This window comes from Globicephala melas, chromosome 10 (genome assembly GCF_963455315.2).
Source record: "Globicephala melas chromosome 10, mGloMel1.2, whole genome shotgun sequence".
Lineage (NCBI taxonomy): Eukaryota > Metazoa > Chordata > Mammalia > Artiodactyla > Delphinidae > Globicephala > Globicephala melas.
In genome coordinates, this window is record NC_083323.1 from 73,362,139 (window position 1) to 73,470,592 (window position 108,454).

A 108,454-nucleotide genomic window follows, 5' to 3' on the forward strand; every position below is an offset into this window, starting at 1 on the left:
ACCACTGTCCAATAGACAATCCGTGCCGGAGTTAAAAGAAAAAGGAGCCTCCTTCCTCTAAATGCTTTATGTATATCTTTTGGACAATGTTACACTATTTGATTTTGTAAAAACAGACCATTTTACTGCCATCTTCAAGAAAAGTGATGTAAAAGCTATGCGAAGCTACCCCTGTATACAATGTGATCATCCATCACTCATAGATGTGATGCCCTGCTATATAAGTGCACACCTTGTGCGACCTTATGCTGTGATGCGCCCGCCCCTTCCAGCCAGCCCTGGAGCTGCGAGCGTATAAGCCCGCAGCTGTGCCAGAAGCTCCCACATAAACAGGGAAATATTTGAATCCCATAATGAGAGATACCAGAGAGGAGAAAAGGCAGAGAGAAGAAGGGGTGGGGAAGAGAGAAAGGGACCTGGTTAAAACATGTGAACTCCTGGATCCACATGTGCCTGAAAGATTGCCTCTTTTTTTTCAATTATATAGTATTTTATTTCTGTTGTTTGAAGTCAAAATATCCTCTTGTAACTCACCTATTCTGCTATTCAATACATTGGATCAAAAAGGCTGGAACAAGTGAAATAGATATCCTGTTAAGGCAGCATTAGCTAATTTGGAAAGGGGGAAAGAAGCAAAGCAATAGAAAGGCATCCTTGGGAACACAAATACTGTGATCCTAGTATTTAGGCATCAGTACCTCAGGCTATATTTGATAGAGACTGTATCCTTATTTAGTTTTTAATTTAAGGCTATTTAGTAGGCACTTGGTGCCAAAAAATATATTTGAAGAGCTGTGTTACAAGTAATAACACTTGATTTTTTACCTGCCCATGTGAGGATCTATGTTCTCCTCTTCCATTTCCAGGTCACAGCTTGCAACTGCTCAACAAATAGTTCTTGGCTGACTGTTGAATGTTGCCTTGTTCTGTGTTCTCTCTTTGCTCTACTCATTCTCCCCAAACATCTGGCAGCAATCATTATCTTCTTTTTGTTGCAGTCATCTGTGTGCATGTTTTATTTCCCTTGCTAAGCTGGAAGATCCTTGAGGGTAAGGGGCTAGGTATTATAAGGGGCTAGGTATTATTTTATCTTTTTACCTCGGACAACGTTCAGAATGGTGTTTTGTACCTAAGAAGCACTCATGTGTTGAATGAATCAGAATTGGTTAGCCATTCCCCACTGTCTTTATCTCACAATAACAGAAACATAAAGTGGGCAGAGCAGAAACGACGGCAAATAAATTGTCCTCTCAGTCACAGAATGCAGTTTCTAGAACTTAAAGAATAATTAGTAGATTTTGAAATAATTTTGTTTTACAAAAATTTCATAAGATTGAAATACTCTAACCTTAAAGCTCTCGATCAACTCTAAAGGAGGGCTTTAATTGGCTCTTCCTGAGTCAAGTGTTTATTCCTGGGCCGATAACTGGGGCCATTGTCATAATAGAAAGTGTGATTTGTTACCAGAGAAAGAGGAAAGTGACGCTGGGCTTGCAAGATATTTATATCTTCAGCCAGAGTGCATAGGATCTGGAACTTAATTGGTGACGCAGTTTTATTTGAGATTATATGAATGAAAAATCTTTGTGTAAGGGTGATTAATCTAAAACTTGGCCAGTCATCGTCCTAGTGTCATATTAAATTTCAGGAGAATCTAGTTTTAGGCACAAAGATCATAAATATAAAATGTGTTCCCAGGCTTGGTTCTGTGTAGTCAGTAATCTATACTCACCCAGTCATTAATAAAAATGAAAGTTAAGGACTCAGTCCTAACTTATATGCTTAGCATTGTATTTTGCTAACAATCTCAGTTTTATTTTCTTTGTTCTCCCCTGCCCGTCATCTTCTGCAGAAAATAATGTCTCCACTTTCAATTCCCTGTCTATTTAAATCCGATTTGTAATTTATGAAGTTGTCCTCCTTAAGGGCTGCTGCTTCTGCCACAGTAATGTACTCTGGCCATTATTATACTCTTCCATCTTTCATGTAGGTCTCCATCCATAGGTTTTGTTTTCATAGCTTTTTTTTTTTTGGCGGTACGCGGGCCTCTCACTGTTGTGGCCTCTCCCGACGCGGAGCACAGGCTCCGGACGCGCAGGCTCAGTGGCCATGGCTCACGGGCCCAGCCGCTCCGCGGCATGTGGCATCTTCCCGGACTGGGGCACGATCCCGTGTCCCCTGCATCGGCAGGGGGACTTTCAACCACTGCGCCACCAGGGAAGCACTATACTTATGATTTTATATTTGCTTATTTACTTTTGTCTCCCCCCTCAGCTCAAGAGAGACTATATTCATCTGTGTTAATCACTGCTGTATTTCCTGAACATGCCTATAAATCATACTGAAGAATGGTGCCTGAAATTTGGTAAGGGATCAATCAATTTTCTTCGCTGGATGAAGAAATGTGTTCATAAATTAATGAACAGATCTTCGGGGCTTCTGACTTGAGGACTAATGGGAAGAGGATGGCAAATGTTTGGGACAGGGTACTGCAAGAAGTAGTATTTGGAGTACTCTGATAGCTATCCTAACAGATAAGATTGTGTTCATTTAAGTAGTTTTAATGAGAGAGCTGGGAACTAGGGACACACAGCATTAAGGTTTTTATAATGCATTCTGTAGAGTTCTTTTTAAGTCTGTACAAATATCATTGAAAATATATGCATACATATACACCTCTGTTACTTTACTTAGTGCTTTACAAGAGCCCCTCAAGGAAGGGGTAGTAGCAACTCTCAGTATCCTTCCTTTATCATGAGCTTAATTTATTCAAAGTTACATCATAATTTATTTGTAACTGTGAAACTAGACTTAGTTATTGAATAGACCGTCCCTAGAAACGTATGACATTAATAAAACCAACAAAAATTTGTTCAGTTTCCAATGACAGACACACTACAGACTCAATTATGGGCCATCCAGTTTAATGAAGGGAAGAAGTGATTTAACAAATATAGAGCAAACAGAATATGAAGTTTTATCCTCCATTAATATTAGTAACGGATAGTGTGGGCTCCAACGCCTTCAAGATAGCTTGAGACCATCATCTCTGTGTCATGGGCAGGGGGATGTTCAGCCAGGATGTCTTTCACTGTCACTGAGAAAAATTTCCATAATATATAATGATACCTACTGAAACTGATATGGGGCATTCGGGTAATAAGGAATCCGTTAGCATATTTTTCCGGAAGCCTTGACTACAAAATGAAGACAGTAGATTTGGACACTTTCAGCCATGAAGAAGTTGTTTGGATATTCATCTTTATGCCTAATGAAATAAGCTTATTTCATCTCTGCAGCTTCCCATATACCATTTTCCCACCTCTGTTTTATGTTTGGAAAGACTTTTAGAAATTGAAAGTCAAGTTAAAAAGTGAGTGACAACTTAAATGATATATGGAATATTTTGCTGACTTACAAGAGCATGCAGAATTAAATATGACCCAGTTCAAATGTTTATTTTAACGTGTATGTTGAGGTGGAGTTTTCAAGGTGCCAGAAAATGAGAATTCACCTTCCAGTGTGTGTTACCAGCTCTGTTCATTGCACAGAATCATCTTCATAAAACATACTGTTTTCTATGTACCTGGTATATATCTCAATTAGTTTGAAGAATTTCTCAGATACCTCTTAATATGTAATGCTCCAATTCCAATCTTGCCATGTCCTGTACCAGTGACACAGCACACAGGAGTTTTATTTCTCTTTATTTCTCTGGGTTGTTCAGAACCCAATGAAAGAACAATGGAATGGGATCAAAGAGATCAGGGTTCTTGTCCCAGATTTACCATAAAATAATTGTGTCCTCTTGGGAAAATTATAGTCATTCTAGGTCCCTTTTCTTTACTTTGACAGAGCTGCACTAGATGACCCCAAGTAATATAGCACTCTTTCGGTAGTAGCTTAGATGTTATTGGTATTCTGAAACAAATGAAGACAATGACACATGGAGCTGTGCAACATCTCTGTAACTCTGTTGTCTTAGAGTTGCCTCCATTTTACAGATGATAAGATGACTGTGCATAGAAGTAGATGTTTGGAACCAGCAGTTCCAAAGTAAGTGGAGGTAAACCGCAAATTTCCTTCCTTCCTGAAGCTCACTTAGCCAAAACATAGGCTTCTGAATATTAAGCTGTAAAGCATATTATCAGTACATTTTAAAAGAAGCTATTCTTCTAGGATTTCCAATTAATAGCAGGAGGTTTTGAAATTCTTAAAAGATCATCTAATTTTGTGAGATTTACAGCTCTATTTTCCTGTCAAGCAAGTTGTATTAGTGCCAGACAGTCATCTGAGCTTCTGGATGCTTCTCTGAACCTCTTGAAGTTTTCTTCTTCCTATCTGAAATGCATGCCAGATAAGCCTTTTTCTAGAGCGTATGTACAGACTTGTGTATTTTCATATAGGAAAGCGATGCAGTGAGTCAAGTCGTGGGTTAAGCCCTCATTCTCAGAGTGGTATTGAGCTCCTGGTGAAATATAATCATCATTTCCTCAGAATCGAAAAGCAGTTATCTCAGGTGTATAACCCCATTAACTATTTATACATTTACGTATGATACATGTATTTATTGTACCTACGAGGTGTGTTCTCTTTGGGAAGTACAAAGCTCTTAGAGACATAGGTTGTTCATTTTTTTTGTTTTCCCACAAATACTGTGACCCTTTGAGCAGGAAGGTCTATATTTTACTAACATCTAGAACCAGCAGTTAACACGGTGTCTAAGATGTAGTCAATAATTATGAAATAGATAAATGAACACATTTTTATGTAAGGGCCAGGACATGGACAAATAGAAATTTTTCATTTTCAGTCACAAAGCAACAACAGACATAAAAATGATACCGACAACAAGTGCTACGGTCATTCAAAGAAGGCATAGAATAGATAGAAGGATCTCCTCTATGGCACAGGGAACTATACTCAATATTTTGTAATAACATCTGTATGGGGCACCTGCTCCACACCAGGCCCTATGACAGGTGCTTACATACTTTCCCTCTCCCCCATCCTATGGGGAAAGTACCTCTGCTATAGATTTAACATTTGCCTCCCCCATTAATAACTTTTTTAAACCTTATTCACATTGCATCAAAGGGATGCTTTGATGCACTGCTGAGGTCTTCTCAGCAAAGCTCATGGGAATTTGGTATATGAGGATCCACAATAGCGATCCATTTCATCGGTGTCAATCTTTCTGGACAGTTTGGGTGGAAAGGACAATTCCTGAAGGTGCGATACCTTCACCACATGTACTAGCATTGGGTCTTGCTTGTGTGTGTGTCACCGACTTCAGCCTTGCTGTAGCAATAATAGCTAAGATACTGTAGAGCTGAGAGGCTATTTAAGTATTTATAGATATATACATAAGATAAAAGCACCTAACTTTTTTCTACCTATTGCTTACTTTCCACAGCGGTGTACACACCACACTTTAGGAAACAATGATGTTGTCCAATTTGTCTTCTCATTTGAAGATGAGAAATGAAGGTCTGGAGACCTTTCATTGCTCAAGGTCATTCGAGTGTTTAAGGGCAGGATGCTGGGGTTCCTGACTTCCAGGGAACCTAACTTTTCTCTGAAATTATACTGCCCCTTAATCTCTTAGCAGTACATAAAACAAATATTGGTGACCTTGTGACATGCCAGCCCTTGGGTGAAATGGAGATCTGTGACTGGCTCTCAAACTTTTAAGAAATGGGAGTCTAGAAAAAAAAACCCAAAACAGTCATGCAAAGACTCACTGGGCTGGAAGGGGAGCCCGTGGTCGTCTAGCTCAGTGCTGGGCTGAACCCTGGATCATCCAAGGAGGGTCTTGGAGGCCTCTCTGCAGGCCAAGTAGTCAAGGCATAAGGGGGAATCAGGCAGGTTTGCTTCTGTTTCTTCATGTTATTTTCATGTAAGATAGTACTGAAAACTTCAAAAGTAACACTGGAAATGTGCTGTGTTTGTCCATTTTCATCTTATAGGTAATGACATGAAGGCTCAAAGGGGGATCATGTTTTTCTAGTTAATAACAGACAACATTCCTCACCCAGCATTCCTATAGCTTAAAAAAGCAATAGAGGCAAGTGGGTCCATGAACGTGGGTTTTGTGGTCACGCAGATTTGAACTTGCATCCCAGCAGGGCTTGAATGGAGTTTTTCTCTCCAAATTAGGCAAATTGCTTCTCCAAGGCTCATGGGGTGGTCAGTGTTGTTATAGGGGAGTGAGGTAAAAGCATTTTCTTCACCATATCCTGCCCCAGACATGTTATCTGAAAGGAAGGAAGGAAAAATGGGAGGGATATATGGAGAAAGAGGGAGGAAACTAAGGTGGCAGAGAACATTCCTAAAAGTCCTCCATGTTACTTCTGCTGTGCTTCCACACGCTCCTTGGGACCTCGCTTGCCAACAGAAATGTTGATTAAGCACTCTGGTTCTTATGTACTTTCTGCATTGGGAACACTTATAGTTAGGTTTCAGGGCTCTGAACTCCCCAAACTGGGGAACTTGTCATTAAAAGGTCTTTTTAAAAAGCACAAGTGCCCCAAAGTTTAATGGCATTAGATTTTGGCAATGATTTCTTGAATATGACACTGAAGGCACAGGCAACAAAAGGAAAATAGAGAAATTGGACTTCATGAAAATTTTTAAAACTCTGTGCATCAAGACCCTATCAACAGAGGAAAAGGGCAATCACAGAATGAGAGGAGATGTTTGGAAATCATATATCTGATAAGGGATTAATATCTAGAGTGTACAGAGAACTCCTAAAACTCAACCACAAAGCAAACAACCTGGCTAAAGAATGGGCAAAGGACTTGATTAGACATTTCTGCTAAGAAGATGCATAAATGGCCCATAAACACATCAAAAGATGCTCAGCATCACTGATCATTAGGAAAATGCAAGTCAAGACTACAGTGAGACACCACCTTACACACATTAGGGTGGCTACTATGAAAACAAAAAATAAAGGGTTGATGAGGATGTAGGAAATTGGAACCCTGTGCACTACTGGTGAGAATGTAAAATTGTACAGCCATTGTGCAAAATATCATGGTGGTTCCTCAAAATTAAAAGTAGGATTACCATATGGTCCAGTTCCACTTCTGGGTATATACCCAACACAACTGAAAGCAGGTTTTCCAAGATACTTTGTATACCTATATTCATAGCAGCATTGTTCACAATAACTAAACTGTGGAAGCAACCCAACTGCCCACTGACAGATGAATAGATAAGCAAAACGGGGTGTATACACAACAGAATATTATTCAGCCTTAAAGAGGAAGTTCTGACACAGGCTACAACATGGATGAATCTTGAGGACATGATGCTAACCTACCAGTCATAGAAAGACAAATGCTCTCGATTCCACTTGTATGAGGCACCTAGAGTGGTCAAGTTCATACAGACAGAAATTCGAATGGTGGGTGCCAGGGGCTGGGGGTAGCAGTTGCTGGAGGGCAGAGAGTTCCAGTTTTTCCAGAAGAAAAGAGTTCTGGAGATTGGCTGCCGCACAACGTGAATCTCCTGAACGTTTCTAAACTCTACACTCATAAGTGATACGATGATACAATTTTATGTGCATTTCACTACAATTAAAAACCAAACATGGACTTCCCTGGTGGCGCAGTGGTTAAGAATCCGCCTGCCCATGCAGGAGACACGGGTTCGAGCCCTGGTCCGGGAAGATCCCACATGCCGCGGAACAACTAAGCCCGTGCGCCACAACTACTGAGCCTGCGCTCTAGAGCCTGCGAGCCACAGCTACTGAAGCCCGTGTGCCACAACTACTGAAGTGCATGCACCTAGAGCCCGTGCTCCGCAGCAAGAGAAGCCACCACAGTGAGAAGCCCACACACCGCAACGAGGAGTAGCCCCTGCTCGCCGCAACTAGAGAAAGCCCACGCACAGCAACGAAGACCCAACGCAGCCAAAAATAAATTAATTAATTAATTTAAAAATTATTTTAAAAAACTATTAAAAAAATAAAACACCAAACACAAGTGACCCTCGGAGACACAGTAAATATTTTTGTCATTCACAGTTTAGCGCTGCCTCATTGTCAGGGTGCTAGTCTTCAGTCAACTAGCTGAGAACTGGTAGGGAGGGGATGGGAACTTCCATGAAAGAGCTTCTGAAGCTAAGTAGCCTGGTCTATTTCCTAATTTCTTCAACGAATATCTGAGTGCTTGCTGGAGCCAGTCACTGTACTTGGTCCTCGAGATAGACAGCTGTGAAAACATTATACAGAGAGCCTTGCAATCTGGGAGTGAGAGGTGGGGTAGGGAAGGACCCGCAAATGAAAGCATGGAAGTTTTTAGCATGTTACCAGATGATGCAGGTTACGGGAACAATAAAGCATCAAAGGGAAAGAGGGCTACCCTAATTAGAAGGGGACATGTGGACGGACTGGAGAGAGCAGCCCCTGTAGATATGGAGAGAAAGAACATTCTAGGCAGAGAGAATAGTAAGTGCAGGAGGCTATGGGGAGGGAGCTGCTAGGAACAGCCAGGGACAGCGTGCCAGTGTGTCTGGAAGAGCTTGAGGGAAGGGGAGGGACGGTGTGTGTGTGTGTGTGTGTGAGAGAGAGAGAGAGAGAGAGAGAGAGAGCGAGAGAGAGAGAGAGAGAGAGAGAGAGAGAGAGAGAGGGAGAGAGAGAGAGAGACGGGGGGGGGGGAGGATGGGGAGGGGGAGAGAGGGAGAAGACTGCTTTTGTTCGAATCCAGATGGGAGCCTCTGAAGGGTTTTGAGCTCCGAGCAACACGATCTGACTTGGGACTTACCAGGATCACCGTGACCACTGTACCTAGAACGGATTGAATGGGAGGGGGCAAAGCAGAAAAACGCATTTGAAAGGGGTGCACAGAAGGGGAGAGCAGGGCTGGTGGGACCTGAGGGGAGAGGTTTTCTGTCTCTTGCAGGGTGCCAGCTAGGGTCTAGTCTGGGAGTGGCGCCCCGCTCCCCGTCTGCAGCACTCTGCCCTCCTCACCTCCTGTAAACGGAGGCTAAGTGCATCCTTGAGGCTCTCCCAGAGAGTTGATGGCCTGCCTGGGACAGTCCTGAGTCACAGCCCCTTGGCTGTCACCAGCTCCAGGGATGCTCCTGTCCTGAGCATTAACCTCCCTCAGGGGGACTCCTCATTCTCCAGGGAGGAAATGGATATCTCACTGCTGCGGGCTCTTAACTCCTGTAAAGCTGCAGGACAAATGACTTCGCTGAACATGCTTCATGCAGGGAAGAATGGGTAATCTCAGAGAAGGGAATAAAACTTCTCAAAACTCCAAACCAGGGGATTGCAGAGAAGCTCGCTGTCTTCTCTCTTGGGTGCGTGTGTGTGAATCGGGGAAGGAGAGGGCGGGCACCGACTTGGGTCTCGATTCGCCCCCGCGGACCATTCTTCCAGGGCAAGTTTTTCTTAGCGTCACTCGATTTCCTGAAGTGGGAGAATGAATACCCAGTGTAGCAAAGGGGGAAGAAAAGCGTGTTAGTTAGCATGAAATATGGTCATCTGATGACTTGTCCATTATGTATTTGAGGAAGCGAAGATTCTGAAGACCTTCACCTACTCAAGGAGAGGAAATTGCCTCTGTCTACACCAGGACCTCTTACTTTTGCCACTGGTGACATTTTGTGTCCGATAATTCTTTGCTGTGGGCTGTCCTGGGCATTGTGGGATACTCCTACGGTATCCCTGGCCTCTGCCCAGCGGACGCCAGCAGTCCTTCCCCAGCTGTGACAGCAGAAATGGCTCCTGAACTTGTCAATTGTCCGGGGGGCGGGGAGCTGGGGGAGGGGGGCAGAGTTGCTCTGGGTTGAGAGCCCCTGACCCAGGCTCAGCAGGCACATGGGTGAAGTCAGGACTGTGTATGTCATGTCCTCTCTGGCTAACAATAATCGATGGAGTTAAAACTAATAGTGGCTTCTGCTTGGTCACTGGGACAGCAGAGCATTCACTGTTCTGCCTTGAGAGAACAATTTTCCTGTGTTTTAACTAACAAGGCCCTTGTGATGGCTGGATTCTGGGCACCCCAACTAATAAGCGTGCCTATAAGGCAAAGAAACCAAAATCAACGTCCTCCCTGATTGCCAGGGAAGGGGCATGTTTTCTTTCCCCTCCCTCTCCTGGATCCATGCAGTAATTAGCCAAAGTAAAATGAATATTAGCTCATGCTTAATTGCCTTTACAGTGTACTCGCCAGCACTGATGCAGTAGTGCTAAAGCAATGTTTTTTAATAAATTTTTTAAAATTTATTTTCATTTTTGGCTACATTAGGTCTTTGTTGCTGCGCGTGGGCTTTCTCTAGTTGTGGTGAGCAGGGGTTACTCTTCGTTGCGGTTCACGGGCTTCTCACTGGGTGACTTCTCTTGTTGCAGAGCACGGGCTTTAGGCGCGTGGGCTTCAGTAGTTGTGGCACGCAGGCTCCGTAGTTGTGGCACACGGGCTTAGTTGCTCCACGGCATGTGGGATCTTCCCGGACCAGGGCTCGAACCCGTGTTCCCTGCACTGGCAGGTGGATTCTTAACCACTGCACCACCAGGGAAGTCCCTAAAGCAATTATTTCTTTAACTTTATGGCTTTAAATAATCCTTGGCTCTGAAATTCCCTGTACCCCTCAGCTACGTAACCACAGGCCCCTCTGCCCTAAATCCTTTTCTTATACTTTGTAGCTTTTTAAGCAACGCCCCTCTTTAGGAAGACATAATCCCTTCTCTGTAGAAAACATGAAAGACCTGAACAAATCAAGATTTCTCCATGGAGAATTCAGCTAGTCCTGTGCTTAGCTCCGAACAAGGAAATCCATCTCTACACCAAGCACGCCGTTACCCGGACTAATGCCTGACTTGAATAACAAGCAAATTATTGTGCTTTTAATTGTACCCTGCTCGGTCACAAAGCACGTGTGAGAGAGGAATGTGCCCACTTCTCCAGGAGAAACAGGTCAGGCCTCTAATCCTCCTGTTCTGTCACCTTCCCCTCCCCCTTTCCAATCCTTTCTCTTCTCAGCAGAGCAGAGAGAAAAAAAAGAGACAGCTAAATTATGTTTAAAATGGAAGAGTCTCAAAGAAGAAAAACGGCGGTCAGTACTGACTTGGGAGAGGATGCATTATCTATCCACAGCCTCTGCAGTGTGGGCCATTTGAGGACAATCAGTGTTCTAACCGGCTTGCTGGAGGGCGATATCTGCGAGCCTAAGCCAGGCTTTCTCAGCCTCAGCACGACTGCTGGGTGGGGTTGGATGCTTCTTTGCTGTGGGCCTGTCCTGTGATGGAAGGACTTTTAGCCTCCCCTAAGCTGTGACCATCCAAAGTGTCCCAAGACACTTTCAAATGTCTCCTGGGTGCAAAATTGCCCCTGGTTGAGAACCACGGCCCCAAGCCCTTCCATATTGGGATGTACTTGCTCTCTCTCCCATTCTCTCCCCCCGCATACACAAAACCCAGGAAAATCATGGTTCCTGTGTTAAAACTGGGGAGATCAACGTGCTCTTCATGTAGGTAGAATGAGCGGAAAGGAAAAAGACACTGACTTGTGTGTAGTCAGGGGACAGAGTGGGAACCCCCTCAACGCCAAGACTGAAAAGAGTCTTAGGATGTGGGTGTGTTTCTGGCTCCCTCTGGGAAGTGGCAATGCCCCTGGTTGAACAAGCCAACTTTCGAACGCCTCTACACTGTGCACTTTGGAATCGGGCTTGCTGTGGGCGAGATGAGGAGTGATGGCGAGGCTGCAGAGATGAAGGCGTCTGTGAAGGTGCTGACTGTCTCCTCCCACACTACTTGGGACAGGGGAGAACTACCCAGCTTCGGAGAGATACCCATTGCTCAGACAATGACGATCCTGTCTTGGACCTAAACATCGGGATGAAAGAGGGCTACTGACAAGACAGACGTTGTGCAAGCACGGGGTTGCACTTTCATTACAGACATTGAGGCAAACATTTCACTCCTGGTGATATAAGACCTCCCCTATTTTTAGGAACTTACAAGAAGCATTATTGCTTGTTCTTACCGGCCAGAAGGAAAGGCGGGAGAACGAGCACACTGCAGTGAGCCCCCATCTCCACTAGATGGCGCTGTACAACTTCCTCAGAAGCCAGGCGGGCAGCGCTCCGGGCAGCTCGTTGGCCTAAGCAAGACAAGGGCCACTCTTCTTTCGGGAGACAGGCGTCTCCTGTCATTGTCGGCACAAACAGCCCCAAACAACTGCACTGAGCACACAGCTCTAAGCCACGTTCCAGGGCACTGCCGTCTGTTCAGGAGTGAATGCTGGGAAAATGAACCACGCTGCTAATTTGCTTGATTGGGGGGAAAATAAGATCTCAAGTGACAGTGGGTGTAATTTATTTTTCCAACAGGAATAGGGGCAAAGCCATTTCATCCCCCCCATCCCAACTGCTACCATAAATGAAAGCAATCACCTAATTAGTCCTGAATTACTAACTGGCAGGGTAAAGATCTGCTGGAAGTCAAGCTGAAGTGGGGAGTCTGGAGGAAGGGATGTGATTTCTGCAGGGGAGGAGGGGAGGGGTAGGGCGGGGTGGGAGGGGCGGAAGGGGAGGGGAAGGCCTGAAGCCCATTGTGAGGCCCTGCGCTCCTGTGGTCTGGGGGCCGTGCTGGCCCTGACCCTGGGAGAAAAAGAGGCTCAGTGATGTCTTCAGGCCGTTCATTTTGTGCAGGAGAATGACTTTATAAACTGAAGGAAAAAGAACCTGTTGGAGAAAACCTATCCGAGAGTTTCTCTGAAAATGCTACAGATGAAGATGAACTGGCTTGGGAAGGGGAGCACAGCCCTGTGGCGCCTGGCCACCCCGCTGCTGGTGGACCCCCCAGGAAGGTTCTGTCACGGAAACGACAGGCAGATCTGAAACCAAGTTGGGCTTTACGTCATTAAGAAATCCCCCAAAGGAATGGAATAAAGGCCTCCTTTCACACTTTGGGTTTTGCAAGTGTCCTGAGGAAGTGCCTCTTCCCCAGCTGAGACAGCGCGCTGTCCCCGCGACCCGGTGAGCGGCCCTCGTCCTGCGGGGAAAGCAAAACAGCAGCGGGGTGGGTGCGCGCCCAGAGCTGCCCCTCTCGCAATTGATTTGTTCAGGGATGACTTCTTGCGTTCTAGTTAGATGTGACTTTAATCGAAGTGCTTTCCTAAGGCGATTTATCACAACTGTGAACCGTCAGTTTGCACAGCTGCTGCTCTTTTAGGGAAACGCACAGGCTCGGGAGGCGGAGGGGCCGGTGCGGGCTCCCCTCTTTCCCACGGACCGGCCCGCGTGCCCCTCGCCCACCAGAAATATGTGCGCCTCGTCCTCAGAGGCCGCCGCTTCTGTGCTCGGGCTCCTCTGCTGTTTCTGGCTGCTGAACAGCCATCTCCTCTCTCCTGGGAGGGGCAGCTGGTTTCCTTTTGGGGCGCTCCCCTTCTCCCCGTCTCAGCTCCTGCAGCGGAGACGAGGCTGCCCCTCTCTCCCTGCACGCTGTGGGCTGGGTGTGCAACCCGGCTCGGGCCACAGTCCCCCACCGTCCCCGCCGACCCCGCTCGGCGCCCACCACAGCCGGCAAAGCCCACACGGGGCGCCCAGTTAAAGCTGAACCGCAGATGAAAACCACGACTTTTTAGGGTGTCTTCAACATTGCATGCAACATACTTCTACTAAAAAAATTACTGTTTATCTGAAGTTCGGCTTTAACGAGGCGGGCATCCTGTATTTTGTCTGGCAGCCTTCTTGGTTCTAAAGAAAATGTTTGTCCAGAGCAGTTCAAATTGGAATCAGCCTAGGACTTTTAACTGGAGCTTTGGGGAAAAAATACTTAAAAGGTATCTGTTGGGACTGCTAGGCTGGTAGGATTCATGCTTGCAACTGCTGGGAGCCACCTTTGCTATCATGTGGGGAGAGCTGCTTGAACTAGAAGCCAACACCACAGAGAGCAGACCTGTTTCATTTGAACAGGTGGATCCAGCTGTTCTTGAAGCTGGCCCGGTGGGTGGTAGAGGTCAGGGTGCTGATGGCCAGGAGGGATAATAATTTCCTACCCCTCAAATCTGGGAAGTGAAAACAGCAGGGCTGAATGTGCCCACGGAGCATGGCTTCTGTTCAACTGGAAGAGTGGTGAATGGCTATTGGGTGACAAAAACAGTCGGTCTACTATATTCTTACTTTGTTTGCTAATTGTTTTGCTCCATGTAAACTCTTTGTTGCATTAGCTCTTGTTTATGACATCATGTCTGGAGACAGGGTCTGATAGACTTACATGTGGAATTGGAGATTTAAATTTCAAATCTGCCTCTGCCTGCTTGAGTGGCTTTAGGGTCCTCGTAACCTCTACAAAGTTGAGGTTCTGGGTCTGAAACCTAAGAACAGAGGTTATCGTAATCCATCTGGGCTGCTATAACAAAATACCAGAGCCTGGGTAGCTTATGAACAACAGAAATTTATTTCTCATAGTTCTGGAGGTTGGCAGTCTAAGATCAGGGTGCGAGCAAATTCACAGTCCGGTGAGTATCCTCTTCCTGGGTCACAGTTGGCGTGTTTTCTCTGTAACCTCCCAAGGCAGAAAGGTCGAGGGACCTCTGCGGGGTCTCCTTTATGAGGGCACTAATTTTGTTCATGAGGGCTCTACCCTCATGACCTTATCACCTCCCAAATGCCACACCTCCTGATACCATCACTTTGGGGGTTAGGATTTCAACGTATGAATTTTGGGGGAGGCAAATGTTAAATCTATAGCAGAGGTACTTTCCCCATAGGATGGGGGAGAGGGAAAGTATGTAAGCACCTGTCATAGGGCCTGGTGTGGAGCAGGTGCCCCATACAGATGTTATTACAAAATATTGAGTATAGTTCCCTGTGCCATAGAGGAGATCCTTCTATCTATTCTATGCCTTCTTTGAATGACCGTAGCACTTGTTGTCGGTATCATTTTTATGTCTGTTGTTGCTTTGTGACTGAAAATGAAAAATTTCTATTTGTCCATGTCCTGGCCCTTACATAAAAATGTGTTCATTTATCTATTTCATAATTATTGACTACATCTTAGACACCGTGTTAACTGCTGGTTCTAGATGTTAGTAAAATATAGACCTTCCTGCTCAAAGGGTCACAGTATTTGTGGGAAAACAAAAAAAATGAACAACCTATGTCTCTAAGAGCTTTGTACTTCCCAAAGAGAACACACCTCGTAGGTACAATAAATACATGTATCATACGTAAATGTATAAATAGTTAATGGGGTTATACACCTGAGATAACTGCTTTTCGATTCTGAGGAAATGATGATTATATTTCACCAGGAGCTCAATACCACTCTGAGAATGAGGGCTTAACCCACGACTTGACTCACTGCATCGCTTTCCTATATGAAAATACACAAGTCTGTACATACGCTCTAGAAAAAGGCTTATCTGGCATGCATTTCAGATAGGAAGAAGAAAACTTCAAGAGGTTCAGAGAAGCATCCAGAAGCTCAGATGACTGTCTGGCACTAATACAACTTGCTTGACAGGAAAATAGAGCTGTAAATCTCACAAAATTAGATGATCTTTTAAGAATTTCAAAACCTCCTGCTATTAATTGGAAATCCTAGAAGAATAGCTTCTTTTAAAATGTACTGATAATATGCTTTACAGCTTAATATTCAGAAGCCTATGTTTTGGCTAAGTGAGCTTCAGGAAGGAAGGAAATTTGCGGTTTACCTCCACTTACTTTGGAACTGCTGGTTCCAAACATCTACTTCTATGCACAGTCATCTTATCATCTGTAAAATGGAGGCAACTCTAAGACAACAGAGTTACAGAGATGTTGCACAGCTCCATGTGTCATTGTCTTCATTTGTTTCAGAATACCAATAACATCTAAGCTACTACCGAAAGAGTGCTATATTACTTGGGGTCATCTAGTGCAGCTCTGTCAAAGTAAAGAAAAGGGACCTAGAATGACTATAATTTTCCCAAGAGGACACAATTATTTTATGGTAAATCTGGGACAAGAACCCTGATCTCTTTGATCCCATTCCATTGTTCTTTCATTGGGTTCTGAACAACCCAGAGAAATAAAGAGAAATAAAACTCCTGTGTGCTGTGTCACTGGTACAGGACATGGCAAGATTGGAATTGGAGCATTACATATTAAGAGGTATCTGAGAAATTCTTCAAACTAATTGAGATATATACCAGGTACATAGAAAACAGTATGTTTTATGAAGATGATTCTGTGCAATGAACAGAGCTGGTAACACACACTGGAAGGTGAATTCTCATTTTCTGGCACCTTGAAAACTCCACCTCAACATACACGTTAAAATAAACATTTGAACTGGGTCATATTTAATTCTGCATGCTCTTGTAAGTCAGCAAAATATTCCATATATCATTTAAGTTGTCACTCACTTTTTAACTTGACTTTCAATTTCTAAAAGTCTTTCCAAACATAAAACAGAGGTGGGAAAATGGTATATGGGAAGCTGCAGAGATGAAATAAGCTTATTTCATTAGGCATAAAGATGAATATCCAAACAACTTCTTCATGGCTGAAAGTGTCCAAATCTACTGTCTTCATTTTGTAGTCAAGGCTTCCGGAAAAATATGCTAACGGATTCCTTATTACCCGAATGCCCCATATCAGTTTCAGTAGGTATCATTATATATTATGGAAATTTTTCTCAGTGACAGTGAAAGACATCCTGGCTGAACATCCCCCTGCCCATGACACAGAGATGATGGTCTCAAGCTATCTTGAAGGCGTTGGAGCCCACACTATCCGTTACTAATATTAATGGAGGATAAAACTTCATATTCTGTTTGCTCTATATTTGTTAAATCACTTCTTCCCTTCATTAAACTGGATGGCCCATAATTGAGTCTGTAGTGTGTCTGTCATTGGAAACTGAACAAATTTTTGTTGGTTTTATTAATGTCATACGTTTCTAGGGACGGTCTATTCAATAACTAAGTCTAGTTTCACAGTTACAAATAAATTATGATGTAACTTTGAATAAATTAAGCTCATGATAAAGGAAGGATACTGAGAGTTGCTACTACCCCTTCCTTGAGGGGCTCTTGTAAAGCACTAAGTAAAGTAACAGAGGTGTATATGTATGCATATATTTTCAATGATATTTGTACAGACTTAAAAAGAACTCTACAGAATGCATTATAAAAACCTTAATGCTGTGTGTCCCTAGTTCCCAGCTCTCTCATTAAAACTACTTAAATGAACACAATCTTATCTGTTAGGATAGCTATCAGAGTACTCCAAATACTACTTCTTGCAGTACCCTGTCCCAAACATTTGCCATCCTCTTCCCATTAGTCCTCAAGTCAGAAGCCCCGAAGATCTGTTCATTAATTTATGAACACATTTCTTCATCCAGCGAAGAAAATTGATTGATCCCTTACCAAATTTCAGGCACCATTCTTCAGTATGATTTATAGGCATGTTCAGGAAATACAGCAGTGATTAACACAGATGAATATAGTCTCTCTTGAGCTGAGGGGGGAGACAAAAGTAAATAAGCAAATATAAAATCATAAGTATAGTGCTTCCCTGGTGGCGCAGTGGTTGAAAGTCCCCCTGCCGATGCAGGGGACACGGGATCGTGCCCCAGTCCGGGAAGATGCCACATGCCGCGGAGCGGCTGGGCCCGTGAGCCATGGCCACTGAGCCTGCGCGTCCGGAGCCTGTGCTCCGCGTCGGGAGAGGCCACAACAGTGAGAGGCCCGCGTACCGCCAAAAAAAAAAAAGCTATGAAAACAAAACCTATGGATGGAGACCTACATGAAAGATGGAAGAGTATAATAATGGCCAGAGTACATTACTGTGGCAGAAGCAGCAGCCCTTAAGGAGGACAACTTCATAAATTACAAATCGGATTTAAATAGACAGGGAATTGAAAGTGGAGACATTATTTTCTGCAGAAGATGACGGGCAGGGGAGAACAAAGAAAATAAAACTGAGATTGTTAGCAAAATACAATGCTAAGCATATAAGTTAGGACTGAGTCCTTAACTTTCATTTTTATTAATGACTGGGTGAGTATAGATTACTGACTACACAGAACCAAGCCTGGGAACACATTTTATATTTATGATCTTTGTGCCTAAAACTAGATTCTCCTGAAATTTAATATGACACTAGGACGATGACTGGCCAAGTTTTAGATTAATCACCCTTACACAAAGATTTTTCATTCATATAATCTCAAACAAAACTGCGTCACCAATTAAGTTCCAGATCCTATGCACTCTGGCTGAAGATATAAATATCTTGCAAGCCCAGCGTCACTTTCCTCTTTCTCTGGTAACAAATCACACTTTCTATTATGACAATGGCCCCAGTTATCGGCCCAGGAATAAACACTTGACTCAGGAAGAGCCAATTAAAGCCCTCCTTTAGAGTTGATCGAGAGCTTTAAGGTTAGAGTATTTCAATCTTATGAAATTTTTGTAAAACAAAATTATTTCAAAATCTACTAATTATTCTTTAAGTTCTAGAAACTGCATTCTGTGACTGAGAGGACAATTTATTTGCCGTCGTTTCTGCTCTGCCCACTTTATGTTTCTGTTATTGTGAGATAAAGACAGTGGGGAATGGCTAACCAATTCTGATTCATTCAACACATGAGTGCTTCTTAGGTACAAAACACCATTCTGAACGTTGTCCGAGGTAAAAAGATAAAATAATACCTAGCCCCTTATAATACCTAGCCCCTTACCCTCAAGGATCTTCCAGCTTAGCAAGGGAAATAAAACATGCACACAGATGACTGCAACAAAAAGAAGATAATGATTGCTGCCAGATGTTTGGGGAGAATGAGTAGAGCAAAGAGAGAACACAGAACAAGGCAACATTCAACAGTCAGCCAAGAACTATTTGTTGAGCAGTTGCAAGCTGTGACCTGGAAATGGAAGAGGAGAACATAGATCCTCACATGGGCAGGTAAAAAATCAAGTGTTATTACTTGTAACACAGCTCTTCAAATATATTTTTTGGCACCAAGTGCCTACTAAATAGCCTTAAATTAAAAACTAAATAAGGATACAGTCTCTATCAAATATAGCCTGAGGTACTGATGCCTAAATACTAGGATCACAGTATTTGTGTTCCCAAGGATGCCTTTCTATTGCTTTGCTTCTTTCCCCCTTTCCAAATTAGCTAATGCTGCCTTAACAGGATATCTATTTCACTTGTTCCAGCCTTTTTGATCCAATGTATTGAATAGCAGAATAGGTGAGTTACAAGAGGATATTTTGACTTCAAACAACAGAAATAAAATACTATATAATTGAAAAAAAAGAGGCAATCTTTCAGGCACATGTGGATCCAGGAGTTCACATGTTTTAACCAGGTCCCTTTCTCTCTTCCCCACCCCTTCTTCTCTCTGCCTTTTCTCCTCTCTGGTATCTCTCATTATGGGATTCAAATATTTCCCTGTTTATGTGGGAGCTTCTGGCACAGCTGCGGGCTTATACGCTCGCAGCTCCAGGGCTGGCTGGAAGGGGCGGGCGCATCACAGCATAAGGTCGCACAAGGTGTGCACTTATATAGCAGGGCATCACATCTATGAGTGATGGATGATCACATTGTATACAGGGGTAGCTTCGCATAGCTTTTACATCACTTTTCTTGAAGATGGCAGTAAAATGGTCTGTTTTTACAAAATCAAATAGTGTAACATTGTCCAAAAGATATACATAAAGCATTTAGAGGAAGGAGGCTCCTTTTTCTTTTAACTCCGGCACGGATTGTCTATTGGACAGTGGTAACCCTATGTCATCACCCTCGTTACTCCAGCAGAACTCCAGGGATTAGCCCTGCATAGCTCTTGTTAGCCTCTATTCCCTTCCTTGAACACTGTAGCCAGAAGGTTTTTTTTCCTCCTCAAACCTTAAGTATTGAAACCTGGAGGAGGGGCATGTCTGAAAAGAAAATGATGGACTGGACTCTCCCTAGAAGGACGATAAATGGGTGGTCAACAAGAAAAAAAATATCCTCTGTACCAGGAAATGTTTGAAGTGTTGTTTGGGTATCAAAAAACGGGTGCCCTACACATAAAGCAACAAAGGATATTGGTCTAAAAACAACACCATGGCCAAAGGTGCATGGCCTATTTCAACAGAGGATTTGAAAGTTAAAAGTTAACCTGTAAAACATTCAATTCAATTTCATCATTTTACAGATGGGCAAAGTAAAACTCAGGCACAGGAACAGAAGTGCCAAGGTCATACAGGTGGTTGGTGGAAGAGACAACCAACTTCCCAACTTCTGACTTTTTAGGTGTGTGTGTGTGTGTGTTGTTTTGTTTATGTGCAAGGACATTTTTCTTTAGTACACTAACATTACAACAGAAAGTATAGTCTTGTTTTGGTTTTCTCTGCGCCCTCAATTCTGTATAAGACAGTTTCGCTGCCCTCCAACGGAAAGGCTCAGCAAGAGTAGAGACCACCATAAGCAGTACACGTGGGCACCAAGGGCAGATACATTGCCCTTCCTTGTGTAGGAACTAGGGCCACTTGTTGCTGGGCCAAGTTTGGGCTGGACCTGCAGGATGGGACACCTTTGAAAAACAGCTTCCTAACTGCACTACTACCTGCTCTGGCATCCTGATTCCACTCCCCAAACCCCCCAAATCTTCAGCCAGAAAAAAAAAAAAAAAGAATGGATCACTGGATCACTGGATCGATGGGGAGATTTCTGTCTGCTCCTCCTACTGTCACCTCTTTCTTGCTATTTCCTGCCCGAGGAAACCTGACATCAGCCCAAAAGCATCTCTGGAAATGGGTAGGAGGGAGCCTTACACCTGTCAGCGCCAGAGAAGAAAGTGCGCTCTGCAGAGTTCTCAGTTGTTCCATCTCTTGCGATGAAAGGAAGAAAAGGAGCGAATCCGCCACAGATTTACTGGAGACCAGGGTTACTTCATCCGGCTCCGGCCACAGTAACCCCTGAAGACCAAAGATGCATTTCCATTCCCAGCATTTCTTGTTGGCGTCTTTCCCTACAGGCTAGCCCAGTGCCTGGCCCCGGAGAAGTCTCTGCGTAAAGGTTCTTTAGGTCATAAATCAGGCTCCTGTGTGTATGTGTGTTTTTCTTAGGAAAAACTGGCACAGACGAATTAGCAGTAGAGACTGGGGGCTCCCTACTACCCTTCATGCTTGGCGGCATCACCTTCGACTACCTCGCATTCTCCCGGCGCTGACAGCCCCGGCTCCGGACCTCAGGGTTGGAAGCAGTCAGCCCCAGCTAGAACCGCCCTGTCCGGAGCTGATGCCACCCTGTGCCTAGAATGTGCGTGTGGGTGCAGGCGGGCGAGCGAGCGGCTTCTACAGTGAGACCGAAGCAGGAGCTCAGCCTTCGCCTGCGACCTGCAATCCCCAGATTCCCTGGGGACCTCGAAACTCCCAATCGGAGGTACTCCCCCCGCCCCACAGCCGCCCACCCATTCCCTCCCCCCTTACCTCAGCACGCAGCCCCTCCCTGCGTGATGTTGCAAAACCGTGGGGAGGGTGGGCGCTGGGAAGGGTGGGGAGAGCCTGAGAGCGAGCGAGGGTGGGAGGGAGTGGGCGGAGGAGGAGAGGGAGCCGAACGCGCATTTAAAGCGATAGCCATCCTCGCTCTCTCCCCAGTGCTGGGCTGTTGGAGAGCTCGAGCTGCAAGCCACCGAGCGCGAGCTCGAGCGCGGCGCGCTGGCCGGGGAACCCGAGAGCGCACGGCGCCCCAAGCTGGCAGGCGCCGCGGGACCCCCCACCCTCGCCGGCTGCCCTTCCCCGGGCGCCCCTACCCTCCTCGCCCGCAGGAGACCCTGGGCTTCACCGGAGGAGCTCACCCCAAGGGGCCAGGACTCCCGCGGGCCCGCCACCGTCCCCTCCAGTGCCGCCGCCACCGCCGCAGCCGCGGGAGCAGCACGGTCCAGCTGGGGAAGCTGCTCCGCGCCCTGACTTTGATGAAGTTTCCCTGCTGCGTGCTGGAGGTGCTTCTGTGCGCGCTGGCGGCGGCGGCGGCGCGCGGCCAGGAGATGTACGCCCCGCACTCCATTCGGATCGAGGGGGACGTCACCCTCGGGGGGCTGTTCCCGGTGCACGCGAAGGGTCCCAGCGGAGTGCCCTGCGGCGACATCAAGAGGGAGAACGGGATCCACAGGCTGGAAGCGATGCTCTACGCCCTGGACCAGATCAACAGCGATCCCAACCTGCTGCCCAACGTGACGCTGGGAGCGCGGATCCTGGACACTCGTTCCAGGGACACTTATGCGCTCGAACAGTCGCTCACTTTCGTCCAGGCGCTCATCCAGAAGGACACCTCCGAAGTGCGCTGCACCAACGGCGAGCCTCCGGTTTTCGTCAAGCCCGAGAAAGTAGTTGGAGTGATTGGGGCTTCGGGGAGTTCGGTCTCCAGCATGGTAGCCAACATCCTGAGGCTTTTCCAGGTAGGGGGGCGCTCCCTCCGGGGCAGAGCGCGCCGTAGCTCCCCGCGCTCTTTATCCTGAAGGCTGGCTTGGACTCCAGGGGTGCGGGGTCTGGTCAGCCTTCGCTCATTTCCACCCTGGAGATCCTGCCGAATCCCTCCCACCTCACCCGAGGAGGTACTTTCCCTGCTTGATTCATTTCCCTTCCATCTCTCCCCTGTCCGCGCTCCACTCCATCCGGCTTGACATTCTGGATTTATGGCCCCATTTAGAAGAAACAGTCTCCGAAAAACAAGGCGATGATTTAAATGGGTTTGCATTCGAGTGAAATATGGTTCCAAAACAGGCTTGTAAAAGTGCCGGGCTCCTGTGAGAGCCACCTAGGCGCAAGGAATAGGAAAGATGAGAAGACGCCTAGAAACTAGGCATTTCTCAACTCCCCAGCTTCCCTGCCCCAAGCCGCCCGACAAGCTGCAGCTGCCTTGGAAAATTTCGAGAAGAGCTTAGGGAGGCAGTTCTTAAACCGAAGGCTAGGTCTTCACCTACATTTGGACGTGAATTGCCCATTTCGCTCGGGTTGGATTTCCCGACCTGTAACCTGTCTCTGCGAGGGCATGGGGCGGAAGGCGTGGGGACTGTCCTCAAGCGGGGAGAAGCCACCCGCAGACGTGCCCCCAGGTGATTTGCTCTGGGCAGTTGTTTGCACCGTCTAAACTGCCTTTGCGATCTGGCCACTGGCAGGAGCCGGGCGATCAGCTTTCTACTCCTGCTAACTGCGAAGCACAATCGCTTTCTCTGCACCCACCCTGTGCCCATCCTTTCCCACGACCTCCCTAACGCAGCCCCCAACCCCAGTCCTGGGTTTTGAGGACGATTCTCAGAGCCAGACAAGAAGGCGCCTGGAGGGAGGCAGTAGGGTGCGCTGAGCAAGGCCGGGCGGTCCTCTAGCTCCGGGTGCAGGCGGGCAACGGCGGAAGATGCGAGGACGGCGGATCGGGCCCGCTGAGCCGTGGGCGGTGCTGCAGTGCTCTCTCACCGCCTGCTCCCGCAGCCTCGGCCCCACGGCTCCTGTGCCGCCCTGGGTATAGATGGATGGCTTCTGGATGAAGAAATTGAGTTTCAGGGTCTGCGTGACTATGGATTCTCTTGTTTCTCTGTCTTTCTTCCTGTGTGTCTCTCTCCTTGTGTCTCTTTCTCCCTGCTGTTTTTTTTTTTTTTTTTTTGTCTCTCTGTTTTTACGTTCTCCCTTTCAATTTCTGCCTCTCTTTTCCTTCTCTACCCCTATATCCAAGTTTTTTGTTCATCTCTGTCTTGAAGTGATCCTTTCCTAATGCATAGCTCTCTCCCTGCCTGGTAGGACCCAAGCTCAGTTAGTCCCTTCTCCAGATGTTCTGGCTGACCCTTATGCTCCCCGTAGCTAAAAAGTTGGCTCCCTCTCAAGTGCCTTTCCTGAAGCATGTTGGGTTTCTGGAGGGGACTCCTTGTGATTCAAGCTGTCACTACATCAGCACCCAGGAGTATGAAGCTTGTGTTTGTGCCAGAAGGAGGGGTGCCTGTCTAAAGCTGCAGCCTGGTATGGCCCCTCTGAGCCTCTGAGCATCTCTAGCACCTCTTGAGTATGCCACCATGGAGATCTCTAGATGTTTGCAAGGCCAAAAGTGCTTCTGGGCAGCCTTCACTTTGAGGTAATGCTTTCAGGAAGAGCCTGGGTTGTTGTAAGCAAAACCCAGAAGCACTTCCTTTACCTCTGAGCTTAAACTAGAGAACCTGAGGAGGCAGCGCTGCAGGGAGGATGAGGCCAGAGGTCACCTGAGAACCACAGGGGCAACTCACAGTAGTTTTACTGGAGCTCTGGGGGTTGAAGGCACATTTGCTGTTTGACATTTTTAAAATTATTTTGGTGCCTTCACTTGGAGCTTGGGCAGTACTGCAGATGGGCCTGCCTGTCGAAAAAAGAGTGAAATCTTAAAGTCAAGAGAGAGCTTGCCGACTAGGCTGAAGGATTGTGTTTGCTGAAAAAGATTCCAGGGGGAGCTGATTCCTTCTCTGGTGTGTGGATCTGAGGCACTTGCAAGAAAAGAGAACGCTTGCCTTATGCTTAGTTCCCCCGTTCCCTGGGCTGGGAAGGAAAGGAACTGAATGCCAACATTAGCAGTGTGGGTTGGGACCAAAACCATTCAGAGAAAACACTGTCATTTTCCTCTAATTTGCAAATTGCAGCTATTCATGTTGGATTGAACAGCTGAGGGAAAAGAGCCCCCAGTTTTCACCTGCATTTATTGAGAAGAGGCTGGTAGTAGGAGGGAATGCACCAACTTGTAGCTTGTGCTGCAAGCTGGATATAAGCTTGGTGTGAGCATCCTGGTTAACCACTGCCCATGTTCAAATATACAGAGATAGATTCCAACAATCTCTTCCCGTAGCCTTATTTTTGCGTGTGATCTTAGAAGCTCCTGGCATGTAAGTCCAGTCCCCAGTTTCCCAGCCTCTGTAAACCTGCAAAATGAATAGAGAGAATAGTGGAACACAGACCCATTGTTCAAAGACACAGTCACTTTAGGGAAAGAAGAAAAGAACGGGTAGGTGAATCTTCTCTGGGATTGCAGGGTTCAGCTCAATGAAGACTGTCCTGTATAAAAGAAACTCCTCTAAATGGTTGAATTCTTAGCTCTCCAGAGATCTGAGTTTTCTTTTCCCCAGTCCCTGTGGGTTGCTGTGGGGAATGTGCCAAACCTATCATTTGAGATAAAAATTTATGGTGAGGTAAGCTTCTAGGCTGGGGGAAGGAAGACTTAGTGACTGAAATGGGGGATGCTAAGCACTGGGGGGCAAGAAGGAACAAGGAGCTAGTAATGGATGTAACAAATGCTGCAGCTGCCAGCAAAGCCTGGATTGAAGTTCCTTCCTGAAAATGAGGACCCGGGCAAGAATGACCACTCAGATGTAAACAGTGTCTCTGACTGGGAATTCTCATCTGCCTGCCGGTGGGCCAGAGCTGAGCAAGTCCTTTCTCTCCTCTGTATGCACACTGAATTGGTTAGTAAGTGACATGTCAGAGGACAGGAATCATATTCAGTGGATCTTTCAAATCCAGGAGTTTGAGGCTAATGAAATTAGTGTGTGGCCAGGGCTCTGCCAACTAGAAGTAAGTCACTGCAGCCACCCTGCAATGCATTTTCAGCCTGAAGGGAGCATCAGGGAGGAATTTCGGGAGATTTGTTTCTGAGCCTGTACAAAATAATACTCTCCTAATGCTAAGAAAGATTAAATGTAAATTAATATTGACTACGAGTAACATATTTAAAAAATAATCGCCGAGTGGGGGATGGCTTAAAGTGGAGAGATTATATAATATGGTGTCCAAAGAATAAATCTCCCCTGACCACTGTTTCATGGGCTATAAGTAAGATATATTACAATGGAAATTAATGGGAACGTTTTTAGTCAAGGCTTCTCTGCTATTGACTTGAGAGCAAACACTCTGAGAGTATAAATTACTCTTGCTATGTGCTGACTCTGAATGAACAATATTTCATGTGCAGTGACATGGTCTAAGCTATAGACTTGGAATTGAATGGCATCTGTTTCAATTGTTTTGTTCTCTCAAGAGCAACTAGATAGAAAAAAGCGGTCAATTTGACCCTTGTGGGAGCGTGTTGCAAATCTAAACCTGTGTCCCTCATACCATAAATGAAATACATTTGTAAATTTGTAAGTGTTTTCCTTCTGTTCATTGATGCTTGAGTATAATCTCAAACTTTGGGAGCAACATTTTATACATAAGTACTTGGTTTTCTTCCTTTCTTCTTTCTCTTTCTCCTCTCTCTCTCTGTTTCTCTCTCTCTCTCTCTCTTTCTCCATCTTATGTAATTGGATAGAACTGGGCACCTAGGATGATGTGGTGTTACTATAGTGGGATTTTTTTTTTTTAAATCAACTCTAACTTACTCTTTTAAAAATTTCATAAATACAGGTGTCGGTGCCATTTGGAATAGTCTCTATAACAATTTCTGTCTCCACATTTACTGTGTTTCAGCAAATTTACCTAACAGATGGTGAGTGGGCAATTTTTAAAGGGGCATTTTTTTACAAGAGCGGAGAGGGAAGGAATTAGAGACAGGCACATACTATATTTGAAGTTACCTCCACGTGTATTTTATGTATGTATACCCATACAATTAAGAAGTCTTTGGATGTTTTATCTTCAAGAATAATTCAGATAATGGATTACTTGAATATCATAAACATTTAGGGTTTAACAGATTTGTTACATACAGACGTTGTATCATGGATTTAAAAGACCATAGCCAGCGGGCAGCGGCGGTCGGAACGACCGAGGGGCGGCGCGGGCTGGGCGGCGGGTGCGGCGGTCCGTGCTTCCTCGTGGTGGAGGGCTGGGGTTCGCCGGAGACGCCGGGTTGCTCCGCGTTGCCCGGTTACCGAGCGCGTGCCCCGCGCCCGCTCTTCCGCCCGGGCCGCCCTCGGCGCCGCCTGAGCCGTGGTGTGGGCTGCGCGGGGCGTCGGTTCCGCGGAAGCCTGGGTAGGGCGCTGCGTGCGGGACTCTCGTCCCTCGTGGACGGGGCGCGAGCGCGCGGGGGACGTAGGGCGCCGACCTGGGGTTCCCCGGCGCTCCGGCTCCGCTCAGGGCGCCCGCTCAGGGGCCTCCGGCGCGAGGCCCCCTTTCCGGTCAAGATGGCGGCGCCCAGGCGGGCCGCGCCGAGGTGAGCTGGAGCTGGGCCCGGAGGGGGACGAGTCTGCCACGCCCAGGACCTGGACCCCGCGCTGGTCTCCAGTCTCCCGGGGAGCGGCGGGTGAGTGGGTGCGGCCGCGCGTAGGTCCTTCTCGTGGGGTGGTCAGCTCTCCGTGCGTCCGCAGACTTCTTTCCTCTGATAGTCAGATCTGGGGTGGCCCAGGTTGGAGGCGAGGGTGCTTGATTGGGGAAACCTGAGGGGTTTAAGGACTCTGTTGGGATCGTTTCAGACCCCAGCAAGAAGCTGAGCAAGTTTTCTCCTGACTCTCTTCCCGGCTAAGTTTTCTCCCTTCTCTGAAGACGCTAGCTTTTCTGAATCACTTTGTTACCCGGGGGGGATACAGTTGGTGGTTCTGACCGTGGAACGTAGGACCCGGCGCGGGGAAGCCTGAGCTGGTTCTAGTTACTTTGTTTGCAAAGCACTTGTCTTGTCTTTGGAATCTTTGTGTATGTAACCAACGTTGGGAAGAGCCAGCGTTTTCTCCTCCAAAACACTGCGAGGGGTAACTTTATACGTAAGAAACAAGTGGGCGTTCACATCCATCTCTTTTCCAACCACTGAGCCTTGGTTGTGTTTCCTTTCTTTAAGTTTGTCTCGTTTTGAAGTGATAACAAAAGCAAACAAAAAAGACCATAGCCAATTACACAAAGTATACTCTAGTCTCAGTCCTGCCATTAATTAGCTATGTTACTTTAAGTCATTTAATTTTTCTAGGCCTCATTTTTCTCATGTGATGTTTTTTCTTTGAAAAAGTATAGTTTCTAGAAGCCTCTAATCTCTGTGTCATAGTTCAGCTTGGAGAAAACCTGTTCTTATCCAAACTCCATGACATTGTATTTCCAGCTCCAACTTTGGACTTTGAGTGAGTTGGGGGCAACTTTTTAAGGATATTTTCACACAGCTTTTTTAGTTAATATCAGTTTAGCTGACTTGTCATACTCAGACTTTCTCCCATATTCTTTTACCAGTGTGTTCCTTAGTCATAGATATAAAGACTGTTGTGGGAAAAATGACCTCCTGGGTCAGCTTACTGCATGGTCATCGACACAGGGCAGGGAGTAAGATTCTGTGGATTTTACAGAAGCAGATACAGGTTTCATTATCCATGTCCTCTCCCCTTTCATCTTACAAAAACAGCAGGCTTTTCTTGGAGAACTGCCAGATAATGCCATCCTGCCTCCTCACGGGCCCCGGGGATGAGTCGCCCAGGGACTGAACTCCAGTAAAGCAGGTGATTGGCTCATGGGTAGGCATCTGACCTCGGCTAAGTCTATCAGACTCCTCCCCAGGACTTTTCTCTCAGAGAAACATGGAAGAATTGTCTTTTCTCTCTGGAATTTCTAAGCTGGGGAGATATGACTCTGGGACTCCCAGTTACCATCCAGCACAAGAAGAGACTTTCTGTAAAATAAAGTCTTGCAGAGGTAAGCAGGGCTGAGCGATGGAGAGAGAGCTGGAACCCTGCTGATACTCTGGAACTTCCAGATCCAACTGTATCTGAATATGGCTGCATCCCTGAATTTCTAGTACTTGTTTGTTGAGGTTGTTGTCGTTGTTTGGTTTTTGTTTTTAAATTTCCTTTGACTATTTTGAATTTGTTTTCAGCCATGTGCATTTGAAAGCATCGTAGCTAAAAGAGCTAATTTCCTACATTAATGTCAGGTTTGCTGAGTGGCATTCCTTAAGTGAAAAATAATATCCGCTATTTTCTTTAAATAAAATCCTTCTAGCTCAGGTTTGAGATATTCAAAACTCTGCCTCCTACCCCCCTCTTTTCCAACATTTACTATGTCACCTTGAAGCATTTGTGACCACATCTTTCCCATCTAGACGCAGTTGAGAGAGAGAGCAAAGACTTCTGATACAAACTGCAACCTATATGCCTCCTACCTGGAAGCTTTAGAACATACTTGATTCTTGTCATTAAAGCAAATCTTTTGTTGTTGTCTCCAGGGCACAGAAGCATTTTCATGGCATAATGGAGTACAAAGTACATTAAGCCTAACTCTACTTCTCACCCTCTTTTACTTTAAATAGGCAGAAAAGAACAATCTCAAACACATTTTCCCAACAAATAAAATACATATACGATTATGTTTAGAAGACGTTTATGCAGCATATAGTTAGACTGATTAATTAATGGACCTTTCGCCAATTGGCACAGTAAATATATATGTTCAATGTGCTTAATTAAAAAGAAGACAATAACATATTTTTACAGGTTAATTATCTGAGAAGAGTATTGTGCCAGCACACTTGATGCTACAGTATTTCATGTTTGACAGGTAATCTTCTTTCAATTATATTTACTGCTAAATGTTTCTTGGATCGAGCTATTAAATTATAAGGTCAAAAGTAAAATGATATGAAATTACAATGAAAAGGGACACATATCCCACTTTATGAGAATAGAAGTTCTAATTTCTTTTCAATGCTACTAGTAGTGACCACAGTACTAATTTGAGCCCTTACTATGAGCCACTGTGCCCATATACATTTAGTTCTTACAGTAGTTCTGCAAAGGGCATATAATAATCCACACTGTAAAGCTGAAGAAAGTGATTCACGTAGCTGAAAGTCACATAGCTGGTGAGTGGCAAAGTCTAGATTCAAACTTGGAGTCGTCTGACAATGCCCAGGTTGTTGACCACTATGTACACTGCTCAATTGTTGCACCAATAAAGAAGTGCTTGAAATAATTATAGATTTGCCTACCCTGAAACTGCAGTGATTTAAAGACATCAAAGTTGCCAGTTGCTTAACCACATCTACTTACAGTAAGAAATTACATTTTATTTCATTTCTCAAACAAGATTAATTCTGCAGGCCCATAGAAACTTGAGCACACAAATCCTACCTCCAAATGAAAGATGCTTGTTTTCCACTATTCAACAGATGGCCCTGTACAGAGGCAATAAATATATAGTAGAATTTTCATTCAAATAAATGAGAAGAGAGGTTTCTTCTTGTCCTGATTCAGTGCCCATCATTATGGATTATGATGGCTCTTCCCAAACTTTACTTCATTCACTCCACTCTTTCTACAAAACTCCAGTAATGGAATCCATCATTCAGATATATGTGCAAAGCGAAAGGACTGTATTAATACAGTTGCTGAAAGTCAAGTTGATAGAGCACAGGAAATACATCCTAATAAATGCAACATTAATGTTTGTGTGGGCCTTGGAGTGAGGGGTAGAAGAATTTTCAGTTTAATGGAATATTTTGCCTCTTGCTATGAAAGTGTGGCTTAATAGCCTTGTAATTGGTCATTTACAGAATCCTCCATCTCTGGGTTTCATGCTTTCTTTACTCTGCAGCTGTTGATTCCTTCTCTTGTTCTGGATGGAAGATAGCAACGAAGCCACTTCAAAGGGCTCAGCCTGCCTTTTTGTGTTATTGTTTAGATGAAGATATTTCCATTTATTAAAGCACACTATTTAAACATTTTTATCATGTTTCAAACTTGACTGTGTTCTGAAGGTATGAGCACAGGCAGACATAATGGGGGATGTTTTCCAGGAGAGAACATAGACCATACCCTTATCAAAGGAATTATCAGAATTTTCATGTATGGATTGAGAATCAAATTCTGGAGTTAGACCTGAATTTAAATTCATACTCACAACTTATTACCAGTCTCATCTTGATTAAATGGTTACCACACTTCTCATCAATTTCCTTATCTTTGAAAGCGGAATAAGAGAAGTATGCCTGGTGGAGTTACACATAAAGCTCATCTGATAGAATATTCATAAGGATTTTGCACAAAATATACATGGAAATATTTTAGCACCGAGTTTAGCATGCGATTCGTCTTCAATACATTTAAGAGCTATTATTTTATTATTATTATGCTATCATTAAATATCACTATTACTTAAATGTCATTATTGCTAAAATTGCTGTAAAACTACCGCAATAACCCATGATGAATTGCCCTCTTCTGTTTCCTTTGTTTAAATGGAAAATATATATATAAATCTAGACAGAGAACACTTTGGTGATCCTATTCAGTGGAGTGAGAATTTCCATGGCCCTGATTAAAACAAATCCTGAATTGCATGGACTTAAGATAGCAGAGAGGGGCTTCCCTGGTGGCGCAGTGGTTGAGAGTTCGTGACCCGATCCGGGAAGATCCCACATGCTGCGGAGCGGCTGGGCCTGTGAGCCATGGCTGCTGAGCCTGCGCATCCGGAGCCTGTGCTCCGCAACGGGAGAGGCTGCAATAGTGAGAGGCCCGCGTACCGCAAAGAAGAAAAAAAAGATAGCAGAGAGGCTAAGAGATTTGAAGTTAGACATCCCCAAGTGTGAATTCTACTGTGACCCTCTTCTAGCTCTAGAACCTTGAGGAAGTTACTTAAACTTTCTGAGCTTTACTACTAGTTTCCTCATCTGTATCTTTTTCAGGACTATTTATCAAGGATCTTCCTGTTCTCTATGCTTGGACGTATCAATGAATAAATCAGACAAGAGCCTTTGCCTGCTTGCTCCTTCTTGCACGCTTTCTCCCTCCTTACACTCTCGTGTGGAAACGGATGTTATAAATAAATTCTATGCTTTGTCACAAGTTGATGGACGCTACGGGATAAGGAAAAGGATGTGAAGCTCACTGAAGAGGCTTGGGTTGGGAGTGCTGGAGGAGTGTACAGGTAGGTTCTGATTTTAAATAGGGTAGTCAGGGTGGATTTTATAAGTTGACATTTGAGCAAAGACTTGAAGTGAGGGAGTTGTCAGAATGTATGATGGGGAGACCACTCCCTGGGAGCAAGAATAACCAGAATCCTCCATCTCTGCCAGAGTTTTCTGCCAAAACTCTAAGGCAGAAATATGCCGGGCAGCTTGGAGGAATATCAAGGAGGCCACCCTGGCTGACTTAGTCAGTGGGGAGGAAGAGACAGCAGGAGGGCTGGAGGTCGGATATGTGATGGGATGGATTGGGTAAGTCCTGGGAGGCCATCACATGCATTGTGTCTTTTACTCTAAATGTAGGCAGCCAGGGGCAGGATTTTAGCCGAGGTGTGGCATGAACTGTCTCTTGTTTGAAAAGCACAACTCTATCTGTGGCCTTGAGGATGTGGGGAGAGAGTGGAGTCAGGGAGAATCTCGGGAGGCGACTACCGGATCCTCGGGGTCTATGTTGGTGGCCTGCACCAGGCTGCTAGCGGCTGGTAATTCTCAGAAGTGGCACATTGGGAAGGTTGTGACAGCATTTCGTGGTAGATTGAATGCAAGAATGGAAAGGAAGAGGGGGTCAAGGGTGAATTCGAGATTTAGGGTCTGGGGAACTGGAAAGGTGTGGTTACTGTCACCTAAGATGGAAAATGTTTGGGGGATTAAAGACCAGTTTTGGAGGTATAAGATTTGAGATGTTTTCGTGACGTCCAAGTAGAGATGCTGAGTACACAGTTGGATACACAAGTCTGCAGTTCTGAAGAAAGGTCTAAACTAGAGATACACTTTAATACAATGGAGATATTAAGAATAATTACATGGAAGCGCTATTTTAAAGATAAAATGAAGTAATGCAATTAGCACTCTGTCTTCTCAAAACATTTAATAACTGTTAGCTAAAATAATTACCTGAAATGAAAAAATACCTATAGTTTGTTTTGTTGTTTGCAGTAAAAGTGAATAAAATGTCACAATTATTTTAGTAGTATTTGTGACACAGTAGTTTTAGTTAAGACACCATGACTACAAACATTTACAATAAACCTTTCAGTCTCCTACTTTTCACTCTGATAGGGTACTTGGAACCATATTTTGTAAGGTTTAAGTTAGTTGTCATAGGGTACCTCTTTAATTAGAAGTAATTCTGAACTGTCTAGTTCCATGCAGTTTTATATACATATATGTATAATTATTATTTTATGATTTATCAAACTCAGTTGAAAGTTTGCATCACTGATATACATTAGAATTTAAGCATTTACCCAGGTATTCAAGGAAAAAAATGTACTTGTCTTGTAATTTCCATAGGGGTACTTACTTTCACATCTTCCCTTCACTTTGCAATCGAAAACATGGCAGGGGAAATATTATCTTACTGGTCTTTGAGTTCCCCTTAGCTATCTGCAAGTCCTTAAACAGCCTTTGTGGCTTAACCAAAATTCTCTTCCGCTAACAGATATTGGTCTAAGCATGTACTTATACTAAAAAATGCATGACCACGTTGTCTCTACACATCTATAATTTTATGTTAACACTATCATTATGTAAGCTATACTTTAATTGTAATTATAACAGAGTTTATGTCAACACACATCCATTTCTAGTGTTCATCTGGTGTTCAAGGGGAGAGCAGCATCTCGTAAATGTTATCAAAATATAACATCTGAAGAATAGAACAGAGGGTAATTGTGTAATTCTGTATTCACTCTAATTAAGTTCAGTGGAGTTGGCATAATAGAATTAAGATGAAAAAAAAAAAAGACATTGAGGTACCATGGCTCCCTCTCCTAACACACCCTTTTCGTATCCGAGAGCAGAGACTCAGCACCTTTCTGTACAGAAATGGAGACAGGAAGAGGCCAGAGGATGAATGACAGGCACGAATGAGGTGGAACTTTGAAGAGCAACATGGAAATGAAATACTTCTTTTGTATTTGGTAGGTGGGGAAAATGTACCAGCGTGTATGCCTACTGGGACCACGTTTTCCAGAACAGTTAAGCCCAGTGTCAACTATGCTGTCCCACCTTCCTCGTAAGTAGGAACGTACTGTTACTTGAATCTTTGCTTCCTGTTTCTTGATACCTGGTTGAGAAGATTATCACAGGACCTGCGTCTTGTTAGCAAATACACTGTTTTGAAATGATTGACACTCACTGAAGAGTGGCAACTCCAAGCTTGCTCTCTCTTGATCTTGGACTATTTAAGTCTGGAGTGCAGGAGTGGGTTATGGGGAAAGACCATTGGAATTCTTATGTCTTCAGCATAATGGTTATAGCATAATGGTTAGGAGTGTAGGTGCTGGTTCAAATCTCTGCTTTCCACTTGCTAACCGTATGAGCTTGGGCAATTTACCTGATTACCTGAACCTCAATACTCCTGCCTATAAAATGATGTTAATAATATTTCATCCCCATAGACTTGTTTTCAATGTTAAAATGAAGTCACTTACACCAAGCACTTAATACAATGCCTAGAGCATAGTAAAGTCTATTATTATTACTATTACTACTACTACTACTATTATTATTATTACTATCACGATGCCAGGTGCTATTTTTCCTATGCCTTATTCCATTATCTTCTGCCCTGTCCCCCCATTTCTGTCTTGTGACAAACCTACAAGGGTAGGTTTGTCACAGAGCATTTTCTTTCCCTAGTGTCTGACTCTTAGTCATCAAGGTGACTGGTCCACGACCCGGCATTCATTGCTGCTCATTGAAGCAACCCATTTTGAGAAGGGGAGTTGGATATTGATGCCAAGTTGGGTCAAGGAGAGAGAATTTTCTCCTGCACTCAGAGAGCTAAGTGAAATATTCAGCCCTCAGAAGGAGAATCAGGCAAAGGGCAACATGCTTAATTTCATACCTTAGTGATTAAGAACAAGTCAGACAGGCTGGATTTGAACTCATTTCCGTCATGTACTGACAACGGGATCTTTTAGGTGCTTTTGTAACCCGTCTGAGGCTCAGTCAACATCTGAAAGAGACGAATAACATTATCAGGACCTAGCGTATAGCCTCGTTGTAATAAGTGAGTAAATCCTTTTAAAACGTTCAGCACGTTGTTTGGCATATAAACACTTAATAAAATTTAGCTTCTTTGACTACTACCGCTGCTAATATTATTAAGTAGCTGAGCAGATCCGAGGCCCATTTTTTTCTTAGATTGCACATAATCATTTGGACAACCAGCTCACATTGATCAACCGTTGCTTATATATAAACCCCCATGAACCCAAAGGTGCTTTAACTCTCTCCCAGTCAGAGCCTGTTCTGGGGGCAGAAGCAACACCGGCACTACCCCCATCATCTTTGCCTTATTGTCACTACACTGGCCTGCCGTACTGAGCACTTTCTGTTTGCCAGGCACCAAATTTAGCCCTGCGTATGCACTATAGCATATAGTTCTCACACTCAGGTGGGAGACATTATCATCATCCCCAATTTTCAGATAAAGACGCCAAGGTGTTGGAAAGGTAAGAAACTTGACCCACAGCAAGAGATGGAGCCGGAGTATTCAAACCCTTCTCTCTGACCTCAAGAACCCTTAAATATTAGCATACTACTACATCCTGGTAAGAAAATCTGCTTCCAGCCACTCTGGTGAGAGTAGAAATGATTCTCAGTCCCCACATTCCTCTATTGCCCATGCCACCCTAGCCTCAGGACTAGGGGGGAAAGGAAGTGATCTCTTCAAAGAGCAGCCAAAGGGAACCTACTCCCTTCTGCCTTTTCGGAATCAACTAACCAATATTTTATTTCCTTCTTAAGAGTCCCCACATGTTCCTTTTGGTACTTAGCTTGGCCTTTTAGAATTCTGACGTTCTGTGCATGACTCATCCACTGTATTTCACGTTAATTTATTGAGGTCAAGTATAGGGTCTTACTCATCCTGAAGTCCAGTTATCCCCTGTCACATCTAACTCTGTTCTTTTCTTCTTGTAGGACATCTGCAGGTATTTATTTGAATTTTGTTGAATTGTTCTCATCAATAGTACATTAAAAGTTAGACAGAAAGTGCTTTCTTATAAGGAAAACCATCTAAATAGATTTCTAGCTCTTTACTTTTTATAGCACTATTGTAGAGATTATAGATCTCCAGGTAATACTTTTTAGATTGAGTTCTTCATATCATCTTATTTTTACATATAATGATAAATCTGAATTTTCTCTATCAAACCTCCGAGACTTCACTGGCTTGTAACTTAGCTTGTTGATTATGTGTTGTTGACTTTTCCATTTACAATGATATTTGATCCTGGTAAGGATGGGGCTGGGTGGGAAGGTACATCTTAGGGCCATAAATTGGTTTTGTAGAGAACTAACATAAAGATCTAAAGTCTCATCATATTTCTGCAGAACTCATGAATCATTTTATTATAATTCCATTCATTCAGGGAGTATAAAACCATTTTCAAATTGTTATTCCTAATGTGTTCATCTTCTCTTCCTTAGTCGTAGTGAGAAGAGAGCAGGCTGAATGGAAGAAAGTCATTATGACCACTGGGGCCACTAGGGTAGGCATCAGTCCCAGAGTTTTGTTTTCATCTCTCCGCTATTAATATTGGCTAATGTCTTGAGTGCTTACTTGGTGCAAATTACTTAGCCGACCATGGCAAATGGATTGTGTCATTTCATCCCCTGATAGTCATACAATTAATGTATGTATTATTATGATATCCCATAATGCATACATGGAACAGAGCCTCAGAAGTAGTTATTTGCTCACGAAAATATGGTAGATGTGGTATTTGGACTCAGGTCTGATAGACTCCTAAATCACTCCTAGTGATTTTTACCACTAAATTAAAGTTGTATACCTCTGGAGAGTAGATAGTTTCTAAAATTTCCTCAGCTCTAACGTTTTATAATTAAATTTTTGTCTGATGGCAAGCTTAACAGTTAAGATGGGTAGGAAGGAATGCCAGCCTGTTGAATGGAATTTCCCTGAAATAAGCCTGTTTTATGACACCAGCTCACTCATTCATTCACTCAGCATGTATTGAATGTTTGCTCTGTGCAAAGGCATTTTAGGCATCACAGTGGAGTGAGCGCCCCTTCCATAGACTCTCCTGCAACACTCAGAGAAGTCTTGGACTGGTTTGCCTGTTATGGAATGGGGCTTGGTGATAGAAGCCTGGTTTGTCCTCCACTGATAAAACTAAGACATACTCATATGAGTTTATAGGCATCTTGAAGCCGTGGGATAGTAACACACATGAATCTTACCATTTTTGCCTGGGATTAATGATATAAAGGTTTTGGATTTGGGTATGGAAAATGGGTGCAATTATGGGTGTGTTGGTTCTACATATATATGGACATCACGTGTCATCAACCTGCAGCTACCTGCCATTCCTCACTACTCCTTCTTTTCACAAACCAAACAAGTACCTTCTTATCTCTCCTGTGGATAAGCTCTTGACAGTGGCACTAGGGCCTCCCTCAATAAGTACATCATTGGCTAAACCAGTGGTTTCTCAGATATGCTCATTGAACAACCCTTAAGGTGGATTGACATTCCACTGCCTAGAATAGAATATGGTGTTCTTTAGAAATCGGGGGGAAAAAATAGGCCACCGGATGTACTTTCTTTAATTTAAATTGTGTGTGTGTATATATATATATATATATAAACAGTTGTTATATATGTGTATGTATCCTTGTTCATATATATGAATGATTTAAAATTGAAGATATATATATACACACACACATATATATATATGTATATTTAAATTTTGGCTTCTGTTAGCAAGTAGTAAATTAAATTATTAGCAGATCCATACTGCAGGGAAATAACCAATCAGATTTCATTCAATAGCTTGCTTTTTTGTAGATTTATGGTTGTGATTTTATATCTGCAGGTATGTTTGCTGAAGAAAATATTTCTACCACTTTACACAAAATTAAATTCATTTAATACCAATGCGGCATGTCTCAAATGTCTTAATACAGTTTTAATCTTTAATCGCATCAGAAGTATGAAATTAGAAACATACCCCAAAATCATTTGAAGATATAATTACTTTCATTTCCCTTATACTTTTGAGACTTTTGAAAAATAAGTATTTAGTTGTGCTTATCTGTTTCTGTCTCTCTAAGGGATAGCAAACACTGAAACACAATTCTTTTTAAAAGTCAATATTAAAAATATATTGTCCAAGATGATCAAAACTAAGGAAGTGGCAAAGAAATTCAAAAATTTAAACTGTCAAAGGGTACTTTTTTTGTGAATGTGTAGTACTTGTTCTTCTGAAGGAAGTAATCTCTTTAAAAATTTAATTAACTTATTTTTTATTGAAGTATACTTGGTTTACAGCGTTGTGTTAATTACTGCTGTACAGCAAAGTGACTCTGTTATACATATGTATATACATTCTTTTTCATATTCTTTTCCATTATGGTTTATCACAGGATATTGAATGTAGTTCCCTGTGCTATATAGTAGGACCTTGTTGTTTAGCCAATCTATATATACCAGTTTGCATCTGCTAATCCCAAACTCCCAGTTCATCCCTCTCCCACCTGCTTCCCCCTTGGCAGCCACCAGTCTATTCTCTATGTCTCTGATTCTGTTTCTGTTTCATAGATAGGTTCATTTGTGTCATATTTTAGATTCCACATATAAGTGGTATCATGGTATTTGTCTTTCTCTTTCTGACTTACTTTGCTTAGTATGATAATCTCTAGTTGCATCCATGTTGCTGCTGCAAATGGCATTATTTCATTCTTTTTTATGGCTGAGTAGTATTTCATTGTATATATGTACCACCTCGTCTTTATCCATTCATCTGTTGATGGACATTTAGGTTGTTTCCATGTCTTGGCTATTGTGAATATTGCTGCTGTGAAGATCAGGGTGAATGTGTCTTTTTGAATTATAGTTTGGTCTGGATATACGCCCAGGAGTGGGATTGCTGGATCATATGGTAGGTCTATTTTTAGTTTTCTGAGGAACCTCCATACTGTTTTCCACAGTGGCTGCACCAACTTACATTCCCACCAACAGTGTTGTAGGAGGGTTCCCTTTTCTCCACACCCTCTCCAGCATATGTTATTTGTAGACTTTTTAATGATGGCCATTCTGACTGGTGTGAGGTGGTACCTCATGGTAGTTTTGATTTACATTTCTTTAATAATTGGCAGTGTTGAGCATCTTTTCATGTGCCTATTGGCCATCTGTATTTCTTCTTTGGAGAAATGTCTCTTTAAGTCTTCTGCCTATTTTTTTTGATTGGGTTGTTTGCTTTTATTGTCATCAAGTTGTATGAGCTGTTTGTATATTTTGGAAATTAAGCCCTTGCTGGTCGCATCATTTGCAAATATTTTCTCCCATTCTGTAGGTTGTCTTTTCATTTTGTTTATGGTTTCTTTTGCTGTGCAAAAGCTTGTAAGTTTGATTCGGTCCCCTTTGTTTATTTTCATTTTTATTTCTATTGTCTTGAGAGACTGACCTAAGAAAACATTGGTATGATTTATGTCAGAGAATATTTTGCCTCTGTTCTCTTCTAGACGTTTTATGGTGTCATGTCTTATGTTTAAGTCTTTAAGACATTTTGAGTTTATTTTTGTGTATGGTGAAAGGATGTGTTCTAACTTCACTGGTTTATATAAGGCTGTCCAACTTTACCAACACCACTTGCGGAAGAGCCTGTCTCTTTCCCATTATATATTCTTGCCTCCTTTGTCAAAGATTAATTGTCAAAGATTAACTGAGGTGTGTGGGTTTATTTCTGGGCTCTGTATTCTGTTCCATTGATCCATATGTCTGTTTTTGTGCCAATACCATGCTGTTTTGATTATGTGACTTTGGAGTACTGTCTGAGTCTGGGGTGGCTATGCCTCCAACGTTGTTCTTTTTCTTCAGGATTGCTTTGGCAATTCTGGGTCTTTTATGGTTCTGTATGAATTTTAGGATTATTTGTTCTAATTGCGTGAAAAATGTCATGGATAATTTGATAGGGATCGCATTAAATCTGTAGATTGCTTTGGGTAGTATGAGCATTTTAACAATGTTAATTCCTCCAACCCAAGAACATGAGATGTCTTTCCATTTCTTTGAATCATCTTCACTTTCCTTTATTAATGTCTTACAGTTCTCAGCGTATAAGTCTTTTGCCTTCTTGGTGAGGTTTATTCCTAAGTATTTTATTTTTGGGGTTGTGATTTTAAAAGGCATTGTTTTTTTACATTCCCTTTCCGATATTTCATTGTTGGTATAAAGAAATGCAACCAATTTCTGTATGTTAATCTTGTATTCTGCTACCTTGCTGAATTCGTTTATCAGTTGTAGTAGTTTTCATGTAGAGTCTTTAGGGTTTTCTATATATAGTATCATATCATCTGCATCTAATGACAATTTTACCTCTTCCTGAAGGAATTAATCTTGAAGTTCTACTAAGACTTTTGGGATACCTGTTTTAATGAGCCACTACTTCCTGCCTGAGATTGCACTATGCACCAGAGATTCTAGAATTAGCATAATAAAACTAATAATGCAAACAACAGCAACAAATCTTCACAAACCTTCCTTGTAAGGAAGTAAAGTCCACTGGAAAAACAGACAAGTGAAACACACATTCAAAATGGCAGTGATTCTCAAACATTTATGTGCTGAAAAATCATGACGAGCATGATAACCAGGGCAATTACTAGACCCCTTCTCCAGCTGGTCAGGTGTAAGGTCCTGTAACACTATTTTTGGTGAATGCCTCCAGGAGAGTCTGAGACAGATGTTCTCAGTTGTCGTCAACCTTTAGTGTGCATCAGATTTGCCTGAGAATATTGTTAAAACACAGATTGCTGGGCTCCAGTGCCAGGGTTCTAACCAGTTCCCAGGTGTGGCTGATATTGCTGGCCCAGGGACCACATTTTGAGAACCACCTTTCAAAACTCTGCAGTATGCGGTTGTGTGTGTTGTGAATGAGACGGGCCCAGAGAACCAAAGGAGGGCAAAGGGACTCTGCCCTAAATTAGTCAAAGGTAACAATAGCAGCTAGAATTGATTGACCCAAGAAAAAATTACAAGAACTTTACCTGCATTTGCTCATTTAATCCTTTCAGTAAGGTACATAGGTGCTACTTAGTGTTCCTCTTTTACAGGGGTGTCCAGAGAAGGTAACCACTTTGCCCATGTCCTAAACTGGTAAGTAACAGATTAAGAATTCAGGTCTAGGAAGTCTGATTCCAGAGCCCACACCTCTACCCTTTCTGCATGTAGAGAGGAGTAAAGGGTTGTCAGTGAAGCCTTCCTGGGGGCCCTGGCCTCTGAGTGTAGATAGAAGGATGAGTGGACATAAAGATCATTATTTGTGTGTGGTGGGGGTAGGGGAGGAAGTATGAGGGCTTCAAGAAGAGCCCACCCTCCCCATACATCTGCTATAAGCAAGTCTGATGATCAGGAGTCCGGAACATGAGTATGACTATGGGATACTGAGAAGGGTTCTAGAACCCTGAGGTTAGAGTTCTGGATCAGTTAGTAGGTAACAGAAAGTGAATGAGTGATTTACCTTACTTTCCACGGGTAGCAGGAAGTTTGGAGATAGTCCCTCTAGCGTTAGTCCAGCTGCTGAAGGGCATCACCAGGGGACTGGGTTGCTTCGCTCTTCCAGCTTCCACATCTCTAGCACGTCCACATAGCTTCAAAGTGACCCCAGAATCTCCAATAGTGTTCCAACAATTTGGGCAGGAAGAAAGAAAAGGAAAAAAAAAAAGAAATTAAGTAAGAAAAAAAAGGCAGTGTCTAACTCAGAGAGCAAATTTTTTACCACAGATGGTCAGCAGACTTGCACTTAGATCTCATCAGCTCGGATTTTAAACTGGCCACCTTAGCCTTAAGGATAATGGGGTCTCCTAAACCAGGGCTCTGATAGTAAGGAATAAGGAGAGAGTGGTACTGATTAGCAGTGCCTGCTGTCCCAAACAAATATTATCCCCAAACTATTTTTTTTTATCCTATATTTTACTTTAAAGAATGGAGGGGAAACATTATGTATCTGTAAATAGCCTTTTAGAAAGGGTACAATTATATAGTTATACAACCCCCTGGAGGGCTCCTTTCTTCTAAAATCTCTTTAAAAACTGTTCAAGGTTAAGGACATTTTTATCTTAATTTAGTAACTCGCAGTCGATTATCTTGGAATGACATCCTCTCTCTGCAGATGTTCTGTCAGGCTTTAGAAAATTCTAGAAGTGGACAGAGAAGTGTTATGGTACATGTATTTGCAATATGCACGTCTTTGAAATGAAATCCATTTAGGGACCAAAAGGCATTTCATGTCTTTGCTATACATTTTCACATATTTGCCTTTCCAGAATTCCTTTGAGCAAATCTGTTAGATGTAACCCATCCGTTTCTCCCATCTGAATTCTTTATTACTAAACATTCTTCAGTATGCTCTCACTCCCCTCTGTCAAAGGCGTTTCTCTGGGTCCTCACCCTTCTCATCTCATATGTGAATGCGTATCTTAAACTGAAGCAACAGTCTGCTATGACTTCTCCATCACTTGAAGAACCCGTCTTTGTGGGAAAAAAAGTAGACTTACTAACTTAGAAGGTAAAATGCGCGCAATGTTTCTGAGAATTAAAAACTAAGATAAAAACATAAGCAATGGAAAAAACTTCCAGTGGATCCTTTTCAAAGACTTTATTTTACAGAGAAGGCAACTGAGGTTTAAAGAAAAAATGCGTTAGTTAAACACTAAATAATAAACCTTAAACCTCAGTGGAGCAACACATGGACAGTTCATTTCTCACTCACTCAGGAGTGTAGTATGGACTTTGGTGGTCTGAGGGTCAGTTTTCTGCTCAGTTATTCAGGGACCCACCACCTTCATCAAGTGGCTCTACGTTTGTCCTAAAAAGGAAAGGCGAGAGGAAGCTGCAAGCTACAATTATCAACTCGTTATCCTTCAGACATAAACTCTTCAGGTCACCTCTGGTCACGTTCTTTGGGATAGAACCATACCCAGATGCAAGCAGAGATGGAGAATGTTGTTCCTATCTTGGTCCTAGTGATGCCTCTACAGGCTGGAGGAGCTAAGTAAAGTGTAGTCAACAGCTCGTTGTTTCTGCCACAATGAGTGATTAGCCTAAGACTGTGGATTAATTATGTGTGTGTGTCACATATACATATAATACACACAAACATATATATGTGTGTGTATATATACATTTTTTAGCATGAGTTGGCACATGGGGCTTCTGCCGTATCAAAAGAGTACAAACTGCCTCTTGTTGCTTTTTCTTAATTGAAGTTGACTACTACTATCTATTTCCCTTCATTTTGCTACCTCCCCCCCGCCTTTCAGTATTATATGAAAATTCTGAAAGAAAGAATTTCAAAGTTTCCAGTGCTTTTAAAGGTAATAGAATACTCAGACCTTAACAATTTTCCTGTGTGAAACTTTTGCCAGACTAAAATAGTTAACTTATGAAAAGTAAATTTAGATTGATACAAAAGAGAAAATAAGCTGATTTTTTTTTTTTACACAAATGCCCTGAGTCAGGGTGGAAAATAAATGGAAAAGTGGAGGAATTTAGATCCTTTTGTTGTAAATTTAAATATTTTTAATTGTAAAAATAATACAGGCTCATTGCAGAAACTCCAAAATTGAAAGGATTTAAAGAAAAAAGGAAGAATAACTCAAAATCCCATTTCTGATAAATCATCTCTGTAACATTTTTGAGGGTATCTTTGGAAACTTTTTTGTGACGGGGTGCATATAAATACAATGCAAGTGTAAAATACCTTTAATTATTATATCAAACTACAAAACAGTTCTATAACATTTTTATTTAGTAATATAAGTATGATTACTCATCACCTAATAAAAACCTGCAGCATCATTTTTAATGGTTGAACAGCATTCTATTATTTATTTAACCAGTCCCTACTGTTCAACATTTAGATTATTCCTGTTTTGCTTTGCTAAGCAATGAGACAAGCATCCTTGTTCATGTCTTTGAGCATTTGTTTATTTCCTTAGAATGGACTTCTAGAACTTGAATGGCTGGTTGTCAGTTCTGGTACATACTGACATATTGTCTTCCAGAAAGGTTACCGTGCTTTTTATTTCTACCAAGAATTTAACATCCAGTGTGGTTTCTTACACACACTCATCAGTACCAGTATTATCAATATCAATACCGGTATTACCAAGTTTTTTAAAACTTTGTCATTCTGGTCAGTAAAATATGACACCTGAATTATTTTATTTGTATTTCGTTGATTAATAATAGCAAGGTTGAACATATTTTCATATCTTTATTGGCTGTTCATACTTTTTAGTTTGTGACTTTATGACATCCATTTTTCATCGATGTATAACAGCCTTTTATATATCAATGTGTTTATTTTGTTTGTTGTAAATGCAATTTTTTCTCTTCATTTATTAATTTTTATTTTGTGTGTGTTGAACTTCTTTAATACTGTCAAGTCTATTCAAAAACCCTTTAATGAACACAACAAATGTGGAAAATCAGTCATTCTCCTGCATTTTGTAATCAATTTATTTCCTTTTGGGCAGTACAGAAATGTAAGTTCTTATTTCATCTTATGGTTGGAAAGAATCTATTCCCTCGGAAAGGGATTATAGTCTCCATGATGCAGTAATGGGAGATTTTATAGGGTAGGCAGGGTCTACAGAAGAAAAAACCCTAAATCACACTCCATTGGTGGTTGCCTTATTTATAAAAATGGCATTTGAGGTTGTGTGACTGCCATCAGGTAAGCAAAATTAATTTTTAGCATGAAGTACTCCTATCAGCAAGAACAGCCTAGGATAGGCTAGCAGTAAGAAGTGAGGGGTTATGGGATTGGGGCATAGCCTCTGTTTCCTCCAATGCAGCTGGAAATTTAAACTCTGGGGCTCCTGCTTGATCCAATCAGCCCAGGTAGTATGTGTTGCCAGGTAGGGTGAATAGACTCAGAAGTACAAGAGCTCATCCTTGGTCCCCTCTGGAAATGAGCAGAGAATACTGTGTCAAGCAGAGGTGATCAGTCCATGGTCTGGAGACTTGGATCTCCTCACATAGTCCTTAAAGTCAGGGTGAGACAAAATGCCAATACAAATTATATTGATGACAGTATCAATGAGGTGACATTGAGTCCTTTGACCCAACGTGTGTCTGCAGTGTGCCATCCATTAGTAAATGGGCAAAGCCATTTGACAGATCTATCTGATACAATGAATGAATCTGACACTCATATTTTGAAAAACTGAAACTGTATCCATTTGTCAAGAACAGTGGCTACTTGTTCTGCTTTATTCCCCCTGGTAGAACTAGGTAACATTGCAGGCAGTAAGACGTTCCGGCATTTCACCCTGGAGTAGCCCCAAAACTGAAGAAGCTGTCTTATCGGTAGTTAGCTCCTTGTCACCAAGAATGTTAAAGTAGATTTGTATGATTAGCAAATTAAAGAGACTGTAGTGCCTACCACTACTGTATTCACTAAGGCACCCAAGTTATTCTAAAGAAATCCTAATAATACATTAGGACCGTTCTGAATATTTTTATTTGATTAGCCGTAATCTTCTAGTTATAACATCCATCACCATTTTGACCACTGAAACTTGGCCTTCTTTTCTTACAGCCTAGCCCTGTGGTCTTGGGCTAATCACTAACCTGCTTAGATACAATTTTCTTCTCTATGAAATAGAAACAATATTATATACTTTGAAGGACTGCAGGAAGATGAGCTGTAATGTTTATCAAGTGCCTAGTAAGTAGCCTGGCCCATAACAAATACTTGGCTAATTGTAGATGTTAGTTTCATTTTTAGTTTTATTTCCAAACATTGCTCTTTACTTTTGGAACTCTAAAATTTGTTTTGAGAGTGGAGGACTTGTTGTTTGGATTCCTCCAACACTCTCTGTATATTCCGTACTTCTATCCCTACATCATTTATATTAATGGAATAAATGATCTTTGGTCTGGTGATTCCAAGGTGACGAGGAGCTAAGTGGAGGTTCAGTATACACCTGGAAGTATGGATTTTCATGCCCAGTGCAAATGTGGGAAAGGCATTATTCCCACATCATAAAGGGGGTAAAGACCTCCAACTTGAGGAGACTCTGGGTTGAGAGATGAGAGATTTACAGGTACTGTGTTTATCCTACAGGGTACCACAGGGGCTTTTATGTTCTGTAGCAAGAATTTGCACCTTATACCCTTGTAGTTAGATGTAAAGCATACCACATAACTAATATCTAGTAAGCATTAGAGTTAGAATAAATACCATTTATTTAACGTTTCCTTTGTGTTAAGCATTTTACAGTTACAACATATGGATGGATACTATATTGTAATGGTTAAGAGTGTAGTTTTTTGAGCTGGATAATCCTGGATTGGAGTCTCATCTTTATTACCTCTTTTTTTTCTGTTTTATTGAGGTATAATTGACAAAATTGTAAGATAGTCAAAGAGTATATCATGATGATTTGATATACATATCTGTTGTAAAAGGATCCTTCCCATCACGTTAATTAATACATCTAACAGCTCATGACACCTTTTTCCTTTTTTTCTTTTTTTGGTGAGAACACTTAAGTTCTATTCTCTCAGAAAATGTTAGTTATACAATACAGTATTATTGACTGTAGTAACTATGTTATACAGTAGATCCTCAGACCTTATTCATCCTGCAGCTGAAAGTTTGTACCCTTTTACCAGTCTTCCCCCTTTTCCCCACCCACACCCCAGCCCCTGGCAACCAGTTTTCTACTCTGTTTCTATGAGTGTGGCTTTTTTTCTTTTTAGATTCCCTATATAAATGATATCATTCGTATTTATCCTGTCTGACTTATTTCATCAGCATAATGCACTCCTGTTTCATCTATATTGTCACAAATGAAAGGATCTCCTTCATTTTTTTTAAGGCTGAATAATATTCCATTACCTCTTAAATGAGTGACTTTTGGTACATTGTTTACACTTTCTAAGCCTCAGGGTTTCTTTTCTTCTGTAAAAAAAAAAAAAAAAATATATATATATATATACACACACACACACACTAACAGGTTATTTTCTGATATGTGGAATGTTTGTTGAATCAACAAATAATTAGTTGAGATCATAAATGTGACACTTAGCACTGTATTAACATTTATTAATACTCTCCCTGTTAATTTCTACAATAAATTGTATAATAAGTAACAATAATAATAGTACTACTAGTAGTTTTAGAAAATGCATAGGATGTGCCAGGCATCATATACTGTACTACCCTCCTTCATGTGTACCACAGGTTACATGTGGATATCATCTTCCACGTTGTTTCCTTTAAAGAAAATTGAAGCTCAGCAAGATTGAGTAGCTTGCTCCAGATGTGAACTCAGGTCTGAATCACTCCACATATAGGTTCTTAATGACTCCGTGTCTTTAATTCCACATCTGCATTTGTTTGCTGTTGTTGTTTTTAACTTCCCAAGCATCTGATCTGAAATTCCTTTCTCTTTGGGGAATTTTCCACTTTGTGGGTCTTGGTGTGAAACAGAGCCTTCCTCTCGTTATACAAGCTGAACATGTCAGATACACTGTTTACTCACATGCTCAGTCTCCCTTACAGATGGAAAACAGTCGGGCGACCTCAGGTTGGCCAACTGCACCCCTCTCTTGGATTTTGAATTACAAATAAATGATGTAAAGAAGCAAGGCCAGCAGTGCTGGGTCAACCTCCTGTTTCCTGTTCCTGCTTGGTAGCAAGGCCAGCTAGGACTTATAACATCACTTTGGCCTGATCCTATAATTGCAATAGCATAGCCTTGGCTTTCGGTTGTTTAGTCTGCTTCTAGTTACTGAGACCTAACCATAAACTTCCAAAAGTTTCCTTTTCTGCTCAAATTAGCCGTATCTGGTTCCTGATGATTACAAATAAGACCTTTCCTGATATACAATGGTGACCTACTTATCCAGGCAGATGTAACATCGTCCTGGCAGGGACAGAGGGCAGGCAAGTTCCTTGAACAGCTGAACAAGAAGAAAAAGACCTAAGAAGCAAGAATTGAAGCCATTTCTGCTTGTGTTATAATTCTACCCGCAGCTGCCTCTGTTTCACAGACCACATGCTAAGGACCATGTCCCTTCCCCTGTAACAGACGAGCAAAGTAGACCCAGGCCTTCCAACCCAGAGACCAGCTGAGCTGTACCGTGGACAATCTAGGATGTGAAAGACTTCACTCAATGTCTTTGTCACTTGACACATTGTTCCTGTCTTTGGGAAGTAGCTTCTTTGTGTGACAAGAATATGCTAAACCAACACTTAAGTGGACAGAGGTGAAAGATGCCAAAATTAGCTACAGAAAAAAAGGCGTAAAGACTTGTATTTTCTGTTATTTGAAGGTGTTAAGACCCCACATAGAATATGAGTCCTTTAAAGGAAAGTTGTGAATGGCCCAGGGAATGTTGAATTTCCATGTGGCAATATGTTCTTGATCAGTCATGATGATGATGATGATGGTAGCATCAGTAGCATTTATCAGTGTTTCCTGGGTGAGAGGCACTTTATCCTAATGACCTTTTATCCCCATGACGACCCTGTGAAGTAGGAAATACTGTTTCAGCATCTCCAGGGTTTTTCTTTTTCTTTTTTTTTCCATCAGGAATTTACCCTAGATCACAGTTGGGTGGTAGAACGACCAGAACTGGACACTAGCCTTTCCTGAATTCCCAGCGTGTGATCTTAGCAGTTGTATTGCCTGATGCAGAGCCATGTAAATGTTGCCAAAGCAATGAAACGTGTACCTATTTCTAACAGATTCTAACTCAGAAGCTCTGGGGTTAAGTGCAGAGCAGTTGAGTGTGATTGTCTTTACAGACAGTAGATAACTTAAGAGAAGTTGTTTAAAAGTATATTTGCATATTGCACTACACTGTCATATCTGTGATTGGTTAGCTATTGAGTAACTAACACAAATCCCAATCCCATCTCTAATCTCATTCATCTCTTGTATGATATTTGACCTAATTGAGGCAGGTTTTTTTTTGTTCTTTCCCACAAACACACATCGAACATCCAAAACATGCTTACCATTTGTGAGCATATTCTCTTAGTTATTTAGGAGTTGAGTAAGAGTGAGAGAGAAGGGCTTCCCTGGTGGCGCAGTGGTTGAGTGCTCTGCCTGCCGATGCAGGGGATGCGGGTTCGTGCCCCGGTCCGGGAAGATCCCACATGCCGCAGAGCGGCTGGGCCCGTGAGCCATGGCCACTGAGCTTGCGCGTCCGGAGCCTGTGCTCCGCAACGGGAGAGGCCACAACAGTGAGAGGCCCGCGGACCGCAAAAAAAAAAAAAAGAGTGAGAGAGAAAAAGACACATAAATATGAAATACGGTCATCATTTTTTTAATATCCTTTATGTTGTTAATCCCTCTTAGCATTTACTGCCATTCACTCATTTGTATTATTTGGGGTATAGCAGTTTATTCACACAGCATTTTTACATATGGCTTATCATTTGTATTCTATTTTAATAACACTAATAATTATAGACTATTGACAAACTCATCAGACCCTACATATTCATTTCAAAATCATGAAAATAAGGTGGAAAATGAGGTGTAAAGTGGAAAACCTATGTGTATGTTTTCATTGGTGGAATGAGGAGCTACCTGAATACCACTCCTTTAGCTTTTCCTTCAAATGGTGCACTTTTTCCTCCATGCATAGGAGTCCCTCCCATTAGGTCAACAGTAGTCTTGAGGGCAAACCTCAGAAGTAGAAACAGGAGAACTTTTCAGTTATGGTAAAATCAAACATATTTTTCTTCAGTAGTGAAAAAAAAATTCTTCATGAGAAGTTCAACCACCGTGAGTTCCATGGTGAAAAACTTTCCACTTACAGATGCAACTTCCCCCAGAATTCTGAGAAATGTTGGTAGTAGAGAGGGGTGTTGCATACACCTGTTTCATTTCCCTCTGACTTTTCCTTCTCCTTTCTCTATTGACATTAAAATCTATAGTGAAAGCACATAGTAAGCAGTCTAGGACAATTGATATGACATTTGATCTAAATCTCCAAAGCCTATTTTAGATGGGGATGCTATGAGAGTCACAGGAGGGGAAAAAATCTAGAATTATTCTTATGTGATCAAATGTACTAAAATAACAAAAGCAAATCTTATTTCTAGCTAATAAAATCACATTCCTTATATGATGTCATATTATGGCAGAAAAGAAATATATGCGTCTATTTTCTTCTATATTAAAACTGCTAAGGAGTGGGGACCAATGAACTAAATCAATTGTTTTGGGTTCAAGTTGTAGTTTTTAGTAGCCATCCTTCTTAGCAAGTTTTCAGAAGCAAATGTAGTTCGTTTACTATCACCACTAAATGTGCAATTGTGTAGATTTGTGGAAAAAAGTATTATCAAATATATATACTTCAAAATGATTTGTGTAAATTTATCTATTCATATTATTATTCTCCCCAAGTAAATCAAAATCTACTATATACTGTGTTTTTCTTCTATAGCTTAAAAGGGGAATGTATGTTGAAACTTATTCAAATATTTATTAGGTGTCTACTAAGTGCCAGGCACTCTACTAGGCAGTAGAGATGTTGTATTAGAGGTGGAAAATGTCCTTGACCTCCAGAACTGATACTCTTGTAAGAGAAATACTGGGTCAAACTAAGTCAACAGTTTCTTTGCTACAGAGCTTTTTACGAGTCTTGTGAATTATGAGTCTCTGATAAGGAGATGTAGTGGACAACAGATCCCAAATTTATTTGAAATCTTTTCCTTCATGGACTGTCTCATAGGATTTATGATCCACTGAACACACCTTGAGAGACACTAGTATTCTGCAGTGGTTAGTTAATTGTTTTCTATTAAACAACTATATACTGAATCCATGATATTATTATCTGGATTTTTTGGAGGATACAATGATGTACATGGCCACTGTGATGATAAGGGGGTCCAGTTTAGTTAAGAAGAGAAACCACAGGAGTTATAACTTAATGTAACAAAGAAATACACACACATATACATATATTTATATGTAAATTACTATTTATATAGTATACAATGTCTTCTGAAGAAGATAGAGTTGTTTGTAACTTGGGATCTCACAGGAGGTTTCACAGAGAAGGTAGACCCTGAGCTGGGCAGAATTTCAGTAAGTTAATTTGGTTCTGACCGTACGATAAAATCGGGTATTTGCACTGGTCAATCTGACCTTGATGGAACAGCATTCCATTTGCAGGGAATAGTGTGATCAAACATGCAGTGGTGGAGATTGCCAGCTTGTAATATTCCAGTACCTGGAAAGTGTTGGAACATCTGCTTTCTCCACGGTCTAGAAAAGTGAATCTCGAGTGAAATGCAAGTATAATGGAGGCCAGTGCTCTTTGCTTTGTACACTGCTTTGATTCTACAACATGCAACGATGTAGTGATCTGTTTCAGATTGTCATTATTCGAGAGGGTTCTTAGTAACAGGAGTGGAAAAGGAAGACCTCTCTTCCTGTGTTTCTGCCCTATGCTCTTAAGCCAGAAAAGGTACCAACATCACTGACCTGACCTTGTCTCAGGTATCTGTCAGGATCTACTAGAATCATTCTAGTGAAAGGTAAATAGACGTCCAAAGGACTTAAAAGATACACTATAACCTTTGTATACTTTATATACCTGGTGAAACAAAAATGTCACCTGAGCGGTCCCCTTCCCTAGAAATACCAGTATGTTTTTCCAGTGCATGGCAGAACTTTGCAGGTAAAACTGGGATAAAGGTGAAGAACAGTCTTAAAATTCTAGTCCTTGAACAGCACCTAACACACAACAGGTTTTCAATAATCTTAGCAACAGTATTCACAAATAATGACCATCAGCGTAACTGCTCTTTTGTGCCAAAATACATTACCATATTACTTTTTTTTCCTTCAGCTTTACAACTTGGGTTCTATTATTGTTTCCATTTTACAGATTAGGAAAGTGAGGCTCAGAGATGCTAAGTCACTTGGGCAAGGTCACAGAGCTTGTAAGAGATAAACCTGCACCCTTACTGTTGGATCCTACAAAGCAGACCATAATTTAAGTCCTTCAAAATATACCTCAGAACATTTGAGTAAATTAATGAATAAATCCTCCTAGTCAGACTGACCAGATCATTATATTAGGTTCAGCTCTAAGTGGAGGAAAGTCATAATCATAGTTGGACAGTTAATACAGTAATTTACTTGCTTTGAATTTTCTAAATGATGTTTAGCTGGTAGTTTCATGATGATGACCATCGAATAAAAACAGGCATATTTTGGTGTTTGGAATAAGATCTCATATTGAGTAAAATACATATTGATTCCTAGACCTATATGATGTGAGTAACAGATGACATTGAGATGTCATCTAGAAGTACTCCTGTGCAGTTCATCATGTCAACCCAGCTAATAATTTTAGAATGTTCAGAGTGAATAATATATGCAGCCATAAAGCATATTTCTAATCAATGCAAATAATATTTTTCCTATGCTAAACCCAGAGTTAAGTTATAACACGCATCATAAGATTAATGGGCCATTTTTTCTTCATCACTTTGCTAAATGACTTAGTCTGGAAACCATTCAGAAGGTTGCGAATTGGAGCTGAGCAGTAGTAGTGAGACTGTGCCTCTGATGATGAAACTATTTCCACCCCGACCCCTACCGCTCCCTTCTTGGGAAAGAAGGCAACATTTCTCCTAGAAAAAGTCACAGGTTCACAAGCTGCCTTGTATAATACGTTTGGAGGAATAGTGTGTCTTTTAAGCAGAGCCTATCTCGGCATATAAAATAATTTTTACCTACCATTTAATGAAATTAACACTCACTTTGAGGCTAGGTCTTTTGCCATTTGACTCCTGGATCACGTCTATGGATATATTTTTTTCTTGAGACGAAGTGTGAACCCAATATAGTATCCATCATTCAGTCTATCTAGCTGATGTACATCATCTGAAGCACAAGCTCCCTGAGGCCAGGCACTTTATCTGCTCTATCAGTGTAGCCCTGATGCCTAGTGTCTAGCTTTTGGAGATTCTTAATAAACATTTGTACTGAGTAAGGTATGTATATGGCGAGCAAAAGTTGGCTTCCCATTTTACAGTCAAGAGAATCCCACTCATGTTCTGTGAACACTGGATAGCAGAATCTTACTATGTTATTTTTCTGTTCCCTTTGCAAGTTTCCTGAAAGGGCATTCCTGTCCTTAGAATGTCCATCTCCTCCCATCTTCCTGGAGAATAACTCTTCTTTCTTAAATACTTAGCCCCATTATTGACTCTTTAAGATTGAATTTATTACCTCCTTACAAACAGGAAAATGCAGTGCTTTTTTTTTTCGACATTTATCACCAGAAAATTATTCTAACACCTGAAATTCTGGACCTAAAATGCCTGGACTAGTGGTTCTCAAAGTCTGGTAACCCAGACCAGCACATCAGCTGCACGTAGGAATTTTTAGAAGTGAAAGTCTTGGGCCCTGCTCCAGACCTACAGACTCGGACACTCTGGGGGTGGGGCCCACTACCTGTTTCAGCAAGGTCTCTTGGTGATGCTGATGCATACTCAAGTTTGAGACCCACTGCTTAGACCTAGAACTTAAGGTTTAGGCTTTGGACAGATCTGAGTCCTAAACACTACTGAGACACTGGAGTGACCATGAGCAAGTTACTTCTGGGAACCTCTTAGCATCTGTGTGCCTTGCTTAGCTAATAGTGATTTAAATTAATTAGAATAATGCACACGGTGTACTCAAGAGAGTAACCAAAGCATGCTTTATGTTCCATAAATTCTAGCTGTTTACCATTATCACCAATCAGAGCTTACTGACACATCCTGAAGACATTCTTCTAATAAGTGTAATAATGTGGTTTGTAAAATTAACAGCTTAGAAGAGCATATTACGAAGTTCATCAGACAGGGTCTCAGCAGGAAATCAGGGGTACATCAATAAGGATAAATGGAGCCCAATGTAGAGAATCAAGAGATAGTGTAGTGCCCTGGGTTCAGTAAAAGTGTGGCTACTTTATAGGAGATGAAAGAGAAAGGAAGGCTTGCTGGAGAGCGAGTCCTCCCCAAAGATGCTGTGACGCCCCACAGAGAAGCACTATATGTTAGCTGGGGGATGCAGCCAACTCCCAACAATTTGGCAAGAATTAATACCCTAACTTCACTCCCCTCCTTCGTTCCCTACAATCTTCTATTGGTACTCTTCATTGGTGAGCCAAACAGAAGCCAGAGCAAGGACACTTACTAAGATAGGCCATGCAAGCCATCCATATAGAGTTGGGTGGAGAAAGGATGTGGAAGGGCAAATAGGACATATTTCCCGCAGGTGGTGAGCGAGCTGTAAAATCACTCGCCCTTCTAACATCATTGCCATTGCAGGAGCACGGAGGAGCAAGTGGTTAGTTCTGACTTGGCAGATCCAGGAGACTGCAGGACAGAACTGGTATATGAGTTGGGCTTTAAAGGTAGATTTGAATTTTAATGGAGAGTATGGAGTAAGAAATGGTGAAGAACCAAGGGAAAGGGAGATTCATTGCAAATGGAGAAAAGAAAAGTGGCATAAAGACAAGAAAAGTCAAGACTTACGGAAGAGATAGCAAATACTCTGCGTGTGACTGGAGCAGAGAATGGGTAGACGAAGGCTGGAAGTTAAGATGAAGTCATCCTTGAATAACATTAAAGTTTCCTCCTTTAACCTCAATTTCCACCTTCTACTCCCTTCACTAACATTGGAAAATTAAAAGTGAATTTGACTGGGTTGGTGGCAATGGTAGTATGAAGCAAAGAGAGGAGAATAAGAGTAAAAAATTTAGTAGTACCTTGGTGAAGCTGGGTAAATGATGGGTGGTGGTGTCACGTCAAAGCATGGGCAAGTGATTGTGACAAATATAGGCTTATTTCTTGACTATATGACTTCAGTTAAGGTACTTAAGCCCTCTAGGCTGCAGTCTCCCAACCTGTAAAATGGGGATAAAACCTCGCTTCCTGCAAGGTTTCTGTGAGGATCTAATGAGAAATGGAAGTAAGAGTTGAGTCCAGTAATCAGTTTTTAATACATATCAACTAATGTGAGGATAAGGGTAAGAATACTTGCTATCATTTATTGAATACTTATTATGTGTCCAATATTGTGCTAGTCCATTTACATATCTTTTCTCACTTAGCTTTCTTTTCTCTTATCTGCCTTTCTATAGGCAAGAGATAACTGATGGCTCAGTTATGAGGAAACGCAGTTGTGAGGAAAATGTCAGAGGGAAAATGTACCAGAAAGTTAATTCCTAATGGATCTGTCAGCCTTAAACAGAGCATGTCTGTGCTAAAATGTGTAAAATATCTGTGCTAAAACTACTCAATTGGACAAGTTTTGATAAAGTATTAACTTAATGAATAGGCATAAACAGCTTGGAGCTTTTTGGAGGGTATGTGGTAATATTAGTATTGGTGTGATGACTTTTCAAAGTTCTATGGCGTATAGAAGTCAAAAAGAAGACCCGGAAAGGGGGAAAACTCTCTCTGAAAGTTATTGGGGAAGTGTGGCTAGGAAGACTCCAAAAGGGAGAATCAGTAAGAGGCCAGGTTATTCATAGGCCTTCTAAGAATGTGTCCATGAGAAATATTTACAATGATTGGATGCCGGAATAAAGGAGAACACTGGCTCCATAAATGGTAACTTATTTTATACAAACAGGCTAATGATAAAAATAATGAAAATCTGATGGATTTTTGAGAGTTTCATTGACCAAACTGAGACAAAAGTACATAACAGCTAGATGCTCATAGTTTTAATCAGTTCACTTTGGAGTCAAGCAAAGATAGCACCTGAAATGGTAAGGGACGTTTATGCAAGGTCACAAAGATTTTTGGTGGTGCATTTGGGATATAAACCCATTTCTGTAAGAATTCTTTCAGAAGTCAAATGTTTGCTTGTCAAAAATAGCATGAACTTACTTCCAGGAAAAGTTCCTAAGAAAAAATAATTTGAGTAATGAAGAACACTGATGTAACAGTTAATTTAAGAACCCAGAAATAGAGGTAAAGAGTAAAGCAATTATGGGTTAAGAGTCTGCATAGGCAGAAGGAGCGGAGTGGCTGCTGCTCAATGGCGGAAAAGCCGCCGGTGTTCTGACCGCTTCGTCCCCCTAGCAGTTGCGGGGGAGTTTCCTGCCGGCGCGGCTGGAGTCTCTGTTTCTCAGGGTTCGGTGGCTGGAAGATGCTCCAGAGAGACGAGGCTGCGGCGGAGGAGGTGGCGGCGGCCGAATCGGCAACGGCGCTAGGGTGGAGAGAAGGCGGCAGCGGCGGCGGCGTGCGGGGCCCAACGGTGTAAACAGCCCCGGAGGCGGCGGAGGCGGTGGCCAAGACCCCGAGGGGGAAGCGGCGGCCGAGCCAGGGTCGCGCCTCCTTTGGAAGCCTGGGCTGAGTGCAGCAGAGGGGTTCTGCGGCGGGCGCGAGCGGACGCCCTAGACCTCGCCTCCCTCCCTCGCCCCAGGTAAGGCCGCTGGGCGCCCCGCCGCAGGGGGAACGGCTCGCGGGCACCGCCGAGGCCCCGGACCGTTTTCGGGGTGCCGCCGAGCTGCGGCCGGGACCTCTCCCCGCTTAATCCTTGCCTCTTTCCCTCGGCCGCGGAGCCCAGAGGAGCGGGACGCCGGGCCTGGCTCCTGGCTAGGCCCCTTCCCCAGCCGCCGCCTCCGCGCTCGGCCGAGGCTGGGAGAGGCTCGGGGCAGGGAATTTTAGTTTGCTCCAAAGCCTGGAAGTAAACTGCTTGTCCCTGTTCTCTGCGAGCATCTCTTTCACCTGAAAGCACTGGGGCTACTCCAGGCGGTAACTCGTCCCTTCCTGGTGCATGCCCGTTTGAAAACACTACCTTTTGCCATTTGTTTCCTCATTAGCTTCTGCCTTCCTCTGCGCTCCATTTCACTTCTTCGTTAAATCTTCTTTCTCGCTCTTCTGTCTACGCGTCTCACCACCTCCTTCCTCCTTAGCGACTTTATTTAAATCGTTTCTCTTTTTCTTCTCAGGAGACTCCGGTCTTCTCTTCCCTGTCTTCCCCAGCAGTCCTTTTCGGATGTCATTCTTTTTAGTGAAGTTCTTAAATCAAACTGCTATCGTCAGTATCCCAAAGCTACCAGAAGCCCATTAAGAATAGACTCACCAGCTTTAAGTGGCAGATCAGTTTCTGATTTCACCGAGCCTAACATCCTTTTTAAAAAATTGTATTATTAAATGTAGAGTGTGGAAATAGCCCTGAAGTTATTTTTAAAATGAAGGGCTCAATGAGTGTTGGAAATAGTTATTTCATTTTTTCAAGTTGCATGACCTCTAATGTCAGATTGAGCAGATCTAGAACATTTTTGCCCATCTTGTCTGGCAGAATGCTTCTTAAGCGTTTTGATAGCGGCTCACATTCATCACTATTCAAGTTGGCTTAAAAACAGTTTGAAAACTTTAGAAAAAAGACATTATGAGAACAACTAGGAAGCTGTTTTGATGAAGTCACTGTTAAATACCTTTTAAAATAGGCTTCACATGTTTAATGTATCAAAATAAAGTTGGCGGGGTTCTTGTAAAAAGGATTATTTAGGAATTTGAGTAGTCTTAAGAGTTATGTAGCTATTTTGGGAAAAACATTCTTTTTCTGTTAACAAACGTTTACAACTCCTGTAATGTGAGGATTACCGAGGTTTACTGTGGGATTAACACAGGAACTCATTTTATTTGAGCTACTACATGGATGTAGAAGTGGTAAATTGCTCAGGTTAGCGTAAATCAGTATGTAGAAGAAAACAAAAAAAAGAGTCTGCATAAATTCCCCTGGAAGGGGGGGATATGGTCAGAGATGGCAATTTGAAAACAGTGAATCACCAAAAGTAAAAGTAAATTACAAGCTGTTTTGGGGGTCTTCACGAGAGATTTTATAGATTGAACAACAACAGCAGCAAGGATAAAATATAGCGCTGTCATGTAGACTGCAGCCTGAAAAGAAAGCATCGCAGAAAAGCCACATCATCCTGAATTAATATTTCCGTGCATTTGAACAGATTGGAGAGCAGTAAAGTTGCTTTAAGAGCGAGTGATTTAAGTCAGCCAGCTTGTGAATAATACAAGATATTTTTGCATTTACATTAACTTATGTCCATAAATAACGAACTTTAACAATGAACAAAATCCATAATCCTGATAATGCTAAGAAAACTGGAAAGATACCTTTACCTTGAAAAGACAGGATAAAGAAGACAGCATAGAAATTTAGGGAGATTGCAGTTTTGGAAAAATTATATTAACATTTATTAGCTGCTACAGCTTTGAAATGTGATGATTTAAAGAAAGAAGTAGACTGTTGATTTCTAAAAGGTAATGTGTTGGCTGAAAGAGAAGAGAATCTTGTTGAGACCTAAAGTGTTCTTTTAAGGGTATATTTCAATGTCATTTCAAAAAATAAACACATTTCCCATAACAAAACAGTGAGGTTAATGGAATAATGCAGGTGAAAGCTTTTTGGCCCAAAGGAGTTCCATCCTTTGGAACAAAGTTTTATTGTTGAACACACCATGACCCGGGCCTGTGAGTGCCAGCACAGTGGCTGTTTTTACAAGATCTGGTACAATATTCACAGTAGTTCTGGCCTTAGCGCTAGGCAAGGATCATTCTTTTTGTATCTTCCTGATTGCTTCCTCTACAGAAATGGGATAATCCCTCCTCTTCTAAACTGGAAAGTAGTTTCTTCCCTCAATAAAACTAGTTTCTTCTCCAGGTTGAGCTTTTCCAACTCCTGGAGGTCTAAAATGAATGATATGAAACATACTATATTTGCATCTATTTTTATTTAAGAGTTATCTAAGGAGATTTATCTAATTAAATAGGAATTTCCTAACAGATGCCAAAATAAACAATCAACAAGTTTTCTTTAGAGATCATATATATTATATAACAAGATCCACCTAAGAGTTAAAATATAAGTAGGTATACAATTTAACTATTTGCAGATAATTTTTCTTCTTACCACTGAAGCAATAAGCAGGTGGTAGTACAGTTTGGGGAAAACAATATTTCTGGCTTTTGTTTTATTTTAATTTGTGATATTCATGAGATCTTTTGCGAATCTTTTGGGTATATAGTAAAATTAATGGGTTTTTAACTTTGTATTGACTCGTATTTTTGTAGGTTTAAAATTTTTCTTCTGGCTTTAACTTATACTATCTCCTTTTACTTTTTCATTTAGAAATAATGTATTTTTCTCAGAATTGCAATCTCAGTGCAGTCCTCTACTTTTCTATTTGTTGGACGTTCTCTTAGACGTCTACATTTTTGTCTAGTTAGTACATTTCTAGTTTTTTATACAATTGATAAGAACTCTTTAATCTTACGAATTCTTTATATTTTCTCTTTGGAGACAAGACTTATAGGGATTTCCTTGGGCTTAAACTAGAAAGAAAAACGAATTTGCATATGAAATGTTGAAGGCTTTGTTACAAAGTGGGTTAACATTATATGTATGTTTGAAATAAACTACTTCAACCAGAGCACCTAGCTGTTAACCTCCAGATTAATATCTATCATAAAATATGTGCATGCTTCCAACACATGGCATTGCCTCCTATCACTGCATGTCCAGGAGAAATTGTTTTGTCTTGTAGCAAAAGGCATTAGCTCTTTGCACATTTTTTTTTTTTTTTTAATGACAGCTATCCAAAAATCAAGCTGAACCCTTGTATATGAGGACAGAAAAGGACAATTTTTGGACAGGTCTAATATCCAGTTGTACCTTTCAGTCACTTAGAGAGAAGGCTTAGACCCCTGAAGCCCAAAGTCACAGGTTTTTTAGGATTATGGTGGTATATACCTCCAGTTTATAGAAAAAAAATGCGTTGTAGAAAGTCCAAGTTAAATTAGGACTAAAATCCAAGTTAAATCTATAACTAAGGTTTTACTGCCCCAAATACTTGTAAACTCTAGGTTACTGCTCTGTTGTCCATTTCATCAGTTGCAAAATATTCAAGTTAGTCTTTCAATGCTAACAAGAACATAAAAATGCATTATATCTAAAAGCAGAACATGATTGCCAAGCCAGATCTGCGCATTACCTGAGAGTTTGGGGGGCCACCCAAGCGGCATCTACTTGTTTGCTACTGACCTTCAGTTAGACTTGCTCAAGAAGTGTTACAATGTAATAACATACACCCTTATGTACTCTTGAGTTTATTGAAAACACACAGCAAATGTGCACACACACACACATACACACCAGCACACCAGCACGCACCTACTCTAGAGCCTAGAATTTTAAGAGTCAGAACTTTTTACTTGCTTCTGGATTAAGATGGACCCTGTATTTCCTCAGCATGCTAATTAGAAACTCTATAAACAATTCAAAACCAGCTTCTTAAAATTCTGTTTTAAAAAAATTGATGTTAAATAGTATCCTCAGAGAGTTCTACTCTGACTTTTCAAATTGTTTTTTTCTCCCTTCATGGGATAAACAGTTAGGGTTTGTTTTTTTATCTCATTGTAAAAAATTCTATCTTAAAAGCTGATTTATTATTTCTTCCTTAGCGTGGATGACATGGGAACAAAGATGATATTTCATCAGTCTTGTTTTTGTTTAAGTTGAAAGGTTATATATTTCTACTATCTACTGCAATAATGCTAAATATTTTTATAGTGCTTGTAAATCTTATGACATTATTTTTTTAGTTTGTATTTAAGGCATTTACTCAAAAGGGACCATATGCCTCAGTTCACGTTACTCTATCATCAGTGTGTACGGTCACTCTATTTTCTAATACTTTTAGATTGGTTTTGGCCCCGACGTTCCTCTGCCAGATTTATTTCCTTTATTTTCCCCTATATAGCACCATTTGGGCCATTTAATATGTAATTTCCCAACTCACCTTTCATAGTTATTTTAAACATGTGTATATATTTGAAACACCGAATTGTTTTGTATTTTCTAATTTTTGCAAAAGTAGTATCGACTAAAAATCACATCCTATTCTTTTATTTTTTCTACACAAAATTATTGTTTTAAAATTTGTCTGTGTTGCTCCATGGAAATGATTGCTTTTGGCCACTGTCTAATATTCCACCATATGTTAATACCATGTTTTGCTTATCCGTTACCCTGGTGATACATACTTAGGCTATTTTCAACACTTTATGTCCACCATAAAGCATTAATACACTCTTTCCACATGTCCCCTTGAGTAACAGTGCAGCCGTGGAATGGCTGAGGTAGAAGTCATATATATGCCTTATTTCACAGATTCCTCCCCAGAATAGCTGTACCATTTTCCCCTCACCAGCAATACTTGGAATTTCTCTCTTGCCATATCCTTTGTCACCACACGCTGTTAATCTGCATTTTTTAAAATTAATTAATTAATTTGTTTTGGGCTGCATTGGGTCTTCGTTGCTACACTCAGGCTCTCTCTAGTTGCAGCGAGAGGGGTCTACTCTTCGTTGCGGTGCGCAGGCTTCTCATTGCAGTGGCTTCTCTTGTTGCGGAGCACAGGCTCTAGGCACGCGGGCTCAGTAGTTGTGGCTCCCAGGCTCTAGAGCGCAGGCTCAGTAGTTGTGGTGCGCAGGCGTAGTTGCTCCACGGCATAATTTGCATTTTAACTTCTGGAAATTTGGCATGTGTGGATTCATAGGAAGTAAGGTGTTTTAATTCTGCATTGCTCTGATTCTAGAAAAGTTAGGTCTTCATATACTTTCTTGCTATTCATGTTTTCCATTCTATGAATTGCCTATCATGACCTTCGCTCATTTTTCTATTGAGTATTCTGTGTCTTTAGAGATGTAGAAGTTTTTGTATTCAGATGTTGAGTCCTTTATTGGGTTTTAGATAATGTATATGTCCTCTACCCATCAACTGTTTTTCAGTCTGACTTTGGTATCCTTTATTGTACATAAAATTCTAATTTTTTATTAAAGTATAATTGATTTACAATATTATGTTAATTTCAGGTGTACAACATGGTGATTCAATATTTTTATAGATTATGCTCCATTGAAAGTTATTATAAAATATTGGCTATATTCCCCATGCCCTACAATATATCCTTGTATCTCGTTTATTTTATACATAGTTGTCTGCACTTCCTAATTCCCAGTCTGTATCTTGCCCCTCTTGCTTCCCTCTTCCCACTGGTAACCACTAGATTGTTTTCTATATCTGTGAATCTGTTTCTGTTTTGTTGTATTCATTCATTTGTCTTATTTTTTACATTCTACTTATAAGTGATATCATTACAGTATTTGTCTTTGTCTGACTTATTTCACTAAGCATAATACCCTCCAGGTCCATCTATGTTGTTGCAAATGGCACAATTTAATCATTTTTTATGGCTGAGCAGTGTTCCATTGTGTATACATGGCACGTATTCTTTGTTCATTCATCTGTTGATGGACACTTAGGTTGCTTCCATATCTTGGCTATTGTAAACAATGCTGTTATAAACACTGGATGTGGGTGCATGCATCTTTTCAAATCAGTGTTTTTGTATTCTTCAGATATGTACCCAGGAGTGGAATTACTGGATTATATGGTTGTTCTGTTTTTGTTTTTTTGTGGTTTTTTTTTTGTGGTACGCGGGCCTCTCACTGTTGTGGCCCCTCCCGCTGCGGAGCACAGGCTCCGGGCGCGCAGGCCCAGCGGCCATGGCTCACGGGCCCAGCCGCTCCGCGGTATGTGGGATTCTCCCGGAGCGGGGCACGAACCCGTGTCCCCTGCATCGGCAGGCGGACTCTCAACCACTGCGCCACCGTGGAAGCCCCTGTTTTTGTTTTTATTAACATCTTTATTGGAGTATAGTTGCTTTACAATGGTGTGTTAGTTTCTGCTTTATAACAAAGTGAGTCAGCTATACATATACATATGTCCCCATATCTTCTTCCTCTTGTGTCTCCCTTGCACCCTCCCTACCCCACCCCTCTAGTGGCTACATCAGTTAACATCCCCACCAACAGTGTACCAGGGTTCCCTTTTCTCCACATCCTCGCCAAGGCTTGTTAGTTTTGTTCTTTTTTATCATAGCCATTCTGACATGTGTGAGGTGATCTCTCATTGTTGTTTTGATTTGCATTTCCCTGATGGCTAGTGAAGTTGAGCATCTTTTCATATGCCTGTTGGCCATCTGTATGTTTTCTTTGGAAAAATGTCTATTCAGCTCTTCTGCCCATTTTTTTAAATCAGATTTTTTTATATTAATAAATTTATAATTTTAATATAATTAAATTCATCATCTTTGCTTCATACAATGTATGCGTCTTTATTTTTCAAAGATCTATTTCATCTCTTACCCTGAAATCACAAATATATTCCCTTGCAATTTCTTTTACTCTCTCTAGATTTTATTTTTCACATTTAAATATTAAAACTATTGTATTTTAGTTTTGTACATTAGGTGGAATTATATAACATAATGGTTAATAGAATGATTTCTGTGGGGTTTAAGTTCCAGCTCCACCATGTACTTCTTAGGCTAGTCATTTTATCTCTCATACCTCAGTTTTTCCACCTGTAAAATGAGGATAATAGTTTATGCCTTGTGGATTTTTTTGTGAAGATTAGGTGAGCTATATAGGACTGGGTACAACATAAGTGATATCACTAGGTTAAGATCCAGTCTCATATCTCTTTTGAAAATGAGACTGTTTCCCCAAAAGCTGTAATTCAACTTCCTCCATTGGACTATGATTCCATCTCTTTCATGTGCCAACTTTCTATCTGTATACAGCTCTATTTCTAGGCCACCTGTTTGATTTGTTTTCTTGTTTGCTGTTTCTTCCAAGGGCATCACACAGTTCTTATCTATCATGACTTCCCAATATATCTTAATGTATAGGGCACATTCTCCATTTTGAGCTTATTTTTCAAAACTACCTTAGCTGTATGGAGAACTTTATTCTTCCAGGTACATTTTATTTTACTTTATTTTATTTTAATTTTTTTATAGGAGATAGAGCAATGTGCTCTTTTTTTTTTTTGGCTGCATTGGGTCTTCATTGCTGCGTGTGAGCTTTGTCTAGTTGCAGCGAGGGGTGGGGCAGGAGGCTACTCCTTGTTGTGGTGCACAGGCTTCTCATTGCAGTGGCTTCCTTTGTTGTGGAGCACAGGCTCCAGGCTCGTGGGCTTCAGTAGTTGTGGCTCGTGGGCTCTAGAGTGCAGGCTCGGCAGTTGTGGCGCACCAGCTTAGTTGCTCCGTGGCATGTGGGATCTTCCTGGACCAGGGATTGAACCCGTGTTCCCTCCATTGGCAGGCGGATTCTCAACCACTGCGCCACCAGGGAAGTCCCCCAGATGCATTTTAGAATCACTTTTTTATGCTGTCCCTCAAAAAAAAAAAAAAGAGCTTGGCCTTTTATTACAGTTGCATTTAATTTTATAGATTAATATAAGGACATTTATATTATTATAGTAAGTCATCTCATCCATACCTGTGATATAAATTTCTTTTACTCATGTGTCCTCTAATAAAGTTTTCATTATGAAGATTTTCTGCATAATTTATTAGGTGAAACCCCATACTCTCTATAGGTTTTGTTACTATGGTAAATTCATCTTGTATTGTATCTAGATATTGATGCTATGGAGGAACACAATTGATTTTGGTGTATTAATTTTTTTCCAGCCCCTATGTTGAGCTCTTTTCTTAGATTTAATAGCTTATTGATTTTCCTGTGTTTCCAATGAAATACATAATCAAAACAATCTATAAATATGACATTTTTATCTATATTCTTCTAAACCTTCTCTCTCTTTCTATTTCTCTCAATACACAGCTCCAAAAAGGTCAGTTCCAATAGACCAGGAATGTTAGAAATCTTTATCTCAATTCTCTCCTTAAAGGAAATGCTAATTTTTAAAAAAAATTAGTAGTATAATAATTTTTGTTAGTGTATACATGTGCCATGTATTTTTGGTATATAGCCTTTATCAAGGAAAGATAGTTATTATTTGGATCTAGTTTTATAAAATTTACCCTACCCAATAGATTTTGAACCTCATGGGATGCTTTTTATCTCTTCTATCTAAAAAGAATGATGATATGATTTTCTCCTTTTATTTAACTAATACAGTGAATCACATGATTTGACTGGCTGATACTGAACCAACCTTGCATTCTCAAGGATAAACCCACTTGACCAAATCGTATTATAGTATAGATTAGCTTTCGCTGTATTACAAACCACCTCAAAACTTAGTGGCTTAGGGAGATCAGCTTGGTGCTTTGTGACCACCTAGAGGGGTGGGATAGGGAGGGTGGGAGGGAGGGAGACACAGGAGGGAAGAGATGTGGGAACATATGTATATGTATAACTGATTCACTTTGTTATAAAGCAGAAACTAACACACCATTGTAAAGAAATTATACTCCAATAAAGATATAAAAAACAAAACAACAGCAACAAAAAACTTAGTGGCTTAAAATAGCAATTACTTGGCAATTTGGGACTGGATTCATCTGGGTAGTGTTTTACTTTTGGTTTTATCTGGGCTCCTTCATGCAGTTTTAGTCAACTGATGGATCAGCTGAGTGAGAGCTTGTCTGAGACAGCCTCGCTCACAGGTTTGGTGGTTGGCATGGACAGTGGGAGCACCTGGTCTACTTGTCTTCAGAACCTAGTGGGCTAGTCCTTGGCAACTGAGCCATCAAGCTCTTTTGCTATTGTCTCATCATGTGGGTTGAGTATGCCAAAGCCCAGTCCTGCTGAAGTGGTGACTCAGGAATGAGGGTGTCAGAAGGGGATTGTACCATAATTTTTGAAACATCCTATCACAGTGTTTTTAATATACCTTAAAACTCTGTGGAATAATATTGTATTTAGGTTTTTGACTTATATTTTTAATAAGGAAAATTTGATTGTAATGTTTTTTTATATTGCCCCTGTTTGGTATAATATTCTTCTTGCACCTCTAGCCCCATTATTCTAGCTTGGAGTACTTAAAATGTATTGAAGGGGATAGAAATGAGTATTGCATCTTAAATAAAATAGTCTTGGACAAGTGGTTCCCACTTATCGCTGAGGTTGTTCAAAAGGCTGCACTCTCACAGTGGACTATTGAACCCTTATGCACACCAAGCATTACATCTCACTTATACCTTTCTAGCATTCTTGTGCTGGTTCCTTGATTTTAATTTAAAAAGTAATAAGTCCTTGAAAAAATACAAAGTAAGAAGCAAAAACCCTCCATCGCCCTAGTCTCTTTCCCTCACAGGGGAAGCAACTATAAAGTTAAGATGTCAATTAAAAAATATTTACAAGATGAAAATGATTCTTAAAAGTCCTTGGGGGCATTTAATCATTGAAGGGTATGCTGAAGAAGGTAAGTAACAGTTTGACCTCCAATCCAGAGACTATTGGCAATAAGTGTAAACAGTGCTCTAACAACATGGCCTAATAGAACTAAAGAAAAAGCTAGGATTAGGATTATTGGGCCCGAATTCACATTGTTCCTAATGAAGAACCTTAAAATCATGAAATATTGACTGATCTCTAATTCTAAGTCATTCCAGAATGCTATTTTCTATGTCGAGGAGTGGAGTTTGAGAGAGAAATAAGAAGGAATAAAGTCCAATTTGGTTTTAAAGAATCACGGAGAAATGAAGATTGTTTCTTTCATAATTTCCCTGTAGATAGAGCTCTTCTATGACTGGCTGTTTCACTAAAGCAGGGAAATACAGGGTGTTATCCAGAAAATCATATCAGTTTACTTCAAGTCAGTCCTCTTCTGGGCAAACACATCTTTAACTTCATTTGTATTATATAGTATTTTAAATTATGAATTGTTTTGTCTTCTCAGGTCAGTTTCTTTTAGCCACGTGGGTTTGTTCTCTGTTTATTCCTTCCTCCTTCCCTCTCTTCCTTCTTCTCTCCTGTACTCCCTTTTTTATTTGTGAATTGGAAAGACGATTTCCTTATATATGCTAAACTATGCAATAGCAAAACCCCAAAATATAACGAACTGTGGGACTCGAGGGACATTGTTCCAGCTAATGATTAAGAACTCTCCAGACAATAGGGGCTTCTTAGACAATGGGTGAATTTCCAGGATGTCCGGCCCCCTTCCGAGAAGGAGGGAGATAACAAAATGTAAAAAAGGTGTCTGTCAAAGACCAATCAGGCAGCTGGGGACAAGTTCCCTCTCTGGTCCGAGCCTAAGCCGGGACCAATCAGCAGGAGAACACAACCAAATCTATAATTTACATACGGGGAAGTGGGAACCTATAAAACTGACATATTCGCGCCCAAAAGGGTTCCTTCTTCGACCTCCTGCGTGAGGACCAAGGAACCCCGGTGCACCGGCCTTCAATAAACCTCTTGCGTTTTGCATCGACTTCCGACTCTTGTTGTTTCCTGGGCGAGTCGAAACTCCTAGGAGACCGCGCAGGTCTAACATTTGGGGGCTCGTCCGGGATTCCACTCGCCCCGGACCACAAGAACATCGGGAGTTGGAGGTACCAGGTAAGCTCGAGCTTGATTGTCTGTTTGTCCCTTGTTCTTTGTGGGCCATTATCGGAGGAAAGCCGTAAGAATCGGCTTATTATGGAATCTGTATCGGACCTCTGGCTAGGCAGACGTGCTAATAGCCGGCGTCCATGAGCCCTAGGGGACGCCCTGGTGGCTCATCTGGAAGGAGAGGCAAACTCTGTCTCCCCTTCACTCGGTTTCGGCAGTTCCCTTGGTGATAACTGCCATCTGAAGAAGTTTCGGTTTTGAAGCGAGCTCGCGGTGGCCCATACGTATATGTGTTTCGTGGAGTTTTAACTGTTTCTGTATTGTGGTCTATTCTTCTTCTCTGACGGACGACAATGGGACAAACTATGACGACTTCTCTTTCCCTTACCCTAAGCTATTGGACCGAAGTTCGGGCCAGAGCCCATAATTTTTCGGTAGAGGTAAAGAAAGGAAAGTGGCAGACTTTGTGTGCCTCTGAATGGCCAACATTTCAGATAGGATGGCCCCCCGAAGGATCCTTTTTATTAGACAAGATTAAGCTGCTGAAGTCTAAGATATTTAATATAGATCCCCACGGACATCCAGACCAAGTACCATATGTCTTGGTCTGGGAAGATTTAATTCTCTCCCCACCTCCGTGGGTCCGGCCCTTTGTTTCCTCAACAGGTACGTCCGCTCATACATCAGCAGCGTCGGAAATATTAGCCTTAAAGAAAAACCCCAACACGGAGAAGCTACCCGACGCCCCGGATCTACCGAAGGCGATTTATCCTGACCCGCAGTCCGATTTGCTTCTTTTGGATTCCCCACCCCCTTATCCTCCGGCCCCGAATCCCCTGCCACCTAGAGGACCCCCAGCTCCACTGCCCTCGGCACCAAGGGAACCATCCATGATGGAAGAAGAAAGGGGTCCCTCAGTGGGCACTAGGAGCCGGAGGGCTATCTCCCCGGACTCCACTGCCCTACCTCTTAGAGAATATGGCCCCCCCGATGGCCAAGGGAATAGACCTCTCCAATATTGGCCCTTTTCCTCTGTAGATCTTTATAATTGGAAAATGCATAACCCAACTTTTCCCGAAAATCCACAGGCCCTTACCGCTTTAATAGAATCTCTTGTTTTCTCCCACCAGCCCACATGGGATGATTGTCAGCAGCTGCTCCAGACTCTCCTAACGACTGAGGAGAGGCAACGGGTTCTTTTAGAAGCCAGAAAAAATGTATTAGGCGCCAATGGGCAACCTACCCAGCTGCCTAACGAGATTGATGCTGGTTTCCCACTCGTCAGGCCAAACTGGGATTTCAATGCCCCGGAAGGTAGGGAGCGCCTGAAAATGTATCACCAGGCTCTGGTGGCGGGTCTCCATGGAGCGGCCAGACGGCCCACTAATTTGGCTAAGGTAAGGGAAGTAACTCAGGGGCCCCAGGAATCGCCAACTGTGTTCCTGGAACGTTTAATGGAAGCCTTTAGACGCTTTACCCCTTATGATCCAACTTCGGAGGGACATAGGGCTACTATAGCAATGGCTTTCATAGATCAAGCGGCCCCTGATATTAAGAAGAAATTACAGAGGCTAGATGGCTTGCAGGGATTTTCGTTTCAGGAGTTAGTAAAAGAGGCAGATAAAGTATATAACAAAAGAGAAACAGAGGAAGAGAAGGAAGAAAGAAAGCAGAAAGAGCAGGAAGCCCGTGAAATAAGACGGGATAAGAGACAGGAGAGGAATTTAAGTAAGATACTGGCCACTGTGGTTGGAGGAAGAAATATAGGGGATAGAAATAGGCAGGAAGGGCGAACGGCAGACAGAAGGCGGCCATTAGACAAGGACCAATGTGCCTACTGTAAAGAAAAAGGACATTGGGCGAGAGAATGCCCTAAGAAAAAGAATGGAGGAAGGCCAACCAAAAACAAAATCTTAACATTGAAAGAAGAAGACTACGAAAGTCAGGGCTCGAACCCTCTCCCCGAGCCCCGGGTAACTCTTAAAGTGGAGGGGGAACCTGTTCAGTTTTTGGTAGATACCGGAGCCCAGCACTCCGTCCTTCTCCACTCAGAAGGTCCTATCTCAGCTAAAAGGTCATGGGTACAAGGAGCCACTGGGAATAAACAATATTCATGGACCACACGAAGGACAGTAGATCTTGGGATTGGACGAGTAACCCATTCATTTTTGATTATTCCGGAATGCCCCTATCCTTTGCTGGGAAGAGATTTACTCTCCAAAGTAGGGGCTCAAATCCACTTTCAGCCAGAAGGTCCCACCATAACTGATAATAAGGGAAGGTTACTTCAAATATTGACTATGAAATTAGAAGATGAATATAAATTATACGAGCAGCCTTCATCCTCACGAGTTAATGTTACTGATTGGGTAACTCGGTTCCCTCAAGCCTGGGCAGAAACTGCCGGAATGGGGATGGCCAAAAATCGGTCCCCGGTGCTAGTGGAACTCAAGGCAACTGCCACCCCAATAACGGTCCGTCAATACCCCATGAGTAGAGAAGCCAAAGACGGTATCCGTCCCCATATACAGAGGCTACTAGACTTGGGCATCTTAATAAGATGTCAATCAGCATGGAACACCCCTCTCCTGCCGGTAAAGAAACCAGGAACAAATGATTATCGGCCGGTGCAGGATCTACGAGAGGTAAACAAACGGGTGGCAGACCTCCACCCCACAGTTCCAAACCCTTACAACCTCCTGAGCACTCTTCCACCTCAACATATGTGGTATACTGTTTTGGACCTTAAAGATGCTTTTTTCTGTTTAAGACTCTCTCCCCTGAGCCAACCCTACTTTGCCTTCGAATGGAAAGATCCAGCATCGGGAATGTCTGGTCAGCTGACATGGACATGGCTACCTCAGGGATTTAAGAACTCCCCGACCATCTTTGATGAAGCCCTCCATCAGGATTTGGCATTATATAGAGAATCAAATCCCCAGGTAACATTACTCCAATACGTTGATGATATTTTATTAGCTGCTGAGACCCAAGAAGATTGTATCAAGGGTACTGAAAAACTGTTAACGGAACTTGGAACCCTGGGATATAGAGCCTCAGCCAAGAAAGCACAAATATGCCAACAACAGGTCAGTTACCTGGGGTATCTATTAAAAGGGGGGCAAAGATGGCTCACGGAGAGCAGAAAGGATACGGTGGCCCAAATTCCGGCTCCCAAAAACGCCAGGCAGGTTAGAGAATTTTTGGGGACGGCCGGATTCTGTAGACTATGGATTCCAGGGTTTGCTGAGCTGGCAGCCCCATTGTACCCCCTAACCAAAAACAGCACTCTTTTCGTTTGGGGCGATACGGAACAACGGGCTTTTGACCAAATCAAACGAGCTTTACTTTCAGCTCCAGCCCTAGGACTGCCAGATGTAACCAAACCTTTTCATTTATATGTGGCCGAAAATAAGGGCATTGCAAAAGGAGTATTGACTCAGAAATTGGGTCCCTGGAATCGCCCAGTTGCTTATTTGTCAAAAAAATTGGACCCTGTGGCATCAGGATGGCCCACCTGTTTAAAGATAATCGCTGCAGTGGCCGTTCTAGTCAAAGATGCTGACAAACTAACTTTAGGACAAAATCTAACGATAACAGCTCTTCATGCCCTGGAAAACGTAGTCCGTCAACCACCGGATAGGTGGCTAACTAATGCCAGGATGACCCACTACCAAACCCTGTTGCTAAACTCAGATCGCATCAAGTTTGCTCCAGCCACAGGACTCAATCCAGCCACCTTGCTACCTGATCCTGACTTGGAAGGCTCCACCATCATACATGATTGTCAGGAAGTACTAGCCGCAGCACACGGCAGTAGGCCAGATCTGATGGACCTGCCCCTCCCTGATGCTGATTTCACCTGGTTCACGGATGGGAGCAGTTTCCTGGAGGAAGGTAAGCGTCGAACTGGGGCAGCCGTGGTAGATGGAAAACAAGTCATATGGGCAGCGGCGCTACCACAAGGGACCTCAGCCCAACGAGCTGAATTAATTGCCCTGACGAGGGCATTAGAGATGGCAGAGAACAAAAAAGTAAACATCTACACAGACAGTAGATATGCGTTTGCTACCGCTCATATCCACGGTGCCATTTACCAACAGAGAGGGCTACTAACTTCAGGTGGCAAAGAAATTAAAAACAAAGACGAAATCGTGGCTTTGTTGACTGCACTCATGCTTCCTACTAAAGTCAGTATCATCCACTGCCCTGGACATCAAAAAGGAAATACCCCAATAATTAGGGGAAATAATATGGCTGACCAAGTGGCCCGAGAAATAGCATCGGGAGAAGTCATTTTAGGACTGTCAGATAAAGTTCCTGAAAAACCAGGCCGCGATGAAGAAATCATCCCGGCCACAACAAAAGGAACTTTGTCCCCTCAGCAAGCAGAATCCATGTTACAACAGATGCACAGATGGACACATTTGGGGACTAAAAAGATGGTAGCCTTGTTACAAAAAGCCGGGTACGAAACCCCTGGAATGACAAAATTAGCTGAATAAATTGTGCAGGAATGCGTCCCATGTCAACAGATAAATGCTCACAAAGGGAAACTTGAAACTGGAAAGAGACTCAGGGGGGACCGCCCAGGAACTTACTGGGAAGTGGACTTTACCAAAGTGCGTCCTGGAAGGTACGGTAATAAATACCTTTTAGTTTTTGTAGACACTTTTTCAGGATGGATAGAGGCTTTCCCAACAAAGAAAGAAACAGCTGCTGTAGTAGCCAAGAAGATTTTAGAAGAAATTTTTCCTCGATTTGGAGCATCAAAGGTAATAGGGTCTGATAATGGTCCAGGCTTCGTCGCCCAGGTAAGTCAGGATGTGGCCAGATATTTGGGGACTGATTGGAAATTACATTGTGCCTATAGACCCCAAAGTTTAGGTCAGCTAGAAAGAATGAATAGGACTCTAAAAGAGACCCTAACTAAATTGTCCTTGGAGACTGGCGGTACCGATTGGACGGTGCTCCTTCCTTTGGCCCTATTCCGGGTTAGAAATACACCTTCCCGATACCATCTTACTCCTTTTGAAATATTATATGGTGCCCCGCCTCCCCTCCTCACTTTAGGAAAAGAAATAAAACCTGATTGTCAAAATAACACTGACTTATATGCTAGGCTACTGGGACTCCAATTGGTCCAGAAAGAAATATGGTCCCAACTCGCCAAGGCCTACCAACCGGGAACACCGGGAGAAACTCATCCTTTCCAAGTCGGAAAGGATACGTCCGTCGGCATCGAACCCAGACGTTGGAACCTCGATGGAAAGGACCATACACCGTCCTCCTCACCACCCCAATGACCATAAAAGTGGACGGCATCGCTGCCTGGATCCATGCTTCACATGTGAAGGCTGCACCAGCGACGGCATCATCAGGATGGCGGGCCCAAAGAACCGACAACCCGCTCAAACTCAAGCTTCTCCGAACCTAAGACTTATAATTTTGGTTTTACTGCCTTTACTGACTGTAAGTGATTTTAGCCCTCATCTCCCCCAACGTTTAACTTGGCAGGTAATTTCTCAGACTGGAGATGTAACCTGGTCCATTAGTCATACTGCACCCCCCTGGACCTGGTGGCCAGATCTTTTTCCTGATGTTTGTAAATTGGCTATAGGAGCACCTTATTGGGATACAGAAGATTCTCATGATATGAACACTGTCCCTGCCAAAGTTTCGGAAACTGATTGGTTTGGGCCGGGTTGCAAAAATGCAGGCAAAAGAATGATGCTTGGTATCCTCACTTTCTACGTATGCCCCGGGTTCCACCGCCCTTGATCTCTGAATTATAAATGTGGTGGAACTGAAAACTTTTATTGCAAAAGCTGGGGATGTGAAACTACCGGGGATACTAATTGGAAACCCACCTCAACTTGGGATTTTATTACTGTAACGGCTAATTATTCTCATAATGAGGATACCGGACACCGGAGTAAATGTTCAGGATGGTGTCATCCCCTTAAAATTTCCTTTAGTAATCCCGGAAAAAGAGATAAAAAATGGATAAATGGTCATTCTTGGGGCGTTAGATTTTACATGAGGGGATATGATTTAGGAATATTAATGACCCTTAAGCTAAAGATTGAGACTCCTGCTCCTATATCAATAGGCCCAAATCCCATACTTGGCCCCCCTTTGCTTCCCCCGGCCCCTTCAACTACGTCAACAAAGAATGAGACTAATGAAACCTCTGGATCCAAAGAACCCACAGTTAAGCCTGGGACTCCTCAGGATAGGATGCTTTCTTTGGTGCAGGCAGCCTTTACGGTTCTCAATGCTACAAACCCAGAGGCTACAAAATCATGTTGGCTTTGCTATGCTGCCCCTCCCCCTTATTATGATGCTATAGGATATAGCTCCAACTATACTAATTCTACCTCTTCAGACCAATGTCGATGGAAGCGAGAAGGGAACAGTAAATTAACCCTGTCCTCGGTTTTTGGAAATGGTACTTGTATAGGAACACCTCCCCAGTCCCGTAGACACCTTTGTCATGATTTTAGCCTCCCTTCAGGCTCAGGATATCTTGTACCTCCTCAAGATGGATGGTGGACATGTAACACGGGGCTCACCCCTTGTGTCTCTTTAGAGGTTCTTAATACTTCAGCTGACTTTTGTGTGTTAGTGCAATTAGTCCCTAGACTTATCTACCATTCAGACTCATCCTTTTTAGATGAATATGTAGGAAAAACAAAAAACAAAAGAGAACCTGTAACCCTCACATTGGCTGTCCTTCTAGGACTAGGAATATCTGCCGGGATAGGAACAGGAACCACAGCCCTCATACAACAACCCCAGTATTATGCAAGTTTAAGACAGGCTGTAGACATCGACCTTCAAGCATTAGAAAGTTCCATAACTCAACTAAAGGAATCACTCACCTCACTTTCAGAAATGGTGTTGCAGCCTAGATTTGCTGTTTCTTAAGGAAGGGGGATTATGCGCCGCTCTAAAAGAAGAATGTTGCTTTTATATTGATCATTCAGGAACCATTACCAAAACCATGGATAAACTAAGGGAACGCTTAGATAAAAGGCAAAGGGAGAGAGAGAACGAAAAAGGATGGTTTCAATCATGGTTTGATAAGTCCCCCTGGTTTACCACCTTAATCTCTACTCTGTTGGGACCTCTTATTGTTTTATTGTTGATTTTAACTTTTGGACCATGTGTTCTAAATCGCCTGATAGCATTTATTAGAGAACGTATCAGTACTGTACAAGTTCTAATGTTAAGACAACAGTACCAAAGTTTACCAACAGAAGGTTGAGATTCCATGATTGGAATCAATAGTCACAAGAAAAAGGGGGGAATGTGGGACTCGAGGGACATTGTTCCAGCTAATGATTAAGAACTCTCCAGACAATAGGGGCTTTTTAGACAATGGGTGAATTTCCAGGATGTCCGGCCCCCTTCCGAGAAGGAGGGAGATAACAAAATGTAAAAAAGGTGTCTGTCAAAGACCAATCAGGCAGCTGGGGAGAAGGAGGGAGATAACAAAATGTAAAAAAGGTGTCTGTCAAAGACCAATCAGGCAGCTGGGGACAAGTTCCCTCTCTGGTCCGAGCCTAAGCCGGGACCAATCAGCAGGAGAACACAACCAAATCTATAATTTACATACGGGGAAGTGGGAACCTATAAAACTGACATATTCGCGCCCAAAAGGGTTCCTTCTTCGACCTCCTGCGTGAGGACCAAGGAACCCCGGTGCACCGGCCTTCAATAAACCTCTTGCGTTTTGCATCGACTTCCGACTCTTGTTGTTTCCTGGGCGAGTCGAAACTCCTAGGAGACCGCGCAGGTCTAACAGAACATTTTATGAAGAAGACAATAGTGAAAAAAAATTATAGTGGAAAAATCTTAGGAAACTGGAAGGAATTTGGGGGTCTTTCTGTCTCGAAGTAGATTTGGAATGTGAATTTCAGGTTCTCTTTTTTAATGCAGGGTTGCTAGTTGAGCCTTTATTTTGTTTCCAGAAAAACAATCAGCTTACATATTTTTTTTTAACAAGGTTTTCTTCACCTTTGGAAATTAGTAATGATTAAAAAGAATATTATATAGTTAAGCGATGTCTAATTTTTTTCCTCATGGGTTCACCGTAGTTCAGGTTATAGCCCTGATCTGTTTAATCCTCCAACAATCCTGAGAGGGAGCAAAGGGGCAGATGTTCTTTCCTCATTTCACAGATGAGAAAACTGAGGTTCAAAGATTCAAAGTGAGGTTAAGTGCTTCTGCCAAGGTCATTCTCTGAGGTGAAGCCGGAGCCAGGAATAAGCACCTCGTCCTCTTGTTTTCTCTCATGTGATTCTCCATCGGCTGACCCACTCTCACTATAAAAACACACTGTACCAGGCCTCACACAATCCCTGAAACGTCCTTTTAGTAGGACACTATGGTAGTGACAAGGTTGAACAGATACAAAGAATGCTGTAAAAAAGGACCTGTCTTTTTTATTGACTCCATCCCCTAAACTTCCACAGCCACACTGCATGAGAAACATGAGACATCCATTAAGATCATGTTCCCATTAGTTCCCAAAATCTAGCTAGAACTAGATTTTGCAGAAATTGAAGACACATCTTGTGGCCTGACTGCTGAAAATGAGTGTCTCAGGAGTCAGAAGGGCATTGCTGCTCAACGAAGTCAAGAATGCCCTTTGCTAATTGTTTCTCCTCCATTTCTGAGGGAATTTAAATTCATGATCGGCACCATATATTATACTTCAATACTATTCATCATCCATCTTGTACATATTTGCAGGAAAGAATGTTGCCCAAGTCATTATATCTGGCCATGATTCACAGTCATATGACCTTAGGTGGCAGCTCAGCAGGAGCTTACCGGTGCCTTAAATCATCCCTGTTGTGGACATACAAGAGCGTGACCTCCGACTTCCCAAGCTGTCTCTTCATGAAATGAAAATGGAACTGAGAGTTTAGGGGAACGTTTTGAAAGTGTCTGGCTCTTGTAGTCATCTAATGAGGTCCTCATTTCTAGCCGCTAAACATGCCCTTTAAGTGGTGGTCACTCGAAAATCAATGATAATATAACTGTCCAACTCTTTGGAGCTATTTTTCTCTCAGCTTTCTATCCTGCAAGTGCACGATAAAAGAAACCACCCATTCAGCCATTATCTTGTGTCACTTACTATTCAGAGATCAGTCTTCCTTTATGTGCTCCTTCAGGAAAGACCTGGGTTGTATTTTTCACTTGCCTTTCAGGCAGAGAGTAGAGTCCTTGGCACAGATTAAGTCCTCAGAAATGTTAGATGGGTGGATGGGTGGGCAGTGGATTGCAGCACATGAGCAACTACAGTAACATTGTGATCTTTCACTGTACATGACAAGGAAATGACCTCAGTTGGGGAAATAAATGCCTAGCACATATGCCACCACTTTCCCCTTCCATCTTCATTACAGTCCTTACTAATCTATTATGACATTTTTTCCCATTGGGTCTAGACATGACCTCAGGATGCTTATAGAATATAAACAGTCCTGTGCAATGTAAACCTTGTATAATGTAAACAATGCGTTACTGTTTGATTTGAGTTGGGACACGAGAAGCATCCTATTTTCCATCCATAACATAGATGTTGGGAATAATAGCTAATGCTTATGTAAACATATAGATTCATAGGATAGAAAAAATAATTTTTAAGAAATGACCTAGTACAGACTCAGGGGGAAAATATATGTTAACTTGATTATAGAAATTTGGTTCAGCCACTCAGCTTCAACCTTCAAAAATCATGTCACTTTTTATTTTAAACCAACATATGAAACCAAGGTATAGCAAAATAAACCATAAACCTTGCAGAACAGGGCCCTTCTAGATACGATCTCATTAGGACCTGATCCTCCATGGTTGTATCTACACAGAGGGGTAATGCCAGGTCCCCTACTGGGAAGTTGAATTGGAGGAAGAGATAGACATAGAGGTACTATGGGTAATTCTAGACTGACATGGTCATCAAGAAGGCCTATGAAAAATAATTTCTGGTGAGTATAGAGTAAATCAGCAATGAGAAATGGAGAGGATTGGAATTAAGTAGACTCATCACTAGTCCGTGGTTATTACCAGTGTACCAGTTTAGCAATGAATTACTCAAGGTAATTGATGCTAGGTAGTCTAACAAACACTCCTGAAAGCCAAGTGTCTTAACTTAATAAATGTTTATTTCTCTTGTCAGAGACCAGTGTGAATTAGGTGGTTCATTCTTAGCAGATTGCTTTCAAGTAGTGAATCAGGAACCCATGCCCCCTCCACCTTGAGGTGTTGTCTTAAATGCATGACTACCTAAACTACAGCAGAAGGGAACATGGGCAATCATGCATAGTATCTCCTGGCCAGGCCTGAAAGTGGTAGACCCATACCCTTTCAACAAGAATGCAAAAACTTGACCTCTGCCTGGCTCCAAGGGAGGTTAGAAAAGGTCATTGTTCTGTGTGTCCAGGAAGAGGAGAATGAAATGCATCTCACTGTCTCATCCATAGCTAAAGGCAGGTAATCTGTAACAGAGAGCAATGTTTGCAGATGGTGATACATGAAGATTGAGGAAGATTGATTTCTCAATCATTGAGTACTGTTCCATCTAACTGAGTTCTGAATGGTAATAAAGTCATCCACTGAAAACTTACCAATCTAGTTTGTGTGCAAGATATTATGAATTATAGTCTTACCGTTAATTTAGCAGACCCACAAATATTTACATCTAGCAAGCACCGTGCTGGCAACTGCAGCTTACCAGTACTTCTTTCCTGGGCCCTGGATAATTTCCAGTAGTTGGTATCAGGATCTAAGCTATCCACTTGATGTGGACACTAGTCCCCTTGTAGCCCTCTCACAGGAGCCTTTAACCATTCGTGGCCACAAACAAAGGAAATGGGAAGAGTTACTGCTATGCTTATCAGAAAGTGTCTCCTAAAGTCTTGTCTCCTAAATCATTTTTCTGGCCCCTTTATAGTAATTCTTTCTTTATTCACATTTCTTGGCCTACTGAACACTATAATCAAATCCTCCCTCAATTTTCTTTTTTCTGAAGTATATAAAACTACGTTTTCTTCAGCCTTTTTTTAAAAAAATGATAATTATCTTGTTTATTTGTGTTTGGAAAATCTAATGAGATCACATATTTAAAAATCACATACTATCAAAAGATAAATAGTGGTAGTAATTCCTTCTGGAATATTTTTCCCCCTCATCCAACCAACGTTAGGTCCCTTACCCCCTTTCTTAGCAACTTTTATTAATTTCTTTTGTGTCTGTCAGAAGTTTTTTGTGGCAAAGGTACACGTGTATGTTTCAGAGGTTACTGTTGTCATGAATTCACAGACGCCAGAGCCTGGAAAGCATTAAGTGGTCCTGAGCACCCCATTTCCAATGAGAGAGCGTAGCAGTGCTCAAACGGCTGGGTGTCCTATAATTCAACTCAATTCTGGCACTATCTACCTGTAGATAGCATCAGATCTCACATGTTAAGGGCTCAGTCCAGCAGGAATGCACACACACACTTCAGGTGCCAGTCACCAAGTACATGTTGTCACCTGTGCTTCTGACCCTTGTACCACAGATCAGAGGTTCCAACGACCCCCTTCTTAGCTTTAATTAATTTGCTCAAGTGACTCATAGAACTCACAGAAATATTCTATTAACTAGATTAACCGGTGTATTATAAAATGATAAAACTCAGCAACAGCCAGAGAGAAAACATGTATAGGACGAGGTATGGGGAGAAAGCATGGAAGCCCACTCTCCCCAAATCTCCATGTGCTCACCAACTGGGAAGCTCCCTGAACCCTGTCGTTGGGGGTTTATGGAGGCTTCAGTACACAGGCGTGACTGAATGACTCATTGACCATGGGCGATTGAGCTCAATCTTGAGTGGCTCTTCCCTGCCCTGAGGTCAAGGGGGTGGGACTGAAAGTTCCAACCTCTAATCACAAGGTTGGCTCCACAGGCTGCCCGCTCCCATCCTTAGGTGCTTTCCAAAGATCACCTTGTTAACGTAACAAAAGACACCATTATCATCTCATCACTTAGGAAATCCCAAGGGTTTTAGAAACTGTGGCAGAAACTGGGACAGAGACCAAAAATATAATTCTTACTACTTCTAAATCACAGTTATCTAGGTAAATGTTTGTATTACCCCAAACAGGCAGTAGTCACCAGGGAAAATAAGTTAATTGCCAGTCTTTTTTATTAATTTTTAAAAATCAGATTTCAGAAGAGCATTTTTTTAATGGCCAGTGAAAATGTCTCTTACTTTAGCTCTTGCCTTTTTCTACTTATTATTTATTTTTTTCAATTTTTAGTTTAGTTTTGAAAAGTGTCTTTAAGTTATTTTAAGGTTAGAACCGAACCTTCCAGGGTTAAAAAAAATATTGCGTCTCTTGAAAGAGATTATTTTAGACTTAGTGAAATGGATTTGATGCTAGAGAACATGTGACATCATACATTTGACCTTTTTGAAATGATTTACATCATATCAGCTACATTTTAAGTCCAGCAACTGTAACCAAAAAAAAGAAAAAAAAAACCCTACTAATTAAGGCAACTTTGCAGATTGATGGCATTAGATTATCAATTAAGATCTCAGTTTTAAACCAGATTTTTCCTCTAAATAGTGATCCAAAGAACACTAGTTTTATGGTCAGTCTAATTAGTCAGACAGCCTTCTGATTGTTTAGTGCCTTCACTTGAAGTTTGTTAAATATTTTGAATATCACCTATGCTCCCATGGGACATTAGTGAATGTGAAGTCAACAAAAAAGAAAAAAAAGTAAGAAAAAGGATTTTGTAGTAAAATAAACTTGAGAAATCCTGGGTTCAGTAAATTTAAACATGCTTCGTGACTGGAGGACTTTTGAGATGTGGAATGAGCTATAATGTGCTCTGTGAATTTCACTGTTAAGTAGAGTTTGGTCTGAAGTGTTTTTAAACTTTATTTGGCTCTACAACCCTTTGTCAGTGGAACATTTTAAAGGACTCTTTGTTTCTAGCAACTTTGGAAAATGCTGTTCTGGTCTCAGTTAAGCCCTTGAAATCTTAGCATTTGGAAGGAGATCCACACACAAGCTCATCCAATTTCTGGTACAGAAATCTACCATGTATCCATGCTATAGGCTCACTCAGCTGTGGATGAGTATTTTGATAACAAAATGCTCACTACCCATAAATCAGCTGATTCTATAGTCGGAATGCTGGTCTGTTAGGAGGTTTTAACTTTTTAAGTGCCTTTTACTATTAGAAAATTTTAAGTTTTAAAATTTTGTCTATTGGACCTAGATCTGATCTCTGGATTAAGATAAGTCCTACTCAAGTAAAAGAATCCTTATTTTTCAAGGATGATTTGTACATGAAAAAAAAAAATCGAGATACTTAAAATCATCTGTAAATAGTGACTGAAGAGTAATTGAAAATACATTTGAAAATAATTTTCATTTGAAATTTATGTCAAAATATGTTATTATATAAACGAATCCAGTATATTTTCTCTTATAGCCAGTAAAATTTAGGTTAAATTTTAATTAAGCACAAGTGCTACAGTTAAAAAAAAGAATTACATTCTGTTTCGAGTGATTATTTCAGCAAAACTGGTTTATGGGACAGTAAACTGTCCTTCACTGCATGTTCAATGTTAGCAGCTCAAACAGGCTAATTCTGGTAAAAATTCAACAGTTTTCCAAGGCCTTCTCTTAATTATTTGATACTCAATTGTTTTTTCTTTTACTTCTATTGTATCTCTGTTTTAAATTGTTAACTACACATCCTCATTTATCAGTGGCTTTGTATGTTTAACCCAGCAGATCTCTGGTATTATTTACAATGGCTTCATGATATTATATCTTTAAAATTCAGAATTTCACTTTAAAGTTGATATGAATTTTATTTCTATTATACGGTATTATGTTTATGTTATGAATCCATCAGTGAGTAATTTTCTGAAACAGGATGAGCAGTTTGCTGACTTAGAAGGGCTGGAATCTATAGACACCTTAAAATTAGGATGTAGATAACGAATAGTTGGATGACAAGAAACCCTGTTATATGAAAACAGGAATAATAATGAGTGTTCCAAATCTTATCTTTTCTGTTCTTTCTTTTCTCCAAAGGTTAGTTCTAGAGTCCTTCATTCTCCATTCAGTATTAAATGATTGACTATTTTTGCAGCCTTCCCACCATTCTCCCCACTTCTAGGTCTGAGTTTGATAAACCTTTTGGTTTCATCCTTTATTTGTGAAGTAGTGTTCCTAGTCAAGCCAGAAGGCTGTTCCATTGAAGGTTTAGCATTTTAGTGATTTTAGTAGTAAGGGTAAGGATAAGTGGTCTTCAGCCCATCACAGTCTTCCACCCAACCTTTCTTCATATGAATTTCCTGCAGTAGAAAAATTAGACAACCAGGCTGAATGATTGAGTCCCTGACTATGACTAGCAATGAACTACTCAGCCCTGGCTTCCTGGGCATGCCATCCTTCAAAAACAGCCTGCCAGGTGGAATCTCAATCCCCTAGCTTGGCATTCAAGATACTCATACTCTAATCCACCAAAATCCACTTCCAGTAGTTCTCCCCACTTCTTTCATACAGCAAATAATCCATTCACCCAACTGCATTCACTTATCTGGAGTGCAAGTTCTTTTCCTTATATTCCAATATATCCCTATTTCATCTGCCTAGGAAGTCTTTCAACTTCTTCACAATCTTAAATCCTACATGGTCTTTACTTTCCTACCTTTACAACTTGACCTTAAGAAAATTTTTGCTTTCCAAGATCTATAAGTCAATCAATCAGTAAACCATTAATAAGTTCATAGGCTGCTTCAATACAGTTCTCCTCAATACAAATATAGTTGTCAATCCTTAATAATAACAGCTTATATTTGATCACATAGAAATGTATTTTAACTCACATATTTGTTATCTAAAATGATAGTATAGCACTCTTCATTTTGTTGGTTATTTTCTCACATATTTTAATGTCAATATCACCTCTTTAAAGACTTAAAGTATATGTTGTCCATTTTTTCAGTATTTTAGTGTCCTGCCCTGTTTTACACTTAGTGGGTGTTCAATAAATGACTTCGACACTTCACAGAATGGAGAAAATTTTCCCCAAACCTACAAGCGTTGACCCTCTCTGACTTTGCACATCACTTGTTAATGGCAGCTGGGTAGTTGTGTTTGATAGAAATTCAAGAAAAAATTTCTGCATGTTTCAAGACCAAAGCCACAGTCATATGAGGACCTTAGTCAGCATCATGAATATATTTGTAAACATATACAATGGAGAATTGCACTTTTATGATTTTGTGATGAATCACATGTAAAACAGTCATTCACATTTTATTTATTTATTTATTATTATTATTTTAAAATATCTTTATTGGAGTATAATTGCTTTACAATGGTGTGTTACTTTCTGCTTTATAACAAAGTGAATCAGCTATACATATACATATATCCCCACATCTCCTCCCTCTTGCATCTCCCTCCCACCCTCCCTATCCCACCCCTCTAGGTGGTCACCAAGCACTGAGCTGATCTCTCTGTGCTATGTGGCTACTTCCCACTAGCTGTCTATTTTACATTTGGTAGTGTATATATGTCCATGCCACTCTCTCTTTGTCCCAGCTTACCCTTCCCCCTTCCTATGTCCTCAAGTCCATTCGCTATGTCTGCGTATTTATTCCTGTCCTGCCCCTAGGTTCTTCAGAACCATTTTTTCTTTCTTTCTTTCTTTTTTTTTTAGATTCCATATATATGTGTTAGCATATGGGATTTGTTTTTCTCTTTCTGACTTACTTCACTTTGTATGGCAGACTCTAGGTCAATCCACCTCACTATGAATAACTCAATTTCGTTTCTCTTTACAGCTGAGTAATATTCCATTGTATATATGTGCCACATCTTCATTATCCATTCATCTGTCACTGGACACTTAGGATGCTTCCATGTCCTGGCTATTGTAAATAGAGCTTCAAAGAACATTCTGGTACATGTCTCTTTTTGAATGATGATTTTCTCAGGGTATATGCCCAGCAGTGGGATTGCTGGGTCGTATGGTAGTTCTATTTTTAGTTTTTTAAGGACCCGACATACGGTTCTCCATAGTGACTGTATCAATTTACATTCCCACCAACAGTACAAGAGTGTCCCCTTTTCTCCACACCCTCTCCAGCATTTATTGTTTGTAGATTTTTTTGATGATAGCCATTCTGACCGGTGTGAGGTGATACCTCATTGCACTTTTGATTTGCATTTCTCTAATGATTAGTGATGTTGAACATCCTTTCATGGGTTTGTTGTCAATCTGTATATTTTCTTTGGAGAAATGTCTGTTTAGGGCTTCTGCCCATTTTGGGATTGGCTTGTTTGTTTTTTTGATGTTGAGCTGCATGAGCTGCTTGTATATTTTGAGATTAATCCTTTGTCAGTTTCTTCATTTGCAAATATTTTCTCCCATTCTCAGGATTGTCTTTTCATCTTGTTTATGGTTTCCTTTGCTGTGCAAAAGCTTTGACGTTTCATTAGGTCCCATTTGTTTAGTTTTGTGTTTATTTCCATTTCTCTAGGAGGTGGGTCAAAAAGGATCTTGCTGTGATTTATGTCATAGAGTATTCTGCCTATGTTTTCCTCTAAGAGTTTTATAGCGTCTGGTCTTACATTTAGGTCTTTAATCCATTTTCCATTTTGAGCTTATTTTTGTGTATGGTGTTAGGGAGTGTTCTAATTTCATTCTTTTAAATGTAGCTGTCCAGTTTTCCCAGCACCATTATTGAAGAGGCTGTCTTTTCTCCATTGTATATTCTTGCCTCCTTTATGAAAAATAAGGTGACCATATGTGCATGGGTTTCTCTCTGGGCTTTCTATCCTGTTCCATTGATGTATATTTCTGTCTTTGTGCCAGTACCATACTGTCTTGGTTACTGTACCTTTGTAATATCGTCTGAGGCCTGGGAGCGTAATTCCTCTAGCTCTGTTTTTCTTTCTCAAGATTGCTTTTGGTATTCAGGGTCTTTTGTGTTTCCATACAAATTGTGAAATTTTTTGTTCTAATTCTGTGAAAAATGCCGTTGGTAGTTGGATAGGTATTGCATTGAATCTGTAGATTGCTGTGGGTAGTATTGTCATTTTCACAATGTTGATTCTTCCAATCCAAGAACATGGTATATCTCTCCATCTGTTTGTATCATGTTTAATTTCTTTCCTCAGTGTCTTACCGTTTTCTGCATAAAGGTCTTTCGTCTCCTTAGGTAGGTTTATTCCTAGGTATTTTATTCTTTTTGTTGCAGTGGTAAATGGGAGTGTTTCCTTAATTTGTGTTTCAGATTTTTCATTATTAGTATATAGGAATGCAAGAGATTTCTGTTCATTTATTTTGTATCCTGTTATATAACCAAATTCATTTATTAGCTCTAGTAGTGTTCTGGTAGCATCTTTAGGATTCTCTATGTATAGTATCATGTCATCTGCAAACAGTGACAGCTTTACTTCTTCTTTTCCAATTCGGATTCCTTTTATTTCTTTTTCTTCTCTGATTTCTGTGGCTAGAACTTCCAAAACTATGTTGAATAATAGTGGTGAGAGTGAACAACCTTGTCTTTTTCCTCATCTTAGAGGAAATGGTTTCAGTTTTTCACCATTGAAAACGGTGTTGGCTGTGGGTTTGTCATACATGGCCTTTATTATGTTGAGGCAAGTTCCCTCTATGCCTACTTTCTGGAGGGTTTTTATCGTAAATGGGTGTTGAATTTTGTGGAAAGCTTTTCCTGCATCTATTGAGATGATCATATGGTTTTTCTCCTTCTATTTGTTAATATGGTTTATCACATTGATTGATTTGCATATATTGAAGAATGCTTTCATTCCTGGGATAAACCCCACTTGATCATGGTGTAGGATCCTTTTAATGTGCTGTTGGATTCTGTTTGCTAGTATTTTGTTGAGGATTTTTGCATCTATGTTCATCAGTGATATTGGTCTGTAGTTTTCTTTCTTTGTGACATCTTTGTCTGGTTTTGGTATCAGGGTGATGGTGGCCTCGTAGAATGAGTTTGGGAATGTTTCTCCCTCTGCTATAGTTTGGAAGAGTTTGAGAAGGATAGGTGTTAGCTCTTCTCTAAATGTTTGCTAGAACTCGCCTGTGAAACCATCTGGTCCTGGGCTTTTGTTTGTTGGAAGATTTTTAATCACAGTCTCTATTTTGGTGCTTCTGATTGGTGTCTTCATATTTTCTATTTCTTCCTGGTTCAGTCTCAGAAGGTTGTGCATTTCTAAGAATTTGTGTGTTTCTTCCAGGTTGTCCATTTTGTTGGCATAGAGTTGCTTGTAGTGATCTCTCATGATCCATTGTATTTCTGCAGTGTCTGTTGTTACTTCTCCTTTTTCATTTCTAATTCTATTGATTTGAGTCTTCTTCCTTTTTTTCTTAATGAGTCTGGCTAATGGTTTATCAATTTTGTTTATCTTCTCAAAGAACCAGCTTTTAGTTTTATTGATTTTTGCTCTCGTTTCCTTCATTTGTTTTTCATTTATTTCTGATCCGATTTTTATGATTTCTTTCCTTCTGCTAACTTTGGGGGTTTTTTTGTTCTTCTTTCCCTATTTGCTTTAAGTGTAAGGTTAGATTGTTTATTTGAGTTGTTTCTTCCTTCTTGAGGTAGGCTTGTATTGCTATAAACTGCCCTCTTACAACTGCTTTTGCAGCATCCCGTAGGTTTTGCGTCATCGTGTTTTCATTGTCATTCGTTTCTAGGTATTTTTTGATTTCTTCAGTGATCTCTTGGTAATTTAGTAACATATTGTTTAGCCTCCATGTGTTTGTATTTTTTACAGATCTTTTCCTATAATTGATATCTAGTCTTGTAGCATTATGGTCAGAATAGGTACTTGATACGATTTTAATTTTCTTACATTTACCAGGGCTTGACTTGTGACAAGTCAATATATGATCTATCCTGGAGAATGTTCCATGAGCACTTGAGAAGAAAGCGTATTCTGTTCTTTATGGATGGAATGTTCTATAAATATCAATTAAGTCCATCTTGTTTAATGTGTCATTTAAAGCTTGTGTTTCCTTATTTATTTTCATTTTGGATGATCTGTCCTTTGGTGAAAGTGGGGTGTTAAAGTCCCCTCCTATGATTGTGTTACTGTTGATTTCCCCTTCTATGGCTGTTAGCATTTGCCTTATGTATTGAGGTGCTCCTATTTTAGGTGCGTAAATATTTACAATTGTTATATCTTCTTCTTGGATCGATCCCTTGATGATTATGTAGTGTCCTTCTTTGTCTCTTGTAACAGTCTTTATTTTAAAGTCTATTTTGTCTGATATGAGAATTGCTATTCCAGCTTTCTTTTGATATCCATTTGCATGGAATATCTTTTTCCATCCCCTCACTTTCAGTCTGTATGTGTCCCTAGTATGTGTCTGAAGTGGTTCCTTTGTAGACAGCATATATAGGGGTCTTGTTTTTGTGTCCATTCAGCCAGTCTGTGTCCTTTGGTTGGAGCATTTAATTCATTTACATTAAGGTAGTTATTGATATGTATGTTCCTATTCCCATTTTCTTAATTCTTTTGGGTTTGTTGTTGGAGGTTTTTTCCTTCTCTTGTGTTTCCTATCTAGAGAATTTCCTTTAGCATTTGTAGTAAAGCTGGTTTTGTGGTGCTGAATTCTCTTAGCCTTGGCTTGTCTGTAAAGGTTTTAATTTCTCCGTCAAATCTGAATGAGATCCTTGCTGGGTAGAATTATCTTGGTTGTAGGTTTTTCCCTTTCATCACTTTGAATGTGTCTTGCCACTCCCATCTGGCTTGCAGAGTTTCTGCTGAAAGGTCAGTTGTTAACCTTATGGGGATTCCCTTGTATGTTATTTGTTGTTTTCCCTTGCTGCTCTTAATATTTTTTCTTTGTATTTAAGTTTTGATAGTTTGATTAATATGTGTCTTGGCATGTTTCTCCTTGGATATTTCCTGTATGGCACTGTCTGCGCTTCCTGGACTTGATTGCCTATTTCCTTTCCCATATAAAGGAAGTTTCCAACTGTATTCTCCTCAAATATTTTCTCAGTCCCTTTCTTTTTCTCTTCTTCTTCTGCGACCCCTATAATTCGAATGTTGGTGTGTTTAATGTTGTCCCAGAGGTCTCTGAGACTGTCCTCAATTCTTTTTTCTTTATTCTGCTCTGCAGTAGTTATTTCTACTATTTTATCTTCCAGGTCACTTTTCTGTTCTTCTGCCTCAGTTATTCTGCTGTTGATTCCTTACAGAGAATTTTTAATTTCATTTATCGTGTTCTTCATCATTGTTTGTTTGCTCCTTAGTTCTTCTAGGTCCTTGTTAAACGTTTATTGTATTTTCTCCATTCTATTTCCAAGCTTTTGGCTCATGTTTACTATGATTACTCTGAGTTCTTTTTCAGGTGGACTGCCTATTTCCTCCTCATTTGTTTGGTCTGGTGGGTTTTTTCCTTGTTCCTTCATCTGCTGTGTATTTCTCTGTATTCTCATTTTGCTTAACTTACTGTGTTTGGGGTCTCCTTTTTGCAGGCTGCAGGTTCGTATTTTCTGCTGTTTTTGGTGTCTGCCCCCAATGGCTAAGGTAGGTTCAGTGGGTTGTGTAGGCTTCCTGGTGGATGGGAGTGGTGCCTGTGTTCTGGTGGATGAGGCTGCATCTTGTCTTTCAGGTGGGCAGGACCGCATCCTGTGGTGTGTTTTGGGGTGTCTGTGACCTTATTATGATTTTAGGCAGCCTGTGTGCTAATGGGTGGGGTTATGTTCCTCTCTTGCTAGTTGTTTGGCGTAGGGTTTCCAGCACTATAGCTTGCTGGTCGTTGAGTGGAGCTGGGTGTTAGCGTTTAGATGGAGATCTCTGGGAGAGCTTTCGCCTTTTGCTATTACGTGGTGCCGGGGGGGGTCTCTCGTGGACCAATGTCCTGAACTTGGCTCTCCTGCCTCAGAGGCACAGGCCTGACACCCTTCGAGCACCCAGACCCTGTCAGCCACACAGCTCAGAACAAAAGGGAGAAAAAAAGAAAGAAAGTAAAAAATAAATAAAATAAAGTTATAAAAATATTAAAAATTAAAAAAAAAAAAAAGTAATTTAAAAAAAGAAAGAAAGAAAGAAGAGAGCAACCAAACCAAAAAAGAAATCCACCAATGATAACAAGCCCTATAAACTATACTAAAAAGCAAAGAAACAAAAGACGTACAGACAGAACCATAGGACAAATGGTATAAGCAAAGCTATACAGACAAAATCACAGAAAGTCCACCGCCTCAATTTTGGGATGATTCATTGTCTATTCAGGTATTCCACTGCTGGGATAGATTTCCCTTTTTCTTCTTTGTTCGCACAGCTCCTGGGGCTCAGCTTTGGATTTGGCCCCGCCTCTGCGTGTAGGTCACCTGAGGGCGTCTTTTCTTCACCCAGACAGTACAGGGTTAAAGGAGCAGCCGCTTCGGGGGCTCTGGCTCACTCAGGCCGGGGGGAGGGTGGGGTACGGAGTGCGGGGCGAGCCTGCCGCAGCAGAGGCCAGCGTGATGTTGCACCAGCCTGAGGCGCGCTGTGCGTTCTCCCGCGGAAGTTGTCCCTGGAATTCGGGACCCTGGCAATGGCGGACTGCAAAAGCTCCCGGGAGGGGAAGTGTGGACAGTGGCTTGTGCTTTCACACAGGATTCTTGGTAGCTGCAGCAGCAGCCTTAGCATCTTATGCCTGTTTCTGGGGTCCGCGCTGATAGCCGCGGCTCGCGCCCATCTCTGGAGCTCGTTTCAGCAGTGCTTTATTAATCCCCTCTCCTTGTGCACCCTGAAACAGTGGTGTCTTGCCTCTTAGGCAGATCCAGACATTTTCCTGGACTCCCTCCCAGCTAGCTGTGGCACACTAGCCTCCTTCAGGCTGTGTTCACGCAGCCAACCCCAGTCCTCTACCTGGGATCTCACCTCTGAAGCCCGAGCCTCAGCTCCCAGCCCCCACCTGCCCTGGCAGGTGAGCAGAGAAGCCTCTGAGGCTGCACCGATCTGTGCGGGATGCTCTCCGCTTTGCCTTTCGCACCCCTGTTGCTGTGCTCTCCTCCGTGTCTCCAAAGCTTCCCCCCACCCACTGCTCCCTGTCTCTACCAGTGAAGGGGCTTCATAGTGTGTGGAAACTTTTCCTCCTTCACAGCTCCCTCCCAAAGGTGCAGGTCCCATCCCTATTCTTTTGTCTCTGTGTTTTCTTTTTTCTTTTGCCCTACCCAAGTACGTGGGGAGTTTCTTGCCTTTTGGGAAGTCTGAGGTCTTCTGCCAGTGTTCAGTAGGTGTTCTGTCGTTGTTCCACACGTAGATGTATTTCTGATGTATTTGTGGAGAGGAAGGTGATCTCCACGTCTTACTCCTCTGCCATCTTGAAGGTTCATTCATATTTTAAATACTCTTCAGAGCACAATTTTTAAACTTCTATTTCTCTAAACATAATTATTTAATAATTAAGAGGTGTCAAAATATTACAGTTGGTTTTTCTTGTCATTCTGTTTGTTTGTTTGATCCCATATTGTATCTTGGAGATTTGGGGGCAACTTATATTCTGTAGCAGTATACAGTATATATGCACAATGTTTTAAAAATCTGATGTATAAATATTGAGTTTTACTGTCACCTAGATGGCAGATATGCAAAAAATAAATTCATTAAAATATTTCTAATGTCCTGGTTTTAAAATAGGGAGCACTTTCTCAATGTTCATCTCCTCGCATAGTCATAAAGTTTCCTACTTTAACAAAAGTCACTTGGTTCTCTGCGCGCCAATGAACTTGAATGTTAAATTTACAAGTTCATGCTAATGTGTTCTCTGCTAAATTTGGGAAAGTTTCTTTCTGGGTATCCATTGATATTTCACTATTTATCATGGTGGTGTAAATGCTTGGGTTAGCTTGACCTAAAGGCATCCAAATTCATGGAAATGAATGTGGAAATGGGACGATATAATTAAATATCACAATTAATGGGCTTGATGCTCCTATTTCATTCTTCACACAAACATATTAAAAGTAGATTTTTTTTTATTACGTAAGACTTGGTTCTATATATAGTTCAGCCAGAAGTAAAATTATTCCTAAGTCACCCTGTCTCTCAACCTAATGCATCAGCTTCAGCCTGTACACATAATGACAGTCAGACCTTGATTGGCTTTTTTCTCTTCCAACTGGTGGTGTAGACAGCAAACAGGAACCCTGTCTGAGAAGAGTTTGTGTATAGACCCAGAGAAAAATTTTAACACGGCACTGTTGTTTATGTTATGATCAACCAAATTTATTGATCCAGTCATTTATTTATTTGTTCTTACAAAGTCCTGTATTCATCCATCCAGCACATTTCCTGAATACTTACCATGCATCAAATACTGAAACTACAGTAATAAGCAAAGCAGACATAGCCCACGTAGTCCCGGATTTCATAATTTGGAAAGCACAGCTGGACTAGAGTTACCCTTAGGAAAAATACGTTCAAATATAATTAATCACACAAATATGTGAAATGAATAATAAACATATGATGCTGTAAAAGCAACGAGACCCAGTATTTTCAGGAGGTCAAAGAAAGGCTTTGTTGTGTCAGTGCCATTTGAACTGAGATGGGAAGGACGCATTAACTAAACAATGGCGGTGATGGGGAAAGTAATCACTAGCTATCTGACCTCAGACAGGTTACTTAACCAGTTTATGCATCAGTTTTCTCATCTATCAAATAACAAGGTTAATAGTACCTACTTTATAGGGTCTGGTGAGGATTTGGTAAGAGTTTAGGACTATGTTCACTACATGGGCTCTATGTAAATATTACATATTGTTGTTACATGGCATTTTTACCCATAGTTTGCTAAGTTAGAAACATACTGAAGAAAATAAAAATAATTAAATAATACTGAATGTTGATTTCAGATTTATTCAAAGTAAGATGCAAGTGATAAATAAAACTTTCCATACAAAAAGTCACAATTCAGGTAGGGAGACAACATGGAAAATGTTGAAAGCGATGAAAATGATGATGTGAACTGCTTACAATATATGCATTATGAAATGACACCTAGGAAAACTGGAAATCAATGAAGTTGTGTTAATTGCTATTTTTTCTGGAAAGGGAAGATGGATGCTTGCAATAAACTTAAATGAAAGATTTTTAGAAATGGTGCCCTGGGAACAGAGAGGCACAAAAGCATGCTCATAATTTTGTGGCTTGGGCTGAAGCATTTCTCAAATGTCCTTGAAAGTTTCCAAAGACAGTCTTTCCTCAGGAAAGTATTTCTCCTGTGAGTAAATAATGTTCTTGCCTAGAAATGAAATGCAGTAATATATTACATTGCAAGTGAACTGTTAGCAAGACTGGCAGCAGCAGTTCAGAAACAAATGTCGCATTGCAATCTAGAGTTTGAGGCTCTGTATCTGAACTTCCATAACTTCTAAAGGGATGCCCTTTGTATGAAATCAAAATAGTCCAGAGAAGAATTTTGACTTCTCTTTACTTAACTATTAGAAGGATTTATTTGGAATTATTATTGTGTCATGCATGTCCTGCCTTAAATTTTCTGTGGTTGAGTTGCACAATTGATAAGCTAAGGTTTCTTTTCACCATAAAAAGGCTCCTTTTAAGGAGTCCTATAATAATGACATTTAAAATACTTGCTTGCTTTTGAAGAAAGCTTCATGCTTGGGCTTCCCTGGTGGTGCAGTGGTTGAGAGTCCGCCTGCCGATGCAGGGGACACAGGGTCGTGCCCTGGTCCGGGAAGATCCCACATGCCGTGGAGCAGCTGGGCCCGTGAGCCATGGCTGCTGAGCCTGCGCATCCGGAGCCTGTGCTCCGCAACAGGAGAGGCCACAACAGTGAGAGGCCCACGTACCGAAAAAAAAAAAAGAAAAGAAAGCTTCATGCTTTCCAAAGTGCTTTATAAATGCATTTCTATGAGGCAGGTGGAACATGTCCTGTCAACAGTATTTTACAGAAAAGAAAATGGAGGCTGTAAAGGAAAGCTGCTTGGTCAAGGTCATTCAGTGCGTTAGGCGAGTTTTCATCACAGGAGTACTCACAGTTGAGCAGGGAATCCAGCAGGGAAAGCTTAAGGCTTTAGTCTATCTTTACACACGTATTTTTGCATAAATGAAAAATTTACCCAAAATGAAGTGCATTAGGTACCTAGTACTGCCTTCTTGTTCCTTAGAGTCTGGTGAGGGATATAGACTGAGCATATTCTATCCCAATGAAGATAACTTAGATTATTCTGAGGATGATCACTTGGGCTTCAGAATCTGAATTCCAGCTTGACCCCTTACATGAAGGAAGTTACTTAATCTTTCAGAGCCTGTTTCTCCATCCCTTAAATGGCAATTTGAATGCTCTCTTATATGTTTATTAACTCATTCACTTAACAAAGCACCTGCTAGATCTCAAGTACTCTGCTAAGAATGGTGAAGCTTTTCTAGGAAGCCAGAAGGCATCCTTCAGTGGATAGCGGAGGTCAAGAGAGGTTAGAGTTAACACTTGAATTTGACAGTGGGAGAAGATGAAAGGTTCACACGGCAAGGAAAAGAGAAAAAGACTATTATACAGGTTAAAGAGCTAGACCTGGAGATATTTGGAGTGACAAAATTTCTGAATTTTGATGTACCATACTTCCTGCCTCAGTTTCCACATCTTGGAAGTGGGAATAATGATTAAACATGTTTCACAGTATTCATTTGGTAGAGATTAAATGAGGATTAAATAAGCATGGAAAGTGGCATAGGACAAATTTGATAAATTATTATGTATGAAAGTGTGTATAAATAAAATCAACTGCCATGACCCCTCTTCGTACCGAGTGATCACAGCACGCTTTAATTTTCTAGCTGAGTCTGGATATGGATTCGTAACTTTATTCAAACAGTGTATCAGGCACCACTTAACCTTTGGATTGGCTGGAAATTTTTGCTCCTCTGCTCTAATACAATTTAATTTTAATTTTGGTTTTTAAGGTACATGGGTATAAATAAGAAGAGTGTTAAAGAAATGTATTTCAGATTTTAAATTAAAAAATGTAGAAAAACTTTCTTTTACTATTTTTCATTTTACCTTTGGGTGCACTGATCAGCTACGTTTTCTTCTGCACCCAGGCAAAAGGGATTCTGAAGAAAACACTTAAAAATTTTGATTTCATATATAAGATAGTGGGAGCCTCTGCCTGCTTGATTTACATTTGTGCTCACCTTCCACTTTATGTGGGAAGGGGCATACGAGTAAAGGAAATTTTTATATGATTTCAAGTTATTTAATTCCTGATATTATATTTAGCCATGATAGAGTGTTATGATTTGCCTACAACATCCATCCTTCCTTTTCTGGTACCTTACCTTGTTCAGAGAGGACTTGTGCCTGTTCTGCTTTGAATTTCTCAACCAGTTCAGCTGCTAAAAATCACAGGTGAAGCTTAGTTTCTGCTGATTTAACCCACCCAATCGAGATAGAGTTTCTCATTTTATTCAGCAAATATTTACTATGCCTTAAAAAAAGATTTTTAAAAAAATGCATGGTCTTATTCGCTAATGCTGCTGGGAATTAATTAATTAAGTTTTAGGTTCACAGTAAAATTGAGCACAAGGTACAGAGATTTCCCACACATTCCTCTGGTGGGAATGTAATAAATTGGTACAGCCACTGTGGAAAACAGTACGGAGGTTCCTCAAAAGCTAAAAATAGAATTACAATATGATCCAGCAATCCCACTCCTGGGCATATATCCAGACAAAACTATAATTCAAAAAGATACATGCACCCCAATGTTCGCAGCATCATAGAGGCGTTATTTACGATTGCCAAGACGTGGAAACAACCTGAGTGTCCATCAACAGATCAATGGATAAAGAAGATTATATATATATATATATATATATATATATATATAAAATTTAAATTTATATATTTGCATACATATATATATAAATACTACTCAGCCATAAAAAAGAATGAAATTAATTTTGCCATTTGCAGCAACATGGATGGACTTGGAGGGCATTATTCTAAGAGAAACAAGTCAGACAGAGAAAGATAAATACTGTTTGATATCGCTTATATGTGGAATCTAAGAAATAAAACAAACTGGTGAATATAACATAAAAGAAGCAGACTCACAGATATAGAGAACAAACTAGTAATTGCCAGTGGGGGAGGGGGGAAAGGCAATTTAAGAGTTGGAATTGGGAAGTGGGAAGTACAAACTATTTGGTGTAAAGTAGGCTCCAGGATGTATTATACAACAGGGGGAATATAGCCAATATTTTGTAATAAATGGAAAGTAGTCTTTAAAATTGTATAAAAATATTTTCTTTTTTAAAAAAGATACTTCTTAGCTGATAGAAGCTTTAGAAGTCTACAGAGGCAGATAATTTTTAAATTGCAGCATATAACTTCTGGAGCCTGGCTGACATTCTCATAGAAAGCCGCATGAAAATTACTTTCAAAGGCATTCATCACCTTAGCTTGCAGGAGTCTGTTCCTTCAGTGTGTATTAGTCCATGGTGCATCCTTACTTTGACTTATCTGTGAGGTTCACTTCTCGCCCCCAGGAGCAAAGCCTGCAGAGGGGCAACTTGTTTGGCTTGGGAGCCTGCCCAATATGAAAAGTTTGCAGGCAAAATCAGAAAGAACAGCTGCAGGAGGAGAGATGAGGGTTGCCGACAGCTAATGATTCAGAAAGCAATTTGCATGAGAGCCTTCTGCTTAACAGGAGGCAGCATGTGTTGGGCAGTGGTTTACCATCCACTGCCAAGCTGGTTTCTACACCCGGAGTCCTCATTCCATCAAAACACGTGTCCTGAGGGAATGCCCAGCCACCAGCTTCCACTTACCTGAGTTAGCATGACCTGCCATCTAGAATTTCAGAGAGCTTTTCATTTATTAACTCACATGAATCTACTTTATCCTGAGGCTCTGGATACTAGTCCCATGCAAACTGACTTAATAACAAACATTTAAGTGCAAATCCAAGGTCATCTAGATAATATTCTTTGACAGCTTATTGCATATGAGGCACTGTACTGTGCACTTTTTATACCATATCGGACTTCATAACAGACCTCTGAAGTGGGTGGTTAAGTTTCCTGCCAAGGGATCCATACACAAGAAACGATAATCAGAAAAGACCAAAGTATTATTTATTACTAGTGAGCTAGCCGCTGTTACTTCATTTTGGAATTCTAATTGAGGCTTTCCTTCTCTCTTTCTCTTGCCCCCAAATCACAGATGACTAGGTCATGGGACAAGCTTAAGCTAACATGCCTTATTCTGTGAATCATAAGCTGAGCTACGGGGACAGAACCATGTGACACGTTTGTCACTTTCAAATGTAATAATTCTACCCATTGCTCCATAGATGTTCTGGTTACTGACCAATAACATTAACAATTCCTCTTCCAAGAATAGGATGGAGGGGAAAGGCACTGGATCTCCTATGCCTCCCAAACATGTGAAGGCCGAAGCATGGTGGGAGGAGAAGCATATCTCTTTGTAATATGTTTTATTCCCTGTTTTATAGATGTGCATATGGAAGATTAGAAAGGCTGAGTAACTTGTCCATGTCATGTAGCCCATGCTTTTAACTTTTTTATTATACCACTTATCCTTCTCACCTATCAATTTGCCTTTTATACTGATGTCCTGAGAAACAGACCACTGTATGGTATAGAAATGAACAACCATAAATAAGCTGGAAATGCATTTCTATTTACATTAACTAAGATAGTCACTTGTTTCTTTTAAGTGAGGTCCTCCACCTTTTTAGGGACCTGAGTAAACTAATGATGTGCTTCCATTGATTAAACAAGAATTCTCCAATATTCCATAGAAGAATCATACATTTCTTTAAGCCTTGTGTATGCTTCTAGGGTTTAGATTCTAAATCAAATAGGTTTCTGTTTTTCATTAAAAAAAAACGAACACAGGACTTCACTTGTAAATTTATTAACTTTTTTTTTTCTGTCTAGCAACAAGCAGTGACTATTGTTGGGTTGGTGGACATAATAAAGATGGCCATTCAGAAAATCACAAATTTTAGGAACTCTAGCATTCATGTAGCTCAGAACTGTAAGAAGAGACCAGAGGAAGATCAACATGCTTTAAAGTATATTACAAATCAATATTGAAATAGAGCTTAACATATAATTCATCTGGAAAGAAGCTCAGAACATGATTGCCAGTTATTTAATATTCTGGTCAAAGACAATGGAAGCACTATTAAAGTATGGCATTTTGACTGCCATTGGAAAGGTCAGGTTTCAAACAGCAGTGCACTAGTTGTGCTCAAAATGACTAAAGAATGATGAATAATTAAGTGAAGAGGAAATGGGAGACCTGCATTCTAATCTTGTTTTGGCCACTGATGGGAATCATGTGGACTGTAAGCCCATCACACAGTCATTTACCACCTTGGTTTTCTCACCTGTAAAATGAGGGCGTGACTATAGTTCTTTAATAATCCTTGATGATCTTTAGTGCTATGATTCTAGAAGCATCTTGATTTAATGCAGTTTGAGGATTTATGTCTAAACTCTAGCAAGCAGAAAAATGTTCTTTTATTTCTAAAATGGACTTGACATTGCGTTAACAGAGCAAATGAAATCTTTTGAAGATTGTTCAAAGAATCACCAACTTAAAATTCATCTCCATTGTTGGTTTTTATTGTCTGTTTAACTCTTACTAGATCTATAATAGTTTTATTTATTTTCCTTTGCACCTGGACTGGCAGCCTGTGTGGTTGGAGAAACACATCACCATTTATTTTAGATACTTTGTTATCAGAGCCAACTCTGTAATCTTTGCTCTGCCCGTGAATTATTTATTTAATTTGATGTGTTTTTTCCTGGATTCATAGTACATGTGTAAATGTACGTAGTACATTTCCTTTTGTCATGATGCTTCTTTCCATTTATGGGACTGTAAATGCAGCTGACTAAACCTCTCTAGTGGCCGAATACATATCAGGTCTTTTGTGTGAAGGATGCTAGCTAATCTTCCCGTTCATAGGCTGACTACATTTTTATTCATTTGCTTTTTTTCTACTCACCCCTGACAGTAGTGTCTGTGGAATAAATAAAATAATGATACCTACTACTTATTTAACTCGGATCAGAAAACTTGACCTTTTCCTAATTTTTTACATTTGCTAGCTTTGTGGCAATATGCACCCCTATTTTTCTCTGAATCTCAGTTCACCCTCTACATGGGAATAATTACGCCTACCATACAACGTGGTGATCATAAAAGAAATTCTACCCATCTACTACCATATTGGGGAAAAATATTTGGATTGACTTTGACCAGACTTGGAGGCACATGTTTGCAGTGGCCTGTTTGAAAATACTGACTACATGGGGTACAGTGGGATACTCTGAAGGCACCTTACAGAGGTAGATAATATCTCTCCCAGGGCATCAGCGCTAAAAGTGAGAAGCATTTTGATTTCTCATCAAGAAAGAAATGTTCTATGATGTTAATGGTTCTTAACTTTTGGTGATTCATTGAAATCTCCTGGGGAGCTTTTGATACTCTTAAAGCCCAGCCTGTAATTTATACCAATTAAATATGAATTTCTGGGGGTTGGACTGAGGCATTGGTATATTTTAAGGTTTGCAGAATGTAATGGTTAATTTTAAGTGTCAACTCTCAACTATATCCTGAGATACACAGATATTTTGCTAAACATTATTTCTGGGTGGGTCTGTGAGGGTGTTCCCAGATGAGATTAGCGTTTGAATTGGTAGATGGAGTAAAGCAGATTTCCCTCTCCAGTGTAGGTGGGCCTCATCCAATCTCTTGAGGGCCCCAAAAGAATAAAAAGTCAGAGGAAAGGAGAATTTGCTCTCTCTGCCTGAGTGTTTGATCTGATCCCCTGCCCTCTGACTGTGGCTTACGTCAGTTCCGAAAACTACACCCCTGGATTTCCTAGTTTCCAGCTTATATTTAATATACAATATATTTAATATGTTTAATATCAATTACATATGTTAAAGCAGTTACATATATTACATTATATTTATTATATATCTCCTATTGGTTCTGTTTCTCTGGAGTACCCTGACTAATATGGTGCTTCCAATACACTGTGAATATTGAGAACTACTATATATGTTAAAATACTATGGCTAAGGTATTACAAAAGTGGATGCCCTGACAGTGCAGTTCTGCTTCTTAAATGGGCAACTCAATGAGGATAAGTAGCAATGTAACTTATTTTTTTCATTTTAAATGGTGGCCAGTCATATATATATATAAACACTTTGGGAGGCTATAAGACACTAATTAAAAGAACTTATAGGATATAAGCACTAAAACCACATCGACTCGCCACTCAGTAGAAGGAATTCTAAGCCCCAGTTATAGAAACCTCCATACCTGAATCATTGGAAAAGATGTAGAAAAGACTCTAAAACGATTGAAATTTTCAGAGATCCCTTGTGACCCTTTTGGAGGTCATGATATCAGGACTCACTGTCCCCTGAGTCTTGTTTTGTAATACAGAGAGGGACCCACAGTTACATAGTAAATTGACACCTGAGACTTGTTTTTTTTTTCAGCTAGAAGTGGAAAGGAGAAATATCTTTCACTGAAGCAGAGAGTAGAGGTATAAGTGGGGAAGACAAGGTAAAGAAAGAGAAAAGAAAAGAATCCATTTAGAGAAGACGTGCTCTTGGGGCAAGCCCTGGACATACAGTCATTTATATATCCTATTTCAGGATACATTGCATGCTTTACTGTAAGTAAGCATTTAATGATTTGTCTTCCACATACTTTGCTTCATTAAAGAGATTCACTTCTGCTGGCATTTTGTTTCATGGGATCCCAGGCCCTTAGCGTAGTCCCTTAGTAAAGTATCTGTGGAATGAATCAGTCAATATGTCCTCAAACTCAGTACCCTTCTCAAATCAGTTACCTGCTTTATACCATAACTGAGATTATATTATCATAGTGTTAGGACTCAAAGGGAAATATGATCTCGATTTTAGAAGTTGACGTCATCTGTTTTATCACCTCATCCAATGTAAGAATTCATGCTATAAAAGTACTGGTAATCTGGCCTCTGTTTGAGCACTCCTCGTATCTTGAATGCTCTACTTGGTGAGTTAAGTCATCCAGCATACGAACAGCTATAATTTCTACAAAGTACTTCCTTATAGTTGCCTTCCTGAAGCATGTCACCCATTGGTCTTAGCTTGACCTGATGGAACTACAGAGAAAAACATTTGAGTTTCAAATACCCATGTTTGCACTTCACATCTTTGTAGTCCATTATCACACAACTGAAGTCTACTTTTCTTCAGGAAAACATCTAATGTTTTTTCCTAAAAATCCTGTGAAAGTATGTCTAGGCCCTTCCCCATCTTGTTTATTGATGTTTGTACTTGCTTTTGTTTTCTAAAATACTCCCAAAAAGGCAATGCTCAGAACTGGATCTAGTGCTTCTGACATGGTCCTTTTGAGACAGAATGAGACAACATATGCAAAAAAGGAAATCTATATTTCTATTAAGTATAATTGTCTAATTCTTCTATCATAAAATCTGCATGTGTTTGTTTCCAAAATAAAAATACAGAATAGTATAAATATACAATATTTTATATAATAGAATATAGATATAGAGTAGTATGGAAAAAACCCCCTGAAGTCATTCAAAATAACCCATTACCCAAAGAAAAGTACTTTCAGATCCATTCATCTCTGCTTTTTATCTCCCTATATTGTGTGTATGTTCATTTGTGTGAACATCACACAAACATACTAATATATACACATAGTTTAACGTAAATAAAAACATAATGTTTTAAACCCGTTTTAAAATTTAATGTAAGCATTGGACATTATTACATAGTTATAAATTTAATTCTGCATCAAAGTTTGCAAACTCTTGGCTGACTAGTTAAATTCAGCCCGTAGACATTTTATTTCCCACCCCCCCAGTCCCACCCCCGGGCCTGCACAACATCCGAAAAGCCTAGGCATGTTGCAGCTTCTCCTGAAAAGTGGACAGTCTGGTGATACTTGGTGTGCAGCCTTACCTGGATGTGGGGGAAGTTGAAGCGCAGGTACATCTGATGCCCTGGGAGGTGTTCTCCAACGAGAGCTTCATCGTCAGCGTTTCCTGTTTGATGCAAACAGCCTGCCAGAACAGCCCCTCCTGGGTGAATTTGTGTTCCCGGAACATGATCATTTTAATAGCTGTAGCTCTAGGCAGTGGTTGTATACCACCATTCATTTCATAAATCCCCTTTCGGTAGACCTTAATGTTGGTTCCTTGTTTCTCCTATTATAAATAGTGTTGCAGCAAATATCTTTTTCACCCAGTTGCTTGATAGTCTTATGATGAGCTCCCAGACTAAATGTGGAATTGTGTGGCCAAAGTAGACTTCGAGGTCTCAGAACTTGTTTTAGTCTTTTACACATCATGAGAACCACAAAAACAGCCTTTATTTTTCACTTGCACTCTGTTAAGCAAACACGTGACCACTCTATATGTAAAAACAATTTTAAAAAATAGAGTTGTTCAAAAATACATAGTAATTAAATTAATATTTTATGGTAGAAAAATTATAAAATACAGAAAAATGTAAAGGAAAAATATAAATACACTTGCAGAACTCTGAGATAAATATTATCTTTTCCATTTTTGCATTTTCCCACTTATATATGCATATATATTTATATAAACATATATATTTACATATATTTTATACATACATTATTTAATAAGGATAAGCTATACTGTTTATATAATTTTTATTTCTAGTACCTTTTCACCTAATGTTATCAGGACAATTTCCCACATGATCTAATATTCCTCATTTAGAAAATTTAAAAATTATTTAATATTTCAACATATGATATCACTTATTTAAACAATACCCTATTGTTGGAAACAAATTATTTCCAAGTTTTTCTTTTTTACAAATAGTATTCCAGTTAATGCCATGGTACCTAGATTTCTGTGAAATCCTTAGAATAAATTTCTACACATGTACTCACTAGGTCAAATATCCAACTCGTGCAGACAATTTTTAAAAAATCTATATTCAGACCTTGACATTCACAACTATATTAAGTATATTGATTTCATTTGTTTTGCTCTTTTGTTTTCACCCTGTTGATAGATAGGTAGGCAGATAGAGAGAGAGATAGGCATTTCTTTTAATTTAATACGTCTCTCATTGATCTTGTTGCCTCATGTCTCTGCCTCTTCTAAATATTTTTGCACAGTTTTGGCGTTAACTGGGTGTTTTGCCAAAAAGTCAGTTCAGTGTTCCTCAGATAGTTGTTCAATACTGCCCACCTCTTCAGGTGCTGAAAAAGGAAATTCTAATGATTTGTTAACACTTGCTAATATAGATAAGATTAAGGCCCCAATTTTCTTATGAAAGCTTACTACTTGGGGCTGGTTTCACAGAAATATCATAACATTATATGCAGTCAAGTTGCACTGATATTCCATATGAGGAAACAAAATCTGTGAAAGGATTTAAATATGAAAATAATTATGTAAATGATAAGTATTATTTATTATTAAGTATAATTAGTAGTTGTCAAGCAGATCCTTTTCTCCCAAAGAGCCACAAATCTTTGAAAATGAATGCTTGCAATTAATAATATTTAGATAGGGGAAAAATGAGTTTTTCTCAGCTTTTCCATCATAGCCTAGATACTGCCAGGCAAACAACTTGATAGAATCAGTGGAAGCTTAAACAGGTGATATTCTCCTCTTGCTCTCCAATTTATCACTAAATGGCTTTTCTGTGGATTGCAATCATTGAAAGGTTGTAATTGTAGCCTTCTGCTATATTTACCATTAGAAAATTTCTTTTTACATGGAGCGTGCTGTTCTAATAAGCAGTGGGTTTTTCACAAACTGGTTTATCATTCACAATGATTAGGTTCCCCCTTATTTGAACTTATGTTTTTTTTTAACTTAATTTTATTTATTATTTTATGCAGCAGGTTCTCATTAGTTATCCATTTTATACATATTAGTGTATATATGTCAATCCCAATCTCCCAATTCATCCCACCACCACCCTCCCCTCGCCACTTTCCCCCCTTGGTGTCCATACATTTGTTCTCTACATCTGTGTTCCCTACATCATGTTTTTAAATGATTTTTTCTCTTTGCCTTTCCTGTTAGTGTAACCGGAGGTGGGGTCTAGCTGCTCGCCGCTCAAAAGCAAGTAAAGAGGCAAGGTTGGTGGAAAGGAAAGTTTACTTTGTTTTGGGTGCCGGCGACCAGGGGGTGTGGGAGGGAGGATGCCTGTCCGAAGGCCAACTCCCCGCACCCACCCAATGAGGGGGCAAGAGCTTTTATAGACGGAGGGAGGGGGGCTACACGCAGAAACAGCACAGTCAGCTCTGACCGTCATCTTGAAATTGGTCATCCGTGGTCTGACCGGTGTCATCTTGATTGTTTTAAGTACAGTTAGTTCTCAGTTCCAGGGTCGGTTCGTTCTCATTTCTTTGAGGCCAGTTCTCAGAATTGTGAATTGTGGCAGCTTATGTCATGCCTACAGTCTGGTCATCATGTACTTAACTTCTTCACCTAGTGGGGTTTCACACAGCTCACAGGATATGGCTCAGAATATTATCTATAGCCATTGAGGAGGAACTAAAGGTCCTTAACTTTGCTTACTGATAAATTATTATTGTTTTGTCCTGTTTGACTGCTTTTATTTTTTGCTTCTGCATTTTCTCACTTCTCTGATTAAACTTAATTTGGGGCTAAAGTTTTTCCACAGACAAAAAGCAGGCAGAGGACATGGTTAGGGGAAAGGATCATAGGGTCCTGCTCTGTCTCATTAGGAGTCTCATTTAGGTGCATAGTTAATGTCTGCATCGCTTGGCCTCTGCTAGAAGAGGAGTGAGGTGCACAGGACGCCCACGGCCTGCTCAGAAAGCCTACAAACATTGGAAAGGGATGGCGGTATCTGCCACACTGTCAACCTGTTCTACTCGGTGTGCTACTGCTGTTATAGCACATGCTGAGCTGTCAGTAAAAGTCAGTCAAAGCATTCTGTGTAGCGTAGGGAGGTGTGGGAAAAGGGGTCATTCCAGTTGCATAAAGATGATGCATCTGGTTGGCAAGAGGGCCCATATTCATGTTTAATCATGTATGGAGCCTCTGTCCTCCTTCCTGGTCCCCGTTACTCGTCTGTTCAGGTCTCCCTGCCTCCCTGACCGCCTCCCCCATCTTCCCAGCTGCTCATCTCTGTACTTGATTCAGAGTATCTATGAGAGTCGGCCCTGAGCTGCAGGGCCCGATCTCTGCAAAAATGGATTGGTCTGTCGTGAGCCGCACAAAACAAAACGAAAATCAGGAAACGAGTGAAAGCATCTGTGAGCTAAAGTGGAATAATTATACCTCGGTACCCTGTTTATAAAGATATATAGCAGACTTCCTGCCATATTATCACCCAGTAAGCGTACTTTTTTTTTTTTCCTTTTAGTGAAGAGAGAATGCTTTTATGTCAATCTATTCATGCTTAAGACTCACAGTGCCTATTGTCTATAACTGTGAGATACAACTCGGGAAGGATATAGATGGAGTATTTGGCTTCAATAAAGTGGGTGGAGCAGGAAATGGGCCCTACACCTGGCCCTGTTTACAACGAGTGACTTGTTAAAAATGAGCATCTATACCAGGAAAAATTAATCAGCATATGTAACCATAAGGAAGGTGGAAAGTGCTGATCACATACATTGCTCAGGTGCTGTCAGAGAGATTCCGGGGCTGATGGAGGCTATACAAGCCCTAGCATCAGATGGGAACAACTCTCTCCCCCACAAGCTAGCCCGCTTTCCCCCTTCGTAAAGGCAGGCCCTTACAAATGTGGTGTCTGGGGTGGTCCTCTAATTTTCCCTAATCTCTGTGTGGCTGTGGAATGAGATAGAGCTAACGTGCAAACAAAGGGTAGTGAAAATGACATGAGCTCTGGAGTGAGACAGAACTGCATCCAGATCCCATCCCTATCATGGATTTAGTTACGTAAATTGAACAAGTTCCTTAAATTCTCTGAACTGCAGTTGCCTTGTCTGTGAGGTAGAAATCAGGTCAGTCTTTACTGGGTTATTGTATGCATTATAAATAATATATATAAAAGGCCTAGCACGGCACTGACGTAACACAGACACTCAAAGTGGTAACTGTTACTATAACTCAGGAAAACTACTCTGCCCAACATAGGCAGTTCTAAAGTGAAACAATATATAATAAAATCTTATTCAGAAGAACTTACAAGTAGGCAGTGGATTGGGTAGCTATATCCTATGGCTAGGTCTCAGTGCATCAATTCATATCCAAGGAGATTCTCAACATGTAGTAGATGCAACGTATTTCCAATTAATATCATCATAAGAACTAAACCTCTGTATTTCTTTGGTTTCTAAGAAATTTTCAACCTTAATAATATGTTAGAGTACTTCTGGGTTTAGCTCTTACTAAATTATAAATAAATGCTATCATTTTATACCTAAGATGCATGGTTCACTCAGTGCAGGTGGGGGAAAACTGAATGTTTTAGACTGGCTAACTCTGGCTTGCTGAAGTTCTGGTACACGGGCTAAGTGGTGAAGTCAGTAAAGCTGATGAGGTTTCATTTCTAAATGTACTAGGACTAGGTCAAGATGCTAGTTTCCAACTGCATATATCCTTTCTGATGATGATCTTTTTTTTTTTTTTTTTTTTTTGCTTGAGTGTAAAGATACTCTTTTCTCTGTATTTTTGAGAAAATGTTAGCTTGGCTGTCCCAAGCTAACATATGACGTTATGTTAGCTAAAAACTATGACGTTATGAAAGAGTGACTTCAGTGACTCAGTGCTTCCCACTTGGTAATTTCTCTCACCCTCAGGAGTAGCCTCAAATGCTAGCTCCCATCAATTACTGGATGCCCCATATTTTCCCAGCATCATTATAATCACTCCTATCAGTTCAGCACCCGTAATGAGCCAGGCTGCTTATCCATTTACAACCTTCACTGCTTTATATATATTAGCTCAGTTTGCTACCTCTTGTCCCCCTCAAGCCAATATCAAATGTTTATTAATTAGGTAAAAATGGTATTAACCGCTTACATCAGGAAGGGCAAAAGGGTATCATCTTGAGTGCCCATTTTGAATGAGTGGTAATGGTTGGCAGAAGCACTGAATTAAGAAACAAATTTAAGCTCTGTCCAGCCTTAGCGGGGAAGAATGCCGTGATTGATTAGCAATGTCTGCCTTGGTTAAAAGAAAAAAGAATAGAAATAGGTTGAGTGACTTGCAGGACGGAAAGGATGGGGATTCTCGGGCTCAATTTCCTTGCTGTTTATAAGCTTCTTAGAGACACAGGTAATGTTTCAACTTTCCATCATGTTGCCACAGTGTTCATTTCCAAATCATTTATTTCTTCACTCCTCCATTTATTCCTGCTGAATTCTCCTGGACTCAGAAACTTCACACACTCTATTCCCTTATGTTGAGCCTCACATACTTCCAAGTGGCTTCCAAGTGGCCTCCAAGGGTGGCCTTGTCCTGTTTATCCCGAGAAATTCCCCCAGGTTAATATGTGTCGCAACGTCTTTCTCTTTTATACTATAGAACTTGTATGAATTTGTAATTATTTGTTAGAATGTTTTCTTGTTAATTTACTGTTTCCCTCACTGAACTCTAAATTCCATGAGCCCAAGGACCGCATCTCTTTTTTTGACAAGCCACCTTATTTATACCCGGCACACACATCTGGGAAAGAGTAGACATTTAATAAATATTTGTTGAAACAGCAAATCCACTAAACTTTGGAGATTCAAACTTAATAAAACATGGATCCTGGCTTCACAGAACTCATATTGTAGTGAAGCAGAAAGTTGATTAAGTAAATGATTATGATGCAATGTGATAAAAGAAACATAGACGTAAGGAAATATCACTGCCTGCCTGGATCAGGGGGCAGGTGTTGGGGACGCATTCTAAAAGTGATGTCAAGATTGAAGAGTAAGGAGTAAAAATGGACCTTTTAAGAAAAATCAAGCGCTGCAACTTGTGCGATTTGAATTTGATATGTTCCACCATTAAAGTTTTTTTTAAATCAAGCAGGGTATATTAACATGCATCTGTAGTATTGCCCTAAAAGCATTTTAAAAGAAATATGGATGTCTTACCTACAGAGGCACACAATTAGGCTTTTCCCTCAAGGTATTCTTAGTGTTAACCCTTTATATTGCTTTTTACTTGATGTACCCACTAATTGTTCTGATCCAGTGACCTTGATGAAATTTTTGGTCATTTGCAACAGTGTCAGTGGGGATTATGTGAGCACGAGTCTTTCAGAATTTTAAGTAGAAAATGGCTCAAGCATCTTCTACAGTTAGGGTACATGTGGTTACAGTAGAATAATTTAGAGAAGTGAAATTGGGTTTGTCTCTTTAGGTTTAAATATATGACTTGGGGATAATAAAGGAAAATCATTACTAGCACAACAAGGGATATTTAAAATAAAAGATGGTTTTAGGTACACCACTAACTTTCTTACAGCGTCAATGATAAATTGTTAGGTATTATATTGATGGTAGCAGGCGGTAACATGTCCCTTTGTAGTTGAAGCTTTTTTTAAAGCTTATTTTTATTTTTTTTAACACCTTTATTGGAGTATAATTGCTTTACAATGGTGTGTTAGTTTCTGCTTTATAACAAAGTGAATCAGCTATACACATACATATATCCCCATATCTCCTCCCTCTTGCGTCTTCCTCCCTCCCACCCTCCCTATCCCACCCCTCTAAGTGGTCACAAAGCACCGAGCTGATCTCCCTGTGCTATGCAGCTGCTTCCCATTAGCTAGCTATTTTACATTTGGTAGTGTATATATGTCCATGCCACTCTCTCACTACGTCCCAGCTTACCCTTCCCCCTCCCCGTGTCCTCAAGTCCATTCTCTACATCTGCGTCTTTATTCCTGTCCTGCCCCTAGGTTCTTCAGAGCCTTTTTTTTTTTTTTTTAGATTCCATATATATGTGTTAGCATACAGTATTTGTTTTTCTCTTTCTGACTTACTTCACTCTGTATGACAGACTCTAGGTCCATCCACCTCACTACAAATAACGCAATTTCATTTCTTTTTATGGCTGAGTAATATTCCATTGCATATATGTGCCACATCTTTATCCATTCATCCGTCGATGGACACTTAGGTTGCTAGTTGGAGCTTTTTTGTACAAATAAGCTGGAGGGGGTTTTTTTTGGCTCGATTATATATTTATTCTCTGCCTTATTCTAAGGCAGAGAGGAAGAAAGGGAGGGATAGACTAAGAAAGTATGGAGCAAAACATTTCCTTAAATCACATTTAAAATAAGGTAGAGTGTAGTAAAATACAGGAAGGTAGACTGAAAGGCAACAGTAAATTTTTTTTAAAGAACTTTTATAATTATATTACATCACTTGACAGAGCTGTAGTGCTTTGTGTAGGCCTTTAAAACTTCCCCCAAACACGTTCATTCACCTTGATTCAGTCATGTGCACAGAAGGTCCTTGTTGGGTTGGTAAAGCAGAATCATATCCAGGCTCTAGCTAGATCCAAACACTATTGCAGTTCTGTACAAACCTGTGTGGTATGTACAGTTAGAAACAATAATGTGTAAACCTGTTCCCCTTTGGTACATTGATCATTTCCTAAACTTATTTCACCTGTACCCACCACCCCTCCCCACCACACACAAAGCACTAATACCCCTGTAAGATATATGAAATGTGTTGATTTGGATAACTAGAATTTGATGGACAGAATTCCTCCAGCAAGAGGGAGTTTTAGGTAGAATGGAAGAGAAACTCATGGAAACGCTTGAATGGTCCTTTCCTTGATTCCACAAAATGAGTAAGACTGATCGGGTCCCTATAATATGCAGCATCCATATTGCATTTGTTCTTACATTTTATGCTGTAATTAAATAGAGTAAAAGTTATTGAGTGAATATTAAGTTTATTGGGTAGCTGAGTTGATAATTGTATTTTATTTTTGTGCATTGGAAATCTATGTACATTTATATTGTAGGAATATGGCAATGCTCCAAGAAAAATGAGAAATTCACTGGTAATTTCCCACCCAAAGAGAGCCATTGTTAACGTTTTAATATTATACTCTTTGTGTCAGTTTGTGTTTTAGTCAAAAATGGCATCTTATTGCTTGAATTTGCATTTCACCGATT

General features: G+C 40.9%; 1 protein-coding gene across 1 annotated transcript; it reads left to right on the top strand.

Annotated features, from left to right (window-relative positions):
• Positions 1-23,355: 23,355 nt before the first annotated feature.
• On the top strand, positions 23,356-72,502 carry LOC115850272 (uncharacterized). Its single transcript, XM_070046457.1, has 6 exons — positions 23,356-23,460; positions 26,686-26,918; positions 27,024-27,189; positions 33,745-33,835; positions 36,259-36,320; positions 68,372-72,502. Exons 1-6 carry the CDS (start codon positions 23,356-23,358, stop codon positions 71,744-71,746), a joined length of 4,032 nt encoding a protein of 1,343 aa, XP_069902558.1. The 3' UTR covers positions 71,747-72,502.
• Positions 72,503-108,454: the final 35,952 nt, after the last annotated feature.

Coding starts and splice junctions, on each gene's coding strand:
- LOC115850272 (XM_070046457.1), top strand. CDS start 23,356: ATGCGAGGACGGCGGATCGGGCCCGCTGAGCCGTGGGCGGTGCTGCAG. Junction 26,919..27,023: donor TCGGTTCCGCGGAAGCCTGG/GTAGGGCGCTGC, acceptor GGCTCCGCTCAG/GGCGCCCGCTCAGGGGCCTC. Junction 27,190..33,744: donor AGTCTCCCGGGGAGCGGCGG/GTGAGTGGGTGC, acceptor TGTATTTGGTAG/GTGGGGAAAATGTACCAGCG.